General features: G+C 36.9%; 2 protein-coding genes and 1 non-coding gene across 3 annotated transcripts; all 3 read left to right on the forward strand.

The window, feature by feature from the left end:
• The first annotated feature begins 2752 nt into the window (after window positions 1–2752).
• LOC140166114 (G1/S-specific cyclin-D2-like) lies at window positions 2753–26380 on the forward strand. The gene is made up of 5 exons (XM_072189499.1): window positions 2753–3252; window positions 4698–4913; window positions 6944–7103; window positions 11284–11417; window positions 22922–26380. The coding sequence occupies exons 1-5, from the start codon at window positions 3049–3051 to the stop codon at window positions 23108–23110; spliced, it is 903 nt and encodes a 300-aa protein (XP_072045600.1). The 5' UTR covers window positions 2753–3048; the 3' UTR covers window positions 23111–26380.
• A 10620-nt stretch (window positions 26381–37000) lies between these two features.
• On the forward strand, window positions 37001–120360 carry LOC140166115 (cleavage stimulation factor subunit 3-like). The gene is given in 21 exon segments (XM_072189501.1): window positions 37001–37266; window positions 44116–44217; window positions 44464–44559; window positions 74854–74886; window positions 76719–76918; window positions 78191–78317; window positions 78935–79012; window positions 79268–79430; window positions 85931–86040; window positions 92419–92535; window positions 93958–94032; window positions 94671–94814; window positions 95584–95686; window positions 96205–96274; window positions 102824–102852; window positions 102855–102913; window positions 106125–106223; window positions 110465–110633; window positions 113988–114082; window positions 117443–117503; window positions 118258–120360. Coding segments are annotated over 21 exon segments (2148 nt in total). The 5' UTR covers window positions 37001–37233; the 3' UTR covers window positions 118443–120360.
• On the forward strand, window positions 80744–80931 carry LOC140167050 (U2 spliceosomal RNA). Its single transcript, XR_011860914.1, has one exon. It is a non-coding gene; the product is annotated as a U2 spliceosomal RNA (small nuclear RNA).
• Window positions 120361–120859: the final 499 nt, after the last annotated feature.

Here is a 120859-nt window from a genome sequence, read left to right on the forward strand (position 1 = left end):
ATTCACTTTCTGTACCGTACCATATTTCACCAATTTAGCTTCAATATGGCAAATTTTTTCGCGCGCTTCTCGCGCATTTGTAACATTAACTGATTTTTTCGCCAAAAGGTGCCACTGCCCCCTTAAAATTTGTCTTGCCCCTTTGCACCCCCCCTCTCTGAAAAAGTGCTGGCTACGCCACAGCAGACAGGCCAATACTAGGCCTACAGTTTTCCAGTCATAGTAATAATAATCTTTGAACAACATTTAATGCATATATAAATAAAATAACAACAACAATAATATAAATAATTGATAATAACAATGTTATATATAATAATGATGATTATAAATTATAAATGCATGATTAAACCATAAATGGTTATAAATCATAATAATTAATAATAATTAAATAATGACAAATGAAATGATAGCAAAATAATATTTAAATAATAATAAATAAACAATAAAATAAATGATTATTGATATAAATATTAAATATAAAAAATGATGATTAGGCCCTATATTATAATAACAAAAATGAAATAGCCTTTACAGTAATATATATTAATAAAATATTTAGCTAACAATAAAATTATAATATTTAATAGGCCTTATTTATTGATTGATTTTTCATTTCTTAATTTATTTATATATTTAATTAATTAATTTATCAATCAATTAATTTATTTATTTATTGATTAATCAATTAATTAATTCATTAAATAATTTATTTATTTATTAATATTAATTAATTTATTAATTTATTTATTAATTAGTTTAATTATTAATTTATTAATTTATTTATTTATAATTTATTAATTCATTTACTTATTTATTTATTTGTTTATTTATTTATTTATTTCATTTCATTTTATTTATTTGTCGGAAAACGTTTTATAATAGGGCTGTCATGGTGATATTTAAATCATGTATCATCATATAGGCCTAATATTTATTTATTAATTTATAATTGATTAATTAATTAATGAATTTAATTATTTATTTATTTATTTATAATTTATTAATTTATTTACTTATTTATATATTTGTTTATTTATTTATTTATTTATTCATCTATTCTATTTATTTATTTCATTTTATTTATTTGTCGGAAAACGTTTTACCATTTTAGGGCTGTCATGGTGACATTTAAATTATATCATATCACTTTTTAGGGCCTGTTTATATGAAGAGTAGTACTAAATAGTAATGGTAGTATCTTGTTTTCAATTTTATATAAATTGCTGTATGATGATTTTCATTTATCGATTGATTAGTTTCATTTTTGTGCCCGGGGTTTATTGCTAGCACCATGCATCGTGTACCCATACCATGTCTAGCCCGATCAAACTTTTAAAAATAGAAACTTCTGCCACTATCCACATGGAGATATATTGAACACATACACATTCACGTACCAGGGGTGTGCATGGTGTACCAAACTGTATACAACTATTCGAGTGTATGTATATCAAGATAGGACGTAAGAGGCGCTATGCAAACATTACAGTCAAGTTTAGTGGGCGAAGTAACAGAGAACTCAGAACCCCGGGCCCGAACCAGGGACTTGTACATGCACAATTTCTACATTACATTCCTATGTTTTGCGTGTAAGGAAATACAAGTACATGTTCAACCTTGATGTAAAATTTTAGCCCCAAAAATGTTCGTTTTTATATATTTTATGCTTTTTCGATGTCTTCTTTTAAAATACTGCGTTTGTCTTTTCGTAAAAAGATCAACAACAAAATGTTTGTCAATGAAGGAACACAATAATATGAAAATTTTGGATGGGTAGTCAATTTAAATTTTTAGTGAAAATTAATATCAATAGGCGAACACGTCAAAGTGCTTCCGAATTGGAGGTCACGGATCTTTAAAATTTCCCGGGTTTTTATGGTACGAGATCAAGAATGGTCGAAGGCGGAGCATCGTACATGTAAAATGTCAGGAAACATCCTATAAACAGAAACGCGGGAAATATTCTGTCTTTGTCAAATGGCTCTAGAGTAGAACCAGGGATGTGAGACCCCGGTTCGAAAAATTAAACTGTGCTGGCCTATAGGCCTGTGGTAAAAATTTGACAAAATTGTTATGTTTCTATAAATATAGGGCTTTTAGAAGCGTATTAAATTCTCGATTAAATTACAGCTCATATCAAACCAAAGTATTCTAGAAAAAATTGAAAACTTCTGGCATTTATAGTTTAATACATAAAATAATAGTTTTTAGAATGGCTTTTCTTTAAAAAAAAAATTAAATATAGGTCTATATAATTATAAATGTTTTTAAACATTTATATAGACCTTTATTTAATATTTATTAAATAGTATTATTTTTCTATCTTCTCTTCAATTGAACACAAGCTAATATTTTTCTGGAAACTCCATTTATACATGTAGCAGTACAATTTACATGTACCAGACCCCCTGAAAAAGTGCACCCAGTATACATGCTGGGCCGGTCAAAACTGCCTAGAAACTTGACAGTACAGTCAAGTCACCTACCTCACTACCCTATTGATTATTTTGGAGGTGGGACTCCAGTGTACCACACAGCGTGTACTCAAAACGGGGATAGCCCATGCATACCATCACACTGTATGGGCATTCCCTAATCAACAAGTGGGCCGTACATTGTACATTCACGAAGTCACTGCACTGAGTGAGCCACGTGCCACTTGCAATGTTTATGAATGACGTTTATGTATATTCATACAGCGGTAAGTGACGTCTATGGCGCAAAGTGGGTATACCGGATCTATGGGATTCCCTGCTAAACAAAAGGCAATCAGTGGCCATAAAGAATTGGGCCTGTACACACGTGAAATCCACTACTCCAAGTTTACCATAAAACAAGCAACGTTGGCCACCGTTTCTCCCATTTCTAATTAGGTGAGAGACAACATCACAACATAGTGGTATTTTAACAGCGCCCGATCTTAAAACAAGCAACAGCACTCTTGATCATTATTTACAACATCTTTGGAAAAGTTTACTACCTCCAGTCGCTGTATAACCAAAGGATAGCAGCGAGGGAGAATCAACGTAATCAAAGACCAACATCATGAGCCAGCAACTTTTCTGTTGCGAAGTTGAAACTGTCACAAGGGCCTATCCAGACCCAGTGCTATTAAATGATGAACGAGTTTTAAATAATCTTCTTGCTGCAGAGGACAAATATACACCTTGTTCGGACTATTTTGGAAATCATTTTCAACAGGAGTTAAGACCGTTTATGAGGAAAATGGTAGCTCAGTGGATGTTTGAGGTGAGTGTCGGAATGTTTCGGCATTCCTTTACATAACTTGTCATTTTTCGTAATGACAATTTTATCTTGTACTTAGTCATGTTAGTTGTCAAAGTCGTGTTTACATGTTCTATATTGAGTGTTTAATATCTCTGTTAATATTAATAAGTATTGCTGTTATTGTCAAATTTTGAGGAACCATTTCACCTGTTAAAATAGTGCACGGTGGCTAGATTGTCACGAGCAACTTCGCCATGTCTTCGCCTGCATGCATGGTCGGTAATCACCGCACATGTTCTGAAAATCACACGTGTAGCCATAGCTAAAGCCAGTTTCAAGGCTCATCGTTCAAGCTTTTTCAGCTCAAATTGCGAATTCGGAAAAGTAGTATAATTATGTAATAAATAAAATATGCATGTATGATTATATGTCGCATCTGAATTTAACATATCAACGCATATGAATTTGTGATCACTGCTCAAACCAACCATTTGTTTTTACACCTTGGCAACCATGATATACAACATGGTTAACAAACTTGATTGGCGATTGCAATTAAACTTTAATAATGTGAAATTATTTTTAAAAATCCAATGAATCAAAGAAATGATATAATTATGACATGCTTCGTTTTGTGAATCAAATATTGTTTTTTAATGTTGTAATTATTAATGTCCTTGCATTTTTACATCGATATGACGTTTACAAAATATTGGCGTTTGGTTTTAATATATAGGCCTTTTGTGCCGGGCTTTTGTGTATATTTTATCAAAAAATTTTAAGTTACATGATGACAGCTTCTTCGTGATAGCAAAATTTGTATTGAAATTAACCCTTGGCCATGCAAATTTTACTTGAAACTCTTCAACTCAAGTGCCCTTTTTTTACTGTTAAATATTCCGTTCGCAGATAGTAATCAACCAAACATTGATGAAAAAGTTCAAATAAATTTACTATCTTATTGTTTCATAAAACTTTTTATAAAATAAAATGGCTTCAAAAGCATAAACTTCACAAAAAGTGAGGCCCATATGTTTTGTCAAATTGGTCCACATTCCGTGACAGTATAGAGCGAACTACGCTAAGACCTTGGTTGTGCCCTGGAATTCGAGCCTCATTTTCAAAATGGCGCGATAGCGGATCAATCATTAATTAAGATTTTCTTCATGTTTGTAATGATCAAATTAAGCCGCGTATAAATTTAAAGAAGTCCGTATAATGTTGACGAAGTACATACAAATTTGAAAGATTAATTTCTCATGTAAAATGTGCTCAATTTCATGAAATTTACCGACATCCAGGCCTCCCGTCACATCCAGGCCAGCAAAAATGTCACTAGTTTTGGCGGTCTTTCGGAAGCAGTTCATATCCGAGTGGGAAGTCCTTGGTTCCAACACTTGGGTGATTTCAATCAATTAATACTAATTCCTTTCCCTATTTTTCCCTCCATTTTTTTCTTTCTGTAGGTGTGTGAAGAGCAACAATGTGAAGAAGAGGTCTTTCCATTAGCAATGAACTATTTAGACAGAATTTTAGCAATTGTAAGACTTAGGCGGAACCAATTCCAATTACTAGGCGCAACTTGTATGTTTTTAGCGTCAAAATTAAAAGACACTGCACCTCTTACAGCTGAAAAACTCATCATATATACAGATAACTCTATAACATTAGACCAGCTACTGGTAAGTAATTTTCTTATAATATTTTATATTTAAAATGTTGTGTAATTTTGTTTTAAAACTGAATCGCTCATTTATTCATTTATGAATCTTAATATTTTGCAAACACTAACTAATATGCTCAATTCGTATACCATGAATATTAAGAAAACGAAAGTAAATATATGTTCAAAAGCACTTTATTCGATCAAAATTGACGTACGGTTCAATAGGAAATGGGTCTTTCCGATCCATGCAGCACTTATCGTATACCCCGCGAAATATCGCGTAGCTGGGCACTGGCATGTTGCAAACATTTCGGCCCAGCAACTACACGTTGACAGGTTCTCGTTCCTGATTGGTTAGTTGTCTAGGCGCACAAAAGTTTCACTTTGATATGCTAAGTAGCCGACGAGCGTATACGCGAACATGACTTTAATGAGTTTAATGTATGCACATGTATCGCAAGTTTGCAACACAGCTACGTGTGTATACAAACAAATGAGTGGAGTTGCATTTTTTCACAAGCCTTTCGTAAGATCTTCAGGTGAGATCATACGTTTTAGTCCTGTTCGGAGCTTCGAATCCGTTCAACGGTCCATTTTGGTTATTAAAACGAAGACCAAAGTAAAATAAATTATTTTGAAGTGTTCTTGCCAAACACAGATGTTTAAATAATACACAACCGTAATTGTTGCTGATTTCCGCGTGTTTACTCTTTTAAGTTATAAATCCGCAAATTGTTTTGGAAATTCTTTAAACATGATAAAAACAGGATGTTTTCAGTGTTTCAAAAATCGATGATTACAGGTTTAAAATGTGGGAGGTGGTTTTATCTTTTGATGACCCAACGGCTTAGTCGTATTGTTATTGATCTTGTCATATTGTCATCTTGTCAAGTTCAATTCATTTCTCACGTGTATGGAAAATGGAGATCGAAGTCGTGGTCAGTGTTGGAATGCAAATAGCATGGGAAAAGTAGGTTTATGCATTGATTTCAGATAGAACTTCATTTTGCAAATGGAGTTTAGAAATTGAAAACCGTTGCAATTGATAAATGTTACAAAGGGAATTGTTTGCAAATGTTTGTATTGTTGGATTTTAAATGATTCGATTTCTCTCATTGGCTAGTGGTCAAACGATGGTCCGAAATGAAACTGAATCTGGCACAGTATACACATAGGCCTATGCATGAGCCGTATGCATTGGTATGTGGTGCATGATACTTGATATTAATGATAGTCAATGCGCCGAAAATCGGAAGTTTCAAGTTAGCCGTCAAGTCCTTAAATAATGAATCACTTGTTTAACTTAAAGATTTATTAATGAATACAAATATTGATACATTGCCGGTAAACTTGACCTTTTAAGTAGGAAGGCCTTACGTAATCACCACTGCGGTAATTACTGAGGCGAAAACTAAACATGCGGAGGCCGTGTATAGAGAAGCTTATCGGGGTATTCGATAGCGTAATTAATTGGTTTAGATATGTAATTCGGACTAAGAAATAGATGAGCCCACATCCATGACTAAATAGTTCATTTCCTGTTCGTCTTCTGTGGTCTCATTGGTATTTTATTACATCTTTATGGTGCGATGTATCACCATGATTACTGAAAAGAGGACACACAGATGTCTGTAACAGATAGTGGTATGTCACATCAGGGATGGTGGGAACTTGGGTCCAGCAAGGTCGGGTCTTTTGGGTATTGATGAGAATGCCGACGTATAAAAAATGGGAGGGTTTTCTTGGAAATGGTTGATGAGGAAGTGTTTGGTTTTTGAAGTGGGGTTTTGTGGTCCCTGGGAACAAATTAAGAGTGATTGACAATATGGCACTGATCAGTGATGTCATAAATGAGCAAAGTGCCGTTCAAGCTTGAAATTAGTTGACATTAAAAAAAATCCTTAAAAGGGAAAGTAGCAATGGTGTGACTTTCAGGAGAAATTTTCCAATATATAAATTTTAAAATTTTGAATTCATGTTAAAAGTGTTTAAGTGAACTAAAAATATTAACGACTTTCCTATTGTTTTTTTTTCTCTTTTCTGCAGCAATTTGAACAACTAGTATTATGTAAACTCAAATGGGACCTATCAGCAATCACACCACACGACTTCATAGAACAAATTCTTCATAGACTAGCCATCAGTAGACTACAAGCCACACAACTTAGAAAACATGCACAGACTTTCATTGCACTATGTGCAACAGGTCAGTGTTTTGATTGGTTGATTTACACTCTCAAGACCGCCCTTTGCAAAAAATATTGATACCCAGGATGCATTGCTTGTTTTTTGCTATCCCATGATGCTTTGTGTTGGAAATTTTTGTGTATTGTGTAGTTAAGACGTGGTGATGATATGATACTGTATATTAAGTGCATTTTGGATAATATTTGTACAAATTGGAGAAAAGGTAAGGTTTTTTTGTTTCCGTCTGTTTTCATCATTGATAAATTGTTTGAATTATTATGATCAGCCAAACTGCAGATAATTATAATAAATAGGCCATGAAGACATACTTTCCTTTAAAAACCAATTTGTCAAAGAATTTCTCAGGAATGAAATTTGGAAATGCTTTCACTTTTGCCTGGCCCGACAGGGTTAAGCAACTTCAATGGGATGGGCTCACACCAGGTTGTGTGTGCATTCTTTTGATGTCATACAATTTATTAAAAGTTGCAAATTTCAAGTGTAAATAATATCCATTGAACCCATGTGTAAACTTGGAATTTCGGCATAGGGGGCCTTTATTTGAATCAATAGTTAAATGGGAGTTCAAATAAATTCACATATTTTTTTCAAGTCTGAGAAAGGGGATTACCCTGGAATTGCATTACAAAAATAGCTAGGTTGATCTTGGTGGCAAGCAAGCCCTCTATAAAAGGGTCCACTTAAAACTCCCACTCAATAGACCTTTGAACAGGCATTCAATATATTGCTAGCACTCAAGTCGTAGGCATTATTGGCCTACATGCAATGGAATGCTGAGACTAAGTGAGAGGACCGAAGCAAAGATACAGTTGCTTGTATTTTTCTAATAAAAAAAATTGTGATACATCTGCTAAACTTATGTGTGCTCAAAAAATCTTCTGCTCGCATTCCCAATGTGTCATGTGACAGAAAAAGAAGTGGAACCCCAATGTTATTACCTCTGACCACTATTTTCATGCTCTGACAGATATCAGCTGATCCGGTTTTTTCTCAATACAAAACCATCTACTTATCATGTATTTGATAAGAATGCAAAAAGCATAAGTGCAAGGCACTTCATCAATTTATTTCTATTCAAAATCAAGCTATTCATCTTTTTTTGACTCCAGCTTAACTTGAGAAGTTTTTATTGATTCTTTTGAATAGATCCTGTATGTAGACTAGTCTGATTGGCTAACATGGCCCGTTCAATGAAGGGGGGGACCCTATTAGGGGAAATATACAACAATGTTAACATCCCAATCTCATGAAGTGCCTCAGATCCTCAAATTATGAGGAAATATTGTTTAGGATGCTTGTAGGCCTACAGGTTTATTATGTTAATTGTTATGTAACTCTGTAACTCAAATATTGAGTAACAAAAAGTCCCCATTCCTTTTCCTATTAAAAAACTAAAGGACAAGCCCTCTAATCCTTTCAATATTTTGTTTTTAATCAAAGGACATTCATTACATAACTTGCATTGGTCTATTCCACAAGGAGTAATATACTAGAAACACTTGCTCATTATTTTTTTTTATTAGATAAACAATAATTTTATTAATGTGAGTTGCAAAGCACATTCCACAGACAATTCATGTTGACATTCAGCAAAATGAGGTAGTGTGGGAAAATTCAGATGAAAAATAAAAACATTGTTTGATGTATTATCAGCGGACCACTCCTGCAAAAAAAAGTTAGGAACACCTTGCAGAAATTTCAATAATTCCGAGTAGGCAGTTTGAAGTTCACACAAGTTACAAAAATTGATAAAGCACTAGTGATAAAACACCAAATTTGTCCAATTTTATCGTGTGGAAATGTAGGTGAACCCAAATTTATGTGGGTGGCAGCAGTTTGGCATTGAGGAATTCAATCTCAGATTTAGATTAACAACCGAAATGAGACACAATATTGGAAAGATAATGAGTCCTGGTTCGAAATCAAATTCTCTCATGCACCAATATCTGAGGGTGCGCTCTATGGGAACATGATTTGGAGTTCAGTCAGAGTACGAGAAGCACAATGTCAACATTTTTCAACTTTTTATGACCTTGTCATATCTGACTGTACAGAATGTTCACATTGCCAATGTTATGGGCTTTTCCAGGCTGCTGAAGTTGTTGCAAAATGTTCCCATGCGACATTGCAACACATTTTTGGGCTAGATGTACAAATTGATACACATGACATTATAAACAAATCAACTAGGCTCTTCAAAAAACATTTTTCAAAGAAACTAAAGACCAAAGGATTTAGTTGTCTAAGAAAGATCATGAATTCCCACTGTTGCTAGGCAGAGCCAGCCCAGAACTGCCCCAGTGCTTCATGGATGGGCCCATCCAGTTAGCCAGGCCAAAGATCGCACTGTGGCCTGGGAGCATGACCAAGCCATGGATGGTCACCACCACACAGATACAGTGGGTCAATTTTCTCCCCATTATACTAGTCCAGCAGGGTAAAATTGAATTGACCAACACCACCAGAGTCCCGACTGACCAATAATACTTATATAATCAATTCTTTACATTGGGTGGGCCTTAATTTATTATGCAACAGGAATTTCAATTGTTATATTTGGTATGGGAAGATGGTATGATTATTATGACGACACCAAGTAGTGCAGAACGAAATGGGAGGGGGTAGCTTGTTTTATGGTATGTGAGCAACGCCAATACATGAACATATTGCTAATATTGAAAAATCAGAATGACCCGCAATGGGGAGGGATTCCCCAAAATTGGTCCCATTGTTATGCAGTCTTTATTATAGTCTGAGAGAGGGCATTGTGTATTTAGAAGGTTGTCTGGCCTTCTTTTGATCAAGTTGTTACCAAATTTACCTACTAAACAAGCTTTATACATGAAAATGATGAATAATATATTTCTTTACAATAGTCTGAACATTTCTAGGCTTGTTGTAGCTATTTGGATAGGGTCCCCCATTATGTACTAACACTATACAGACTACCTTTAGGAAGGCCCATTGGTAATAATACCAGATAGATCCAGATCCAAATTCTAGTCATACCTTGTGCTGTCATGCATTACACAAAATATAAAAGTGCCTTGTACCACCAAGACTTCCTGAAGAAAAAAAATGTGACAAATTTTTCGCCCCTATTAAAATGTTAAATCCTATTCCATTGAACAGCTAGTTTTTTTTTGTTATACTTGAATGGAAAGAATTTACTGACTTGTGTGTGTGTAGTGTGAATATCTAGTCTCCACAGCAGCCAGTTTGGTTCCGCCTCCTCCACACAAACAGTCTGCCAATGGTCACGAACTGGTCCTTTTTGATTCGCTAACGGTTTTCTGCCGACGTCATCCAGCTTGACGTCAAACAAAGCTTTCAATTGGTCGATCGGCTAGACGGCTACTTTATTATTCATGAGCAAGTTTGACCCGCCATCTCGCCAGCTAGACTGAGGTCAATCAAGTTCCCGTATGTACAGCTCTACGGCTATATACGTGTAGCCAATCAGAAACGGCGTTATAAGTGGCCATTGGCAGACTGTTTGTGTGGAGGGAGCGTAACCAAACTGGCTGCGGAGGAGACTATGTGAATATCATGATAATTATAGTTTTTGTTGAGGGTAGTTTCCTCTTAGAAGGGGTGCACCACATATTTTGCTAATGAATAACTTGGGAATAGATTAAGTACTGCTGTACTGGTACCAAATTTAGAAGTAAAGGACCTAACTTGTTGAACATGCACACTTGGTGTGATTTGTATAAAGACGGTGGTTCATCATTAATCCAAGAATTTGTCAGGAGGCTAAACAAAACATGAAACCCTTCCATTGGTATTTGAAGAAGAAGAGCTTTTACATACAGAATAACTTAAAACTGAGCCCTGTGTATTTTTTGTGTTCTTGTTAATTGTTCCCACTGGTGCCAACGCATACCAACATGAACCACCACAGTCTCCCTTGTGAATTTTACCTTACAATTGACATGGAGTTTACCGAAAAGAAACTTCTGACTTAATTGTTGGTTTGGTTGCCATCGTTTCAATTTCTCCCAGAGAGAAACCCACACTTATTTATATTAAGTTGAAAACTGATTAGATTTGTGAGATTTTATTACGTCTGCACCCACATAAAGATGAAGGAATTCAGTCTGATTAGTTTGCAGTCGTGTTTTTCTGAGAATTGAAAATTAAACTTTTCTTTCTTCGTTCTTTTTTTGTTTATACAGATTATACTTTTGCAATGCAACCGCCCTCCATTATTGCAGCCAGCAGTGTAGGAGCAGCAGCAAATGGTCTTTTTTCAACTAAACCTATTCCTCATTTGATGGACCAATTACAAAGGATAACAAAAATAGAATTGGTAAGACACTTTCTATGATTGGCCACTTGCAAAATGATCCTCCTTACGATTGGTCAAAAGTTTTGTGTAATATTCCATCTCTCAAAGTTGCACTTAAATCGGTGATTCTAGAATGTTTACTTGGGTGTTTTATTAGTGAAAAGATAAACACCAACTTTGAACTGTTGAAACTTCGTGAATCTTGTCTAGAAACCAAACCCAAATGTGCAGAGTCAGACCATCGGACCAGCTTTGAGAGATGTTACATGGCTTTTTGGTCAAATTGTGTTTTGCTAGCTAAATCTTGTTAGGTTGTGCAAACATTCCTTGCAGTTCGGATGTTTCCCAATAGCAACCAGACACTTAAACCAGCCCCTGGGGCGCTATACTAGAATCTTTTCCTAACATTATCAGTCAAGTCACACCAACACTACACCTCGTAGCCTTATGTTCCCGTGGCATACCCACGTCACTCGCAAAACATAACTTTTGACTCAAGACTTTTAAACATTTTTCAACATGTCTCTTAACATGGTTCTAACAAGGCATAGGCAAACATTACATAAGTTGCTGATCAAATCCAAAACCCCTCTCTGCCTCTTATGTCCAATTTAAAGTACACAGTGCAAATTTCTGCACCCTTTTATAATCACCCTCTTGGACTGTTTGCACCGCTACTTTCAACGCCTGTTTGTTTTTATTCTGTACAAATCAATATAAAGAAAAATCATAATTGCATGTGTGTGTGAAAAGTAAATTGTGTGACCTGCAGTGTTGTGCTTTTTAATTTTCAAAAAATTTTCATATTAAAATTTGTTAAGTAAAGTATTGTGTGTGATCATGATGACAAAGTATTTTCCTGTGCCCAGTTCCCACCATTTAATACAATATTTATCTATGTGCATTGTGTAGCAATCTCGGATCAGCCATCTAGGCCTATTGGTAACCCACTAATTTGCCCAAGTAGATAACCGCCTCAGTCAGCCAGCAGGTCGTGCAGCGAGCGTCTAGTTTCTAACTTCCACGACCCGTGCACACAGCGTGACCTCGGTAGCTCAATGCAGTTGCGTGGTCGAAACCCCAAATTGGAGTTCAAATTTCTCCTTAAAATATCATAAAATAATTTGCTTTTCTGCAAAATATTATATCTATATACTATATATTAGTGTTTGATGATAAAATTATGGCTTAAAACATATTTTGGAAGGTCAAACTTACCTCGGAAAAATCATATGATTAAGCCTCAAATTTCAGTCAAGAAATGTGGTTATTTTTCACATAATATCGGATCATGATCCAGAAAAACACAATATTTCCAAAGTTTGATCTGTTTTCCACGTAATACAAGTATTCAATTTACATGAACTATTTCCGCCGGATAATAACACGAAAAATATCTCAACTGTCGACATCAAAATTCTTTGCGTCCATGACAGAATCTAACACGAGGAGAAATGTTTATCAGGTCACGACAGAGCCCAAACTTTGCGTTCACGTCTTGCAAATAACCGATTGTGGCTGGTCGATTGACATACAAGATCATGAATATTCAAAATTACGATAGGTAAATAAACCGGAAATAAACAATGAAGTAAACAAGCTATGTTTACCATTTTACGTGCAGCTGAAGTAATTAAAAGAAAAGGAAATGTTTAAGTGTATGCATGAAAAAAATGTAACCAGGTGGAAGTTGGGAACATTACGCTAGTTCTCCTTTATTTACTTGAAGCATGAAGCTTTGCACTGCAGAACTACGGCGATCGCGATCATTTTATTATGATCGGGGGTCAAAACAGTAAGGTACCTAGCTCGTTCACGTAGCGTTTTCGTTGTCCCACTGGCCTACATACATACGTTATTAACGTAGATTGCCTGGCGATCGGAGTGTTATCGTCAGAGCACCTCGGACTATAAGGTACCGTTCACAAATGTTGGGGGGGGGGTGCAAAAAATTTCATCACGAAAAATTTTCGGGGCCCCCTTTTCAGATCTCAATAAATTCAGGCCCTCCCTCATTTTCAAAATGAAAATTATAGGTCAACCCCATACATAAATAAACTCAATTTTCCTGGGAAAATTTATGGTCATAATGTTCAGTTCAGCCCCGAGGGTCAAAACTTTTAAGCCCCCCATTTTGTATGAGCACCCCCAGGCCTAACAAGTGTTTGTGAACGGTCCCTAAGCTTAAATTGATTGAATGGATGTCACACTGCCAGGCAAGATACCACACTCTTTTCTAGAAAGATCTGGTGAAATGGAATATGTTATATGTAGGCCCTATTTCTTGCACTCTTGCATCTTCAGCCCAAACTAACTTGACTTTGTTCTTGTTTAAGCAGGCTTCAATGGTTTTATCAAATATTCTGGGGTAAATCAGGGATGGGTAAATCAATGATGCAACATCACACTATCATACATAAAAGTTGCGGAATAAAGCAAGATATTATTGGTCCAGCTTCGGTAAACACACTCAGGCTCCCGGCTCAGGCTAAGCTGCATACGGTTACCACACCTGTGGGTAAATAGCCATATAACGACTACAAAACACTCCATTTTGAAAATTATTTTTTATTAAAAAGAAAGCATTTCACTTTTTTTAATTTCTGAAACAGTTGTTTTATTTCTTTTTAACTTCTAGCGTACAAACTGAATAATCAAATTACTATGGTATTTACATTTTGGAAGAGATTTATACAAATGCAATGCATTGGCAGATCATAGTCCTTCGAGAATGACCTCAGCTATGGGGGGGCTCATGGAAGCATATGTTCGCAAAGCCGAACAACGAGGTCAAGGCCAAGTCGCCTCGCTATTAATAGATTTTAACCTAAGCCGATAGTCATTCTTGAAGGACTAGCAGATCAATGAATTCAGGAAAAACATCTGGGGATTACTGGGCTTGATAAAACAATATTTTTCAAAAGCTGATCCTGGATAGGAAAATTGCTAATTTCATGTTCATTGTGGACATTTTCGCACTGGTACCCAACACAAGGGCATACAGCACAGCTGCAACATTTTCAGAACCGACTAATCGTGTTTGTGCAATAACAACTTTTCAAGTTTTCGCGTCTGCGTTCTACGCTGTATACCCCATGTGGGAAAGTTCTACGATGAACAGGAATTAACTAATTTTCATATAGATAGTTTATACATGAAGGTGAAGCCGAGTCAAATGAACAATCCAAATCTGATGTAAATTTATGCAGGCAATTGTTCAACTATACAATGCAATAATATTTTCTTGTTTTTTAAACTGAGACCATAGGTATTATGGTCTCAGGTTTTAAATATAACTGTGAGGCAACCAAAAAAAGGTTGTTTTACGAGTGCATAGACTTTTAAATTAGTGTCGGTCGGTCAGGACAATTTTTTGCAAACATATTTTGAAAATTTCAGTCAAAATCAATAAATTTAGGCAAAAATAAATTAGGCTGATTTTACACAATAATTTAGCACAATTAAAAAAAGAAAATGATTTGTGATTTCAAGCTCTCAGTACCTGATATTTTAAATTCGTTGACGATGAAGTATTTCCATTGTATTCCATAACCATAATTAATAAATCAAGATCATCGTATTTATAAACTAAATATTTATTGTTCGGATTTGTTCCATTCTACGCTCCAAGCCTCTGATTTCTTTCTGCAGTACGGTGCAGGTCCAGGAATAAAATTCACAATTCCAACCACAAGACGACGCATCGCCTTTGACGCCATTTCTCATCAAATACCGCCTCGGTCTCAGTCAGAGATTTGCTTCCATAATTTACAATTCAACAGTCCCCTTAAAAATAATGACAGTCTACAGTCATGACAGTGTTTTAGAGATATTTAAATATGAATTGTAGTTCCTCATCAACCACTGAAGTTCCATGTTTGTCTCTGTTGTTTTCCTCTTTGTTGTGCGGTTTTTCGTGCCTCCCGTCACGCCGTCACACAGATCCTGGAATTGTAAATAATATAAAAGATAGAACAAATAAATTAATAATTAATTAATTATTTAACAAGATAAAATAATTATAAACTTCAAACAATAACGATTTAAATTAAATTTGCAAGCCATATTATTAATGTAAAATGCTCCACATTGCTAGCTCCACAATATTATAATCATTGATTGATTTCGAGTCCATTTCAAAATCGACCCCAATTGCAAATCGTGTTTTTGCAAACTGAACCAAACCACGATGTAATGAATTTGGTATAACACGAAAGCTTACATCCTTCTCTACGTGACTAATTCACTCGTTTTTTCACATCGAAATCAGCCCGGATAATAACACAGTTTGAAGATTCCAAATTTCAACACCCCAAATTTTCATCGGAACAACTTTTCATCATCAAACAAGAACAAAAACATGTCGAATTTGGTATCATTCTACGGCAAATTTTGTAAACAAAACTACTCACCGTCCATGTTGACTCTGCTTTTGCACTAGGGGTCACAAATCGCCTCAAAAGTTCAGACATAGTCTTTTGGTCCAGTCGCAAAGCGACTGATTATAGCGAACTCGCTGTTAGAAAATCGGTGACCTCGACTGTGTGTGTGTGACCTGCTGGCTGACTGGCCTGGTCAAAGTACTCCTGGTCCAGTTTCAAGTGCTACGCTATAATAGACCCTCTGGGGCTGTCTGTCTATACAAAACCTATTGGGACCTTTCATGTCCACCGTTCATGGTGGCTATTTTCAATGCATGGGTTTGTAAACTTGTTGAGCATAGGTCAAAGGTCAAGCACCTGTTAGCGGATAAAATGTCATGACTTCTAGTCAGCTGTTTCATAGGTTTAGAATGTCCACCTGAACAAACTTAAGGTCAAGTTTATTCGGTGTGTATTTGTTTTAAGATTAAGGTGCAGAATTCGGCAGTGTTCAGTTCAGCTAAGTTTTGAGGGTCATGGTCTAAGCTGTGGAAAGATGGATCATTTTCAAATAATTTTCAAGACCAGATTGCAGTCATCATAGAAGTACATTGTTTCCACATGATAATTGTGATAGATGTACACTTTGACTTTGACATTTCAAAATGGCTGTCAGCTCAGCAGATAATGCTTGTGTCTGTTTGTCCCACGAGGTTTGCAAGTGACAAGTTGACTTCCTATATGGTGGTCTAGGCTCTTGACAGACTAGGACTAATAGCCTGCCCCAGTTGATACACTATTAACATCAGAATGGCAGCTTTGCTACAATCATGCAACATTTGGTATCAAACTGAAAGTATGTCAGTTGGAATTGATCCGTTAGCATTGCGTTCATATATCTGCAGGGGATGGTCATGTTTCTCCTCTACAAGAGCCCATTCTTCTTGTCAAGGAGACATGGTGTCTCTACAAGGCCAGTGGGGACTTTTTTCCTTCCCACTTTGAACTTAACTGCACATGGGAAATGATCCCGTCCTGGTTCCTACAGTGTGTGGTATAGGGCGGCGAAACATAGAAGACATCTAACGTCTGCCTGCCCTTGCTGGCTGGCGTTGTCAGGTTTGACATGACTCCTAATTCATCAGATTCGCATGAATGCCATAATGCTTTAATACTTTCATATTTTTTCATGGAGACCTGTAGCCCTGTGACATATTGAAAGATGTAATATCAGTTGAAATTATACATTTTGAAATATTTGCTTAGGAGATTAGCATCAATTTTGATTTAGTTTCCTAAACGACACTGGTATGTTACAGAATTTGACACTACATGAATAAAATAGCATGGATGAAAAACCACCAAACATCTTGTTAAAAGTAAAAAAGTGCTTACATCCCAAAAGATTCTTTCAATTTCACATTTGGTGTGCCGAGGAAACCCCACACATGATAATGATGGTAACCTAAGAAAGGAAGCCAATTGAACCAAGTGATAACATTACAAGGTAAACTCATAAGATGTTGGAATTTCAGTCGGCAAGGCTAACAGAGGATCATTACACTAAGAAAAATAAAGATCGCAGGGATGGAAAAATAGTGAGAAAAGAAAGAAATGCCTTTGTATTTATATACAGTCTGGGTACTTCATCCCACTGCAGTATGCCATGTCTAGGAAAGCTTCAGTGACCCTGAAATACAGGCCATGACATCCCTAAGTTTACCTTAAAATCATTGTGTTAATAGGCCTATATTACGGAGATTGTATACCATGTTAATAATATACACAAGGAACCGAGGAGTGAGCGATTTTCTTTCTTGGGAAAAGTAACAGAATCTCTGCAGTTAGGAAGAGAGGGGCGAGCATAAGGTTAGACCATTTGTCAAAAATTTGCCTTAATATGTCTAAAACTGTCTGAATTGTTTGATATTTTTACCCTGGCATTCATGGTTGGATAATAATCTGATGGTTCATAAAAGAGTTGCTTCAGGATGGGAAGTGTGCTTCCAAGGTGTTTGTGGATCATGTCACTTTGGTATGGAGCTGATGATTAATAAGAAACATTTTGTTGCTACATGGATATAACATTTTTTTTAGCTACACATATGGGCCTTTTGACATAATTGCCATCCCAGTGATGAAAAATTGACTGCATGTTGCAAACTGGTAATTCTGTAACTGCAAGAAAAATAAATAGCTCAACACAAGAAGCGAGATTGTAATGTAATAACACATTAGACATAGCTGAACATGTGTGTTTCAGATACATTGACACAGCTTGATGACCCACTTGTTTCAGAACTTCAGACAAAGAAACTCATCTCTATGCTCGATTTGAAGGGGGGAAAACACCCGATTGGGCTAATTTTATCATGTTAATACACATGGAAGTAGTGGTACAGGTGTAATTTTGGGCTCCTTTTTTATGTACGGAAGTGGATGAACAGGTGCTGATTGGGCTCCTTTCTAGTGATGACTCCCAACAAGTGAACTTTTTGGTTTAACTGCAGTGGGATGGCATCAATCAGTGCTCATCAATTTTTAAAATATGGAATAGTCATAACTGTCTACTCTGGACAGCGTCTTCTCTTTGTGCGAGTGGAAATTTTGATACATACACATTTGGCAGTTAACTAAACTGCCATAACTTTAAATACCATTACTATTTAGTTAAACACAACTTAAACAGCCCTAGCTGTGATTGCTTTGTCCGGAGGTAGGAATTGTTGCACATCGAAGACCAGAGGGATTTGGGCCATATTGATATGGTGAAGAATTTTGATAAGCAAACCACAAAATTTTGTGATTTTCTAATTATTGTATTAAAAACTGCTGGGAAAGTTTTGGACTCGTACTCGGATGTGGTGGAATGCTTTGTTGGGTGGGAGAATGGAATCAAAACGGACACTCACAAAAGTGATTATCTTTTTTTATGCCAACTGTTTGAGCTCAATGCAATGCAATTTTACAGTGTAGGCTTAGTTTTTTCGCAGAAGTGTATGGGAATTTAGTCAATTTATGCATTACAAAAATGAAAGTACAGAATCTGAAACATTCCAGCAACCTTCTTTGAAGTGATCTCATCTTGCCACATTAGCATAATATTACCATATTCATGGATTTATCATCAATGGTCATCGCACCACAATACTGTCCTTTCATGAACCCTGCAGTGCTGAAGAAATTGGAAACAGAAAGAGTCACAGAGTGTCCCATTTTTATCTTAAATTATGTGGTTTTAAGCCATTCCTTGGTATGCAGGGGCCTATTACCATTCTTCCTTGAGCGGAAAGAAGAAAATGGTCCAAAGTTTGTCCTGAAATGACCCGTTGACCACCACTTGCCCTGGTTAATCCATCCCTACCAGCAGACTGGACTTCTGAATGCTTAAACTGTATTCTTTTTCTGTCAAAAGAGCACCTCTTTTATGCGGACCCTTGGTAGTCCATCTGATATACCCTATTTCTAGTATATGTTTGATGGCTGCAGTTTATATAATAGTTTATTTTCATTTGGATTTAAAGGGTTTTCTATAGAAATCATGTTGGGTGAAAGAATGTGGAAGTAGGCACATGATAAGTCCATTTTTTTCTCTTTCTTCAAATCCCTAAGTGAGTATTTCCCAGGACTGTCCTAAATCAGGCAAAACTTAACCCTGGAGGGCACTGGTAAGGGTCTAGGTCATTCTTTGGGAGGAAAGAAAAAAAAGAGCAAGAAAATTCTTGGCTTTTCTTTTCTTGTTTTTTCACGGCACATTCAATTGAATTTACTGTGGATACCTTTGGTATAGTACATTTGTATGGGAATGGGTGAGCCAGTGGCAATACTTGCACCACTGTGGTTACGGTCTGGAATGCGGGCCTGGAGGATTTTTGGGTGTTCTTTTAAATGTCTTGGGTCACTAGAAGTTCAATAGCTCTCAGAACTTTAGGGGGCCAAGTGGGCTGTTCTTTTGAGAAGAGCCAAAGGAAGAAGGAGAAAACTGTGCCAGTGACCGCACGTAAGCACTTGTCGTCAGGCAGGGTTGTAGAACTAGTTCGCATGGTGGTCATTGGTCAAATTCTTATGGTTTCATACTTTTTTTACATGATCTATGATCATTTGTTATGTATCCCGGCATGGCATGTTAAAAATGGGAAGAAAAAGTGATATTTCTGTCAAGTTATCTAGAAAAGGGATAACTTTAAATCAAAATATTTTGGAAGTTTTACTGGGAAAAATTGCAAGTATTTTCCTTCACACCTGTTGAGCTAAAGATTTACACTTTTTGAGGGCAAGTTTTAACCTTTCAATTTTGGGTACTAATGGGGAATACACCCAAAGTTATTGACCTTGTGCGGAAAGTAGCACGGATCTTTAACTTTAGACATCATTAAATATCAATAAACATTTGCCTTTTTAATTCCTATGCCGATACTTTTTTTTGTTGTGGACAGACAAAATGATTTCTAAACGTGGTGGTTAGAGGCGGGAGGAAATGAGAAATCCTAATTGTGATACTTTGATAACTAGATATTTGTCACCACTTTACCTATCTGATCGACCACAGAAGATAATAGCTTAGAGAAACACTTCACATGCCAGGGAGGGCTGGATGGTACTTGAGGTCAAGGGACAGCTTATAGTGGGGAATATATCTTGTCCTAAAGTCAAATAAATACCGGGTGTAGGAGCTAATTGCACCTTGTGATGTAAATGTTTTCCCGTTTTCGCCTTCATTATCACTTTTGTTTGGATAGTTATTGTAGTTGTCCAGGAGACTACACGGAGAAGGTACCAACGAGGTGTGAAGAATGCTGGGAAAAAAGTGAAGGAATTCAGATGGTGTAGGTCGTGAATGTTCAAACTTTTTGAGGGACATTGGCGGCTTTTTATTGTTGTATAATAAATTACAACAAAACTGGTTTGGTTTGGCAAACTAGTTTGTTTGAAAAATGTTAAAATAGTGTTTATTCCCAATGGTACCATTACCTTCTTTCTAACAACCTCATGCTTTTTAATTGTTTTTTGCCGACAAAATGACCGGGTTTTGGAACAAGTAAAAACAATTGTTAAGACCTAAATTTAAGGCCTACTTGCCTATTAAACTACTTGGCCTAAAGTATATAACCTATTTACTAAAACACAAATTATTGGTGCTTAAATTAAAAATAGCCCTAAAAATGATTGGGGTGGTAAAACTATTAGTGGAGAAATAAAAAATGTTTAAGTTAACATTTTTATGGTTTGGATGGCAGTGTTTAAGAACAGGTGGGGGTGCACAGTGAATTCGGTCAAGAATTTGTTGTCCGTCGTGTGACATTATCGGAATGCATCAGTGTCTAGCCAATCTATAAAAACTTTTAAAACATTGGTTTTGATTGGTTCTTGATGTTGGATCATGTTGCTATCCAGTCTCTGCTACCAAACACAAAGCCTACGCTCATAAAAAGGGTAGCTGGTGGTGGTAGGGATAGATTTTATTTGCTGTTGTTTAGGAAAACTTCAAAGACAGACAAAAATTGTGTTTTAAAGTAAAGTACAAAAGTTCATGAACTTGACAACTGTATTGACTGTGAAACAATTTTGGTGTTAAACAATGAAGTGGATCTGTGGAAGTCATTGGGGTCTAAACCCATTGTTGCTGCCTTTTGCTGTATCATGTCGGTGTGGATTTTTGTCAATGCAATTTACAGATCATTACAGCTCAACTGAAAGAAAATCCCACCGTGGTGAAGTTTAAAGCTTATAAATGAAAAGGATATCTGGGTTTCCGATGTGGGTCTTTAAATACGAGTAAAGCGGAAAGACTGCACTCACTGCAGGAGGTTAATTTCAATGTTTTATTAAAAAATACGTAGATAATTGAACTGCGGAGGTACAACATAGCACTAAATATGACACAACATTTTAAGCCTAGGCTATATGTTAGGTAATTCAGTCTGTCTGATTGGTTGTTGACAGGTCATGTGGAGTACCATCATACCATATTTGGTTAATAACTTGTCTATTGGAGTGATTGAAAAGGGTCTTTGAAATGGTATCACTTGTTGTTCACCCCTAGTCATGATAAATGAATAATTTACCGATCATCAGTTTTATGCCCCAAAAAGTCTGCAGGCTGTCAAGATTGTTCAACCAGGCCGGCTACATCGATCACATCTGATTTTATTTTCCCATGGCTGTGGAAACTTAAACAAAACCAAGCATTATTCAATGAGAAATGGACTAACTTGAAGAGAAAGAAAGAGGGAGAAAATGCTACCAGACTCTGCCCTGTCTTATTTCATGATATAGTCTGATATATGCCCAGCTGGTGGGGATACCTCTGGGCGAATTCCGCTGGTGGGGCCCCCAACCTAAGATGACAACTTTTTACTCTCGACTTGTTCCGCCTGAATCGGAAGTTTGCATTGCACATGGATGGGTATCCCTGGCCCCACTAAACTGTGTCACACATTAGCTCTGCCTGATCACTCTGGCAGACAGGCAGTGGAGAGTCGAGACCAGGTTGCTAAAAATGTTCAGCCCAAATCATGTATCAAATAATCATAATGTCACCCAATATTTCTCTGAATCTTTGGTTTCTATGGGACAGGAGGAACATGCAAGTCGCAAGAGTCAATGTTGAAGTCTTCTAGTTTTTACTTAACCATTGGTTTTTATGCGGAATGGAATTGTTCAAAAAATTGCATGGAAAATCTTCAAAAGTAGCCCAACTGTGCGACAAAATTGCTGGTTTGGCAATGGAGGCTAACATTAATAGTGCACATAACATAGCATATACTTTGTACGGCTGATTTCCACTCGAGCAGTGCCCCCTTGAGTTCAATGTGAGGTTAGGCCGGCAATCTTAATACCACGACCACCTTGTGATACAAAACTTTTTGCCTTGCGGGCAAAATGTTGCATCGCCGTCGTTGTTCTTGGAGACATTGCGCTGAAAGGATTTTCAAACGATAATGTATCCAAAGTGCTTGTTAAATTATTATTCAATTGAATTCTTGTTGCTGGGGTAATAATAAGATTAGTGGCCTGGGTGATGGGTACTTTTTTCCACAATTCATCCTACTTCCTGTGTACTTTGTCATGATCATGCCATTACTTGCTTACATTTGTTAAAATTATCTTGTAATTAGCAGTTTAATTAACCAAGATTCTTTCTTTTTTTTTTCTTTTCTCCAGGACTACCTCATTGCATGCCAACAACGTATGGAATCACTATTGAACAAGAGTCTTACCCCTCATCCAACACTACAGATACCAACCAAGCACAACCCTATGGAAGAGGGAAACGATAAGCCGCTCACCCCAACTGATGTTGAGGGTGTGTCAAAAATGATCGCTGCTGAACAGGCCCATGCTCAAAGTTGATGAAACTAGAAACATAACATATAAATCTAATTGCAATCATATTACCACATAATGGGGTTTAAGAAGATTTATACTTGGTTTAACTAGTCTACTAGAGTTGAGGCGTAAACTGGCATTGCTGGTCAAAGCCATGGCCTCTCTGGGATCAACAGTCAAAAGGATCCCGACTATCTAGCTAGTTATTCATTTTTACACTTCTTAAAAAACAGTTTAATGTGGTGATGTGACTGCAACAGCTATTTTTTAAATTAATGAACAATCTTTCTTGGGTAAAGATGCATGTATGATTGGATTTCCAAAATTTTCGAACTAAAGTACTAAATTGAAGTTGCCATATATTTTGTATACGTTTTATAATTTGTTTTATACGAGTGTGTATTGTAACATTGAATTTGCCAAAGCATGATTAAATTGTGACTTTGATTAATCATGCTCTTATTATTAATTGAAAATCCAATCAGATGCATTTTTTATCCAAGAAAGTAGCATTTTGGCATCAAAAAGATAATAAATAATCACTGGTTCACAAGTTTTCTCTAGTTAATCACACTTCATACCAATAACTGCGCACAAACCAGGTTAAAGCGGGTCTTCCCTGGTGACTAAACACGGGTTATAATAAGCCAAATCTGCATTGCAATTTGCAATGCATTGTGGGACAGTTTTTTTTCCCTCTGACCTATCGGGAAAATTGTTTTTTGTGTGTACAAAATATTATTTATAATGTTTTACTAGAATGAAAATTGTTTTAAAAAAACATGATTATTTCATAAATTAATATTATTATTTAAAATATTGTTACTGATAACATTATTACAATAATGAATGAATGATAATTACAGCAATTTCCCCGATATGTTAGAGGTCAAAGTGCAACAAAACTGCTCTCAAAACGGAAACCGGAAGTTACAATGCTGATTGGGCTTATTACCTCTGACTTACTGTGACTTTTGACACAGAAGTTCAATGGTTGTTTTGCATCAATAAATGATAATTAAACATGTAAAGTGAATTTTTCTAATTGTTGAGGAATTCATCTTCGCCCGAAATGGCTGAATTCTAAGCATTCCCATTTTCAAACCAATTCCTTACATTTTTTACAACTTCAAAACATTCTTAGTAACACGAAGTATAATGTTAAATCACTACCTTTCTAAAGAACAATCACTCATAACATATTATTCTTCTCTTGATGTTATTATGTTAACAAAAAAAGACCAAAAAAAGTTTACAAAATATATATTGTATATAAAAAACCAAGTACTGCCATCATAGTTAACGTACTCGTGTGTACGAAAACTTTAGAATTTTGAATGTTTTGAAAAGAGTGAAATATAGGTTTCTTTTTTTTACCAATATTTGCAGCTTTCAAGATTTTAAGAAAATCTTGACATATTTTTCGTTTTACTTTTTTTTTTGTAATGCCTTTAAAATATCATAACCAAATTATGACTGAGCACATGTTGGAATCTAATCAATAATCTCTTGCGTAACAACAAAATGATCTGCCTTGACGACGGTGCTAATGAGAGCACTATTATACCAGTTGCTATGAGATTCAACAGGGTTCAAAATAACTGCAAATTTACAAAAACAAAAACATTTTGAAATCACAGTTGATAACTTGGTTTCTTTTCGTTAAACCATTAACAATCTGATTCAGCCGGTTGTGCTTTGTCATATCATTGAAGATGGCACAATATGGTGTTCATGAGTGTGAATGTAGTTTGGATCAAAACTTCTCGTTATATTGAGCCCTGTACAATATAATAGTACCACATGTGTGCCTGCTTAGTTAAATACACATGATATACTCAGACTATTCAATGTAAAATGCAACCACAGTGTATTTTTTTGGCTGTAGCTTGTATTATTATTATTTTTTTATAACTCCATAATATAATTGTATGGACGATATTGTGAGATGGAGCTTATAATGTTCGACTCTAGTACTCTCTTGATTAAGTTCTTTGAAATATTTTTTTTAATAAAACACTGAAAATCTGATTTTTTTTTTTCAATTGGTTCATTTTACTTTTGAAAACTTTTCTTAATTATGTGTGTTTGTGCGAGTGTTCCCAGCAATTAATCTTGTTTGCAGTGACTGAAAAGTGTGGCAAATTATTCTTGAATCACCTAAAAAATAATGATAGTCCTAGGTAATATTCCGATATGTAGAAATAAAAGGGGAAAGTGGCTGTTACAGTTTAAATCCATACACCCCTTATGAACGACATTACCTTAATCTCCTGCACAGGGAGTGTAGATTTCAAATGGAGTCATCCATTAAGGTCAGCTTTCCGTTAAGTGTATGTATTTCAACTGCAACAGCCCAATGTGGGTAACGCAAGAAATTAGATTGGCAAATCATAGCCTTTGTATCGTAATTGTTTTTTATACTCTTTGGGACAAGAACATTGCGAAGATACCGTTTTTATATACCTTACTCAGATATATATGCGTTTTTAGTACTATTTTCGTAAGGCGTAAGGAAGAAAATTGGTGCCAATCTATAGTATACCATTTTGGAAATTTTATAACCTGTTCTGATGTGTAACCAATTTTTATATTGATATTTTTAAATGCCTTAATCAATTGTATACCTTGAAAATACACGTTTTTTGCTGCGGTTTTATATAAACAACCAATAACTCAAAATTTGATACAAAATGTTTTCCAAGTAATAATTGTCTTCCAATTTGGTAAATGATATTAATCTTTTAAGTCACGTTGTTGCTGCTTTAATAATACTTAATAGAATGGTTTGCAAAACCTTTAAGCCCTTTATAATCATTGAGGTGAATTATTTGATACTTCTTAAACAAAGTTAGATAATGGTACATAAATTAAGGGTACATCGTTGTTTTACATACGTATCTTGCCTGATGAAAGTCAAGGAGAGGATAACCGTTTGATAAATAAACAATGCACCCTTAAATGTTATTCTAATTATTTTTTAATAAAGTGAATTTGCATTGAATTTTTGATGAGAAATGGAGCGAGTTTGAACGTGAGAGTGAATCGACAATGAACTTATTCAAAAGTACTTTTTTATTATGATTGGATTATTACAGGTACTAGGAGACAAGTTTTTTTATTACCATTAAAATGGTATTTCTGATGTATATGATACATGATGAATTTTGTACTGTATTTTATGAAACTTTTTAAGTACTATTGTTAAATACAGTGTTTTTAAATTCATGTGGAGAATGATGAAATGTATGACATGAAAAGGATTGACAAATAAAATGATGATATAAAACGAAATTGATGAATGAGTTAAGTTTCATATTTTTTGTTGTTCATGACTTATAAGGCTAAGTAAAAAATAAAACATGTTTCACGTCCGGGTTTTCGAAAAAAGGAGGAAGAGGGGGCTTTTTATTTTCTATTTTTTATCGTAAAATTGGTGTAAATACCCATACTTGGAGCTGTTTTAGCGTACAATCCGTACATACAAAAATGTCTGGAAAAAGGAGGAGGCCCTTTTTTATTTGTTGTTCTGAGAGTTACACCCCCTCTAATGATCACAAAACCTTCCTAAAATGTTTCTTGTATCTTAAAGGTCCGTGACCCGATCGACAGCATCATCCCCCCCGATTTTTTTCATTGTTGATGAGGTTTTGGTATCACATAATAGATACTATTTTTCTCATTACCATCCTGAAATTTGACGCTCCAAGTCGATGTATTTCCGGAGAAATCATGAATCACAGCGGTTTTTACAGGTATACCAGTTTGTAAACAATAAAAATTACTTCGGATCATGGGAAGAGAAAAAAGCGAACTACGCTAAGTGCTGAGGAGACGGTCCGCCGTATATAATTAAAACAATTCCATGAATATTTCAGTTGGTGAAATAGCTCAATTGGTTAGCGCGCCGTTCTTTTACCCAAGAGGTACCCGGTTCAAAACGATACGAACGGGAATTGTTGTTGTTGCATGCCTACCCAGAATGCAATTCACGTATACAAGGTATTGGATTGCAAATTTGGCTATTTATTCACATTTACGCTGAAAATGCTCTCGTTTTTTCACAAAGCAGCATAAGGCCGTATAAAATTAATGTTTTGGTTCTCGTCCAGAGGATTTTCATGAATTGATGAGGGAGGGAGGTGTTTTTTTTTTTTTTTTTTTTCCAATGTAAAATTAGCATTGTGAGTAGTTTTCGGTCTTCTCCAACAGTGCTCGAGGAAACGATGAGGCCCTTTTTTTTTTTTTTTTTCAAATGTGAGATTCTGAGGATAAACCCCTAGAGTACCACAAAAAGACTTGGAAGTGATGCTTGTTCTCTAATAAACTTATTTATATGTATGAAGATTTCATAAATCATTCCAAAGTCTAAAAAATTGAAAAATCTAAAAAAAAAAAAAAATCTGACAAATCCCAGAAATTGAGGAGGAGGGACGAGAACCAAAATATTAATTTTACACGGCCTAAAGGGGGAGATATTTGATATTATTATGTAATTTTAAAGACAATCCATATCCAAAACCAATAGGGTTACCCCCTTTAACAAGGCTATAGAAAGCATCTCAACAACATAAAAATATTTTTTGTAAAGTTATAACAAAAAAACAAAAAATAAAAATTTATTTGAGAAAACCTCAAAAAAGGAAGCGGGAGGGGACGTGAAACATGTTTATTTTTTTATTTGGCCTAATATACTAGTAGTCCCATGTCTTGGAATAGGTAACAGACCAACAAAGTTAGTAAATGTTCACAGTAAATGGTTAGGCCTATATTAGTTTAAACGATGTATGTGTGCGTCCTTAGCTGAATAATTTTTCTAGATTACCCCATATATTTGTAACACACGCAGTGCCCTTTTCACTTGTGTTTTCAAACCCAAGCCCCCTCCCCTCCTGGATGCTGGTCGGATTTAGTAGTCTTTTGACCAACTTCATTGATGTGACCATGTGACATGGTCTTTCATAATAATAGTTTTAGACTAGCACCACCCCACACATATATCTTGTTGCGGTGCAAAATCCCCTCCCATATCCCCTACAGATGGGGGGTGCAGTGGTAGCCAGCACTTTTTCAGAGGGTGGGCAATGCAACAACCTGACGGAAATGGTCAAACATGGGTTTAAAAGTACAAAATAAAGCCTAAAAATATTAAATATCAGGGCAGCCAGCATCCCACAGGGGGCAAGACTTCTCAAGGGGGGGGGGCAGGTTCTCCCCCTTCTTTGCCACCCCTGGCTACGCCACCGGGGGGGGGGGGAGGGGCAGGACATCGCCGCAGGTGCTTTTGAATTAGTCTGAAAATGATCAGAGAAAATTATGATCTTATAGAAGTCAACCAGGCTGAAGTCAACCAAATAACAGCTGAATTAGGAGAGTTTTTTGAGTCCGTCTCCTTACGCGTAAAGTTGTCAAGAACGGAATTTTAAAAGAACTGCCATTTTTCGCTATTGTGGGATAACGAGCAAATGTTTTTAAAATTCTAATATTGAGATGGTCAGATGCTAAGTTCGTTGGTATAGGCCAAAATTATAATTATGTTGAACTAAATTGAACCGTGCCTCTGTCAAAAATGCATTACATCATGCAGTAGGCCTATCTTCATGTTTTGCTGGTTTTTTGAGTGTTTTTGGATAACGTCAGCATTTCGTTGTCTGTTAGCACGTCTTTCAGACTGGACAATAAAATTAGCCTTGCTCATATAAAAAGCCGTTTGTATATTTTTGGTTCAACGACCTCCAAGTTAATAATGAAAGAAAAATTGGATTTTTAGCATTCTTTTATAATACCTCTCTGTAAACGAATGTCTATAAAAAGGTTTCAAGTTTTTTGTTCTTTTTTGAGAAGCATTCTTGACAAATATTGTTGTACATGTACTAAGAAAAAATGGATGAAGTGATTGCATTAACTTTGCAAATCCGCACTCATCACAAAATGATGTATGCAAAATCGGACGTTTGGTTTACCATGCTGACCGGAAAAGAGGATTTTCTTGGTATTTTCTAGTTATTGTATATAATAATGTATTAGCTTTATGGTTCAATTATCAAGTTGAAGAAAGAATGTACACAATAAATGTCATGGTGTTAAACGTTGAATAGAATCTTGTAGGTTGTTGTTAATTGGAGATCAGACCAGATTTGGAGGAGGACAAGTTATACAAGACAGATCACGAGGATGAGGCTTAAACTGTTAAATATGAATGTCATATTTCCATGGGTGGCCCAAAATGACCTCGCGTGACTTCTTCCGAGGGAACAAGACAGGTGAATATGCGGGGGTGGGGTGGTGCTGTGGTGGTGGTGGTGGTGGGGGGGGGTAAGACAGGGGCATTCCAAAGGTGACACGCATGTGCGGCCACAACTTTCAACATGGGCTCTTTTATAGGGACAGATGCTAAAACGTTGGGGTCATTCAAGGTAAAACGGGGTCATTCTAAAAATTGTTTCTTTTGGGGCAGATTGTATACCGGTAGGGTACCGTACACTGCAAAACAGTGTTTAGGTCGGAATTAAACACTTTTCTAAACACATTTTGCCTTCACTTTGTAAAAATATGAGTGAACATTGGTCAGTGATGGTAGAAAAAAAACACAGGTCACGTACCCTGAACCCCCGCACCCAACTCAACAAAAAAGTTGACAACCATGAGAGTTCACCCCCCCCCCCTTTTTTTTTCATGCAAAATCGAGGACAAAATTTGCCAAAATACCCCCCCTCTTTTTTGTAGTTTTTAATGACCAGAATTTCAAACACCCCTTTTCAATGATTAGAATTTCAAACATCCATTAATATCAATGACACTAAATATTGACATAAAATTTCTGGATTTTCTCAAGTACTCCTTTTATCCACAATTCGCGGACAGTGCAAATTAAATACCCCTATCTTGCTGATTTCACTGTCACAAGTCACGGACAGTGCAAATTAAATACCCCCTATTTTGCCAATTTCGCGGTCCTTGCTATATATATAAAATAGCCCCTTTTCTGCGCAATTTGGTAACTCTCATGGCCCATGGTTGTCAACTTTTATGTTGAGTTGGGGGGCCAAGCCTGAACCGCGAAACGAATTAGGGGAGACTCAAGTTTGGTGAGTGCACATAGTTGGGCCTACACGTCCGATCGAGGATTTGATCATACCAGAAGGGCAAAAGGACCATCGAAATTGACTAATTCTATAATAGGCCTAGAAATAGGTCATGATGGGGGTTTTTCCCGATTTTTACATTGAATATTTTAAATCCCTAAACATGAATGGATGAGAACCGCAATTGTTCCACTGAAGAAACCTCAATAAAGAAACAATTGGCTAAACAAAAGTAAAACGGACGTTACTAATTAGGCTTACTAAAGCATGTAAAGTAGGCTTATAACTATAAAAGTAAAATAAAATGAAACGTGCGGTGGCTTTTGTATTTTCAGTGTAAAATGTTTTTATTGGACCATGCTGTTGCTCCTATAGAGGGCGACATACCACTTTTCTCATTGGTCAGGCAGATCTGGAAAAGTGGATTGCCGAAGAGGCGCAACCGCGGCCGAGAAGACCAGTATGCAGCAGAGGAGAAGACAGAGAAATTTTTTGACACTGACCAATTTGACTAAATGCACAATTTACACAACACTATTACATGAATATGCAATGTTATTGTTTCAGAGTTTCCGCGCCGATATCAGACACTCAACATGCTCAAGTCAGTGCCAAAAATCGTCATTTTGGTCACTAAATCGGCATTTTGGTCAGTGCCAAAAATCGGCATTGCCGAAACAACGAGCAGTTTCCAGAATGCCGGCATATCTGCAGCATAGCGGCTTCCAAATTGAACAAAACAACATGTATGAGGATGAAGGAATCACAACAAAGGACATACTGATTATTAATATGTTAGACAATATCCCTTCAATTCACCGGCATAAACTTTGGTAAATTTCGACATGCAGTTTTATAGTGTTATTTTGACACGTACACTGCTCTGAAGAAACAATCGTCAACTTTTGACTGCTGTTGTCACAATAATTACGAAACGTCGATAGAAAACTGCCAAAAGGGACGAAATTTTGATGTATACATGCTTTATCAAGAAAATTGAATAGGCCTATTTTCGACAACGAGCAGTTGAGTGTTGCGCCACGCCGATCGGATGATCAACCGGCCAGGACGTGCAGTCCCTAAATTCAGTAAATTTTCATCGTCAACCGTGTAATTGAATGGGATTATTTTGAAATTTTAAAACGCTTGAAATATCACAAACAAATAGGCCTATGTTGATAAATAATATAAATACAAGCTAAAACCGTTGGGGTTCGATAATGAACCCCACAAAACTAACTGAGTATATGGAAAATGCCATACGGCCGGGCGGTTTCACGAGTTGCCGGCTCGATCATGTCATCCGCCGCCTGCAACCGGCCACCTGATGCCGAAAACCGCCTAACCGGCCAGCATTTTTTATGTTTCATTTTTTGTGCTCTCATTCGCCAGAGAAAAATGTTGGTGTGAATGATTACAGAAAAGACTATTCAGAAGGCCTGAAAAGGGTGACCAGTTCTTAACTAAACTAATTACATGGATAAATGGTGAATATTAAATTAGACCCTACCAAATTTAGGATGTTCATTTTTTGCAATAATTTGTTTGCCAATGAAATAATGTGGCTTGAAGTTACGGTCCACAAATTTAATGTTTAATATCATTGATCATTGGCTTATGAAGATTTTCAACATGGGGGGGGCTGACGAAAGAGAACATTTTGGTGACCCATTCTGGGGTGCCCAAGGAAGTTGGCTGGTTGCCCCCCCCCTCGGTGTCAGGAAATTTTGCGAAAAATAGGTCAAAACACCCATAGTTTCCTGGTATCTGGTTACATTTTTTACTTCATCAGGAATTATTGGGTGGGGTGGGGCTGAGCTCCACAAGCCCCCCGCGCACAGTGACATCGCCCCGATATCTTCATAGTAGAAATCGCCATGGTAGGTTGAATCCACAGCCACACATGGCTATTTTATTCGGACCTTATGAGATGCATATTATTAGCGAAGTGACCTGACTAAAGCCCGATCCTGACTCCACTTCGCAGCGCGATGCGATGCTGCGATGCTTTTCAAACATCTCAACATCGCGCGATGAAATTAAAATGTACATTTTAATTTCATCGCGCGATGTTGCTATGTTTTAAAAGCGTGTGGGGTCTGCATCTCCTTTTATCATTCTACCGACCTTGATTTTCCAGCAGCCAATCACAAACGCATGCGCGTATTTTGGGGGGGGGGCTTTGGGGGCGCCAGCCCCCGGGGTCAAAGTAGGGGGTGTCAAAAACGAAGGGGCGGCGGACGTGCGGCAACGAAGGGGGCGGCAAAACGAATTAACAAAGAAAAAGGGCGCAAAAATTTAAAAGCGTAAAAAATGTGAAAAAAGGTTGCTTTTAGGGTTTTTTTTTTTTTTTGCTCTTCACTTTTCAAACGACCGTGAAAAAATTGGGTCAACCTTTTCGGGCTGTTAAGGAAGGGGCGGCAAAATTGTTTCTTCTTCAGCCCCCGGGGTTGGGGCGGCCACGGTACGCCACTGAAACGTGCACGTCTGCGATATCGCAGCGCGATGCGAAAAAGTTGAACATTGTTCAACTCCTTCGTGGACCGAAATTTCCACCGCGCGATGAGAATTTTCACCGCTGACCTCGTATAAACCTGGATCAAATAACAGTTTTTATGGCATCGCAGCATCGCATCGCGCCGCGATGTGGTGTCAGGATCGGGCTTAAGGCTATGACAATAGACGGGGTAATTGATTTCTCGCTGTGTTAGCAAGCTAATTGTATACGACATTGCGGTCAATGGTTAATATACTGTCTCCACTTGAGTGAGTGCCGCTATAGCCTGCTGCGCGCTGTAGTCCATAGGCCTACAGGACCAACGCAATATAAAATTGAGAGTTTTGGTCAAATTTTGAGTTCAACGCGCACGCTAACGACTATAATATCTGTTCAACACGTATTTTCAAGTGTATGAGACCACATCTGGTTTCTTGAGAAAAATTCATTTACGGGAGATATTCATCATTTTCTAAGCCAGTATCCGAAGATTTTCGTCTGATATCAAAATCGTGCATAGCAATTCACGTGTATCGATCCCGTGTATTCATTTTAATGTCTCTGCTGCACCAAATAATTATTAGCCAGGCGATGTCGGTGTGCCCCGTTTCCTGAGCCTTTTTTATGGTAGGCCTATTTATTTACCTATCGTCTGTGAGTTCATAGTGGAGAAGATAAACCAAATCCCCGGCCGGCCAAATTCTTGTTAGAGTGTGTCAATTCGGTCAAAAATGTAACAGTTGTCCATGGCATTTACATTACCCTCCTGTACTTTCCCGGTCTTTAATCTAGCATTCTTTCTTTCAACGTTTTTTTTAATTTTCAGTTCTTGTATTGACTGAATTGGTCGCTTGCGTTATTCTCTTGAGTTTCATTTCTCAGTTTTAAGGTTAGCCGAGAGTTTTTCATGCGCTTGATTTCAGAGGGGCGTAAGTTCATAACAGAAACAGCCATGCAGAAAATGAACAAGCGTACCGGGACGTAGGCCTACTTACAATAGAATATCGATCCACGGTCAAGACATGAAAAGGCTATGAAACTTGGCTTAGCTCGTGCCCGGAGCTCGGATGCCGGGGGGTGGCACAAGCCGTTCTCGGCAATTTTCACAAGGATTTTATAAATTTTAAAATTGATTGGGGCACTTCGTCAAGCTACGCCCTGGAAAATGTGTTGATTTTGAATTTATAGCCTTGATATCTTTGATGAAATCAATGCTGCTATTCCCCTGATTACAATGTAGGCCTAAGGGTAGGCAACAACAACAATATCAAAAAGCAATTATTTGTAAATCGAATTTGGGATGAAAATCAACAAGACAGACTTAGCAGGCCTACAAATTTCTGAATTATATAAAGTGAAAAACAATCAATCACGATTCACTGCACTCAGCGAATCAATCAAATAAAACTAAAAAGAAAGGAGCAAGAAAGAATAAAGACATAGTGAAAAAGAGGAAGAAAGAGAGAGAAAGAAAATAAACGAAAATGAAAGAAAGAAAGAAAGAAATGAAAAAAAGAAATGAAAAAAGGGAGAAAGAAAAGAGGAAAGAAAGGAAGTAAAAATGAGAAAAGAGAAAAAAAAAGAAAATTCAGCCACACGGAGACTCGAACCCACAAAAATAGTTCATATTAGATTATCAGTCCAATGCTCTATCCACTCGGCCATCGATCAACTTACGCAATAGACTGTTCTCAAAGCGGGTGATATAACTATAATTGGATGCAATTCAAGATGATTACAATCGCGTCCGCATTATGGCTCTTAGAATAAACACGCATGTCGGCGCTGAAATTTTGAACAAACTGATGGAGGAAAACCTCGTTTTTTGCAAAACTAGCTTCAATTTGGAGTGAAAATCAAATGGAATAGCAATTGGCAGAATGTTGAGAAATAATGTAGGTATTCAGATGTCTAAATTAACGTCTCGTAATCAAGATATCGATAATTTCACAAACCAGCTTTTTCTCAAGCAAATTCTCCAAAATTTTCCCCCAAAAGGGCTTTTAAAATTTAATCGGTACTGTATTTGGTTCTTCCCCATGGCAACATTATTTCTTTGATCGATTTATAATACAATACGAAAAGAAGAAAACAATCGCTCGGTGTGGATTTATACGGAGCGCACATTTGAAAAAAACCTCATGGAACGTGTTTTTGATGTTGTGAACATGGTGGGTAAAAATGCTTTAAACGAAGGATTTTCAAATTTATTCTAATAATTTGTATATAACACACACAAAAATGTTAAAGGTGAACCTCATTGAAAATAAAGTTATATATCAATGAAAAGCTTATGATGTCAGGATACTAAAATTATTTTTTCCGATTTTTTGATGGCCAATAAAGCTGAAAAATTAAAAAATGAATGAATTTTTGGTCTTTTTAAGGCGCCCAAAAAGCACCCAAATCAATCGTCTATGACCTTGGGAATACTCGTGACGTAAGCTCAGGGTTCGCAGTCACGTGATCCTACTCGGAAACACGTAAACAAGACTTGCTTCCTGTACTTTGCAAGCTGCCCGGCAAGTCTGATTTTCACAATAAACATGATAAAGCTTGAAATTAGAGGAATCTTCAAGTTGCTGGTTCCTTCTATATATATTAGAAATAATAGAATTATTGTCAACACATAAATTTTCCGTAAATTTTTGACAAAATCAGTCATAACTGGCTGGGTATAACTGGGTAATTGAGTTTGAATTTCGCGCTGGGATCAATCCCATGCGCAAATGCTTGCTGCTACCGAGTACCGTTCATGTCATGGACTGAATAAACATGATCGAATAACAAATTAAATACTTCTTTGTGACATTCCCTATTCTTGATTCATTTTAAAATATCTGATTTTTTAAAATATCGTCTTGCAGTAATCAAAAAATTAATAAAGAACCGCCGATTTCGTCAAATCCAGCCCATATAAAGGTTTTCATATTTAGTGCATTGCGGTAATACGTTCTTTCCACACAATCACGATTGAAAGAAACAGATAGGCTACTCGGGCAGATACTTTATGATAAAATAAATACAATTTAGGCTTAGTAGACCGTTATTAAATGGAAATCTCAAATCTGAATAAAATTAAAACATTGTCACTTGTGTCACGATTCTTTAATGATAGTACAATCAGTGTACGGTACTGAAAAAGTGAAACATTCATGTTTTATGGATTACCGAACATGATGCGTAAATTGCTGAAGACGGATATGCACAAACACAGCGACTCGCTTCGGGGCTTCGTCCGCCGGCAGCACTCAGTGCGTTGTGTGTTCCATATATCTGTGGTTTCATGGGGTGTTTCAGCAGATTTGATCAATCGTTCCCTTATATTTGGAACATTTACAGGAATAAATTTTGCTGATGAAGTAGCAATAAGTTGGAAATATCAGAATGTGAATATCAAATCGGTCATTTTGTCTGCAAGTACAGTACAGTCGCGGATACTGAACACTCGGCGTAGTGAGACTCAGTCAGTCACTGAGCTCATCCCGTATGTATCTATATACAAGTTCGCCTATCATGACCGGCCATGACCGGTTGTAAAGCTAAGAAATAATTAAAAAATCCTGTACATGTACCTTATTCTATTCCTTCATTTTCTCATTGTGATAAGTTCATCTCAACTTGGTGTGAAGATCTGAACTGGTAGCACTAGTAGCAGTTATTTTTTGCAATCTGTTTCATTCGGCGAATCTTTGCTCTTCGTGCTTTACTGTAATATTCCCTATGCATATCGTGGATGGCTTGGCCTATCCCAAATCACCCCGGCCAGCACTTTTCCCATTTTTGATCCCCACACTTTATTCAGGAACTTCATTCTTGATTTGATCATGATATTTCCTTCATGTAATTCTTATTTTATTGAAGATATTTTTCATGTAAAGTTGACAATGACTGAATTGGCCCGATGCATGCCACAGTAATACACGGACATTGTGTTTACAATCAAACCCGGAAGTAACTGTGTGTCCCTGGGCTGACGTCATCAACGAAAGCGCCCAATTTGAACGATTTCGTTTTGTAATTTAGGGGGTGCCAATATCCAATCTTTGCATGGAGATTATGTCTAGCCTGGTACGCTATGCAAATAAAAAATATTCTTTTCTGCTTCCTGACATCATAAGCTTTCCATTGATATATAACTTTATTTTCAATGAGGTTCACCTTTAAGCTACATCCAATGCACCAACATTTCACTCGCTGCGATATTTGATTACTGAGAAAACTCTGTTTTAGAGAACAACTTTATACGTCTTTTATACGTTTTTTATACGTCTCTTTGTGTAACCTTAAAGCTCATTACAGCCATTAGTGGAAAATCGTGTCTAGTCTCCCCCACTGCTTAAGAAAATGTTGTTAAAATTTTGTAATAGCGCCCTCTAAATGGACAAAAAACAACAACATCCGGGAACGTTCCCACAAGGATAAGGACGCCATGTTTTGCGAAGGACGAGAATTCTGAGGAAAGAAGACGTAATTTTACTGGAGTTTTAGACCGCTTCTGGTTAACCTCTATAGCATAACCGATCAGTAACTGCACGAGGAAAGGACAGAGAACATTTGGGACGATGTCTGGGGATCATAGATCAGAACTTTTCACGGTATGTTCGTTTTAATTTACATGTTATAAACATGTATTAATGTAAAATGAAAGATGTCGGCTTGCAAATTTTAGCATGGATGATGGAGCATGCATCATTTTCATGGCGATCTTTTCCAAATTAGACCACCCTCGCTATTATTGGGACTTAAATATTACTTTTGCATCAATGTTTAGGCGATCCTGACTTTTAGACCACCCTCGCTATATAGGGCTCAAATATTACTATTTCATCAAGGTTTAATATTCTAACAAGCTTAAACTAAAAGTTTCATCTACATGTAAGGAGTCAAGCTTTAAACGGCGATCCTGACTTTTAGACCACCCGCGATATATAGGGCTAAAATATTACTATTTCATCAATGTTTAATATTCTAACAAGCTTAAACTAAAAGTTTCATCTAAGGAGTCAAGCTTTAAACTATTTAGCAAAAATATCCAACAAGCTAAAAACGATTTTTACCCGTTTTTTAACAAGCTAAAACCAATTTTTGAAAAGAAGCTTAAAACGTCAATTTTTTCATCGTAAAAATCATCTAAAAAATCTTTAAAAATACAGTGACCTACCTAATATTACTAATCTATGTTTTCCGATGATATCCAAGAAGCTAAAATATTGTGAAAACGGGCAGGGCTTTGAGTAATGAGGGAAATTTCGGGTAAAATGTATCACGTTTTTGAGAAATTCGCCATTTTGAATAAACAATGTAAATGCAGAATTAAATCCATGTAAAACGATGTCAAACGCGATTGAAAATGCATGATACGCTAGCGTAAATTACCGTCAAAACGAGCGTACATCAAGCGCTTGTGCTACGCGAAAACTTCGGAGCTTGCATCACCGGTTTTGTTACTGCTCTTTTACGTCAAAAATAGCTATAAAAACGTGAATTTTGGAACAAAATAAAGCTTGTTCGATGGAATAAAAGGTATGTTTGTACAGTTGAGAACATGTTTAACCTTGTTGCAAAAGTTTAATATGATAAATTTGCAATTTGTACCTTATATAGCTCGGGTGGTCTAAAAGTCAGGATCGCCCTTTAAACTATTAAGCAACAATATCCAACAAGCTAAAAACGATTTTTTACCCGTTTTTTAACAAGCTAAAACCAATTTTTGAAAAGAAGCTTTAACATCAATTTTTTCATTGTAAAAACCATCTAAACAATCTTTAAAAATACAGTGACCTACCTAATATTACTAATCTATGTTTCCGATGATATCCAAGAAGCTAAAATATTGTGAAAGAGGGCAGGGCTTTGAGTAATGAGGGAAATTACGGGGTAAAATACATCATGTTTTTCGAGAAATTCGCCATCTTGAATAAATGCAGAATTGCGTCATGCAGTAATTAACGATGTCAAACGCGCTTGAAAATGCATGATACGCGAGCGTAAATTACCGTCAAAATGAGCGTACATCAAGCGCTTGTGCTACGCGAAAACTTGAGCTGGCATCACCGGTTTTGTAACCAGCTCTTTTACGTCAAAAATAGCTATAAAAACGTGAATTTTGGAACAAAATAAAGCTTGTTTGATGGAATAAAAGGTATGTTTGTACAGTTGAAAACATGTTTAACCTTGTTGCGAAAGTTAATATGATAAATTTGCAATTTGTACCTTATATAGCTCGGGTGGTCTAAAAGTCAGGATCGCCAAGGTTTACCTTTGCATCAAGGTCAAACAGTTGTCAAATACTTTGGAGTCAGTTTATTAGTATTTGAAGGAGGGCAGGGCTTCGATAAATGAGGGAAATTAATATAAAAAATAACGTTACATGGTTAAAACAACTTTTTGAAAACAAGTCATGAAGTGAAACGGTTATTCTGCTGCAGTGCTGGTAAGCTTTTGTCTGTAAAAACAATTTAAAAATGATCGGAGAAGCAAGAAACATACCTTCATAAAATCAGCATCACTTCCGTCACATAAAAAGAATCAGATGAGTGGAAAGTGGCAAAGAATGTGTGAAATGAGGGAATTTTCTTAGAAAAATACAGTATGTTTTTCGAGAAATTTGCCATCTTGAAGACTTGATTGCAGAATTGTGTCACGCATTGAAAAACTCTAAAACATGTTAAACAAACGTGCTTGAACATGTACAGTACGCAAGCGTAAATTACCGTAAAAAGGAGTCTACATCAAGCGCTAGCGCTCATGGCATGCTACGGGAACGTTTTGGAGCAGCCCAGCCCCATCCCCCCCAGTGATAAAATCATGGATTTTGGAACAAAATAAGAGCTTGTTTAATGAAATTTAAGGTATGTTTGTATATCTAAAAACATGTTTAACCTTGATGCAAAAGTTTATTTTGATAAATTTGTAATTTTGACCTAGTATTATAGCTCGGTGGTCTAAAAGAAAAGATCACCATTTTCATGATTGTGCAGTGCGGCGATCTTTTGTCAAGTTTACACAAAACATTGTGCACAATTTTTTTTTAGGTCAACCATGAATGATCCTAGCATTTAGGTCTAAGTCCATGGACACTAAAGTTAATTTCTTTAAACTTCCGTGGTCCGAGCTGTGCGCCAAGCGTCTACGAGCGTACACACAGAAAAAATAAGCAATCACGCTGATTGGCTGATCAATGCACTTGACAACAAGTCGGTTGACCCATTGGTTGTCTGTTCGGTAGCGCGTAGTAGGCGACCTTGTCACTTTTACGCGATCGCAATTCACCAGCGTGTACCCCGACCACGGAAGTTTAAAGAAAACAACTTTAGAAAACCGAAAAAAAAAATACTTTTTTAATTTCGGGTACCGGGCAGGGAATTTCCCAGGCTCCGATAAATTTTTTTATGTCAACTTTTGTTTGCCCGATTATGCCCGAAAATTTGAGAAAGAAAACCATCAACAAGTTGCAGTATTGCAATAGCTAAAATTGTCTAAAAATAGCACAGGGTACCGCCGCCGCGGTACGACCTAGTTGACTCACTTGAGATGTTCCACTGGCTCTTTCAGAATCAGCCCGATCAGGAGCATAGATCTGCATCTTTTCACTTGCGAATTAAAAATTAATCCATGGTGGAATAATACCTCCAAAGAAATTAATTAACTGTTTACACAACGTTGTGCACTGATAACATGTGCAGTGTCATGACCTGATTTTAATCGTCAGGGAAAGCCCCTTGTTGCTGATGCCACCAGCCGATCCCCAATATCTTTTGGTACAGTAATTCAATAATAAGCACAACAAGAAGATCAAAGAGCCGTTGTGGGCTGTGAGCCTGTGGCTGTAATGTTCTATGCAAATTAGATGACTTTCCCAGGGCAGGCTTGCGACGTCCGGCAACCACGTGCGCTGAATAATTCATGAGTGCCGTACCCACATGGTCGTATTATGCAGTATACGATATGCACTGTACATGTTTTCGGGGTCATGGAAAAGTTTAAACATGTGCTCGTACGGTATCCACCATATCATAAACTGCGATATGCACTGTACGTGTTTCGGGGTCATCCGATTGACCTCATTAATAATGAAAACATTTGTCTCACTCTCATTCAATAACATGTACGGTGATGTGGGGGATTCCCACGGACCGGGCGGTATGAACAGGTGTAGGAATACATTGCAGTGTTATCATAATAATAGCCTGTGATCAATAACAGTGGAAATTAGTTGGAAATTAAGTTGCTGGCTTGTCGGGAAATATATTTTGTACTGTTTGTTTTGTCGATCTGCATTGCTATAATGTAAGTAAAATATGAACACAATCATAATGCCGTCATTGCACAGTAATTTTGCAATTGCTGATGATTTAGCTTGCCCGACAGTATTTTTAATTGCCCCGGGCAATCGGACAGGCGATTTATCGAGCCTGGAATTTCCTGCCCGGTAATATGATTCTCGCCAGATGAATTCCCGGACTCACTCACACCCTTAAGCCATGACCGTTGTTAGCTGTATGTATACAAACATCATGCCTTTTATTTATATAAAAACGTTAAAATTCCCAAAAGCGTGCCTCGAATGTGAAGCTAGCGGTGAACAAATTTGTGGCTAGACAGTTTTTTACTGCATAACACAATTCTGTATTTATTGAAGATGGCAAATTTCTTGAAAAACAGATTTATGTTATGTTGTTTAATGTTTATATATATTCAAGATGGCAAATTTCTTGAAAAATGTGATGTATTTAAATATGAGAAAATACCCTCATTACATAAGTTCTTAAACATTTTCCACTCATCTTTTCATGCCTTTTTCCTTCTTCCTATATACGTGCATACCTCAAATTGAGTATTGTCGCACAGGCTTAACGTGCACAGTTTTTTAGATGCACGATCCTGGAACCTAGGATTGATTGCAGATATCAGAACCGGGGATGGTTCCCCTTCTCTTTTCGAATAGCTCTGACACTTAACGTGCACAGGGTTTGACTCTTCCTGTACACGGGACCAACGGCTTTACGTGACTTCCGAATCACGGACAAAGCACATACATGTACATGATACACTACCTATATCTGCACGTGATAAGCAGTGTATGGGGGCGAGAAGAAATCCTTCAATTAAATTCTGAAATTAATAACTGAACTGTATTGAAGGATTCCTGACCATATAGGAACTTTTTGGGAGGGAAGAGAATTTTCACCTAAGGCAAGCCCAAGGCCAGGGGTCGCGCTAAGTTGCGTTCTTGCGCGCCACGCGCATTTTTTTAAGTTTGAGCGCATCTATTCATTTTTGCATACCAGTTCGGGGTTTTCATGCGCGCAGAAAAATGAAAACATGTGAAAGAAAAATAAAAGCTTCGATCTCCAATATTTACGACCTGTCCAGAAATTATGTAACATAAAATGCAATAACATAAATGTTGAAGTGAAGTCGCCGTAGCATTGTAACATAATTTAAAAATAAAAATAAAATACACACCTCCAGCGTAATTTAACACAGATTGTGATATTGTATAGAATCAATGATGAGTTTTATTGCAGTACTGAATGACGACACGTACGTGAGTTGGTAATTTCTAATTCTAGGGATCGGTAAGGAATGCTTCAAGGGTGGTGTGTAGCAGGGTTCCCGTTAAGGGTTTTAAAATGTGCGTCATGTGTGACGCAAGTTTGCTGACAAGATTGAAAAAACTTGCGTCCAGACAGATTTTTGTCCCATCTGAAATTCACGATCAATCATACCGGTAACGCAACGGCAACCCCTCGTTGCTAACACACGTACCCCGGTCTACCTCATCAAATGTTGATTGTTAAAATAAAAATTTCGCCGTGATATTCCACCTCCAGTCGCAATGATAATTTTTCTCATTTCTGCATCAGTTTTGGTCCGAAACATGGTCAGAAACAGCTGCAAAAACATGCGCAAAGTCTGTCAATCTTTAGCAAATGTTCGTACGTTTACTGCCGGGTTTACTTTTACTTCGATCCACGTGTTGTTGCTATAAAAGCTAAAACATGCGCTGCCACAAATAATACAAAAAAAGGTTATCATTTGGATTTTGTCTTTAAAATTGCTTTTATTCATCGTAACAATAATACTAATAAAGGAAACGTAGATTATTTATGAAAAAATAAACTTAAAATATTAAAAACTGAATATTGTCAGGTTGTGATAAATAACTAAATAAACATTAACTGCACGTCGTCAGTTCAGCATGCTTTGTAAACAAACAATTGCATCAATTGGGACTTTCCCCATCAAACAGCGATCGCGACGGAAAGCATGCAAAAAGTGCACGACTTCCTGACGTTGCATTTACAAATATTGCAGAATTTACTTCAATTCTTCGCAGGTTGGTCAAAATTTTGGGGCTTTTATTATCGTAAAAATAAAACAATTTCTTATTTTTATCATCAATTAATGATTAAATTTCGAAGTTTTGTCTCGCGCCCACATGGACGCAAAATACTTGATTAGCCATGTGAACTTGCGTCCAAATTTGTAAAATACGCGTCTGGACGCAATGACGCACACTAACGGGAAGCCTGGTGTGTAGAGATATGCCAGCGGTGAAATACGAGGCCGTAGAAGGAAAAGGTGACAAAAATTTGCCCTTGAATTATGTTTTATAGTCAAAATACTCCAGTAATTCAATAAATATCATGATATTTGGCCTAAACTTGAACTCATTAGCAATGAAATGTCATTTTTTATTGAGTAAATCATGGCTTTTTCACTCGTCACATGTGACTTGCAATGCTGTTGAATTCTGCACTTTGCCAAAGTTGAACTGCATTTTATGGAATTCGGCCGAACTTTTATGGCATAAAGCAACACTTTTATAGCAAGTACACTGCGTGGGAACTTTCTTTAAAAGCCAGATAGTTGGTTAGGGAGTGATCGTTATTTACGACAGGGGGGTAATGGGCGTTTTGAGGGGGGGAATCCGAATTTTTTTTGGGTCTTGAGCCTGAGGGGGGGAACAGAAAATTTTTCGTTGAACCAGGAGGGGGAATGCGAAATTTTTGTCGATATTTTTCCAAAGCGCCCATTACCCCTGCCGTAAATAACGATCGGTCCTTACATGACATTGCCTTAATAGCGAGAATCGCGGCGTGAAAGGGAGATCGCGTTTTGCCAGGCCATAAACTATTTACACATAACCAAAATCACAAAATCTGATACTGATATATTGAAACGGGCATTCAATACTTGACTAGAGAACCCCTCATTTTAGGATTTGAGCGCATATTTTTAACACTTTCAGGGGTTCAGGGTTCTGAGAACCCTGGATTTAAAACCTAGTGCTACCCTGCCCAAGGCTCGAACCCTCGTCGATCGTATCTCCCGGCCAGCAGCGCAACGCCTTAACCACTCGGCCATCTCGCCCTCTTTCATCACTTCAAAGCTCTTGAGGAGTGTATTAACCTGTATAACACTTTGTTTCTTTATAGGGATGGGGCTACATCCCAGAGAAAGTGAAAAAGGCTCAGAAGAAAATTGAAACGTACCCATATGATCTGGATGCATGGAGCATATTACTAAGAGAAGCACAGGTAAGGTTTACAATGACGTTCAGAGAAACATGATACGGTGAGGAAAATAATTAACTTGAATGAATACACAGTGTATGTTGCAGGGAAAAAATAACCAGAGGCACCTTGGGTGCACTAGCAGAATTGCAGGGTCAGAAATTCGGCGAGATTCCATTCTTGTAAATATTTCAATTTATCACCCAAAGTTATATGGCGAGAATCCATGGATGTTTCTAACTTTCTATCCATCTCTTGTTTCATTTTCAGTCGCAACAGGTGGAAAAAGCGCGTCCGCTGTACGAGCTCCTCGTGTCAACATTCACCAACTCTGGCCGCTACTGGAAGATCTACATTGAACAAGAGGTGCCTTATAAACTTCATTGTCTCTTCTTAACGTTGTCATACAGACCAATGCGGTAGAGTATACATAATAATATTTTTATTTACACATAAGCATTTTTTTACTGAAAGTTGTGTTTCTTTAGATTTTCAAATGGAAAGATTTGCTAATCATTTTTTTGGGCAAAATTAGTTCACAAACAAAATTTTGAAATAATATACAACAAGCAGTTCTACTAACACAAGCGGTGCATGGAGGGCACTGGGAAATATGGGGTATTTAGTAAGCTCAATTTGTGTACAAACTGTAGAGGGGTATGGTTTTGTGAGATATCAACTTAAACTTGACCTTTTACTCCATAAACAAATATCCACGCCTGAGCCCTGTGTCGTTTATTTGACTCGCTGTGTGATTTTCTTTGCCTCAAGTGTGTCATTTCTTGGACTCAATTTGTCTCATTTACTCGCTGTCAGTAGTATGTTCGCAGATGCCGCACGCTAAGCGATTTTTGGGTGCAAGATGCTTTTTTTACATTCTTCAGCAGTTGGTGCATGCGTAGGAGTTGCTCACATTTAAAAAAAGCTACTGGACATAAAAAAAGGTGCATCTTAGTGAGCGAACATTTATGTGTATGTAAAAACGCAGTGTAAGATCAGTGTGGAGAGCTGAAGAGAGACATAAAGGTATGTGAGATAGGAATACAGCTGAGCATGCATGTACCTTGTCTACATGTTTAAGGTGGACTTGGTTAACAACTCATTTTAATGTCCGACAGTGAATTGCCTTTTCAGGAGAAAAGCAAATGCAATGAGCATACCGTATTTTTTCAAATTAATGCCCCCTCTAGTAAGCGCTCCCCGTAATAAATGCTCCCACCATTTTTTCAACCTAACTGTTCTATCAAGGCTGAAAATACAGTGCAGTGCCCACATTGGCAGATTTCACAATATCCAATCCATGTGTGCGACCATGGAGCGTGTTTACAGTATTGGTAAGAATTCTGTATTGCTCGTGGAGTACCACAGGACTGCAAGGCAGTACTACATGTAGCAATGCTTGTAATGGGGAGGACCCTGGGGCATTAATGAGAGAGGACAGTGTAAAATGAAGTTATCCAAAACCACACAAAATGTGCTATGACAATACATGCCATGATACTGTGAGCATGCTCATTGTTCATATATGTGAAACTGAGAAAGAAGAATAACCTGAGAAAGCAAAATTGAATGATTTATGCAGAATTGATATTAATAGGGAAGCCTGCATGTATGAAAGGATGAGTGGAGACATTGTATGTTGCACATCTGGTTAGTGGCTTTCATATTTTGTAGCTGGAGCCATGGATGGTTCATTTAAAGAAGATGGACTACAATGGAGGTCACAAAATAGAGTGAATTATTGGTAAGCTACCTTGATGGGATTATTCAATAAAATGCCTCTATTTAGGTGTTGCATTCTGATGAGAGAATATTTGAGAATTTATTTAGTTGGGAATGGGGGTCACTTATGCATGGATCCTGGGTTTCTGTAGAAGTCAGTTGGACCAAAATTCCAATACAATATGCGCGGGGCTAACAGCAAGTCAATTAGCACCCCAATGTACACGATCAGCAGAGTGTATATACACGTTCCAGTGTTATATACTACAGGTTGTTCCACAATGATAGGGAAATTAAGGTCAAACTGACTTCCGGTAGACAAACCCAGAATCCACATTGTTTGATAAGGTTTTGATTTTATAAAAATCATACAGGGAAGCATCCAACACCCAAGAGAGACTAGTTATGAAAGTATGAGAAAGTCTTTGCAAGAGAATGAGTGAAAGATGTCTTGTGAATCATAATACATGTTGGTTGGATGGATGAATGAAAACAACAGTGAGTGAGAGCATATAGACCAAGAGAGAATAGTGAGAGATAAAATTGCTGACAAGACTAAGGTTAGGAGTATAATAGAATAATAATGTCTGCATAAAGCGATGATTTCATGATGACTATTTGAGCAGAAAGTACATTGTAGATGTGCACGATATACATCAATATTATTTATAATAATTATAATGCCTTTCCTCTTACTGGCATATTTGGTTGCAATGATTGGATAACATGTCTCAAAGCTCAAAATGGAATCGACTTCAAAGTTAAATATATCAGTTCATTCCTGAGATCATACCAGGTAAACTGATATTTGTGCAGACTTTATTTTGCAAAAACACTCATGCGTTAGAGCGAGTGCGAGCATTTAAGCTAGTTAAACCTGTCGCTAGAATTGCGCTGCTTGCCCAAATTTGCGTTGTGCGCTGCGAAAACATTGTGTTGATCTACAAGTTGTGGTAAGTATAACTATATAATAGAAGTCAAAATATACCAATGATATATGAACTGCCAATAATGTGCTCTACCAAAGATGTGCTCTGCCAATATTGATCTGCCTCGAACAATTAATTGGTTAAACTGGACATTAAAAGAATGGTAATATATTTTGACTACTAATTGATCCTTTTCCCAAGTTTTGAATTTCTTTCATTTTAGATTGTGTTATTTTTTAATGGACTTTGATTTATTTTTATTTTCTTTGATAAAAAAAAGGTATTATTTTTATAATACAGTTTTTTCCCAACCAGATTCTATTTTATTTTATTCCCATGTTTTGTTGGTACATTTATTAGTACTACTGTATTTTTGGAAATGTTCTGGTAGTTATTAAACATAAATAACTTCTTGAAATATTTTTAATCAAATTAAAAATGCTAAGCAATATATATGTGATATTATGTTTTGGAAAACTATCCAAGCTGAGAAAGAAGAGAATAGCAATGAATGAAATTACTTGGTTGTTGCAAAATCAATACTTAGTTGAAGACTAAGTTGTGAATTTGCATATTTATAATATGAGTAAAAATGAAAGAAAATTTGTGTCAATTTAATAATCATGCAAAAGTTTATCGGCTTTGCATTTTTCATGTCGAGAGATAACTGGTGCTGTTAAAAAAACAAAAAGGTGGTATAAAATATGATAATATGGATGGGTGTTTCATCAATCTACGGGAATGTGTTATCAAGTACTCCAGTGTGTGGAATTTTATAGAGATTATTTTAATCAATGATGAAGAAAGATATGTTGAAAGAAACAGTTTTTGTCTTGGATTGAAGGCAATGTTAATGTATTTCAGGAAAAAAAGGCATTGTAGACAATAAATTAATTGTTACTCGAGTTTAGAAATTCGAGAAATACTGCTAATAAAAAGGAAAAAAAAGAAGTTTTTTAAAGCTGGGTAAAGTTGTCAGTTGTAATTACTTTTGCTTCTGTTGAACAGCCAGGGACACATTGAATTTGTACGCATTGCTATGTTCAATAGAAGCAAAAGTAATGCGACATACAACTTTATCCAGCTTAAAAAACAACAAAAACTTAAGTTGATAACTTCTTTTCTTTTTTTAGCAGCATTATTTGTCCTATTTGCAAACTAGAATTTCAAGTAATTTAGGGTCTACAACTTGTTTTTGGGTTTCTTTTTGGGAAATCACATTTTTAGGAATATTTTGGTGCGTTTTTTGACTTCCGAAATTGTGTGTTCCTCTGGGCTTTATTTACATGTAACTTTGGCTCAGCAATGTGAATACTGAGAAACATGAAGATATTGCCTTCAATTTATGACTCATTGAGTAGTAGTTATAGATAATTACACATGTTTATTAACTAAAAAGTACATAGTAAGAATAAGTAAAGGATATGATTATAATATTGGTAAAATTATACTGTAATGTTGATGAATTGAATAATGATGTTCTCCACTTGCAGCTATTTTCACAAATTCTTCATTAAATGAAGAAAACTATATTGTTGTGTTGAAGATGTTTCATTTTGTGTCTTAATTATAATTATGTAAATAAGATGCATGTGTACAAAGTTAGGTACTAGGTCCTTTCCACAAATTTAAAGATAGGTAGGGAAGTAAACTTACTATTTAAGGTAGCATTATGTAGACCCATAACCACTCACCTGTGCATGTCATGTATGCTCGGACACACATGCATACCAAAAAAATTGTTAGTAAATAATCCTGACTATGACAGGCAGATACCTCAAATAGTGCACATGCCCAAACAGTCACTCAGTTCACCGACCCACCCACAGTTTAAGAAAATGGCGCAATAATACCTGGGATTCGGGGTTGGAAATCACAATCATAATGGCCGTATACTATAATAATGAAGTTATGCATTCGCGATCAATCAAGTGCTTGAAAGTTAATGAGGTTTTAGTGTGTAATTGCTAATCAGTTTTATGTGAACTAGAACTGCAAGTGATCCAAGTTTTTTGACTCCATGAAGACATCCTTAAGAGCTAACAATCTGTACTAAGGATTAAATCTTAGATGACCCTTGATGATGAAATGACCTAATAATGTAGACATATTGCTGATCATTTTGACCAAGTTTCATGATAATTTATCAAGATGACCTTAAAATGACCTTTTGTAGGGCCAGAAATATCATGGATGAGAATGGTTGGCCAATTCCAGGGGCGGGGTCACTTTTGTGTTTAGGCAGTGTATGACAAAAAGTGCAGGAATCCTTGGACATGATTTTGATAAAGCAAGTGGTCTTGTAATGATTACCTATGGTACCATTTTGTGGAAATGGACATCATTTTATTCAATTATTTACAATGACCCCTATATGACCTTTGACCTTAAATTCCTTGGTATCTCTTGACAAACTCTTGCCCAAGAATAAAATACATAGGCTATGCTTTTTGTGGACAATGAAGGGATTAGACTAGAGTGGCAAGTTTTCCGTGTCATGGAAAAAGCGGACAAATTCATGGAAAACATGTTTTTCCCTGAGAAAAATGAAAATGAAAAACTAATGAGGTGTGAGTTTAAATAATGAAAATGAAGTCCGTCGTCAAAGATATCAGGCTTAAAACAACTAAAAAGATAATGCAAGTAACTTCTTTTTACCTCGAATGTGAACACAGAATTGAAATTACATCATGGAAAATCACAGAATTTAGTATTTGAAACCACGCACAGAAAATCGCGGAATTCAGTGTTTTAAATCACGGAAAACTTGCCACTCTAGATTAGACCCATATGGAACACTACAACAAAAATGTGTACCTTAGTCATGCAAACCCCGGGGGCACTCAGCTGAAATTTTGGTATGAGGTGTGCGGCGCAGAGCGCCAAACTTTGGGAACTAAGAACTGATTTTTGGCAAAATATGGGCTTGATGAACTGAAATTTCAACATTTTGATGGGTCTTGTGAACTAAAATTGGGCCAAATTATAGACTTTGGAGCAAGGTCTTAAAATTCTAGTTGATCATGTGCGACCTCTACAAGCATATTGCAAGCATTTGAATGGGCGTAAGTCAAAATGACAAATTGACCATAAAAAGAGAAAAGATTTCAACAATAGTGGATGACCACTGGGGTCAGACGGTACCACTGGGGTCGGGCGGTAGGGGGGGTCAAAGGTGTTCTCTTGCCATAGGTAGATGACCTCAAAGTGCCTGATAGCAACTGAAGGAGTAGCTTTTAGTGGAAAAGGTCATAGAACTTTACACAAAGTTAATTTCAAACTTGTGTTAAAAACATTTCCCATGTATTCCTCTAGTCATAAGGATTCAGAAAATGTATAGTTGAGTGATTCCATGCCAAATCAACCAATGGGTTGGCAGGTCACCCCCAATTTTGCTGAAAATCATTTAGCATACCTCAATGGGAATAATGAACATGTGGAAAAATTGTCGAAATTTGGCCTAACCCCCCCTTTTTTTTTTTTTTTTTTTTCTCGTCATTGAATTTGTCCTGTTTTGGGACACTCATATTTTGACTTTAGGAAAAAGATATCAAGCTGAAAATTGCTACCTACATGTAGAGTGACTTTCATCCAAAAAAGCAGAATCTGACCTTAAAAAGTACAAGAACTACACTATTTTTAAGTTAAGGGTCTCCCTAAACCCCTTTTTTCATCATATTTCTCGGTGTACGGTTTCCAGAGTCCACTCGTACTCTTAAAATAAATAGATATCTGAGAATGTTCAAATTTCATATGCTTAATAGGCCAATATCGCTCCCCTAAAATAATAAGGTATTGGCTTGGACCCAAAGTTTGTTCCGCAGAATGAAATCCTGAAGATACCGCCCCCTACCAGTTGACTTTTGACCCTACAGATGAATTCCGACACACTTGAAACTTACACAATATGCTTAAACATTTGATATCTACCTGTACCAAATCTTGTAATGTTACTCCACCTCTTGGTTAGATGGGATTATGAAATTTGGGTATTTTGCCAAATTTTACATGTTGATATGCTGGCTATTCTCTGTCGAAGAAGTGTGAAATTTTTAAATTTTGAAAAGTGGAATTACAAAGCTAAGATTTGGTACATATGAAGAACAAGTGTTTAAGGCACTTTAAGCATTCATGGTGTAAGTTTGTATGAATTCATCTGTGGGGTCAAAGGTCAACTGGTGGGGGCTGTGTTTTCAGGATTTCATTCTGCAGAACAAACTTTGGGTCCAAGCCAATATCTTATTATTTCAGGGGAGCGATATTAGCCTATATTCAGCATAAATATGAAGTTTCAAAATTCTCAGATTACTAGTATCTATTTATACCTGTGTAAAGTTTGATGACCTTTTCCCCTGTCAAAAGCTACTCTGGTGCATTTTTGTATACTCCAGATATCTCTGGTAGCAGTGCATCTTTACCCCTTCCAAAAATTGATCCTATATTAGGAAGCTACATACTGTGCACTTTGGTGCTTTTGTCAAATCGGTGAAAATGTGCAGAATAAGATGTTGCATATATTGTAAATGCAAATTAACCAAGTTAAAGGTTGGGTTCAAAATTATCATAAATTATGGGCACTTTTGCAAGTAAAAAAAAAATACAGGGTTCAAAAGTTAATAATCGCCTCTAAAATTACAAAACATTTCTTTGTATAAACTCAATTAACTTGACATACAATTTGTTGATTTGAAAAATTCAAAAACCTGAAATAGAGGAACCAAAGTTGTCCCATTTCCAAAAAAAATACTTCAGTCCAAAATAATCACATTAATGATTTTCCAAAAATGATGCTTTCAAAAAAAAGTTGCAAACTTTTCAACATCCATCCAAGGCAAAATTGCCATAGATTTTTGAAGGTTCATCAAATTGGGTGGGAATGATCACTGTACAGTGGCATAATGCCTGGGGCAAGAAACAAAATTGGTGCCCCCCCCCCAAGAATATCTTAGATGCGGGCATTGGCATAGCTAGGGGTTGTAGCGCCCAGGGCTAAGGATACATAATGCCCCTAATTCTTGAAACAATTGCGAGCGGAGTGCACAAAATTTTGAACAAATAAGGCCTACCACTAATTAATTTTGGTTACTAGAAGTTGAATATAGGTCTTAAAATGTTCTCTCAATGAAAATTTTGACTTTCATCACTTGGAGGGGCACAGAATCGATGCTGAATCGGTCAATTTGGTGCCCCCTAAGGGTGACGCCCAGGGCATGTTGCCCACCCCCGCCCCCTAGTTATGTCACTGTAGCAAGACAAGCTAGAATTATGAGGTTCGTAATTAAGGTGGCCCCAAACAAAGGTTTGTAAATACAAATATATGCAAATAAGGTCATTAATCTTACTATAAATAGGGGAATGTTGTGGGTTTGAACGGAAAAGCTCTGTCAGTTTCACCCAAATGTCACCAAATTCATACGGAGATCGAGGAATATACGGGGGCGTGTTTAGAATTTATTTGGTTGAAAACGGTCAAGAATTGGCCTCAAAATCAGTAAAAAAAATGAGTTTTTCGGGCAAATATATAGCGGTTGTTTGTTTACGACCTAGCTAATAAACGCGTCCACATGTCTAACATAAACTGCGCCGTCGTAAGCGAGTCGGCGTACACGCCACTTCACGTGCGTGCACGCACGGGTGCGCATAGCTAACTTGCGTACGGGTTTCATGGTTTATAGTACGGGACATACAATTTGTTGATTTGAAAAATTCAAAACCTGAAATAGAGGAACCAAAGTTGTCCCATTTCCAAAAACAATTACTTCAGTCAAAAATAATCACATTTTCCAAAAATGATGCTTTCAAAAAAAAGTTGCACACTTTTCAACATCCTTTTCCCATTCATATAATGTACAAAATGTTCTCAATTTAGCAATGTTATGATTGGTTTGCATTTTTTGCTTCACCTTTCTGTCTCTGCGAATCCCTCAGTCACCCATGCATCCATCATTCAGTGACAATGATTCATTGGTCTAGATCTTTGCAACTGTTTCAGTTGTATGTACCATTTACAAGTGAATTTTACATCTCTTCTTGCCAACAAAAGAACTAAGCACCCATTCATCCAAGGAAAAATTGCCGTAGATTTTTGAAGGTTCATCAAATTGGGTGGGAATGATCACTGTACAGTGGCATAATGCCTGGGGCAAGAAACAAAATTGGTGCCCCCCCAGAATATCTTAGATGCGGGCATTGGCATAGCTAGGGGTTGTGGCGCCCAGGGCTAAGGATACATAATGCCCCTAATTCTTGAAACAATTGCGAGCGGAGTGCACAAAATTTTGAACAAATAAGGCCTACCACTAATTAATTTTGGTTACTAGAAGTTGAATATCGGTCTTAAAATGTTCTCTCAATGAAAATTTTGACTTTCATCGCTTGGAGGGGCGCAGAATAGATGCTGAATCGGTCAATTTGGCGCCCCTTAAGGGGGTACTACACCCCTCGATAAATGTGTGTCTATTTTGCATTTTCTCAAAACTGATAACACAGTGGTAACAAAAGTTATGTAAATTATAGGGGCAAGGAATCCAATTACTACACTGGAATTTCAGTGACCCAAGACAAGCGGTATGTTATTTATGATCAAAAATAAGGTACGGCTAGGATGTACCTCGTTTCCTATCATATATACGGAACCGCTTGTCTTGAGTCACTGAAATTTCAGTGTAGTAATTGGATTCCTTGCCCCAATAATATACATAACTTTTGTTACCAGTGTGTAATTATTTTTTGAGAAAAATGCAAAAATAGTAGTAGTACCCCCTTAAGGGTGACGCCCGGGGCATGTTGCCCCGCTTCCTAGTTATGCCACTGTCACTGTAGCAAGACAAGCTAGAATTATGAGGTTCGTAATTAAGGTGGCCCGAAACAAAGGTTTGTAAATTTACAAATATATGCAAATAAGGTCATTAATCTTACTATAAATAGGGGAATGTTGTATCTATGTATCTATGTATCATGGAAAGGCTCCGTCAGTTTCGATCCAAATGTCTCCAAATTCATACGGGAGATCGATGAATATACGGGAGCGTGTTTAAACTTTATTTGGTTGAAAACGGTCAAGAATTGGCCTCAAAATCAGTGAAAATGTGATCCGTTGCTATGCTGGGTAAACAAAAAAGGAGTCAGTTGTTAAGCTAGCCATGCTGCGTCGTGCCGGCGTATCTAATGCCAAGCAGCTCACGTAAGCTCAGCGATACCCAGCTGGTAACGCAGCACTACGCCATGCAGCGTAAACGCACGAGAGTCACGTAATGAATGATAATACGGGTGAACGACCGAATACGGGGAAAAGATGTGTGTTAAAGAGTACAAACAACATGAAAAGGTAGGCCTACTGTAATTAAAAAACAAAATGAGGACAAACAGGTAGGCCTACGAGTATGTGGGTTACAGTTAGTCACAGTAAGAAAATGAAAACGGGAATAAAATAGGCTAAAGAAGAAAAGAATAATAAAATCTAATAAAATTAGATGATTTAAATAAAAAAGCTATTAAGGATCTAAAATGAGTATTTTTGTGGGACATGAGAGCACCTCAGACCTATCAGAATTGCATTCTGAATCTGAAGCATGTCTTTCTGATATCAAATAATTTTCATTTTTTGAAAATCACAATATAATACAAATTTTATGACAAATTATAAAAATTTGATATTTTTCAAATTTTTGATATATAACAGTCCTGAAGTAAATTATATAAATCTAATGACATATTCTTAAAGTGTATGTAGCAGGGAGGAAAAGCCGACGGTCAATTGAAAATTTTGACCTTTCATATTGAAGATATGGATTTTTTTCCCAAAAGACCTAATTTTTTTTTGGTGTTTTGGGAAAAAAATCCATATCTTCAATACGAAAAGGTCAAAATTTTCAATTGATCGTCGGCTTTTCATCCCATCTACATACACTTTAAGTATAAATTATCAGATTTATAAAGTTTACTTCAAGTACTGTTAAATATCAAAAATATCAATTTTTTATGATTTGCCATAAAATGTGTATTAAATTGCTAATTTCAAAAATCAAAATTATTTGATATAAAATGACATTCTTCGTATTCAGAATGCAATTCGACATATGTCTGATGTGCTCTAATGTCCCACAATAAATACTGTCCAAACATTCATACCCCAGCCCTTAAACTGAGGACTAAATAAATAACATGAAAACGGAAATCACAAGCTAAAGAAGCTAAAATGGAAACTTAGGCTTAACGAGGGTCAGACTCAGATAAATGAAATTTACCTTTTCAATGATTCTACCTGTTCAGTAATTCCTTCCGTTTTAGTGAACGCTCCCATTTACTCACCTAGCGGGGACCCGCGCGTAGCGCGGGTGTCCCGCTAGTATTTATAAATATGCAAATAACAATGACACAAAACTATACAGCACATCAGACCACCATATACACGGTGCACAAATTCTAAGTTCCCCCTAATACTTTTTAAAATAAGTCGAAAACTATTTTACAAAATGTAAAAATGTAAAAAGATATGTATAGCCCTATTTGTTTTACCCCTGTGGGCCAATTTATAGCGTCACACATTATTGCGTTCAGTCACAATGGTTAATTATGTAACAAAAGAAGCCGTTTTAAAAATTGCACCTGAGCCCATAAACAGTCAGGTTTTCTGTAATTAGGGATTCAATCCTTTTTAACCGTTGTTCATCACCGATTAACAATGATGCGTTCGCCTTGTCTGTGTGGTTTACTTGAGAGCAGCTTTAGCTTTAGCTGTCCTCGCGAAGTAAACCACGCAGACGCGCCAGACGCAAGTTGTTAATCGATGATGAACAACGGTGAAAGATTATTGAATCCCTTTCAACAACGAAAACAAGCTTAAGATCGTCTAATTCACACGATTATTTCATGAGGAATGACCAGTTTAGTCCTTGTCACTAAACATACAATGCTTTGCTGTTAATCGCAGTAAAATAATTACAGAATAAAAGGGCAACATGTAGCGCACACACGTTTCAGGTATGGCAAATTTCGGATCCTTTTTATTGCATATACGCCCTTCTATTAACTTGCGTTCGCGTATACGCTACTGGCAAAGTGTGGATTCATCACGGATTAACAACGGTTGGCACCTGTACAAAGTTATAGGATTAGGAAGAGTTGTTGAACAAACACATGAATAGGTCTGGTCTGCTGTATTGTCCGAGAGTTGACTCCTATGGACTCGGGTGCAATTTTTAACACAGTTTAAAGTGGTTTCTTTTTTACATAATGAACCGTTGTGACTGAACGCATAATGACGCTGTGGCGCTTCCAATTAGGTGTGCCATAGGTGTAAAACAAATAAGGCTACACAAATCCTTTTACAAGTTTGCATTTCATCAAATATTTTTTGATTGATTGAAAATAGTATTTAGGGGGAACTTTTTTGATTCTGCCCAGACAAACAACCAGACAGCAAAAGAAAGAAAGAAAGAAACGAACAAACAACCATTTGGATGATATGGGGGGATTTGGGGGCCCAAAATGTCAAGGTCATCTGGGGTCAAATTGTCATACATTGTTGCAGGTTCATGAAAGTTGGTTGGCTCAACCACCGTACAAAAAATGTTGAGTTATTTTGGGATCAATTTGGTGGAAACATGCTTTGCAGGTCCATCCAATTTGGTGGGAATGTCCACCGTAGTTCGAGGACCGCCTTGTTGGAAAAAGTGATTATTTTTTACCAAAGAAAAAGGATTTTGACAAGTGAGAACTTTGGGAGGGCAGCGAGTGCCGAGCAGCAAAAAGATTCCTCTATTTACAGGTTTTTAATTTTTCAGGTTATTCAAAGAAATGTTTCGTTGTTTTATGGGGGTACTTATCTTCAACCCTTTACTTTTTGCTGAACCATAAAATGGTATCAGCCTAGTCTATCTAGTATCTAACTTAAACTTAACGGTACTTACTTACTCACTTGCTTTTTGGTCAGAAACAGCATATCTCCAAAATGCCAAAAAGGTATGACCACCCGGAAATGAAAGAAAAAAGTAAAGTATTACAATAAAAATATTTTCTCACTTGGGGTTGACACTCATCATAAAACACAGGTCAATATTCATATGGGTCCTTTTCATACTCAAAATGCCAAGAAGGTATGTCCCCCTGAGTGGTGTCAAATGAAAGAGAAATAAAAAATCCCTTTCAAAGGGATGAGCAGCGACAAAGTTCATCATTTGGCTATACAGGGCACAAATTTAGAGTAATCTTTGTTGCACGAAACCACTGAAGTGTGAAGTTTTGTGTGATATCATCATTGTAGTAATACCCTCAGCTCGCACCAAATTCGCGCCCCACACCCCACTCCGCATCTACATCCACACACACCCCACCAACAAAGGCATGGACCGTTGACACATCCCGACAAACATTGACTTACACATACCAAAAATTTTCACAAAGCTGCATAAAGGGAACAATATTTGATATTATATGTAATTTTAAAGTCAATCCATATCCAATAGGAATTAGGAAAACGATTTCCCAACCGGGGGTTACACTCCTCATAAGACCCGGGTCAATATTCATATTTTGGGTCCCTTTCATATCTCGAAATGCTAACAAGGTATAACCCCCCAGTGGTGTCAAATAAAAGAGAAAAAAGTAAAGAATATAATAAAATATTTTCCCCACCAGGGGTGACACTCCTCATAAGACCTGGTCATTAGTCCTATTTTTGGGTCCTTTTCATATATGTCGAACTGCTAAGAAGGTATGACCCCCTGGGTGGCGTCAAATGAAAGAGAAAAAAGTGAAGAATACAATGAAAATATTCCTTACTGGGGGTGACACTCCTCATGTCTGAAACATGTAACAGGGGTTGGTACACTACAATATACTGCCAAAACACCATGGTTCAGCTCTGGTGCGGTAACCGCTCTAGCTATTGTCAAGGTCCGTGAGTCAAAGTATTGTCAAAAATATTGCAAATTAGTAGAAATATGTACGTAATGTCACCAAGAATCACATTAAGATTGTTGGATTTTCATGAAATGGTAATTTTGAAAATGATACAATGTCTACCCCTATTCCAGAAAAATACAGAACTAATTTTTTTGAATAAAAAAATATCCTGTTTTGCCAAATGCAACATAGCTAAATCCTAATCCTTTAGTTAGTCCTAACTAGTGCAATGAAAGTCAACTTTAAATATTTAGCCAATTTTTGGAAATAAGGGCCAAAAACATGCGTTTTTAGGGTGTTTTTCGTATACTGTGACAATCAAGCCCAAAGACTTGTACTAAGACTAATTTTAGATTATGCATTTTAATTTTGGGAAAAAACATGTTTCATTGTTATAACCAACCAATCAGCAACCATTTAATTAAAGTAACGCAAAAAAGTGAAAATTAGCAAAATTTCGGCACATACTCAAGATTTTGAATGCTTAGACTTGTTCCAAGTCTGTGATTTTTGTGACTCGGTTGTCAGAAAACATGCCAAAAATGCATGTTTTGGCTCTTTTTTCCAGAAATTAGTAAAATAGTGAACTGTTTCTTTTATCTCCAGTTAGGACTAAATGAATAATTAGGATTGAGCTATGTTTCATTTGACAGAACTTGATAATATTTTTTTAGAAATTTTTAATCACAAAAATTAGTGCTATATTTTTCTGGAATGGGGAGTAGCTGTTGGAATTTACAATGTGGTACTAGTAGAACTAGAAGTATGTTATAGCTTGCAGCAAATCAAATCATAGGGGCTATGAACCAGCTAGTGGCAAGCAAGCAAGCAAGCCTGTAAATGTCAGGCAATTAACCTATTTGAGATTGGAAAGAAAATGTCAATGTTAGAAAAGGTCATAGAAATGTTAAGTGCAGTTAGGATCCCATAATTAGGTTTCAAGGGGTACATTTCAGTTGTGGTCTGAGCAATTTGGCATCTTTTGTTTTTCCTCTTCAGCCAAATAGGGGGAATGATTTTGCTATACCTGAACAGACCTTGTAATCACTCCTCTGTCCACGGGTGGCTATACAATATTATCTATTATATTATATTACAATTTTATTAGGCTAATAGTAGGGGTCACTAGGGGACCCATGGGAAAGCCTAAAGTAACTAGAATTACACAGTTTGTAATTAAGGTGGCCCCAAACAAAGGTGTGTTAATAAGACAGGTTTGTAAACTACAAATAATATGCCAATAAGCTCATTAATATGCAAATAAAATGACAAAAAAATACAGCACATCAGGCCACACCAAGTTAGAAATTGATCGGTTATTGTGTTTAAGCTGCAGAGCGGATTAATGAAAATGTAGGTAAAATATACAAATCAGCTCATTAATATTCATAAATTGCAAATAACATGACACAGAACTATACAGCACATCAGGCCACCATATCCACTCAAAATACCAAGTTAAAAGTTGATCAGTTATTGCGTTTAAAGGGGCATTTCGTGATCCACAGCTTCATCCCCCCACTTTTCTCAAAAAAGTTGAGATTTTTATCTCACTGGAAACCTCTGGCTACATAATGTTTATGTACAAAATATTTCTTGCAGATTAATTTGTTTTGCAAAGATATCGTGAAATTTGAATTTCGTTCTGGTGCACCAGAACCAGAGCACCAGAACGAAATTACAACGCATTGACTATGGAGCAGTGTAATACACATAATCATGCATAACTCGCAAACGCAAAATCGGAATCAACTGAAATTTTGGGAATAGGCTTTTTTCGTGGATATGTACTGAAAAATGTCATAAAAAGAGGATGCTAGGATCACGAAACACTCTTTTAAGCTGCAGAGCGGATTAATGAAAATGTAGGCAAAATATACAAATAAGCTCATTAATATTCATAAGTATGCCAATAACATGACACAAAACTATACACAGCACGTCAGGCCACCATATCCAATCACCAAACCAAGTTTGAAGTTGGTTGGTTATTGCGTTTAAGCTGCAGAGTGGATTAATGAAAAGGTAGGCAAAATATGCAAATAAGCTCATTAATATTTAAGCTAATAACATGACACAAAACTATACTGCACATCAGGCCACCATATCCAATCACCAACCCAAGTTTGATATAATATTGGATGGCTGAGCATGATACATAACATATCGGATGAGTCATAAAAATATCGGACGAGCCAACGGCGAGTTCGATATTTGTATGACGAATCCGATATGTTATGGTATCATGCGAAATAAGCCATCCAATATTATCATTATTAGGTTTACTTAACTCCTAATAACCCTGAAAACATAATAATGAAATTGATCGGTTATTGTGTTTAAGCTGCAGATTGGATTAATGAAAATGTAAGCAAACTAAGCCCATTAATATTCATAAATAAAGGGGGGAGAACTTGGGATCATGTTATAAGTAGGGATAACCATCAAAATTTCATGTTGCCCCTATTGCTACAAAAGATTGTTTTCTGGAAAGAACTCATCAACAGAAGTATTTTGGTGGTTAAATGGTAAAAATCCGTCAAAACCTTTTCGAATTATGAATTTTCAAAGTTTCCCATTCTGACCGGTCATTGGAACGAAATAAAATGACCAAGTCCAAAATAGCAATTGGGAGCAAAATTGGCATAAGCATAATATTTACCTTTATATATTTCTTTATTTTAACATAAAACATATATGGAAACATGAAACAAGCATATTGTGAAAGTATCAAAGGGGTTTCTTATAAAATGGCACTTTACTAGTCAATGGCATAAATTATTTTTTCAAACTGAGGCATTGAAATCATGCATTTAGAGAACATTTGCTAAAAATCATCCAAGATGGCCGATATGGCACAAAATCAAAATTGTACTAGTCCAGGTGAATTTTTGTTCACAACCAAAAATGTCAATGTTATTGGGTATAATATGACCAATTAGTAGGTGTATGCAAACAAAATCTTAAGTGCCATTGAAGCTCATTGACTCATTCACAACAATAAAGGTTATCCACTTCATGTGTGACTTCTAACAAAAGGCGCTGGTTCCCGTAGTATTCTTCATTCAAATCAATTCAATGCATGACCTCGGAGTTACCTGCATGACTTTCGCGGGCTATTTTGAAACAGTTATGGTTGCACATTCAGGTACTTCTTTTGAGGGCGTATTACACTAAATCACTGCGCGAAAGGTGCAATGGTGATGAGTTCCGGTTAAACGTATATGGCTACATGAGACAATGTGGTGTCCTTAGGGACCATGTTCTTCGTGAGGTTGGCATGTTCTGATTTAAATGAAAGATGCTAACCTATTAATGACTAAAATAGATATGAAATTATACAAATCGATTTCACAAGAAAAGTAGGCCCTGTCCGAATTACTGCTAACTGAACAAGTTTTAATGCTAGTTTTGGCGTTGAAATAGTGGCGTCGCTTTTCAACATTTTTTAATAAAAAACTGAACCCGTAAAGTTCCCCAAAATTGAAGCTTAAATGATATTTCAGTCCTTAATTAATACAGGGATGACGTTAAAAAGTGAAAAATATTGTCACGCCTGGTAGAAAACGCCGTTTAAAAAAGGTGATTTTTACGTGCTTTTCAATGGAGAAGTTATTTGGTGGTTTACGCCCTTGAAAGTGATAGCCAGCAAGGTATAGCCAGCAGCAAGTTGTAGATGATATAGGCCTAAATATAAGAAAACGTTTAGGGTTGAGATCAGGTGAAAAATACATTGAATGAGCACGAAACTTCACATTTATGTTCAGAAAGGTGTCTTCTTAACATGATTCGAAAGGAGTATGGAAATTCCAAAGGGAAGCTGGTGATTTAATTTGTAACTTGAGATCTACTTGTTCAATTTTTTAACCTTTTTACAGAGGGTATGATAGAGGTATTACTGGCAACTCCAGAGCATAGGAATAATTTTTCCTTTCTGGGAACTATTGACCAAATTGCAGCAAATCAGGAAATTTCTGCCATTTTCAACAGTGTGTTTATCACTATTAACCCTAACCCTACCCATGGTTTTTGTGCTATCGGAAGGGAAAGAAGGAACGAAGAAGGAGAGAAGATGAAGACGAAAGTCACTTGGCACCCCCGGGAATCGAACCTCGGACCCCTCGCATGCCACGCAGAAGATCCCTAGCATGTAGCTACACAGGTGACGTTGGCCCGCCAACGATTCCCTGGGTATATATGACTTGGTCTGATTAAGTCATCAAGTCCGTGGAATGCATGCACGCAGAGCGGTTTTAATAGTGAGCTTTAGTCAGTTTAGTGAGTCCTAGTTGGGTTAGGGTTAAGGAGGCATATGGGAGGGGCAACCCTAACCCTACCCGTGGTTTTTGTGCTATCGGAAGGGAAAGAAGGAACGAAAAAGGAGAGAAGATGAAGAAGAAAGTCACTTGGCACCCCCGAATCGAACCTCGGACCCCTCGCATGCCACGCAGAAGATCCCCAGCATGTAGCTACAAAGGTGGCGTTGGCCCGCCAACGATTCCCTGGGTATATATGACTTGGTCTGATTAAGCGTCATCAAGTCCCGTGGAATGCATGCACACAGAGCGGTTTTAATAGTGAGCTTTAGTGAGTCCTAGTTGGGTTAGGGTTAAAGGTAACCCGATCCTTGCTGGGGTATAAAAAATAGCATTTTGAGGCACCAATATGAGTATTAGAGAACACAAATTGACAATTACACATGAAAATTAGAAAATAATGTGCAATTTGGCAGTCACTTCATTTATTTTCTGTCACTTCTTAAGATTTTCTGGGAACTGCGTTCCCGCGTTACTGCCTTTTTCTATGCCCTGGGCAACTCTGCCAAAGTACAGCTCAGTAGGCCAAGTTTTTCACCTGATCTTATTGATCTGAATATTTTGTGTCATTCTTGAGCAGTGCTGAACTGAGCCACTGGCAATTAAGCGCTTTGTGGCGATGGACCAATTTTAACTCACACTTACAGGAAAAGAAATAAGTATTGAAAATGAATTCAATGAAGTATTGAAAATATTGAAAAATAAAAGAATGAGCTTGATTTAGAAATATCGGTGCAAGCTGTGCACAGCTGAGCTCCCTGCATGTCTATGGGAGTGTTCTAATCAAGTTGATGGTTCATTGGTCATCCCTATTATAAGATCTTACATTATGGCATTAAAATCGAAGTTTACAATGTGAACAAATTAGTTATGTATGTGCCCCAATTCCTTTAGGGTTGATAGAAGGCTTAGGAGCAATAAAGCATTTGGGGCAGGCATGGGAGTTCTAAAAACAACAAAAACTTCGCCCGCTAATGAGATGAAAAAAATGGAAAAGAAAAAAATTGCTTCCCTGGTGTGTTTAAAAAAAATTATTTAAAATTGAAAAAACAACATCACCACAAAACTAGTACAGCCCTTAAAAATACCAGGCCCTGTCGCCCTACCAAGTTTGAAGTTGAAAGGTGATTGCGTTGAAGCTGCAAAGTGAATTAATGATTTTGCTTGCATCCCACTTGATGCGGATAGCCCAATGTTTTAAAACAAGTCTTCAACACTCAACATTTTTGTTCCGTATATTTTGGAGAAACCCATCTCTGTCACCGGGCTCCCTCATCAGTGGGTGGTAGCTGAATGGTGACTGGTTGATCTTCAACCCAATGTGGAAGTTAGTGGAGTCCTAGGTATTTCCAGTTGAAAATCATTTAGTCTTGAGAGTTCACAGCCTCTGTCCCTATTTAGGATGGGGTTTGTCTCTTTCTTTATGCAAATTGCCTCCCTCACTTAACATTGAGCAAACCTTTGCATTAAGGTATGTGCTTGCTTTCCAGCTGTTGTCCGTCTCTAAAGCCATGTTCAGACGTGGGTACTAGTCGGCGTAAATTTACACCGGCATTCCAAAGAATTTACTTAATTTTACATGCACGCGTTCACACCCGCTTACTCCGACTACTTTACCACGGGCTCGCAGACAAATTTAACACAACCTTCGCAGGGGACCATTGAATACTCGGAGTAACTTCTGGAAGTAGGCCTAAAGTGGCAGTGCTGCATACATGTCGTTGCTTTCAACAAGTGGCACGAGTTCCAATATGATTGGGTATCATCGAAACGCCCAAACGAAATTTGTTTATTTATTGATCAAAACAAATTGCTGCTGACCACTGACAGTGTTTTACTTTTTTTTGTCAGCCGCAATTTGTTCTTCTGTTTTTTAATTTTTTTTCAACATTTTTATACTACTAATTTCTCGACGCCTACCCTTTGCATCACTACTGTTTGCCCATCAACATGATCAACAGCAAGGAGCTCAGTGGCAAATAGAATGAAGAAAAAGTATGAAATGGTGCATTGATGAACATCGCATCGAGCACTATTTGCATCTTGCTTAATGGTGATCTTTCCCAAAAAGCAAACAAAAAGTCACCAGCTCATTGTAAAAGTTCACCTTACTCTGACTGGTTGTGTTATACTTGTTCACACGGGCAGCTACTCCGACCCACCAGGTCGTGTTTACGCGTTACTCCTGACAAAAGTCAGGAGTAAATCGGTCATGGGAAGGTCGGAGGAGCTTATCTCGACTAGCGTTCACACTGGCACTACTCCGACATTTCCCACGACCTTCCGCCGACTACTGCTTACCACAACCATCCTCCGACCTTCCGCCGGGTGTAAACCATGCGTCTGAACACGGCTTCAGAGGTCTACTTCTAGGGCCCCAGGCACTGGCACTCTTGTAAAAAGGGCTGTGACATTGTATGAAGTTTGAATTTCCTCGTCATTAAGTTTAAGAACTTTTTGCACAAAATCTTGTGCATTTTGGATATGATAAGGTGAGTTCCCTACTAAACGGTGCTAAAAGGTCAAGGTAAAACTTTCTCTTCTGGTAATACATAGGACGCCACCAACGTTCAGATTGGGTAGAGGTTCAACCAGTCAACATTTAGCTACCACCCACTGATGAAGGGTTTCTCCGTAATCAGAGAAGGGTTTCTCTGTAATATACGGAACAAAAAAAGTGAGTGTTGAAGAATTGTTTTAAATATTTTACATATGTCTACTACTAGGAATATGAGATAATCCTGCTACTACCAACACGTGTAAAAACATTCATTCTGAACTTAAATAGTTTAGTCAATTTTCAAATTGATTCTAAACTGCCGTTAAAATGAGCTAGGAGACTAGTAATTTGTCTACTAGTTACAAACTACCTGATGAGGAGAAAGTGAGCCAAAAATGGCCGAGAATGAGCCTATTTTAGTCTGCGGAAATCAGTTTCTTTTCAAATTCTTAATTTTAGTTTTCTCATTTATCAATTATCATGTTGACACTTCCTTTTTGCCATGCTAGGAAATTTTGGCTGCATTCAAACAAGGAAGTGCTAGTGGCACTTACCTGATTCAAGGAAGACTATTACTATCAATTTCGGAACAAAATGCATGCTTTTAGGAGAAAGCATGCCAAAAATGGCTGAGATGAGCCTATCGGTATATTAATCTTAAATTAGTTTCTCATCACATGTACTATTCCAACTTGCCATGTGCTTTTAATTTGGATGGACATGGGGCAAAACGGACCGAAATGTGTAGTATTCGTATGTGTATACGAAAAGTATAGATCGAAACTGTCAAGAATTAATTCAGTTTGAATTAACATGCATGAAAAGTCCGAAAAAGAAAATTAATAATAATAAAAACATTCACATTTTCGCGCGACAGCTAAGTACAGCCTGTGGGGGGGGGGGGTGAGGGCAATATCAGCGATATCTGTGATAATTGCTTTTGATGTGCCCTCATATTTTCTCAACTATAGTGGCAGGCCCTTTGTTAACACTGTGAAGTTGTTTATTCTTTTTATTTTATTTATTTGAATGTTAACATAAAGAAAATAAGTGCATCGATAAATGTTCAATAATAAGTTATAAATATTTTTATAGAAAGGAGTACAGAAAGAAAGAAAAACAAAAGCAAGAAGCAAAGAAAGAAAACGAAAGAAACAAAAAACATGAATGAAGAAAGAAACAGAAAAATGAAAGAAGAGAGGGAGGAAGGAAGGAAAGAAAGAAGCAAAGAAAGAAAGGAAAAACAAAAGAAGAAAGAAAGAACTAAAGAAAGAAACAATAACAAAAACAACAACCAATATGTGTTAACCCTTGCTTACATACTTACTTGCTTAAGATGAGTGGTGTCCTCGAACTACAACAGCATGCCAAACCCTTCTGTCCTGCATGGCCGTTCCCAAATCCATAACATCCAGTCCAGTGCCCTGTTTCAATACATCCACGTATGTTAGAGGGGGTCTACCAGGTTTTCTGCTTCCATGTTTTGGTGTCCAATGGATCAGCTTAGCTACAGGTTCATTTTTGCTTCTGTACGCGTGCCCAGCGTAACGTGACTGATCTTCTGTGAAACTCTCTGATCTTCTGTGAAAGTTTCGGTAGGTCACCATACAGTTCTTTGTTCGTGATGTGCTGCTTCCAATTGATGTTCTAAGCATTCTTGTGTAGCAACCATCAAGTTCTTTACATAGTCTGAGAGACATAGTCCATGCTTCACATCCATAGGTTAGAACGGATTCGACGGTAGCAGCAAACAAACGGATCTTGAATTTCTTTGGAAGAGTTGACCTCCAGATTTTGTTCAGGCTGTTACATGCTCTCCATGCAGCTGCTTTGCGTGTTTTAACCCTTACACCCAAAAATACCACAGAATACCACGATGAAAAATTCTGCGCATGCATGCATCCCAGGGTCTGCGATGACGCAATCACGTCATGCAAGTGTCAAATACCGACGGAATTACCCGTGTAGCTCCCGGTCCGCGATCGTGCGGTTGGCATGCGGGGGTCAAAGGTTCGAATCACGGGGGTGCCAAGTCAAACATTCTTCTTCTTGACTTTTTCGGATCTTCTGTGACTTCCGATAGCAAAAAACCTGGGTCAGTGCCCAGTCCCCGCACTCCGTGCATCCGCGGGTATTCATGCTTGTCGGTGAACTTTAAAAACACCCCCTTTTGCATCTCATTTCGCGAAGTTTTTAGGGGAAAAACACCCCTTTTTTAACGATTTCGTGAATTAGTTGCCCTTTGACAATACCCCTATTTTCACTAAAACGCGAACCAGTGGCGTGCGCAAAGGGGGGGGGGCAGGGGGCCATGACCCCCCACTTTTGTGGTCATTCGGGGGAAAAAATGTTTCAAACATCAAAATTTGCTCCTAATCAGACTCCATTCGGGGGGAACTGAACAACCTGCCCCCCACCCCCTCTTTCAATGTGCTGCGCTCGCCACTGACGCGAACAATATTTCTAATTATAGGCCTACCCTTTTCTGGCAGAAACGCGTATATGCTGCTCGATGAAAATACCCTTTTATTTCAATTTCGCGAACACATGGTTTGAAAAAACACCCCTTTTTTGTGTGTTTCGCGAATCGTGTTTCTTCATCTAAAAACACCCCTTATTTTCGTGAAATTTTCGACGAGCATGAATTGAATACCCACGGATGCACGGAGTGCGGGGACTGGGGGTCAGTGTTAGGGTTAGTTAAGATGTATTTTTCCAGATTAGAGCCTCTGTTAATCAAATTTTGGGAAAATATTTATGTACAGGACATACAGAACAAGAACGGTCTTTAAAAAAGAAAATACAGTTTGTATTAAATTAAAAAAGGGGTTAACCTCTAATATCAAATCTATATGTCTGTGAGATAACTTTGTCAAAAATTGAGTGATTTTAAGGGTAGACGAGGTATTGTTGGTCGATTTTCATTATCTAGATCAATATATTATTGAAAATTAACACCTTGATGTTTTGCAAAAGTTCATTCTACAAATCGTATACTTTGCAAACTTGCTTAATTTATTGTTGTTAATGAGTTATGTACGTTTTACAAAAGTGTTGTTGTTTTAGCCCTCTTTACAACGTAACTCAAGAACCGCAGCACTTATAAAAGTCCCGGGGGGAGCACTCAACTTTGGAAGTGACGGGTATGTGCCTACCGGAGTCGCGAAGTAGAGGCCTATCGGGTACAAAGCGTTAAAAAAAAAAAGGGGGTCATAGAGTACAAACAAAATAAAAAAGGGGGTCATTGGGTACAATATTTTGAAAAAGGGGGTCATCGAGTATAAGATTTAAAAAAAAGGGTCATCAGGTAGAAAATTTTGAAAAAATGGAGCAAAATTTTGAAAATTTCGGCATAATTTTGAAAACATTTGACAGTTTCGGCATTTTTTTGTTGCATTTTGATGATGCTATTCTAGAAAAAAGGGGTCATTGGGTAGCCGCAACCAAAAAAGGGGGTCATTGGGTAGCCACAACTAAAAAAAGGGGGTCATCGGGTATGGCTTTTAAAAAAGGGGGGTCATCGGGTATAGTCGACTTCAAAAGAGGGGGCCTATTGACAGGCACATACCGTCACTTCCAAAGTTGAGTGCCCCCCAGGATAAAAGTGCATCTGTGATATTTTAATTCTTCTACACGCTCATAAGAGCTCTTCACGCTTCGCTATGAATTGAGCAATGCAGTTTTTGCCAAAGCTCACTACCATTCATATAAAGATGCTGTGAACCAAAGAGGTTTTAAATAGAAATAGAGTCGCAATAGATTATATAATCTTTTGTTCGTTTGATGCCGATTAGAAGTTGCGACAGCCTATTCATAAAAGTGGTACCATTGTTTCGAATAAAGGGGTTCCGCCATTAAATTGGTCACTGATCCGGCATCATATTAACGCTCTACACAACAGGCGAGTATCAATAAGTGACCACACTACAGTCATGTGTAAGGGCAGTCATGTGTAAAGTGGTACCATTGTACTCAATGTATCCCAAATGTGTGCTTGTGTGGGTCTGAAGACTATAAGGAGGCTTTAGCTGTCGATGCAATCATCTTTACCACCCACCTGACGATAGGTGTTTCATTTAAATAAATTGAATGCTCTTGGTGATCGATTACACATTAGAATGTATGAAGGCTGCCATTTCCAGTCCATATATCTATATTACACTATAATGGTAATCATATACGTATAGGGCCTACATGTAAGTATAAGTATAGGCCTATAAAGGTTGTTTTTAAGAAATTTCAATTTAATTTTATTTTAAGAAGCAGATTGGTATAGAAATAGTGGCGTACCCAAACAGGGGAGGGGGTTGGGGAGGGACAGATTCACCTCTGTGAGAAGTCTTGGGAGGGAGGAAGAGGGGAGGAGGGGATATGGAGAATGAGAATGAGGGCTGGAGGAAGGGATAATAAAGACAAGTAGATAAATAGAAATATAAGGAAAATGATGGGAATGAGAGAGGGAGGGTGAGGGGACAATGAGAGCGAGGGAGTGATAAAATGTAGGCCTAGGAAAGAATAAGTACAGAGAAGGGAAAAGAAAGGAATGATGAATACATTTAATAATAATTATTAGGCCTATATAATAACTAAACACATAACAGCACTGGGCAGCCATTCGACGATGTCAATGCCTTTATTCGTTACGTAATTAAAACGCCCAGTCAGATGTATTTCACACCTACCAAACACAACTCACCCAATTTCGCAAACTGGACGTTGAATGTACACTCTCATGAATATTGATTGGCAACATTTTCCAATATGTCAGCGCTCTAATCGGAAACAATAGAACAATAGACCCTGCAGAGCGTTGCTGTGAACTACCAAATCACAACAGTTTAAAATAATTAATAACTTTAATTAATTACATATCATTTTGTGCTAAAATTGATTTAAAAACACACAGTTAATGGAAAAGGCATTGAGCCACAAACATTTCAGGGCAAAATGCAACCAATTAAAGCCATGTGGCATCATTAGGGTATAATAAGGCCAGTTGCATCATACAGGTGTATTCACAGAATGTTAGAAAAGGTTACCATAAAGTGTTTAAATGTCGGGTTATATAAAGGGTACATGAAGGGTATTTAAATGTTTTCATAACATTAAATACTACAGATTCTCTAACATAATTTTATTTAAGTGTTTACAAAATATGTGGCATAAAATGTTAGCAAAAACATTTTACAATAACATTTTGACAACATTTTGACAACATTTTAAAAATATTGGTCTAATATACATGTATATAAAACATGTTGTGTTTGCTGGGAAGGCACATTAAATTGTCTTTTATTTTGAATAGAAATGAATATGGCATACCCCAGGTAATACAGTAAGCCAAAAAATTAAGGTACCAGTTATGTTCACCCCTTGTATATCCTAAACAAAGACAGATATGTCATAATTGGAACCAGCAGTCAATAGCTGTGTCTTTTAGCACAAATTTAAGACCTCATTAGTTGAAATCGTTCAAGAAATAAAGGAACGATATCCAAAAACCCAAGGAAGATGCAAATTTAAATGTTGCAGTTTGCTCCATTGCAAGCCCTATTGATTTGTAAAAAGCGTCTCGAACAAGAGAACTAATGCCATGCTTGATGCTTCCATTGATTAGCACATTAAAACTAGCGTCGTGCTTTCATTGATTAGAACACAAAATTGCAACTTTTGATTTTGTTTCTTCCTTAGGCTTGAGATCACCGTTTCTTTAATTGTCAACCAATTTCAACAAATGTGGTCTTAAATCATAGCTAAAGAGTACAGGTAGTGGCTGCTTGTTTTAATTTTGAATATTTGTCTTTGTTTAGGATATACAGGGGTGAACATAACTGGTACCTTAATTCTTTGGCTTACTGTATATTTGATGCAATACAAGTGGGCATGGGGATTTGCAAATTTTACTTGTTGTCTTGGTATATGATTACTGAAACAGCCCATTTATGATAAAAAATTGGAGCCCATATTTATTGGTCGAGCTATGAGTTTTAAAATATTGGACGAGATGTAATGTAGCCGAGTCCAATATTTTAAAACTCAAAGCGAGAGCGAGACTAATAAATATTGGGTCGTAAATCATCCAATTTTATCATTATTATGTTTTGGATCCAATATTTTCACACACTTGGATTCATCAAAACATAATAGTAGTCTAAAAGGGTTATTAGTCTAAAAAGGGTTACAAGACATCTTTTTTTATATTAAGGTTAGGGATAAGTTTATAGGGTTAGCATTGGGGTAGTGTTAGGAATAGGGTTAGGACCATGTTAGGGCATAGATCATTTAATATGATCTATGGTTAGGGTTAGGGGCGGACTGGCCACTGTGCCGCTTGGTTCTGGGCCAATCAGGGCTGGTTGCTAAAAAAAAGAGGAAAATAAAAACCATGGGATTATGGCCATAGCTAGTGGATGAGTCAGTTAGTAATAAATGAAATATAGTATTTACTATCAAATAAAATTTGGGTCAACAATTCAGTGAAATTGAGTCACAGATAGACGCTACACTATAATTGTTTAAAAAAGGGCTGGTCTCATTGTATTTGCCACGGCCGCCTACAAACCAGGCGAGTTTACCAATTTTGGCGGACAATTTTGTCCGCGGACGTTCCCTCAAATTGACCCATTTTTCCATGATTTTGGTAACAATCATGCAGTCAGTAACTCAACTTGAGTGATCTCACCGGGCTTATGTGACAATGCTTTTCATTAGGGTATGAATGTGCTTGTTGAATGATGCTGCATCAAAGTCATGCTTTATTTCGTAATGAAAAGCATTGTAGCACCATTTTGCACTCCAACACTCTTGCTCAGGGGTACTCGCATATACCGTATGGGGATGTGCCGCTGCAACAGGTAGGTATGGGTCATTAGATATGGGTCTGTGTATTAAAAAAAAAATCTGTAGACATCCGTCTCCTTTTTAAATATTTTCACACTATATATGGGAAAAACATAATTCTTACATTGCTATCTGTAGATATAGGTCTATATTTTTGGAAATCCTTTGATATGGGTGCCTGTTTTCAGAAAATCCTTAGATATGGGTCACTATTTTCTGTAAAATTACCCGTACAAATGGGTGTGGGTTTGGAAGCTCAAGCTGCACATCCTGTCGAAAAATACCCCCCCCCCCCTGTGTACAAGTGGCATTGACAGGGGTATTTGGAAGTGGCAGCCATTTTAGCAACCTTTACAGAAACCTAAAATTATTAACCAAACAAAATTGTTTGTGTTTTTTAAGGTGGTATTGGAGGCATTTTCAAGAAATTAGGAAATGCTTTGAGGATGTTTTAAACAGATTAATTGAGTAGGGTGAAGTACCCTGATCAATTATTGATCATGCCTTTTGTTTGGAGCAATTCGGACATACAGTTTCCATAATACATCAATTTATATTTTCTTTGCATCCTATTGTTTTTGTCAATAATCAATATAATTAATGAGCTAAAAGGACTGGAAAGGCTCATGAGCTAATTTGCATAAATAATAATTATGCAAATATGCAAATTAGGGGGTGACTTCACTATATACCCTGTAATACATTAGGACATATTAGAAACACTTTGACCAAGTTTCAAGGCAGAAGCATGCAAAATAAAAGTACCCTGAACATTTATGCATGGATTTTTCGCAAAATATTGGCAAAAATTATATGTTAATGAGCTTATTCTATTCTATTAATTAATTCAAATGGATACAAATGCAGTCATTTTGAAATCGTTAATGGAGTGTGACATGAACACAAAATATATTTGCATATAAAAACTAACAATTTTTTTAGTCAACCATTTAGATCCTAGCATTTAGCTCTAAGTCCAGGGACACTCCAAAACCGATTTTTTCTTCTTATTTTTCGGGTTACCCAATGGTGACTGTCTTTACCTGGGTAGTAAAATCTCAGCGGCTAGCCAGGTGCCCGAAAACTGGCCAGAGAATGCCTGCCTTATCCCACAAAAAATACTATGCAAACTTTGCTATCCGATCCCTTAAGGACAATAATGTATAAAACGGAAAAGTTTTTGTGGTTGGCCCCATCCCAAGAAAAATCATGCACATGGTTGGAAAACGACACACCTATCAAGCCTCCGATCTCCTTTAAAGAACTCAAAATTTTGCCAAATGAAACATAGTTAAATCTTAACCTCTCTAAAGTTCTAACTGGCAATTAAAGTCAAATTTTTTTGCAATTAGAAGGAAATGGGCCAAAAATATGCAATGTTGCAATGTTTTGTAGTAACAAATTTCTAAGACTTCCTACCCCCCCCCCCATGCTAAATGTGGCGTTTCATTAATTTTGTACTTTGAACGTCAATTCCTGACGTATATTGTCAACCTATTACGAAAGGTATTTTGGTTCAAGCATCTTGCATAAGAAGAACACGTGAAAATGATACAAAGAAGGAAATAATTAGGGTGGTCACGTAACTGATGCATGCTTCAAGGACATTATTATTACTTTGTTCTCTTAATTACAAAAAAAAAAAGACTTGCAAATTACCATAGTAGGGTGATGATACAGAAATATACTTAACTTACAAAACAGGAAATAAAATTCATGGCATTTTATTTCCTGTTTAACCAATTAAAATTGGTAATGGCAAACAGGAAAAAAAATGCCCTGAATTTTCAAAGCAAGTCAATTGCTTCATTTATTTCAAGCACACATTTTTGAACAAAACTGCTCAATCTAGAAACTTGAAGAAGACGCTTGTTCCAAGACCAATATGGATTGGGCTGCTCGTGTAAGAGCTGTCCAAAAATGTAGCGATCTTTATTCATAGGAAATGGTGTAAAACATTTTCATGACCTTTATACCCTAATATTTAAATGTTTATTATAACATTTTGACGAAAACCAAAACATGTTTATAACATGTAAGCTAAATTAAACATCAAAACTATAGTCAGTCTACTCTGAAGTACGGCAAGTACCGACAAAGACGCACAAATTATGCAGACTTTGAAGGCACGCATACCTCGGCTGCGACGCAGCACTGCGCACTGCTAATGCACTGTATATGCGAGCGTTGTCACTTTGTACTTCAGAGTGGACAATTAACTTTACTTGTTTATTTACTTGTTTATTTTGCTTACCGGGAGCGCTTTTGAGGAACTTTCTAGTCGTCAGCCAATGTTGTTAGCTCTGATGTTTTCTTGGAAACATGTTTTAACATTTTAAAAACATTTATGTGTTTGCTGGGTAGTCTCAATCATGTAAATCACTACTAGCCATAGTGTTACATACGGGATAATTCCGAGTCCGGACCTCCTTGGCACAGTGGTGTAGCCAGGAGAAACTGGTCCACTTTTTCATGTTTAAAAACTATTCAAAATACCCTCCAAAAGTTAGGAAGTGAATTTTTGTTATGGAAATCTGCACCCACTGTGAAAAAAAATCATATATGGCCAGACTTGGGGTGAGAGTATTGTTGGGCAAGGGCTGACTTAAAAGCTTCAGGTTTGGTCAGGAATTGGACGTTGGAGCTAGGGAAGTTGGCGCCAGGAAATTATTCGGGGGGAGGCAAAGTGAATTTCAGGGGGGGGGGAATCAACCAATTTTGCCCGAAATTGCCGCAAAAAGTGGACATTTCCGTAATTTGGGGTTTTACTGGAGCTGCATGAGCTTAGATTTCAATATTCTTGTAACTCCAGTGAGTATCATCTTCTGAGTTGGAACTTCGAAGATGACTCCAAAGAAAATCTAAAGATGACTTCCTAGAGTACTGAAAATTCCACTCCCTGACATGATATTGGATTTCTCCAGGGAAATACTTGGGATCGGAATTGTCATCCATCAATATGTGAATACAGCAATGCATATTTAGACAGGAAAAAACCCACAACAAACAAGGGCAGCATCCCCCCCTTTGTCTGAAAATGCTACATGGCATGGGGGAAGTACTCAAGTTTGGTTTGGGTAGGGGAGTGCTAATTCTGCTAAGAATTTAAAAGTGGAGCCATCAATTTTTCAAGAAATATGGACCCATAGCTAAACAAAAATTCAAAATTTCGAACTTTTCTCCCAAATTAAAAAAAAATACAGTTAGGCAAAATTGGGATATTTTCCACAAAAAAAGGAGAATTTTGAAAAAAGGACCATCCATATACCAAAATTGACCTAGAATAATGGGTCATTGATATACCAAAAGGACGAAAATGCTACCCATGTTTACGGCATATTATGGTCATTTGTACCGAGTACCCCGGACATGGCATATAAACTATTTAGTGGCAGAATGAGCATTAATACAACTTGTTTGTGTACATTTCTCTACTTCAATTTCACAGATGAAATACAAGAATTATGAAAAAGTTGAAAAGGTAAGTGATTGTTTGAAAAAAAAATAGAATAAATTCCAGGCTCTATGACCATAACTTTCATTTTACACAAGCATTTTGTGAACAACAACACTAAGTCCAAAGTCATTTTGTCCAATATTACATTGTCCAAAATACTTTGGTCAATTACCTTTTGGCCAATTGTACTTACCGTATTCATTCCAATAAGTGCCGTGCCCCAATAAGCGCCCACCCAGGGTATTTTCAATTTGCTAAAGGGTACCATTAATGTTGAAGTGACAGATATGTAGATGTTGATACAGTGAAATAGCTGCAGGACTACAAGCCCTGCGTAAACTTGCAATAGGGGAGAGTGGGGTAAGTTGAGCCAAGGGGTAAGTTGAGTCACCCCCTCTAGAAAGAAAATTAAAAACTTATCTTACTTTGCAGTTCCACTTATTTGTATATGACATAACAGAGGCTTCTCAAGTGTAATATGGAATCACTTGCACATAGGTTAAGAAAGCTGCATTAAAAAGTTCATTTTTCGCACTTTTTTTGAACTTTTGGCAAAAACCAATTTTTTTCATGTTTCACCCAGAAAGAAAAAAGGCTAAAATGATAGCATTCTGGGTATTGAGGATGTGATATATGAACACTATTTTAGAAAACTATTTACAACTGTAACAAGTTTTAGTCAGGCGGGAGGCTTGGTTGTTGACAAAAATGGTCACATGGGGTAAGTTGAGCCCCAGGCCATGGGGCAAGTTGAGCATAGGGAAAACATGTAGAAAGTTCCCCAATTTTTTTATTTAAAGTAAAACCTTGTCAGAAATTACTTGTATGCAGTATTTAGATCAAACTACTTCTATATCAAACTATATTTCGAAATAAATACCTGAAAACAACAATTTAAAAAAAGGCAAAATTGATTTCACAGCTATGGCATATACTGTGCATTTCTATGGTGGCTCAACTTGCCCCCGCGACTGGCTCAACTTACCCCACCGTTGGGGTAAGTTGAGCCAATTTGCAAATGATTTTTGGCGTCTCACTGTGAGAAAGTGCAAAATATTGATTAAAGTTTTGTGGTATCATAACCAAGTAAACATACATATGTTTCATTTGTAACACTGCACTTGGGTCCTGCTTTATTTATTTGAGCGTAGTGACAGTAAATGTAAAAAGTGGCTCAACTTACCCCACTCTCCCCTACATTTCTGCATCAGAAAAGCTATTAGAACGTCTCAGGACCCTTTTGTAACATACATAAATTTGTCTCTAATAAACATCCCTTACGAAAAAATTTGGTAAACAAGGTAAAAAATAAGCGGCCACCCAAAATGACTTTGTTAAGCGCCCTGGGCACTTATTGGAATGAATACTGAAGTTCCCATAGACTTTGACCAAAATCAATCAGTCCAATTTATACTTAATTACCAGACATTTTTCTTCTGTTTGGTAAATTCTCAAGGGATGAAAGGTGGTATAGGGTAATGTCCATATTCAGTACAAATCTAGAGAATGGCTCTGGGATGCACCATTTGACTTCCAGGGTGGGGGCTGGAAGTTTTTGAAGAAAAAAAACACTTTCCCACTTAACTGAAAAAAACACCTATAAACTTTGTATAAATAATGTACGAAAATTACAAAAACTTCTGGGCAACATCTAGTGAAAAAAATTGCTGTCTTTGGCTGTGAAAAAAAAACTTGCCCTGACCCCAACTTCCAGCCTCTAGGAAGTCAAATGGTGCTTCCCTAAAGGGCAATGTTAATTCAATACAAAATCTAGAGAATGGCTTAATAATGCCTTCAAAGTTTAGTAGACATGTAGTGTACTTTTTCAACATTTCATAATTGCGATCTCCCATCAGCTGTTCCAGCGATGTCTCATGAAAGTCCTCAACATAGACTTATGGAAATGCTACCTCCATTATGTCAAAGAAACTAAAGGTGCTTTATCATCATATCGAGAGAAGATGGCGCAGGCGTACGATTTTGCTCTGGACAAGATGGGGATGGACATATTCTCATTTCAGTTATGGTCAGACTATGTATTGTTTCTCAAAGGGGTGTAAGTATAATTTCCTTATTAATTTCTGAGTTATACCCTCAACCAGTGTTTACTTTCTCTGGAAATTGAGTGCGCCAAATGAAGCATTTCTCCCCAAAATTGACTCAATTTTGTCTCAGTAATTCCTCAAATTGACTAATTGTAATATAGCAGCATTGCAAATTGTTGTGGGCCAAATATAATTTTCACTGGGCCAAATTTGAGACATACATCCTCTACGTAAACACTGCCCTCAACCCCTAATAAACCACAATAAATAAGGCATTGTCTTGCTTGAACCCATAACCTACCCTTTTAAACCTTTAATAATTAAAGCCATAATTGTAACAATTCCGTAAGAAATAAAATGTGACACAATATGGTCCATGGGGGCCAAAGGCGGCAAATTTGAAATTGAGATAAAGGCAAAATATGGAGCAAAAAACAATAGAATACATAAGAAAATAGACATCACAAAACCTCGTAACTTTAGAACCAAGTATGCTAGACCTTGGGTGTTTTCAGTATATGATAGCCTAAATGTTACAACAAGGTAATAATTATAGTAACTCAATTTTCAAAAATGCCTCCTTTGGCCCCCATAGACCAGATCATGTCACAAATTGTATTTCTTTTCCGCAAAATGTTAGTTTCACTGTCAGATATGTCCCCTTTTAATTTTGACCCGAATGCATGAGGCTATAAGCTGCTAAACCAAGAAAATTGCTATTTAATTCCAGCACATAGCTATTTAATTCCAGCACATATATCGCCAATGCGTGTCACTCTGTCTAACGTGGCTGAGGTACTTTCTTCCTTCCTTCCTTCTTTCTGTCCCCCTCGTCAAAAAGCAACTGGGGCATTAGGGTTAAGAACACCTTATTTTTCCTCGTACATGCATGTGTATCTTAACCCCAACCGTACCAAACATTAAGTTTGGGTTAGTATTTAGGGCTAGAATTAGTAGCTCAACTTGAACATCTTTTACCAGGGATCTTTTATCTTATGAAAGATTTGAAGGGTTTCTTAGACTCTTAAAGCCACTATCCCTGCAAAATTTTTGATGATTCTTGATATTTAGTCCAGGGATTTAGTGAATGCTTTAGATATTTGTTAAGTATGGGGGAGGGTATCAGAAGATTTGTGCAATGTGTGACTTTGACTTGGGGGAGGGTGGAATGACAACATTATGCCTGATAAATTTGGGACTCATAAGTGAAGAGCTGTATTCATATTTGTTGCTCTATTGTCATCAGATTGTCTTTATTTTCAATACCTTTTATATATCAACAGTGAAGCTGTAGGGTCATATGCAGAAAATCAGCGAATCACAGCAGTGAGGAGGGTGTACCAGAGGGGCATTATTAACCCTATGATAAACATTGAAAGATTATGGCAAGAATATTGCAATTATGAACAGGTATGTCACTAAGGTTAACTAGAATCTGTTGTGTCTGCATGGTTAGTAGTTGGCCCAGTTCCCTCTGATCGATCGCGACATCCATTTATCGAGTACTTTTTTGAAGACATCTTCTGCACAGGGGGTGTAGATTAAGATTTCAAATGGGAATCGCCCAGGTGAGGTAACCCTGGGTTTGAAATTCCCTGTTTGGAAGATTAAGGTCATGTCTTCCATGGGGGTGTATGAACTGATATAGCCTATTTGGAAGATGTAGGATTTTCTTCAAGAAAGTTAAAATTGGGGGTTGCCAAGCAGTGTGATACAGCCTGTAGGCTATATAGGGAGCCTGTGTCATAGGGTGTTATGAATAATATTAACTCTTTAGCAAACATTTAAAGGTTACAGAGGTGTGCAGATACTTTATCAACAGGTATAAACTGGGGCGAATTGTTTGATATTGAAAAGTACTTTTCACCTATTTTGCATTGTCTTTTTACTAAACGGAGCGCATTCTTCCTAATAAATGTAATGTCTCTCACTTGCACCTTAGCAAATTTTGTCAATAGAGCTTTGCATTCACCTTTCTCTAATATGTTTTCACCCCTACCTTTATTTTGTTATTATTTCTTGCACAGGGCATCAATCCTATTATTGCCAAGAAGATGATGGATGACAGAAGTAGGGGGTACATGATAGCAAAGAGAACAGCCAAGGTAAGAACCGTGTAGAACAAATTCTTGACAGGACTGGAAATAAACCTATTAAACTTGTGGGACATCTTTCAAATCATATATTTTGCAATTTGGTTTTTATGTCACCTACAGGATTACAGGAAATTAACTTTATTTTTTGTCCTAATAATTGTATAGATTACAGTTGCAAAAATATCATTTAAACAGTCTATCCTTGTAAACATTTATGCTGTATGTACTAGGTATGGTTTAAAATTCATTTCATTTAAAATACAGGAATATGAAGCGGTGACTAAAGGTTTGAATCGCAACAATCCATCTATCCCACCCACTGGCACAATGGAAGAGTCCAAACAAATTGAACTGTGGAAGAAGTATATCAACTGGGAAAAGGAAAACCCACTTAGAACAGAAGACCAGACACTTATTACGAAGAGAGGTAAATAATAACAACAATAGACAAACACATACACAAGCAAATTTAAAACGTTATTTCTCGTATCTAAAATATTGGTGGTTTCACAAGTACTTAATGTAGAAATACCCCTGGGAAATACAGTACAGCTGAGCAGACTATGCTTGTATGTGAAAGAGAGCCCTCGCTTGACTCATTTCTGACAGGCTAATCTTCGTAGACTGTGCTGCAGGCCTTAAAAAAGAAATGTTCAGTTACCTTGTTAGACAATTATAATATTCAGTTACAGTGTGAAGAAATCACATCATTTTGATTGGTTGTGACAATCATTTAAAAGATGTGATATCTTTCTGTGTGTACCTTGGTAGTTTCTTAGCCTTTCCCTGTTGGGTTCTGTATAAATGAAATTTAATGAAAATTACAAAATATTGTTATGCAAAATCAGTCTGAAGTCGGGCATATTTCAATTTTTATTTCTCTACTCTGACGTATAAAGCATTTGCAAAGCTAAATTTAGCAGAAAACCCCATTCAAATTTGTTATAAAGATATGAGCAGTTGAAGGGTTTCCAAAAAAATAGGAAAGACTTTGTTTGACTATATTTCAAAATCAATATTTCCGACTTCTAACTGATTTTGATTGATCATGTCACATATTTATACAATAACACTTTCAATTAACTGATGGCCACAATACGTTAGTATGTTAAGGTAGGAAAAAATATGGTTGATACAGTTTAGAATGTGAAAATAGAGCTACAACAATTAACAATACAGTATAAGGCTAAGATTTTAAAATAAGGGTAAAAAGGTGATTAAAAAGGAGATTTAATAAACTTGGTTAAAAAGTTCTTAAAAGATATTTTTGTGCTGGTATCTTTTTATTAAAAAAAGTTTATCTTTAAGATTGCAAAACATTTTGTTTAGTAGTAACAAACAAAACAAAGAATCTGTATAGCCAGTATTATAACAGTGAAGTGCACATGCTCAAGCATTCAGTGCACACAGTCAATACAAAGGTCAATATACGATCAATAATCAGCTTTGATAAAGGCTAGTTGGCCACGCCCACCTTATTAATATGTATATTGTGTAGTGTAGTATTATTTTGAGAAGGAAATATACATTATTTTAGTAAAACTAGTTGATTTGAAGGATTTGGTGTCATATTTGAACTTCTTTGTGTAAGATAATATAGTATATATATTATAAATCATCTTGAAATTGTTTTAATACTCTCAAATGAGTAAATTTATGATTGAAAATGTTCCGTGAAATATGACACCAGAGACTTTATATTTTTAGCCACATAGGGTACCCTAAACGCCTTTTATTTGCATCGCTTCTCGGCCTTTTGGCTAAGATCATGTGTAGTATCTGTTCTTTTCAGCTTAATATCTGAAACGTCCCTCATTGAGGACTTGTATATTAAACTGATTTTTGAACTTGGGCCATGGAATAGGAGCTTGCTCCGTCCTGGCCAGGTTGGCCCGTATTGCACTACCTCCGGGATCGGCCCACTCCCCTAGGGGAGAATAAACAATACAAATGTAGAATTCTTTGAAAAAACACCTCATGATACAACTTTCTGTGTAATTGATTCATGTTGGTTTATGTTTTTTATTTTATTTTTTAATTAAATTATCTTTATTGAGGTATAACTGCCTTCACTGACTAACACTGCTTTCCAACGAGGATACAAAATCAGATTTTAATACTAAATAAAATCTTAGAAAACATAAAGTCAATGGAAATTTAAAATAGAAAATCGACTAGTTTGCAACATAAATATACAATTTTCAAAAATCATGACTGTAACTTTAAATTGACCCATTTCTTTGTAAATTTGTAACGATAAGTTTTTCTAAGTATGGTCTGCCCTGACACAAAATGTACATATTAAACCAAAATGTTAATTTTGTTTGTTAATATGGAAATTATGAGAATGACACTGTGCAGATAGATATGGAGTACTAAGATTTCTTAAATATTTGAACAATTGTCAACAAATGATATTTCCACCTATCACTTAAAAGGGCATTTTGTGATCCACAGCCTCAACACCACCACCCCTTTTCTTTTTAAAAAAAGTTAAGATTTTTATATCACTGGAAACCTGGCTACATTATGTTTACATCTGGCTTAAATTCTTGCCAATTAATTAGTTTAGCAAAAATATCGCCAAATTTGAATTGCAATCTGGTGTATGTACCAGAACGTAATTCAACACAGTAGCATATGGAGCAGTGTAAAACATGAAATCATGCGCTAAATTGCAAACGCAAAAAGCTTTTTTCTTGGATATCTATTGAAAAATGTCAAAAAAAAGGAGAATGCTAGGATCAAGAAATACTCATTTAACTTCACCCCTTAAATAATGCAGCCATAATGTCATATATTAGAGTTAATATATCAGCACTCAGCTGATAGAATAGTCGTTGCCATTTAGATTTCTAGAAATTTGCTGTAATGAAGCAAGATGAATGGTGCTATCTTACTATAAATAGGTGAATGTTGTATGTGACTGATTGACTATGTGGGTGAGTCCATCAAAGGCTCCATCAGTTTCGATCCAAATGTCGGCAAATTCATACAGGAGATCGAGGAATATACAGAGACGGTAATGCGAAAAATTTGGTTGGAAACGGTCAAGAATTGGCCTCAAAATAAGTAAAAAAGTGAGTTTTTCCCACTCCCGTTTACTCAACTAGGCATTTCGCTAGTAAATTTAAATTTGAGATAGTGGGCTGCAAAATCCACCGTATCGTCGTACCGGCATTCCCAGAAAAAAATTGAAGAGTCGAAGAAAAAATCAAGACGGGAAAAATATTTTAAAACACCCTTAATCTTTAATACCATTTTCCTGCAGCTCTGAAAATATTCTTTGAATACTATTACTCGTAAAATATTTTTCTGGGAACTTTGATGATTAAACTGATAAATAAAACACCAGTGACAGGAATGTTAAAACCGAAATAAACAGATGCTGTGTGTTGATTTTAATTTCATATGACTCGATCCGGATCGATGGATACAATGGATCCATTGTAGTCACTAATGATGCTGCATCAACATGAACTGCAGACCAGACAATCGTACACACCGCTGGGATCCCAGAAATTAACATGCGGTAGAGCCTATTGTAACCGAGTATGTGCATGAGTCTACAGGCAGGCTGCTGGGATTCCCCAGAAAAGCAGGTTTTTCATTGGCTGTCGGGGGCTATTCCCCGCGATAGAAAACTTAGTCTTTCATCACATCTTCGAAGTTTCTTGATATGTCACTTTCTATTCATATTCTATTCATACAGTTCTATCAATTCTATTGATTCATACAGCATAGCTCTGATATAAACTCTTCAAAAAAAGTTTGGAAACTTTCCAAAATGGCTATATATCAGAAATATTTGAAATCTATTTCCATATTGTTTCATATCAATACAAACATTGTTCTTTCTTGTCAAAAATGACACAAAATTTGTGACCATAACTTAATTCCATGGTTGAGTAACTGTCTTTGAAAGACAAGGAGGTCTCAAACAAAATGTGTCAAATCTGTCATTGTCTGCGCCATCTGCATCAGTAAACATGACAAACAAGGAGTATCACACTGTTTCATTAAAAGCGGGTTCGAAGTGCTGCCAGACTGATGTACCGGTCTTCTGCAGCCGTTGTTTTTCTTGGCGGTCACTTTTAGGTCTGTCTTTGACATCTCCGGTCCGATAAAACTTAGCTTTTAGCTTGGAGATCATACTGCGGGAAAATCCAAAAGTTGCCGCAACTTGATTCTGAGATATGCCAGCCTCAAGCTGACCAATAGCTCGAGCCTTATCCAGATCTGATAATCGAACCATGGTTGATTAGAACTTTCTTGCGATGACCACTATAAAGAAGTGACCAGCAAGAGAGATTGGCTTGCGTTGATCCACCTGTAGAACTGTCAATCCCATCCAACCACTTTTCATTCAAAATTATAATACTGCAAACAACTTTTCATTCATTCTTTTATTCATGCATTAACCCACTCATTCATAAGATGAGCGCAGAAAAAGGTCAGTTTGGCACATTTTCTTTGAGACCTCTCTGTCTTTCAAAGAAAGTTACTCAGCCGTGGAATAAGTTATCGTCGCAAATGAGGTGTCATTGTTGACAGGAAAGAACAATGTTTTCATTGATATGAAACAATATGGAGATAGATTTCAAAAATCTCGGATATACAGCCGTTTTTGAAAGTTTCCAAACCTTTTTTTGAGGAGTTTATTAAAAACAAGCCTCACAGTCACATATCTTATAAATCATATAACATGTTTTTTTTCTGAAATCATATAGCATGTACATGTATGTTTTCTGAAATCATATAACATGTACACGTATGTTTTCTGAAATCATATAACATGTATGTTTTCTGAAATCATATAACATGTAGGCCTATGTTTTCTGAAAGAAAAGACCAATATGGTATCACGAGTCCTGAAAAGTCGCCAAGTACCACAATTTGAGACTACTACCTACCTAGCAGTGATCTAGAGGGTCCATACTAACTACCTTTGTGTCAAACCTTGTATGTAGTCGGGGAGGGGGTGAACGAACTCGATTTTTCTAGGGGTGCTGCTCCTAGCCTATTAATATTCCAAACAGGGAGTTTGAATTACCTGAATGGGTGACTACATTTTGAAATCTGCACCCCCTGTGTGGGAGATTAAGGTCATGTCTTCCACAGGGGATGTATGGATTTCAACTGGAATAGCCGGAATGGAATAAAAGTCCCAAGCTTAAGTTTATATTTGAGACTAAAATCAAGTGTGAAACACATACTACATAAAATAATGTGTGTACTGTATCAACAGCAAAGGTTATATAAAATGAAATAGTGGTTAGGGTTTTTTCTTGCTCTGTATTTCATTATTGTTTACAACACAAGACTGTTTATGTCTCATAACCCATGTTTTTAGCATACTAAAGCCTGCTAAATGGGAGGAACCAGTGGCGGCGCCAGGAATTTTTTCCGGGGGGGGGAGGGCATTGAGGGGGCAAAGTGAATTTCAGGGGAGGGCAAAATCAACAAATTTTGCGCGAAATTACCGCAAAAAGTGAATAATTTTCGTAATTTTGGGTTTTTACTGGGGGGGGGGGGGGGGCAAGGGTTCTGACTGGGAGGGACATGGCCAGAGAAAAGCATACAAGACACCTCTATACTGTGTTGGTGTGTGTGGGGGGTGTGTGTGTATAGGGGGGAGTGGGGATACTGGCCTAAGGGACCGATCGTTATTTACGGCAGGGGGGGGTAATGGGCATTTTGGAAAAAATATCGACAAAAAATTTCGCGTCCCCCCCTTGCGTCCGCTCAAAATTTCCGGATTCCCCCCTTGTTTTCCCGAATTTCTCCGTTTAAAACTTAACATTCCCCCTCCTGGTTCAACAAAAATTTCGCGTTCCCCCCCTCAAGACCCCAAAAATTTCGGATTCCCCCCTCAAAACGCCCATTACCCCCTGTCGTAAATAACGATCACTCCCTAATTCAAGTTGAAATCTAGACACCCCCATGGAAGGCACGACCTTAATCTCTCACACAGAGGGTGCAGATTTCAAAAATGGAGTCAGTCATTCAGGTAACCCCAATCAAATTAAGAAATTAAGAATTTTTTTGCTTTTTCAGTTGTTGGCATGTTCAAGGTACCCTCTTATATCATTTATTGATCCTTAGTGTTTTTTGTGTCCTTGTCCGTTGGATTTATTGTGTCCACTTTAAGCCCAAAATGATTTTATCTCCTCAAAAAAACATTTCTCCCCCCCCCCCAAAAAAAAAAATCTTTGTGGCACCACTGGGTACATTTGTATTTTGAGAAATTCAACGCTCCATGAATCAAAAGCAAAATGTATTTATGGATAGACAAGGTATTATTGGTTGAAGCAACCAAAAAAAATTAATTTTCATTAAATCTAAATCAATATATTATTGAAAAATAACACTTTGATGTTTTGCAAATGTTCATTCTACAAATCATTTACTTTGAAAACTTGCTTGATTTATTGTTGTTAATGAGTTATGTACGTTTTACAAAAGTTTTGTTTCAGCCCTTTTTACAACATAACACAAGCACCACAGGACCTACAAAAGAATATCTGTGATATTTGAATTCTTCTACACACTCACTATGAAATGATCCATGCAATTTTGCCCAAACTCACCATTCGCAAGATGCTGTGAACTACCAAAAGCAAGTTTAAAATAGTTGCTAACCTTAAAGAAAACCTCTTTCCTGCCACTTTTTTGTAATTTTTTTTCAGGTTATCCGGTCTCATTGGAGACCGATATGTGGACACCCGTATGTTGTAACTGAAATGAGTTTTCCCCAAATAATTTCACTGATACCTACATGGAAGGAAAAGTATTTTAGTTATTCACAACAACATGTTATATATAACACATCACGTACAACAACCAAGATACCCATCATTGTGCGCGCAAGTCTGATACCTATCTGTAATAAAGCTTCTGTTTTATGTTTTATCTTATATCTTGTAGTGATGTTTGCCTATGAGCAATGTTTATTGTGTTTAGGACATCACCCTGACGTATGGTATGAAGCCGCCCTCTATCTGGAGACATCAAGCAAGAATTTTGCTGAAAAAGGGGTAAGATTTTGTGTGCTTTGAGCAGCGTTCAAAATGAATTGATCATTGTAACTGATGTAACATATGATAGTCTATCAGTTGGCTTGTTCTGGATAGGAAGCGTAGGAACTTAATTCTAGCACCTGCCAGGATGGGTCACCAAAATTTGTTGTTTGGTCAGCCCCCCTATGTTGAAAATCTTCCTAAGCCAATGTCCTGGGTGTTTAAAGTTCAAACACAACTAAAACACATGACTAAAATAGCATGAATTAAACAAAATATGAAAATTTGGATCTTTTTGGTTTTTTTTGTTGAAAAGTTACAGTGGGGGCTAAATTGGCTGATTTTGTGTGATTTTTGCATAATTGCTTCCATGCATGCACCCACTTTACACCCACTAGATCCACCCCTCTCATTTTATTCAAAATGATAAATCAATTAAAAATATTACTGCACAGACAGCACACGTACAACTCATAAATTGGGGATATTTTAACTCAATTTGTTTACCTACGTACATTATGGGATCAAAGATGTAATCAAACCCCATAATGATTGCATCTGATCAAGATACCAGGAACAGGTGGCTTGATGTACGGCGGTGAGCTTACAATTTACATATCTATTCTAAACATCACTTGGAATAATTATTACAAACGGTAAGCTTGGAACCTTCCAGAAGGTGTGTTTTTGTTTGTTTCTGTTTGTTTGTTTACGCAATCCAAATTGTTCATTTGAAACTGATGTTTAGGAAAAGTTTAGAAATACCATTTCCAGGTTTTTCGGTTTCAGAGCTTAGCATGTGCAAAGTTTTGTTTGTTTGTTTGTTTGTTTAATAGAATATGCACATTTTCATAAGGTTCCCTAAAAACTAAGTAATCTCTTTAACATGTGAAACTCCAGCCTGATGGATAGCACTTTACTGTCTTAACCTTCATGTAAGCAAGGAAGAAGACAGTACAGGTTAAATATATGTGATGCGATCAAGCAAAATCAGTCGGAACTCGGAGATATTGATTTTGAGATATAGCCAAAGAAAAGAAATATTTGCTTTTGTTTCCTATTGTTTTGGAAACTCTTTAGTTGCTCATATCTTCGGAACTGGTTGTTCAATTGCAATGGGGTTTTCTGCAAAATACAGCTTAGTAAATGCTTTTTACTATCCTATAAGAAACTGAAATTTTTATATTTCCGAGTTCGACTGATTTTGCTTGATCGCATCACATATTTGGGATTAAGGTTAAGATCGATTGCCCACCTGAATGTAAGATCCATATCTCTCTCTGGTAGCAATAGTTAATAAAATGTTTTTCACAAAGTCCACTTGCAATACTTTATTCTGGGTTTTCACAGTGAATTTCTGAACCTCAAAAGAAATGAAAAACAAAAAGAAACCACAGAACTCATCAGAACAGTCAAAATCACAACAACAAAAATTTCCTATTAGGCCAAAAAAACAAAAAGCGTTTGTCTCAAAGCTCACGAGAAATTTAAAACAAATGCGAAATGCGATTTTTTTTAATATTTTTATTCCGACTTTTTTCATGGTATTTTGAGAAAAAGTCTGATTTTCACCGATTTTTTCTGGAAAAACTTACAAAATTTTTTTTTTTTTTTAAATAAAAAAAAAATTCTGCATTTGTTTTTGTCAAATCGTGGGATTTTACAAACGCGCGCGCAAGCTTTGAGACGATCCTTTTATTTTTTTGGCCTTATACAGTACCAAATCAACTCTTTACAACTACACCTGGATTTCCACTTGCAGTCTTTGCCAACCGTTGTCCTGTATCATTATCATCAGGTCATTTGAGGTACCCTTTCTTGCAAAGAAGCCAGGCGTGTTGCAAGCGGGGTGACCATGGGCGCCCCACTTTTTTGCAAAGCAAAGGAAAGAGAAGAGAGAAATGGAAAAAAAACTCTTGTACAAAATAAAATAGTGGATGGAGAAAAATATGCCGTTTATTTAGACAGTCGTTACGGTCATCCTTACCTCTTTTTCAACATAATAATGGTCGGTACCACTGACGTCTTTCTAGACATCTAGAAGTGGCCTAAACCCAAAGCTTCTCGCCCCGGGGTAAAAGCAGGGGGTGGCCAAAGGGCGGCGGAAGAAGAAGGGGCGGCAAAAACGAAGGGGGCGGCAAAAAGAATTTGTAAATAAAGAAGGGCGGAAAAATTTGATAAAACATAAAAATTTGTGAAAAAATTGTACTATACATCAAAATGTGCTGCTTTTAGAGCGCTAGCGCCTGAAACCCTTTTTTTTTTTTTTTTCCTCTTCACTTTTTCAAACGACCGAGAAAAAAATTGGGTCAACCTTTGCGGGCTGTTGAGGAAGGGGCGGCAAAATTGAATTTTCTTCAGCCCCCCGGGGTTGTGGCGGTGCTCCCTGGACCCTCTCCAGGGGGTTTGCCCATAGACGGTGGACCACAAGAGGCCTTTACTCTGCCTACTCCGCTTCCGGGTTGTAACTTTGGGTGCCCCATTTTCTGTCACCTTGCTATGCACCTGCTGCCAATGCCATAGAGACATTGTCATCCGATGTTCTTGAATCTCTTCTAGAAAATCAAACTAATGATGAAATAAGGTTTGATAGTTTACTGTTTTTTTGGTATCTGTCAAAGAATTGTTGACAGATTTCAACAACGGATGACCCAAGGAATATAAACCTCAACAACACATCACTTGAGAAAGTTCAATAGTTTGTATTTCTTTCTTCCTTCCTTCTCCCCTCCCCCTTCTCCAAAAAGCACCTGGGACATCAGGGTTTTAAAATGCATCTGTTAAATACATCTGTAGAAGATGATAACAGTTGAACCAGACTAGGCTAGCAGCATGGGCTTTTTTGCCTGACTAAAAAAATCAAACCATAACTTCTCAAGATCCATCAAGATCATGATCTATATGTCGCATCTCCTGCCAATTGCAACATATGGAGCAGGGTTCTGGACCCGGGTTCTGGACCCTCACAAGTTTTTAAAATGAGGTGCCTTTACTCCATACTAGATTGATAGGATGAGAAATGATGAGATCCAAAACAAGCAATAATATCACCACATTACAACAATAATGGATGATTTGTAACATAGTCTCAAGTGCATATTCCTCACCTTGGCATTTGTCCCAGTGAAGTCATTTTAGTAGCAGGACCATTAGACTATGTCCCCCCTACCCCTCCCAACCACACCCCTGCAGTTTTGTGGCATCAGTGAGCCTCTGCTACCCCGTTTGTCCTATATTTGACCCGATCTGGTCCATGGAGGCCAAAGGAGGTATATTTGAAAATTGAGTTAATAATTATTACCTTATACAAACATTAGGCTATCATATACAAAAAAATCAAAGGCATACTTGGTTCTAAAGTTTGTGTAGTTTATTGTTTTCTACACCATATTTGTGCCTTTATCTCAATTTCAAATATGCTGCCTTTGGCCTCCATGGACCCGATTGTGTCACATATTATCCTATTAATAAGGGAGTGCTAATAATAATGATATTATCACACATAAGGTAGGTAAACTGTTCTTTGAACCAGACTTGTAGCATGGATGTTTGCCTGACTAAATCTGGTCAAACAGCAACTTGTCGAGATCCCTTAAAATTAGGATCTATCCTACCAAATGCAACATATGGGGCAGAGTCCTGGATCCTCACAAGATGTACAACACAAATGAGGTGTGATGAGATCCAAAATGAGCTTCATGTCATCAAGTTTCACCTCCTCCCCCCTTGAAATACTGGGACAAAATTGATGTTTTAGGCATACCACAATTGGAGTAACCCAATAGGCATTTCAGTAGCGGTCAGCTGGGCAATTTGAAAAAGTTACCCTCCAGTTTTGTGGCCTCGATATACCTCTGATACCCCATTTGTCCTATATTATACAAATATTAACTGTCTATTAGTGTGATGGTGAAATATTATCACGAGGTGAAAGATGGATTGTTCCATTCCACAAGCCGGAACGGCGAGTGGAATGGAACAATACATCTTTCACCAAGTGATTATATTTCGACCATCACACGAATTTAAGACAGTAATATTTGTTTTATATCACTCATGCATAAATTCTATTATTTAAAAATTCTATTTAAGATAGGGAATACATTTTTTCATCAACATAACATCATGTTTTACCAAATTTGGTGTCCACCCCATAACTAAATCAGTGAGTCTAAGAGTCCGCGCACGGCCTGGCGCAGGCGCACTACGGTGCAGCACTATGATGGTAAAAACTATCACACGGAGAGGATGATGGTAAAAATGATAAATGGCAATCAACCAATGAACTGTCTAGAATTTATGTATGAGTGATATAATATCTACTGGCTTAAGCCCTGTTTATTAAAGAGAGCCAATAATAATGATATTATAACACATTGGGTGGGTTAAACTGGTCTTTTCTTTTGATATTGTGATAGATTCTTCCTTCTGTACTTTGTGTATGTTCAGGAATTAGGATTCCATGTGTGCTTAATCTTCTATATTCTACTGTAGAAAAATGCATGTCAATCACCACATGTATAACATGTGTATATGTGATCACCTGTTTTTCCATGCTGTCTGTTTGGTCACCCACCTCTTTTTAGTGGTCTTGTCTGCACCACATGTGCTTATATGGTCAGCTGCTTCTCCATGCATGCCGGTTTACCCTACATGTGACTCAATGATCAGCTGCTTTCCAGATAGTATGTTTACACTGTGACAAGATTTGCATTTGTGATCGCCTGCGTCTCCGTCCTCGCCCCCACCCAGAGGGATGTTCAAGTATCACTTTTTTCTCTTTGTATTTTGACCAAGTCTATATATAGACTGCAACAAGAATAACATTAACGTAACACGAGATCTAGAGAGAGTGGGGTGATATTTAGCCTAGAATCTGGTAACCTCATAAAGCGATGTTATCGGTATCAAATTTGTATTTTGAGATATTTTATGAATAATGGAAAGGTTGCGTTATAATCTGCAATCAAAATATCATCATGTGACATTTCTCTTCTTTTATTATTAGTTTTTGTTTTCTCGGAAGAAATTAGATTAAAGGGACATTCAAGATTTGTTGCAGCAGCCTTTAATGCCAGTGCGTACATTCCCTCTTCTTTTATTTAGAAAATAAAGGTATTGTTTCAGCTGCTGTTATGCATCTATTGTCTCATATAACATGGACGATACAGTTGGAGGGCCATTCAACTTTGACGCGCTATTATTAAACTGTACGCTATGAATACGCACACAACGAAAATTTAAATTTGCTTGGTTGGGTTGCAGTTTTAAAAGCTTCCAAATTTCTCTCTACAACTCCTAATAGCTGTATATTTTATATATAACTACAAGAAAGGCTTTCAACATTCCATATATGTTCACAAAAAATACCGTAACTTTGCAAGGAATATGATATGGGCACATAAACACAAATTTTTGTCATGAATTGAGATAAAATAGTAAGAAAAACTGCGTTATTTTAAAAATGGTGCGAGTTCATAAATCAGGAATTTGCATATGATTAGAAACATGGCTTATTATCCTCATATTAAAAAATCAAGATTTTTGGTTGGTTAAGACAAAAACCTGCCGGGATGAAAAGGCTATTTTACAAGACGGAAAAATACCAGTAAACAGTAGGCCATGCGACAACAGCATTGAGAAGGTTCATGCGAGCAGTGTTAAACTGCGCGCAGCGTATTTCACTGAACGCAGATGAATGGCGCGCTTGAGCGCAACAAAGGCACGCGCGTGTACGCGTTCATGGTGTCAAGTCACGCGGTATTGTTATGAAGTTGTTTACTTAATTTTCGTCGATGGGCCTAATCTGGGTAACCAATTTAAACTATTATAACAATTTAGAATTTTAAGTTCAAAATTTTGGACAAAGACTAATCGATAGATAAAGGTTGAAATTACTTGTCTGGCTAAAAATTAGAATGATTAAAGCGTTAAGACAGAAAATATCCGGGTTAGAAGTCCTTAGCAACGAAAATAAATTTGAAGGTAAAGCAAACACAAAAATCACGAATTCTAACGACAAAAGTAGACAAAATGGAAATCAAGTAGAGAATTGTGAAGATATTTTCTAATAAAACTTATTTGTTAATTGCCCAAGATGATTGGCTACACATAATACGATACATTTCAAATCGAAATTTTCCAGCGGAAAAGTAAAAAGCATACCCAAGAGTGCGACGGTCATTTTTGCCAAGGTCGCGTCCGTTAATAATTTGACCTTTAACGGAAAACGCGCATGATGGCCCTCCGACTGGATATCATTATATAAAAGTAGAATATCAAGGCATAATTCGCTGAGTTGTTTTATCTACCACTTTTACCGTTGCTGTTCTTTCATGATAAAGCCCTCATACTGTATTTTATGTTTTGTTTGTTTGTTTATTTGTTTGTTTTTAGGACATGAATAATGCAAAGGTATTCAGTGATGAAGCAGCTGCCATCTATGAGAGGGCTATTTCATCACTCATGAAGAAGAATATGCTGATTTACTTTGCATATGCAGACTTTGAAGAGGTATGATATATACCGTCAAGTTTCGCCTAATGCCGCATTGGCTTCCTTGACATAACTTTAATTTTAGGCACAAACTAAAAGTGCTGTCCTGAAAAATCCCACCAGGATCAAGGGCACAGGTAAAATAACAAGGTAAAGTGAAAGAAACCCTGCTGGTTATTTTGGTCGTTTAACACATAGTTCTATAGGACGACATAATGTGATAATTCTTTGAATTATCACATTATGTCGAACTTTGCTCTGTTGCTCTGTTGACCTACAAACACAACAAATTTAGCCGATTCCATTTCTAAGGTGCAAGTTGGGACATGTGTAAACATTACAAATATGCAAAAAAATCAGGTTTGAAATTTTTTTTCATATTATAAGATCGAACATTCTGGCTTTAAAGGGGGGTACTACACCCTAGCCAATTTTTTTGCTTATTTTTGGGTTTTTCAAAATTATAGCGCGTGGTGACAAGTAAGATATGTATATTATAGGGGCAAGGACTACAACTACTGCACTGAAAATTCAGCAACTCAAGGAAAGTAGTTATTAATTTATTGATCAAATATTGGTTTTCCCTCATTTTTGACTGTAACTCCACAACTGTTGTCTGTGCTGAAATAAAATTTCCAGTGCATTAGTTGTAGTCCTTGCCCCTATAATATACATATCTTACTTGTCAACAATGCACTATATTTTTTGAGAAAAATGCAAAAATGGGCACAAAATTGGGCAGGGGTGTAGTACCCCCTTAAAAGGCAACTTTTGATTTTGTTCCATCCTTGGGTTTAGATGACTGATTCTTTAGTAATTCTGAACCAATTTTAGGGAATGAGGTCTTAAATCAGAGCTAAAGGGTACATGTATTGGCTGCTGGTGTTAGTTTGACATATTTGTCTTTTAGGGCTCATATTGAAATTCCCTTACACAGGAAGGTGTGCACCATCCTGCAGCTTTCCTGTGCTAGCCTTCTTTTGTTAAAATCCTGTGTGATTATAACACTGCAATTAGCCACTTAAATTAGGAGCGCGCTTTCCTGGGTTGTGCGATGAGCCGATTAGTTCAATTAGTTCAATAATCAATAAAATTGCTGATCTTTGATAAACTTTTATTATAATCCTTGTCACCAGACCGTTATGTTTGTAGTGGGGGGAGTAAATCTTGCCATTCGTCATGGACCACTTCAAAAGGCAGGGTGTATCACTGATGCATATAATCCATCCGTTTTATGACCGAGCTTTCCTGAGGCGCGCGCTTAGCAAGGGAAATTCTGCCTTCTTTCTGTGTGAAAACGTGGTAGGGTATTTCAATATGAGCCGTTAGGATATACAGGGGGGGACTTAACTGGTAGTGGTACCTCAATTCTATTGCAGGCACTGTCTGTATATTTTTGCATTAATGTTATTTTTGATGTTGATACACATTCTTTAACAGGGTCGTATGAAATACGAGAAAGTACACAATATCTACAAGAGGCTGATAGCAGTAGAAGATGTTGACCCAACACTGGTGAGTGATAAATCACAGGCCTATGAGCCAAAATGGGCTATTCCAGTTGAAAGTCATACACCCTATGGAAGACATGACCTTAATTTTCCACACCGGGAGGGTGAATTTCAAATGGGGTTCCCTGAATGGGTGACTCCATTTGAAATCTACACCCCTGTGTGGGAGATTAAGGTCATGTCTTCCATAGGGGGTGTGTGTATTTCAACTGGAATAGCCCAATGGTTTCATATTACAATGTCACAGTTCCAGTTTTCAAAGGTTATTCTGATATTAATATCAGGGTTAAAGAACTGTGTCCTATGAATGAGGTTGTTGGAGGTCAAAAAGAACATATCCAGCCGAGAGGGTAAGCCCGTTATCCCGAAATATCTTAGTGCGGGTAAGAGAGCTTATTAGCCATGAATTTATCTTTTTGTTCCAGAGTTAAAAATTTTGGTTTCTTTTTAATAGCTCAAATGCATTCATTTATGGGAACAATTCAATCTCATTTCGGGAATCCATAAAGAAATGCTATTTTCTACCTTAAAACAAGAGCATTTTAGTTTTAAAAGTAATCATTTAAAGATAATGATATGTAAGACTAGGTGAGAAGATACAATTTGTAATTAACTGAACATTGAATTTTGAATTGTTTTTAGGTGTTCATTCAATACATGAAGTTTACCACCGTCTGCGAAGGTATCAAGTCAGCCCGGGGTGTATTCAAGAAAGCAAGGGAAGATAACAGGACAAAATACCATGTGTTTGTAGTAGCTGCACTCATGGAGTACTACTGTAGTAAGGTAGGTATGATTGATTGATTGATTGATTGAATGATTCATTAATTAATTAATTCGTTCATTTATTCATTAATTATCCCTGTATTTATTCATTCATCGTATACTTTCCTACTTAAAGTTCTCATTCTGCTTGATTTGGTCAAAAAATGATTAAATTGATTGATTTATTGATTGATTGATTGACTAGAGGTCACAAAGTTATTGATGACGTGCAACATTATCATGCTGAAATGTTTTTTGTCTCTTTATAAGTACATAATACGTTATCCAAGGTAAAATCGTTTCTGAAAGTGATGATTCAATACCAGCAAAAATTGTTTAAATTGATTGATTGACTAGAAATCACATTAGGATTGGTGACGTGCAACATTATCATGCTGAATTGTTTTTTGCCTATTTAAAAGTACATAATAGGTTACCCTCACAGCAGCTGATAGGTGTATCCCATCATGCTCTGCGGTACCATAGTAGAACTGCACACGCCATAGAAAGTGTACACAAAATCCCTCACTTCAACTGTCAATTACTTGCTTATATCAGGGGAGTTACGACTTTTGTTTGAAAAAAATATGATCTCTAAAGTATTGTGAAACTATCCATAGCTCTCAATATTTAAGCCATCTTACTTATGTTTTGTATGTATTTGCTATGGAGCAAGCAGATAGAGTGCAATGCATGATGGGATACTCCCTTCAGCTGGTGTGGGTTACCCTAGGTAAAGTCGTTTAGTGATGATTCATTACCCTTTCTGTGCAATTTATCCTCATTATAGGACCAGCAAATTGCCTTCAAGATCTTCGAGTTGGGTCTTAAGAAATATGGAGACATCCCTGACTTTGTGTTGGCATATATCGACTATCTTTCACATCTCAATGGTAAGTCTACTTTCTTTAATGTTGTAATTATTACAGTAATGCAAAATTGCTCTGTTTCCTACAAACACACAACAAATTTGGCTGAGTTAGGATGTGTGTAGATATTACAAATGTGGCCTGCTACCACGAAATCAGCGTAGAGTCGCCGCGACTTTATGCTCATTTTGTTGAGTTAGTAGTTTTGAGATATTTGGTCTGACTAAGTTGATGTTCTTTGTTTGCCGTCACCTGTACAAGTCAGTTGTATTTTCCTCCATGTATGGCCCATTGTGCCCCCATTCACAAAGGACATACAGACATACTTAGTGGCTTTAACAGGTGAGTGAACACCAACACAGTAGCCAGGGCGTTTTGTGACTAACACCTTGCGACTTTACGCTGATTTCGTGATAGCAGGTCACAAATGTGAAAAAATGAACCAATTTCATTTTAAAAGATTGTACATTTGATGCATTTATTTTTGCATCTTGACAGCGTAGTAAAAGTAACATATATGTGGTGATTCTATCTATTTTCAGAGGACAACAACACACGGGTACTATTTGAAAGAGTCCTGACATCGGGATCATTACCTCCAGCAAAATCAGGGTGAGCACATCAATGGGATAAGCTTGGGGTGATGTTTTTGTCAGGGTTGTAGCCATTTACATCATGATATTTTAAGTGACAATAAAAACCTTGTTCTACTGGCCCAACCGACCCAGATTTTGCATTTTTTGGGATTTTTAAAACTGTATGCAAGTAGAAACAGCCTTTTGTTTTTGCCGAAGTGGCTCTGTACTTGGTCAAAAAACAACTTACCGTGAAACCAGTAACAGTTTTAGGTGGGTTAAGACTTTATTACACCCACCCCTTCAATTAATATAATCAAATCGGATTTAAGTATAAACCTGTGAACTGTGATTTTAACAGAGCCACTCTACTGTATTCTTATTGTTCCTAACACTTACTGTTGGTGAGAGTAATTGTTTTCTTAATAAAATCAAACAATTAATATAACCAAATCGGATTTAAGTATAAACCTGTGAACTTTGATTTTAACAGAGCCACTGAAAATGTCAAACAGGGCCACTAAAATGTCAAACTAACACTTTTACTGTTGGTGTGTGTAAATACCGGTAATTGTTTTCTTAATAAAATCAAACAACAAACCTGTAAACTATTCCTAACACTTTTACTTTTGGTGAGAATGAATAATTGTTTTCTTAATAAAATCAAACAATTAATATAACCAAATCGGATTTAAGTATAAACCTGTGAACTTTGATTTTAACAGAGCCACTGAAAATGTCAAACAGGGCCACTAAAATGTCAAACTAACACTTTTACTGTTGGTGTGTGTAAATACCGGTTATTGTTTTCTTAATAAAATCAAACAATTAACCTGTCAACTAATCCTAACACTTTTACTTTTGGTTAGAGTGAATAATTGTTTTCTTAATAAAATCAAACAATTAATATAACCAAATCTGATTTAAGTATAAACCTGTGAACTGTGATTTTAACAGAGCCACTGAAAATGTCAAACAGGGCCACTAAAATGTCAAACTAACACTTTTACTGTTGGTGTGTGTAAATACCGGTAATTGTTTTCTTAATAAAATCAAACAACAAACCTGTAAACTATTCCTAACACTTTTACTTTTGGTGAGAATGAATAATTGTTTTCTTAATAAAATCAAACAATTAAAATGGTTATATTAAGTATAAACCTGTGAACTGTGATTTTAACAGAGCCACTCTACTGTATTCTTATTGTATCATGGTGTGTATATAGAACCAATCAAATACTGAGAAAGAACCAATATAACTCAATCTCGCTGAACATGCTCATCAGACAGATTTCTGAGTTCTAATTCAATTAAAAGAGCACTTACTGGACTGATAAGTTGACAACCTTCTGTTTACAACAGGTTGCTCAGCAACTTGTTGTAAACAGAAGGTTGTCATAACACACTAATAAAAACCAATCAAATACTGAGAAAGGACCAATATAACTCATTATGTTTTCAGGGTTATTAGGAGTTAAGAAAACCTAATAATGATAATATTGGATGGCTTATTTCGCGTGATACCATAACATATCGGATTTGTCATACAAATATCGAACTCGCCGTTGGCTCGTCCGATATTTTTATGACTCATCTGATATGTTATGGTATCATGCTCAGCCATCCAATATTATATCAATCTCGCTCAACATGCTCATCAGGAAATGAAGACAGATTTCCTATAATCAAATTAAGTATTTCTTGGCCAAATTGGAACACGTGTTGCGTCCATGTAGTGTACTAAGCGTGTACGCAGTGAAAGGTGCGTGTATACTTTCTTCTGTACCGCGCTATATTCGTGTGTGTTTATCGCGGAGCTACTAGCGTTCACAGTGTTCCAGTTTGGCCAAGAAATACTTAATTTGATATAGTTCTATTTCAATTAAAACAGCACTTAGTAGGGTCTGATGTTGTTATGACAACCTTCTGTTTACAACAGGTTGCTCAGCAACGTGTTGTAAACAGAAGGTCGTCATAACAACACTAATAAACCAATCAAATACTGAGAAAGGACCAATATAACTCGGTCTCCTTTTTGAATAAGTTCATCAGGACTAATATAGATAAATTTAATATCAGATTTAGTTGTACAAGTCCAGAACTTTACTCACGTTTTAGACGTTTCGTCTTCCGTGCGGAAGATTTCATCAGTTATGCGCCAATACAGCCGCTGCATCACCTCTGGTCCTCCTACTCTCATCCCCAGGGTGTGTTGTTGTTTGCAGTAGTTGATCGTATTCATGACTCAAAGAATAATGTTCCTTCATGTAGTGTCTATGTAGTATTCGAGGACATGACAAAGTCATTTAGATAGCTTATGAAATCTAAAATGGCTTATATTCCGAATTCAAAATGGCGGCCAAAATGGTGAAAATTAGGCAAACGTATTTGAATGGCTTTCTCAGGCTGATGATGGTGATTTGAGTGTTTAGGTATATGTTTGTTCACATGACAAAGTCATTTACATAAAAACAAAAACGGCTGTCAAAATGCCAAATATTATTGTAACTTATTTGAACGGCATTCTCGGACATATGGTGGCAATTTGTGTGTAGGTATATGTTTGCGGACATGACAAAGTCATTTACATAATTTATATAAATCCAAAATGGCTACCATATATGTCCAAATATTCAAAATGGCGGCCAAATGGCATATATTAGTCCAAATTATTTGAATGGTATTCTCAGGCCAATAGTGGTGATTGTGGTGTCCAGGAATATGTTTGTAGACATGACAAAGTCAAATTGTGGGATAGGCTTTTAAGACGGAAATTCATAACAATTAGTGGGTTTTAGCAGGTTCGCCGTCGGACAAGTTCAGAACTGTCAAGCTTTCGTCAGGAGTAGCTCTGACTTCTTCAGGACAAAGTACCTAAGAATGAGACATGTAGACCGCCCCTTTTGCCTACTGATGACTCTGAAAAGAGCTGTTCACTGAAGACTGCCCCTTGTCAACATAGAACAAGCAGATCTCGCCTCCCCGTGTCTACAGAAACAAGAACGGCTCTTTTCAGAGTCATCAGTAGGCAAGGGGTGGTCTACATGTCTCATTCTTAGGTACTTTGTCCTGAATAAGTCAGAGCTACTCCTGACGAAAGCTTGACAGTTCTAAACTTGTCCGACAGCGAACCTGCTAAAAACCCACTAATTGTTATGACAAAGTCATTTAGCTAGTTTAAAAAATCCAAAATATAGCTGCCCTATTGTCCAAAATTCAAAATGGCAGCTAAAATAGTGAATTTTACTAAAAAGTGTAGCTCACCACATGTCCAAGGCAAACTGGGCTAATTGTAGAACCATCGTTAGGCCAATTGAACTTGGACTGAATTTAAATGGAAATACTTTTTGTTTGTATATTTTTATTAAATATTGAAATAATGAATAAAGTGAGTGAATAACAAAATAAAATGTCCCTGATACTGTCATAATTTAAGGTTTCTTTTAAGGGGTACTACACCTGGCCAATTTGTGCCTATTTTTGCATTTTCTCAAAAATTATAGCACATTTTTGATAAGTAAGATATGTATAGTATAGGGTCCAGAACTACACCTACTGTACTGAAAATTCAGCAAGTCAAAGCAAGTAGTTATTGATTTATTTATCAAATATTGGTTTTCCCTCATTTTTGACTGTACCTCCACAACTGTTGTCTGTGCCGAAATAAAATTTCCATTGCAGTAGTTGTAGTCTTTGCCCCTATAATATACATATCTTACTTGTCCCCAATGCGCTATAATTTTTGAGAAAAATGCAAAAATAGGCACAAAATTGGGCAGGGGTGTAGTACCCCCTTAAATAAAGTGATTGAAAAAAAAACTTGGCCCAAGATTTCAATTTTTTTCATTTTTTCGATCGGTTGCTGAGGGTATTTTGGCAGGCAGCCATTTTTTGTCATGTCCACAAACATATACTTACATGTAGCCACTCAAATCATGACCATTGGCCTGAGAAAGCCATTCAAATAAGTTTGCCTAAAGTTCCCTATTTTTTGGCTGCCATTTTGAATTTTGGAATATAAAGAAGCCATTTTGGATTTTATAAGCTATCTAAGTAACTTTGTCATGTCCACAAATATTATACATAGACACCAAAACACCACCATTGATCGGCCTTGGAATACATTTTTTGTAATTGTGACCCCCATTGTAGGAGCACCCGCCGGAAAAAGTACTTTGGGCACATTTTATCAAAAAGGGGCTGACGGAATGTGTCCATCATAAAGGAACACTATTTCCCATCTGCACGTGACTTAGAGCCTGATGAGTTGGTTTCTTCTTCAGAAGATCGTCATTCATGGTGGTGCCTTGCCGCCTGATTTTCACTGCTTCTTTGATCCATCGTTTGTATTTATCTACCTCGTTACCTAAAATTTCAGCCTCCTCTCAGTCAATGATATGGTCTTTTTCAAGAACATGGTGTCTGATGGCCGATTTATTGATTGCTGATTGAGAAGCTTTTCTGTTCGCTCTTGTACGAACATTTACACATGCCTTATCAGCCTCTGGCCTAAGTTCTTCAAGCCGTTTAGACGTGGGCTTTTACCAACAGAGCTATCAAGGAAGCCAATGGCATTGAAGTGTTATATTATAATACTTTATAGGCCCAATGTTCTAAATCATCTAGACCAGCACTCTTTTAGCTTGATAGCTTAGTTGGCAAGAGCACTGGTTTTGATACCCAGGGGTCCTAGGTTCAAATCCTGGTCAAGCATGAATATTTTCTTGTTTTGCCTACTCAAGGGAAAGAGTAAATTATGCGCAACTGTTGCTGTAGTTTATCACATTACTGTACATGGAAAATATCCATTTTGTCATTGTAAGTAAGCAGTTCAAAGTTGGTGAAGCATGAACAAAAAATCACACAAAAATGTCCACTTTTACAGTATAGAGTGTATGCAATAAACCAACCTGAATGGTATAAAAACTGAAATGGCAGCCATGCTGGAGGACAGTTCTAAGATAACTTAAGGAGGCTGTGTACTCTCAGACATGCATGTAGTACAAGTGCAATAACTTTGTAATTATTTAGCAAGACATATAAAAGTATACATTTTTATGAAGGCAAGACATCAATAAATCTTAATATAAATACAGATTTGGGGTAAAAACAACAATTATGAAGAAAATCACAAAAAGTGAGTTTTTGGCAATATTTGCTAGGTACATCATAACAAAAAAATACTATTTGCAAAATATTTTATTTTGTTTTTAGCTCAATCTTGAGGCTCCATTCCAAAAACGTTTTTTTTTTATTTTTTTTATATTTTATATATCAAATTGAACTTTTTTAAATTCACAAACGTCTATTTGCACAAAATGATGCCTAAAATCGGAAAACCGTTTTTTGAGTCGATCATGCTTTTTACGATGATCATATTTGCTTACCTATAGATGCTGTATTTATTGAGTTATCGTGTACCTAAATCGTCATTTTACCGAGAAAATGAACATTGAAATAATGGCCGTTGAAGTTTAAAGTGGTCACATTTTGCACTTTCATCGAATCTCACAGGAGAATCGGCAGTTTTCGTTTTTATACCTTATATTACGTGAACATCGGGTAAATCCACAGCCCCTTGATAAATTTGAGCGAAATCCATTCATAACTTGATATTTAAACCGGGGAAAGAACTTGAAAAAACCCACATTTTATCAGCTAAAAGCGGAGCCATTTGACCACTAGGTTTTTGTGAAATCAGTGCTTCCGTGGTGTTTCCATAAGATGCGCCACGCATGCAGATAAGCGTCGCATATCGTAGCGTATTTGTGCGTTAACAAATTGCGCGATACGCATACGCGATGCGTTGTTGCGCGCGTGTACCCTGCTGGTTCAACAAAGATTTTCTTTCCTTTTCAATTTCAAACATGAGTGGAATAAGGAAATAAAATCCTTAAAATATTGCAGTTGGAGTTTACAAATCTGGATTTTCATTCCTTGTATTTATAAAAACATAACAAAGTACAAACATATCAAAAAACTCAATTTTGCGAAAGAAACAATGTCTAGAGTACACAGCTGCCTTAAGATGACAGAGGGACAGGTCTCTAGATCAAATCTAACAAAAATTCATACCTATCACACATTTTATTGTATTATATCATGCACATTTTCCCGTGGTACCTTATGGAGGACAGAATTTTATTTAAATGATGATGACTCTGTTATGAGTGACGTCGTATTGCGTACCCTCTATTATGTGTGACGTGGACGTCTTAAATGATTCAAGTTCACAGTTCATCCAAATCGAAAAGTTTTTCCATTTAAGAAGGAGTAAAAAGCAAATATATTGGTAATGAAGAGATTTAATAGACATTCAAAGGTATATTTTAAAACTTTTTGAACCAAATATTTCAGAGAAGCCGTTCTCCGTCATATCAGTGTAGAACTATGTAAATATTTTTAGTTGGAAAAGGAACTACCTTTATCGATAACCTGTAAAGACATACTGTGTACAGTGACATATTATGATTGATTGCTAAACTTAAAAATTTGCCCTGAACAAGTTAAATAAAAAAATGCATCAAAATGCCATTTACAGCGGTTTTTACCAAGAATTTGTCTTTTATTGATTTTACTAGTGAAGTGTGGTCACATTTGAAGACTTTGAGTCCACGTCGGAGACTTGGCAAGTATACTGAAGATCGAGAAGAGACGATTAACTACATTTAAAGAGGTAAATTGTATGTTTCTTTGCATTGTACTGGAAAGAAAACAAGTAATACCAGCAGGATTTTTCTAAGGTTTAAGGTTGAATTCATGCTTTTTCTGGCTCCGTATTTCACACTCTATTTATTTGACCCTTTATTATTTTTGATTTTTGAGTCAACATGGGGGATGTTTCAAGGAATTCAGGCTGTTGTTTTTCCCAAATTTCTGCACATTTTTATTTTCTGCCTAATGTACGCACAATTTCTGGCTTGCACCAGTTTCAGGCCACGTGAATGAAAAAAAAAGTAGACAGGATCGATCTGTGGGGTAGTTATACAAGTTTCCAAGGTTTAAGGTTGAATTCATGCTTTTTCTGGCTCTGTATTTTACATTCTATTTATTTGACCCTTTATTATTTTTGATTTTTGAGTCAACGTGGGGGATGTTTCAAGGAATTCAGGCTGTTTTTTCCCAAATTTCTGCACATTATTTATTTTCTGCCTAATGTACGCACAATTTCTGGCTTGCACCAGTTTCAGGCCACGTGAATGAAAAAAAAAGTAGACAGGATCGATCTGTGGGGTAGTTATACAAGTTTCCAAGGTTTAAGGTTGAATTCATGCTTTTTCTGGCTCTGTATTTTACATTCTATTTATTTGACCCTTTATTATTTTTGATTTTTGAGTCAACATGGGGATGTTTCAAGGAATTCAGGCTGTTTTTTCCCATATTTCTGCACATTATTTATTTTCTGCCTAATGTACGCACAATTTCTGGCTTGCACCAGTTTCAGGCCATGTGAATGAAAAAAAAAAGTAGACAGGATCGATCTGTGGGGTAGTTACACAAGTACAAAATGCAGGGGGGGGTAATAAATGTGAGCACAAAGGCAGTTAAGTTCAACAGAAGTTTTAAAAAATGTGTCAATTTGACACACTGCATTTTTGACACACCCTGCATTTTGTACATTTTAATTTTAGCCAATTTTATCATGCCTAGTCTAATATTCAAATATTTGTTAAATCTTGCATCATTAATCGATCCTCGTTGTGTTCTGCATCCTGGTCTGTTAGACTTGTCATTACTGTAACCACTCTGGTATAAGCCCACCTTCGGCTATAAGCCCACCCCCCTATTTATCAAAACATTCTGAGAACATGGGTGCACTCAGGTATAAGCCCAGTACTAAATTTTGGCCAAGTTCTTAAATCGAATCAATGCTTTGCTCTCATATTTAAGAACAAATATTTAAAAAATTTCAGTTGATAATTAACATTCCACACTTATAATTTTAAGAAATTGACATAGATGATAGAAATTACTGGTACATTGGGCATATACAAATGACAAATGGGGGATAATTGTTCTTATTTTAAAATTCAAGCACTAGCATTTCCCTGGTTATAAGCCCACCCCCATTTTTTAAGTGAAATCTGCCATGTAGGGGGGTGGGCTTATACCCGAGTGGTTACGGTACCTGCTATTACCTCGCCATTATAATCCGAGACTGAATTAAAATGACTATTTTGCATCTGATGTCACTGTCAATCAAACTCCGCATGACCCTTGATTGGTTAGTAGCGTGTTAAAGGAGTGTTGATTCATTTGATACCTTCTTGGGAGAAAAGGAATCACAGAAAAATGGTGGAAAAACATAATTTTGTTTCCTTTTGTATGTATTGCGTAATTTTACTTTGCTTTTTGATGTATTTTTAGCCGAATTTGTAAAATAAAATAAAATAAAATAAAATAAATTTGGGTGCAGTTGTCTCTACTAAAACCCACCAAAAACAGGCATCACCAAAATTTGTTGAAAATGCACCCAAAACCATGCCTGTATACCATCAAACAGTAACACTCACAAGGTGAGGCCCCTGGGATTTAGGCCTTTGACCTCAACAGACGTTTATGTAAATAATTAGGCTCCGATTATACCTGGGAGGTACTCAACTTTTAAAGTGACATTGGGTGGATGATTCTGTCCAAATTTGGCCTCAGTTCAGTTGTCTCTGCTGAAACCCACCAAAAACAGGCATCACTGTACCAAAATTTGCTGAAAATGCACCCAAAACCATGGCTTATAAGGGGTGGTGCAATAATTATGTGTACCCCAGGGTGAATTATAGGGGGGCAAAGATTTTTGGCAGGCCAAAGGGGGGCAAGCATTTTTGGCAGGTCGAAGGGGGGGGTCAAGCGATTTTTGGCAGGTCGAAAGGGGGGCAAGCAATTTTTGGCACAGATATTTTGGGCACCGTTCTATATTACGCCCTAAAAGGCGTGAGGAAAGCGTTACGAACACGTTCCAATATGCAAGATTTCCTGCTCGCTGCGCTCGCATTATATGTTAAGACAATTTAAGGTTTTAAATTCGGGTTCCCCAAAATCTTGCATGTGTAAGGGGGGCCAAGGGGGGGCAAAGATTTTTTGGAACATCAAAAGGGGGGGGCAAAGTTTTTTAGCACGGCCAAAGGGGGAACAAGCGATTTTGGCAGACCATTTTGAGAATTCACCCCGGGTACACATAATTATTGCACCACCCCTAATATGCCTGTATACCATCAAACAGTAACACTCACAAGGTGAGGCCCCTGGGATTTAGGCCTTTGACCTCAACAGACGTTTATGTAAATAATTAGGCTCCGATTATACCTGGGAGGTACTCAACTTTTAAAGTGACATTGGGTGGATGATTCTGTCCAAATTTGGCCTCAGTTCAGTTGTCTCTGCTGAAACCCACCAAAAACAGGCATCACTGTACCAAAATTTGCTGAAAATGCACCCAAAACCATGGCTTATAATATGCTTGTAAACCATCAAACAGTAACACTCACAAGGTGAGGCCCCTGGGATGTAGGCCTTTGACCTTGGCAGACATTTATGTAAATATAATTCGGTCTAGAAGAAAAATACTGGGAATCTATAATCAAAGTAGGTTAAAATATGCAGCAAGTGATCACTTCCCAGGATCACACACGTATATAAAGGGAAAGATAAATATGAATGAATAAAGAAATAGATAAATGTGAAATAAATTAAATAAAAACATATGAAATGATGAAGGATAAATAATTGATAGTATCTTTTTATGGTATGTATGGGTATAAACAGAAATATAAAGACGCAAGATGATGACCGATAAATAATTGATAAATATCTTGTTATGGTATGTATAGGTATACAAAGACAAAATGATGAAGGATAAACAATTGATCAATATCTTGTTTTGGTATATACAGGAATACAAAGACAGAGAGGCAGCCCTGCTGGTCGATAGATATCGTTATTTGGATCTATTCCCGTGTTCACAAGCAGAACTTAAGGCCCTTGGATACAAGGTACGTAAATAGATTTTATAAGACTTGCATTAACATAAATAAAAAATTTTATAAGACTTTCAATAATCCCTGGGATACAAGCAACGTAATGCAACAAATACTGTAAAATACTGTCTGTCCATCCTTCTGAGGATGTGAGTGTGATTTCTTGGAACTGGTAAGGCATATAGTGATGTGATTTGGATGAGATGTGGCAATAAGCCTAATTCCATTAGGTTTTTGTTGCAAAATATGCTAATTTGGTAGCTCATGTACATAAATTTGCATAAATTTCATTCCGTCCATCCGTCCGGGTTGATAGTGCAATTTTTAGTGATGTGACTTGGTGGGGGTGACAATATGCGGTCTTCAAATTCCATTTCGTTGCAAAATATACTAATTTAGTAGCTCATTAACAAAGATTTAATTTTTGGGAATCTGAATTCCCCCCCCACAGCTGAAATCTCTCCAGTTTAAATGATGCTGGAGGCACTGCGGCAGGCACTTTGCGTAGAGAACCACGCAACCTGAGAACCTTAAAATTCTAGTTTCCAGTATTCCAGTACTTCCAATAATCCAGTATGAAATGAATGTGTAGAGAATGTTGTGATGATCTGAGATAGGTTTTCCAAATTAATATGGAATTCCAAATTTGTGACATTTTTTAAACACATTTTTGATCGCAACAAATTTTAAAAGTAATTTTAAGCCCCAAAATTCTCAGTAATAGTAATAATATCCAGCAGTATTATTGGTCTTTGCACCTCATGCTCCATCAAGGTGCCCACCATCCTCCCCGGACCCCACTGGGGGCTTTAGACCTACAAGCAAATTATTAAGTGTAACAATGAAGCAAATCCATTTGACAACCTAAACAGTATGTTAAAAGAGGATGACACATCCCATTCAAGTTTAGAAATCACATAGTTTTCCAAGTAAAGTGTTGGATACATGCTTTACATCCTATTCAAGCTTGGTTGAATGACTTTTATCCCTACCTTTCAGACCCTACCTTTCAAAGTATTTGAATACCTGTCCTGTGTATTTCAAACAGTATTTGAAGGCTCAATAGAATACTGTGTCAAGAATAAGTTGTAATACCATTATCTCAGTGTTGATGGAGAGAAAGTGGGGATGAGGTTGTTGATCAGACCATCCTCCTTTAATATTTGATTTCTCTTTTGCTCTTTTTGTTTTTGATAATTTGTTTGGGGTATTGAAATTAGTATGCACCACTAGATTGGTTCAACTCAACAGATCACAGCAACAAGTAGGTCTGGAAAAAAATAGGCAATTTGGCAATCTACTTGCCTGAGTGCACCCTTGTTCCCTGAATGTTTTGAAAAATAGGGGGTGGGCTTATAGCCAAAGGTTAGCTTATACATGGGTGGTTACGGTATATAAGAAATGGAGGGGAATTCTGCTAAGTTAAAGGGAAATGTATCTCTCTTGCCGGGAAATAAACATATTTTGCAGACCTGGCAGCAGGTTTCCCCAGTCAGAACTCTTGCCCCACCCTCCTGTAAAAACTCAAAATTATGAAAATTTCCCATTTTGTGGCAATTTGCACACAATATGTTGGTTTTTGTCCCCTTTTGAAATACACTCCCCTTGCCCCCTCTCGAAAAAGAAATTCTGATGTGTTAAGTTAATATACATAGATTAGGAGCTGAGTTGGTGCTGAATTTTTTTAATTAAATTACTTATTGAGCTAGAGCACGATACACACTCTCTGCCTGATACACTTCAGCAGAATCAAGATCAGCGTTCAAAAAAGTGGTTATCCGGTTGTCCAAATTAACCAAAACAAGCGAAAATATTTTTTTTTTTACATTTCAAGTAAATTTTTCAAAAAATAATATACGATTCCCTAATTATATTAACTTTACGATGAATAAAACCAATTTTTAAAAACAAAATCAAACTATTCAAGTGTTTTTTTTTGTTTGTTTTTTGTATCTGCTATAATTAGCACATTTTTAGCATTTACTATTATGTTAATTTTGCGAAAACAAAAACGAGTGATGATTTCAGGAGGAGATCGAAAGAAATGTCAGATTTTGTAGCATATTTGTTTGGAAAATCATGGACAACTGAAATATTTGGCGGACAACCAAAACTGTTACCTGGTTGTCCGGTGGACAACCACTTTTTTTTCTTAATTCGAATGCTGATCGAGATGTCCATTTGTAGTTATATGCTTATTTAATTGTAAATTTGTTCATTGCCAAATTACACAGAAAGTGAAAAACTGTCTTGGCTAGATGCCAGGTATAGCGATCAGAATGATAATTGTGAAGATTGACATCACTCATAGAAACATGTGTTGATTACAAAAGGGTCATATGTTTTCAGGTTACTGAAGAGGTCTGTCCCCCTCCCACCCCTACTCCATTGCCCATGTTCCCATGCAGTGTTCCCTCCAAAGCCATATGGAGCTTATTGACCCAGCAAGTTGGGAAATTGGCCCAGAAGAATTTGAGAATGGGTAAAGGCAATAATAAGAGTGATTCTATAACGTTATTTACTTAAGGTTTTTGCTTTGTGTACCTTAAGATGTTTTTATTTTTACTTTGTAAGTGCTTCAAGCTTGTCACATAAGGAGCAGCGCACCAAAAGTTTTCTGTTATGTTATGTTTTATGTTGTTATGTTGGACTTTTTTTATCCTTGAAGGGAACACTAATCCCATGGATGTTGTCAACAATTGAAAGTTTAGGATATTGTAAAATGTTTATTGATTATTATGAAATATTTAAAAATAAAATCCCAATACACACATATTGCAAAATGTAAATATTTAATACAGTAAAAGCGGACATTTTCGTGCATGTTAATTTTTTGCACTTTGTCAACTTTGTTTTTTAATTTGGTGTTCTAAGCTTCCTGTCAAATAAATTTAGAATTTAATTCGTGGAAATTACAAAACGTTTTACAATTTTGTAATTTATTTAGTATATGTAATGCCTATGAGCTGTCAAGTACTTTCAAGTTTTATACAAAATTTATTGCAAAACTATTTTTATGCAACTTAAGGGCTCAGATAGCGATGTTTTCACATATTTTTTGTGAGACCCGAGAGCACATCAGAAGGACATTGCCCATATTCAGAATGCAATTTGGTATGTCTGATGTGCTCTCAGGTCCTACAAAAATGCTGTACAAAGGTGGGTGACCAAGCCCTAAAAGATTTGAATCAAGACCACTGTATGTAGACAAGAATGGTTCTTACAAAATTTGTAATAAATAACTAAAGACAGGAATTCATAACATCCGACTCATCCGCCAAGCGGATCTCAAGGTATCAATCAGTCACAACACAACCGGATAAGATGGGACAGGAATATATACGTCAAGGTCTGCTATAAAAATGCAGGAAGCAGGGGCGTCTATTCTTCCATTAATTGCCCCCAAAGGGGAGAGAATAATTTTACCCCTTTGGGTTAGAATTTTGCATTTTGAAAGAAAAAAAATAGAGGGGAAAAACAGAAGAAAGTCAACAGATTTAAGGAAGATTAAAAATAAAATTAACAAATTTGGGGGGAAAATGTATAACTGGAATATGTATTATTATATGTTATGGCTATTTTTGGAATGAAATGGATGGTCACTGGCTGGTGGTTCTGGCTTTTCTTGTTATGTACTGCTTCTCCAGCTTTGATTCAATTTCAATCCTGTCTTCTCATTGCATAAATATCATGTAATTAAAAATACTAAGATTCCCCATAGTTTTACTGTAATAATGTTGAATATTTACAAAATCTTACACGATGAAAAACAAGAATCCTTTCTATTTAAGGCCAAATAAAAAAGAAAGTATGTCTCAGACACATTTGGTAAAAAAGCTAAGTGCTATGCATTTTTTTAAATTTTTTTAAGAATATGACCTATGCGATATGCGATATTTTATTTTTTTTTTTACAGGCAAGGCACAATATTTGATACTCAAATACAGAAACATAGTAATGTATATATACACAATGAATAGTTTTGTTTGTCTCTTTTACAATCATGGCGAAATAATGGCAAAAAACAACAACCAAACTGCAAAAAAAGACAAAATTGGATCGCTATACGATACTGACAATGAACATAGGGGCAAAAAAAACCACAAAAAAACAACAACAAAAAACACAGCCAACGTGTAGCGCTAAGCGCTAAATTGATTTCACATAGCAATGCACGCGGTGTCTGAGACATGCATTCTTTTTTTCTTGGCCTAAAAATGCCTAACTTATGTTTTATATATAATGGTATTATTCAGGATCTGCTCCGTAAACATACAGTTGTAACAACAACAGTAACACCGTCAATGGCTGTCGATGAATCACAAAGTCAGCAGGAGGAAGAAGCCACACCTGAAAACAAGAAAACAGAGTTTCCAAGACCAGACCTGGATCAAATGTTGCCTTATAAACCAAGAGCCTTTGCTCGTAAGTACATGTAGTTGAAAATAAAGATGGCAACGATATGTAGTCCATTTGGTTTCCTTGATGCAGTGACATCAGGGTGGTCCAGTGGATGCATTATTGAATTGTGTGCGTTACATATGCTATCAAAGTCAGTGCATCTGTACACAGTGGCGTAGCCAGGATTTTTGAACCGAGGGGGCACAACTTGTAAATGTACCGACTGAAATATTTTTTTCCGACGGAAGTTGTGATTTGTTGACCCAAATTTTTTTTGCATGGTTTGAAAAACTGAAGAGCAAAAAAAAAAGGATAATAGGCGATATCAACATAAAAACACACAATTTTTATGTAAAATTCAATTTCATTCACAATTTTTTTTGATAATTCTCCCCTTTTTTCTGTCACCCTGGGTGAATAATAGCCTATTGTTAACCCAATTTTTTTTTCACCAACACCTTCATTCTACCGACGGCCTTACATGAACCGACGGCCATGACGAGGGGGGGGGGCACCGGCTACGCCACTGTCTGTACACACACATAGTAACTGCAACAAAGTACTGAAGATACTGCCTTGTGGTAACCAAATGGACTATTGCATGTGTCTGATTCAGAATATGTGTTAATGTGATGTCCAAAATAAGGCCAAAAAAATGCAAATTTGCTGTGTTGCTCTCAAGTGGGAAAATGGGAAAGTTGACTGGTAGGTCAGTTGATTTTCTTTTTTCTTTTTTTTGTTGCAAATATGTGACACGATCTGGTCCATGGGGGCCAAAGGCAGCAAATTTGAAACTGAGATATAAAGGTAAAAATATGGAGTAAAAAAACAATAAAATACATAAGAAAATAAACATCCAAAAACTTCATAACTTTGGAACAAAGCAGCGTTCGAAATAGGGCCTGGCCAGTAACTTTTCTGACTGGTATTTAGTTCCCGGCCCGGCTGGCCGGTAACTTTTTGAGGCATATTTCGAACACTAGAACCAAGTATGCTAGACACTTGGTGTTTTCAGTAAATGATAACCTATTGTATGTATAATGTGGTAATTACAATAGCTCAATTTTCAAAAATGCCTCCTTTGGCCCCCATGGACCAGATTGTGTCACATATGTTAATTTTAATATGTTACAAGTCACAAGAGCGCGAGTACCGCCCCTTGTTTCTTCAGTAAACACTTGAAATAAAAGCAATATAAAGAATCAAAATTTGTTGCTGCGAACTATTGTAGAAAAACGGTTAAAAGCCACTTTAAAACACTAATGCTTGAGAAATTAAATGAAATAACACTCACATCTGCATTTTCCCAGGAACCTGTTGATGTTTCTAATAGGTGACACTGTTTTGAGCAGTGGATCGTATATGCAATCAAAAAGGGTTCTTTATGCCTCCACTGCGAGGCATACTGTTTAATACTTCTTTCTGGGCTAAGAATGTAAATAGTTGTACTAGATCTATAACATGCATGCAGTACCATTTAAAAGGAATCTTCACAAAGAATTTGGGATTTTTGACAGTTAAACAACTTGCTAGAGGTTTTTGGCATTTGTGCCAAAAAAGTTGTTTCTGAGATTTTTGGTAATCGTGCAACTTACCAGTTGCATATCACGTTCGGTCTAATCTCGCTTGTCGTCCATCTCTTATTTTTGTTTTCTAAGTTATCCGACTGGAGAATCTATAAAGCGAAATGTGTTTATCACAACTCACAAATCTTATCACTGTATTTTTACTCTTATGTTATTCTTAACGTAATGCACAGCAGATTATCTTTGATCACCTAGTTTTATATACATTGGGATATGTGAAAGAGTACTGTAAAAGTAGAAATTTTCGCGAGGTTTTTATTTTCGTGAATTTCACGAGTGGACATAAAATTGCAAAAATAAAAACTCCCGAAAATAACCTTTTGCATTAGGTTTCTATTGTATCAATATCAAAACCGCGAAATTTAATTCTCGCGCAATGGACAAAATCTTCAAAATCGCAAAAATATTGACTTTTACAGTATGTGACAAAGATTACAAATTGTTCATTTGAGGATCATTGTAGTATCAGGCAGAACCATTACAGAATGGTCTTAATTGACCTTTTAGGTCAATCCCATAAACCGTTGCGGTTAGACCTGTGATGTTGTCACACGGATGCGCACGCAGAAAGCTGAATCGCGGCCGAGTTACAAAGTTACCACGACAGAATTGCTTTATTCCTTGTGGTAGTAACTAGATAGTTGTCCAAGATGCTGACCGCTGCACTGCACACATTGTTACTGCGCAGTAACGATGCTCGCTAAACGGTGTGCACATTGGCATGTAATCATTTTTATGGGTGTGACAGAAGTTTCCAGAGGAGGCTTAAAGGTATTCCTACAATGCACTATGATTGGGAAACTTGATCAATATAACCTAACTTTAAAGGCAAAGTCCCCATTGCCACACACACAAAATGGTAATTTTAAAACTGCAGCCAACAAGCTAATTGTTGAGACTTATAACAGTCATATTGTCCCACTGCATTAATTTTATTCATAAGTCTCAATGTTTTGAATGTTAAATAAAAGGATGAAAACAAAAGATATTTGCACACAATCCCAATGCAAGGTATGGTCAACTATGCCACATGTGTACAAAAGCCAGACATACCAAGGTCAGAAACCCCATTGGGTTATGGGAATGCCTTTAAACATCCTCTGAAAAGTTTCAAAGTAGATTGGTTACTGAGATTGGCCTGAGTGGATCAGATTGGGTCACATATGTGTTCTTCCATAAAGTAGTGTCTATGTTTTTATAATCCAAATGAATTTATAAATACAAAAGGTACCATTGAATGTCTGAAAAAATCTCAAGTTGGAGGATGTAACAGGTACACTAAAATGTCCTTAAATCTCTTAAATCAAAGGTTGAGTGGAAAAATAATGGTTCAATTAGACAACAGACAGAATCCGAATGGTTCTGATTTTTTGCCTCCTTATTATAGTGCCAATTTGCCTCAGCTTCGCTTCTTTATTTATTGTTATCTGGTCCTTGGGACAGTGGCGGCGTCAGGAATTTTTTTGCGGGGGGCATTGAGGGGCGAAGTGAATTTCAGGGAGGGGCAAATCAACAAATTTTGCGCAAAATTACCGCAAAAAGGTGAAATTTTCATAAATGTGGGTTTTTACTGGAGGGGGGGGGGGGGGGGGCAACAGGGGGAGGGGGGGCAAGAGTTCTGACTGGGGAATTTTCCCCTCATGCCCCCTCCCCCCACCGCCACTGCCTTGGGAGCATTATAGTAATACTTCTTAGTAGACCGTGTGAGTACTTATATTATTATATTGAACAAATTTTTTTTCCAGAATAAAGGTCAAATAAATGAAATTGATTTATCCTGTTCTTTTGACAGCTCCTGGATCACACCCTGTTCCTGGTGGTGTATTTCCGCTTCCTCCAGCTGCAGCTCAAGTGCTCACAAAAATGCCACCTCCTGTGTGCTTTCAGGTTAGTGTACATGTTTGTTATAGTTTGTATGTCTTCCATGCAGCAGTAAATTCAATCAAATTGCATGATTTTTTTCAAAAACTGCTCATTTTTACTGCTCATTATTTTTGACTATACTTACTGACATGATGTGGAGAGAACTTTGAGAGACTATCAAGATGGTACTACTTACATTTTTACAGGAATCTGATATGCTAGTTGGATTCCAGCCCTCGAATTAACCCACGGCACCGACGGTATATTGCAGTGGGTGCCCACCCCCATTGCCGTAATGCCCTCAAAATATGTCCTTTACCGACGGCAGTTACTTGCCGTGCCCTTTAATGAAGTTGCTGTGGGTGCCCTAGCCAGCCAGCCATGCCCCTTCATTATAAAATCATTTACAAGTACTGGTTAAAACCCCGAAAAATTGTGGAAAATTAAAATCAAAAATCTTGAACACGATCGCTATTTTGAGCATCGTAACCCAGCTATCAATCAATAGTTTGTTGTGAATTAATATTCATTACATGTACCCTAGGTACGTAAGCTTACATATTCAGCCAATCACATCAGCTTTTATACATTATCTGGTTGCTAGAAATCTGACTTCATGTCGTGAACAAAATCCGAGTGCTGGGCAAATCAATTATTGATCTCTCGATTAGCAAACATTGACTTCCCATTGCAAACCGATGGCGATACCCTTCCGGTATCGTCTTATCTTGTACATGTGAGCCCATCTCTAGATATGTTTTGCACGAAATAGTTTTTATCCCGGCGAATTTGATCAATATTATTACCGAAAGTTACAGCTGTTTCAAGTCCGTTTTGCAGCTCAGAACTAGGGATAAATTAAACTGTTAATTTTTGACTGCTTTGTATTATTTAAGCAGGTTTTTTGAGCAATCAGGTTAGTTCTAGTGTAAAGTTGAGAGTCGAATTTTACTTTGGTGTCAAATTCAGCTGTGCAGCAATGCATCTATTCGCTTTTGAAAAATTGCCTTCACTGTGGTGCCCTTCTCAAATTTTCAAGTTGCCGTGATGCCTTTTTGAAATATTACAAATTGCTGTGCTGCCTTGCCTTTTAAGTGAAAATCCAAGGCAATTATCAACTTGCCCTAAAAAAAGTTGCTGTGCCCCTTCAGATCCTTAATTCGAGGGCTGTTGGATTCCTTGCATCATTTCCTTTATAAAAAATGTGTACTTTACAACAGTATCTAAATTGCTGTCTCGAGGACATACAGAATAAGACATGATGTGGAGAGAACATTGAGATGGTACTACTTATATTTTTACAGGAATCTGATATGCTAGTTGGATTCCATGCATCATTTCCTTTCCAAAAAATGTGTACTGTACATCATTACATTTGGATATACCGGGTGTCCCAAAAGTCCCTTAACATTGTGAATTTGCCATAACTTGCGTTGGGTTAATAGTGTTGTTACAAAAATTGCACAGTATGTAGATAATTCTTTTACAAATGTTATGATACCAAACATGCCTATGTGGTCATGACCCTTTGGCATGAAATTAATGGATATCTACCGTACCGTAAAACCCACTTTTATAAACGCAAAATAAGTCTCGTCATTTGAGACGTGAACACGATATAACGTGTTATCATTTTAAAATCTGTTTTGTTTAATTTGGCTGTGTTTGTTTGATTGTTTGTTTGTTTGTTTTCAATGCGTAATCTTCATTTTCTGTTTTATCTGGGTTTTATATGGAAACTACTTAAGATATTTTCTGAGGATTCGATGAACAGTTGTACGCGGTACGTTGTTCTCCATTGAAAGTTGACGTACTGATCACCTTGGGCTTTTCGCCACCGCTCTTTGTATGACATCAATGTTTGTAGCCGATCTTCCTGTTCTTCCGCGTCCTGCCCGAAGTAGATCATGAACAGATCCAGTTGATGGGAATTTCAGCACTAGTTGCTGGATTGTATTTCGCTGGGTAGTGCATAATTTACATTAAACTGTTCCCTAAACATTGCTTCAGTGAGTATGTCCGACTTTTTCTCGGCAAATAACCATACGACCTGAATACGTTGATCTATAGGAAATTCATCTTCATTTCAACTGTTTTAAAGTAAAGTTTAATATTGTCAATATATCCTAATTATAATCTAAAACAGCAGTCACGCTTACGCTAAGCCATGTAATCCATGAATGTTCATACCTAAATGTAGCGTGCGCAGTGAGTGAACCAACTCTATTGTTCAGGGAAGCACATCATTCATGTTCTTGAACAAAGGACACATGAGTTTGCTTTTGTGGGTTTGATACACACATATGTACAGTCGCACAGTAAGGTCAAAGGGTCATCAATAATGCTGTTTTTGGTATCAGAATAATTCTAAAAGATCAATCTATATGAATATGTTCTCCATTTTGGTATGAAGTAGGAAATATTTGAGATATGGCCAATTCACAATGTTAAGTTACTTTTGGGACACGCTGTACAATAAAAAACAGTATCTAAATTACTGCCTCAAAGACATACACACTATAATAAGAGCCTACTGACAGGATGTGGAGAGACCATTGAGATGCTACTACATTGAGATGCGCTATAGAGATATAATACAGAGAGTAATCATAATTGAGAACATTAACCTTTCGAGCATCACTATTTCTGAATTTTATGTCCAAAGTATATAAAACTTACATTTACAAAGGAAAAGAGTCAAGGAAGCAAAAATGTCAGGAAATATTAAAAAGTTATATTTAAACAGTTTCAGGTGAAAGAATACATTTTAGTATTCATAAGTATCAAGAAATCTCAAATTCGGGCGTGGACAAATGTTATTCTGCCCTTCAAGTGCATTTTATATTAAGGGGGTACTACACCCCTGGCCAATTTTGTGCCTATTTTTGTATTTTACTCAAATATTATAGCACATTGGTGACAATTAAGATATGCATGTTGTAGGGGCAAGGACTACAACTATTGCTCTGAAAATTCAGCAACTCAAGGCAAGTAGTTATTGATTTATTGATCAAATACTGGTTTTCCTCATTTTTGACTGCAACTCCACAACTGCTGTCTGTGCTGAAATAAAATTTCCAGTGCAGTAGTTGTAGTCCTTGCCCCTATAATATACATATCTTACTTGTCACCAATGCGCTATAATTTGTGAGTAAAATACAAAAATAGGCACAAAATTGGACAGGGGTGTAGTACCCCCTTAAGGGTTTCATAGAAACAAACAGCAAATTGATTCCCTTAAAGGGTCAACTCTTGCCAGAGCTCTTGGTAATACTTGTTTTGTATATAGAATTTTATTAAGATCAACACTATGGCTTTAACATACTTTTTAGTACACCTTGTGTTACATCTTATAGTTAATGTGAAATTTTTCCTCTATTACAGGGTCCATTTGTAAGGGTCGATGACCTTATGAAACTGATAGCAGAATGCCACATTCCAGAAAGTAAGTATAGAGATATTTTAATGGAAAGTATGCAGCACTATATGACAATTCAACCAGGTGCGTAGCCAGCATTGTCAGTCCGGGGGTGGGGGCAAACATCAGTATCGTCCCTATTATACGCTGTGAAGTCCCCTTCTCTTTCTCCCTCTTCTCCCCTTCCCCGTTTCCTCTCTTTCCCCTTACCCTTCTATTTCTCTCCTTCCTTCCCCTAATTTTATTTTTCTTCTCTCTCTCCTTCTCCTCCCTGTCCCGTTTCCCCCTTCTTCTCATTCTCTTTCCCATTTTTCTGCTTCTCAGTCCTTATTTTTCTGCTTCCCAGCCCCCATTTCAGGTTTCCGGAGGGGGGGGGAGTCTACCCCCATGCTGGCTACGATACTGAATTCAACATCAACATCAGCAGCAACAAATCGGATTGATACATGTTATAAATGAAGAAATGTTAATGAAACTGCATGTCCTGTTGAGATCCTCTGCACTTGCTAATACCTAAATGAATACCTGTAGCTCATTATGATGATGGGACCCTCACACAACTTGTTCAGCGAATAAGATCCTGATCGTATGTCACAATGTAAACACATTGCAACTGTCATAACTTTGTGCTTGATTAGGAGACAAGCATAGTATGGGTGGTAAATAGTGAGTCTTGGAAGACCAAATCATCAAAGGCATGACAATAATAAATTATTGTGCTGCAAAGCCTTGCAATGGACTGTAAAATAATTTTGTATTAAAATTTCCTTTTGTTTTGTAGTTGCACTAGTAGACCCAGTGCAGAATGGCGTCAACTCCAATGCAGATGACGCATCAGATGCAGACAAAGCAACCAAGAGGAAAAGAGCCGGCAATAAGGGTGATGACTCGGATGAAGAAGATGAAGAGATGGCCGCACCTGTACATGATATCTACAGAAGTAGACAGCAGAAGAGGGTTAGATAGGACTGGGATGGGAGAGTCGTAATCAGGGTTGTAGCTAGGATTTGTTTTATTACTCAGTAGCATTTGATGACAATCGTGCATATTTGGCAATTTGTTGCCAAAATTGGCCAACTGCTGGACTAATTCAATCAAATTGTGCAATTTTGGCCTCTGCGTGGTGGGCTCCAGTGCAACACCTGCAGCAGAGTGGTTTGCTTCACTACCGCCCACTATAGCTACAACCCTGGTCATAATGGAACAAATTTATGACTCCAAAGGGTTGCCCTTCTTTTCTTCCTGCCTGAGATGCAGCAAATTGCATCGGACTCAAGGGTGTACATGTCTAAGCTACACACCAATCTCAAAGTTAAACATGCCTTGAAGATGTGTAAGAATGAACAGGGCAGATTCTTGGTATAGACCCTATGCAATACTATGTCAATCAAACACTGTGTACTCCCAAGATAGATTCCAGAGAAAACAGTACCACTCTGTCATGGCAAAAGGGCCCAATTGACAAAATGAGGTAATGGATTAAAACTGTACTCAGCCTGCATAGACGTGTGTACATGGCAAACCATCCTAATTTGGGTATTTATTAGTGCTTGTGGGTTCGAATAAAAGTAAGTGTTTTATGTTTTTAATAGGTTGATATCAGATCCATTGATCTTCCTGTGTTGATACATGTAACTCATTTCTCCAAAAATGTCAGTTAGGCTAGGCTTTGGTAGAGCTGAATATACCAGGCATGATTCAATCAGGCGTTTCAATCGTCATTCTAAAATACTTGTAGCTATACCTCCAACACGGCCGCCAGTTCAATACACCCCTTATGGAAGACATGATCTTAATCTTCCACACAGGGAGTGTGAATTTCAAATGAGGTTACCTGAATGGGTGAGTCCATTTGAAATCTACACCCCATTTGTTAGAGGTTAAGGTCATGTCTTCGATAGGGGGTGTATGGATTTCAACTGGAACAGCCTAGTGACCTTTTTGAGGGAAGCAATGCTGATAAAAAGACCCAGTTCTTACCATTATACAGAATGATACTTGACTTCCCACAACCCCTAACACTCTACACCACTACCCCTACCATCCTACCCCACCAACTCCCCCAACCATTCATCAGGGGGATGTTTTAGGTACATCTACATCTCATCCATATCTGGATACAACCCTTAAAATACCAACTTCCAAGTGCCGAGGAAGAGAAATTCGGAAGTGCTTTATAACAAATTCAGGAAATAAAGGAAAATGATTGGGTGGCAAAACATGGTTGGATTCTTGTCTGCGTAGTTTATATTAACTACTCCAACCAAAAAAAAATTACACCACACTAAAGAAAACAAAATTATCTTTTGGATTTTGAGCAAAACTCTTGATTTTCCATGCAAATAAAAAAATAATAAAACAAAATAAAATGAAATGCATTTGATATCAGAAAATTTTCCCCATATTGAAGCAATCAAGCACTTAGAACGTAGCTCAGCTGCTGTGCTGGTTGAGTGGTGTGGTGTGATAGCATCCTTTTTTCAAACAGAAGATGTAATAATAGAAGTGGGCATTACCAATAGTGTTTTTGAGGAATATGAGATGTTTTATATTTTCTGTGGAATGTGCCTGTTGTAGGTTGTTTGAACCTGTGACTGTTCTTTATGTGTTTGGTGATAACAGTAAAGTTGGGTCATCGGTAATAAGAAATCTCAGTGTGTGGATGGCATTGCAATATCACAATGGGCCCCCTCAAATCATATGTAATATAGGAAAGAGGCTAATATACATTAAAACATTGGGCCATTCCATTTCGAATACATACTCCCCCGTGAAAGATTTAACTAAAGACTTCTACAGAAGAAGCATGGCTTTCAAATGAAATAGACAATTGGGTAACTTCCATTTGAAATATTCACTAATCACTCCAGTTGTAGAAGATATATGTATAAAGCCATAAAAACAGGGGGAGTATGGTTTTCGTAATGATTAAGCCAATTACATTTGAAAAATATGCTGCCTCTGTAGAAAACTTTAGTGAAGTCTGCCACAGGTGTATTGCAGATTTTAAATTGAATAGCCCATTCAGACATTATACACCATCACATGAGATCAAGTAAATGATGCTTATCCATAAGGCCAAAAAAAAAAGGTTTGTCTCAAAGCTCACGAGAAATTTAAAAACAAATGCGAAATGTGATTTTTTTAATTCACAACTTTTTTTGGTAATTTTGAGAAAAAAAGTCTGATTTTCGCCGAGTTTTTTCTGGAAAAACTATAAAAAAAATTATGAAATAAAAAAAATTTCCGCATTTCTTTTTTTGTCAAATTGTGCGATTTTACAAACGCGCGTGCAAGCTTTGAGACAAACCCTTTTTTTTTTGCCTAATATAAGTATAAGAGGAGGAAAGAAATTGGAGATTGCACACAAGGAACACTTTCAA

Source organism: Amphiura filiformis, chromosome 12, assembly GCF_039555335.1.
Source record: "Amphiura filiformis chromosome 12, Afil_fr2py, whole genome shotgun sequence".
Classification (NCBI taxonomy): Eukaryota; Metazoa; Echinodermata; class Ophiuroidea; order Amphilepidida; family Amphiuridae; genus Amphiura; species Amphiura filiformis.

Bases quoted from the DNA above. Each gene is read 5' to 3' on its own strand.
- LOC140166114 (XM_072189499.1), top strand. From the start codon at position 3,049: ATGAGCCAGCAACTTTTCTGTTGCGAAGTTGAAACTGTCACAAGGGCC. The intron at 3,253-4,697 runs GTGAGTGTCGGA...TTCTTTCTGTAG, and splicing joins TAGCTCAGTGGATGTTTGAG to GTGTGTGAAGAGCAACAATG. The intron at 11,418-22,921 runs GTAAGACACTTT...TCTTTTCTCCAG, and splicing joins GGATAACAAAAATAGAATTG to GACTACCTCATTGCATGCCA.